Source organism: Hemibagrus wyckioides, linkage group LG04 (assembly GCF_019097595.1).
Source record: "Hemibagrus wyckioides isolate EC202008001 linkage group LG04, SWU_Hwy_1.0, whole genome shotgun sequence".
NCBI lineage: Eukaryota > Metazoa > Chordata > Actinopteri > Siluriformes > Bagridae > Hemibagrus > Hemibagrus wyckioides.
Genome location: NC_080713.1, coordinates 3,965,218 through 4,066,198, shown reverse-complemented (window position 1 = coordinate 4,066,198; position 100,981 = coordinate 3,965,218). Strand labels below are relative to the sequence as shown.

At 40.0% G+C, this 100,981-nt stretch overlaps 7 protein-coding genes across 14 annotated transcripts in view; 3 read left to right on the top strand and 4 right to left on the bottom strand.

The window, feature by feature from the left end:
• Positions 1 to 20,871, bottom strand: part of glg1b (golgi glycoprotein 1b) — a 47,143-nt gene extending 26,272 nt beyond the window's left edge. For both annotated transcript variants that reach the window (XM_058387632.1, XM_058387633.1), the window contains exons 1-3: positions 20,509 to 20,871; positions 436 to 465; positions 1 to 33 (exon numbers count right to left, since the gene is read on the bottom strand). The exon at positions 1 to 33 is cut by the window's left edge and continues 54 nt beyond it. In XM_058387632.1, coding sequence (XP_058243615.1) covers positions 1 to 33; positions 436 to 465; positions 20,509 to 20,850 — 405 coding nt within the window. In that variant the 5' untranslated portion in view covers positions 20,851 to 20,871. The remainder of the gene's footprint in view (positions 34 to 435; positions 466 to 20,508) is intronic.
• Positions 20,872 to 24,331: 3,460 nt separating this feature from the next.
• On the bottom strand, positions 24,332 to 51,269 carry wdr59 (WD repeat domain 59). Of its 2 annotated transcripts, XM_058388222.1 has the most exons (27): positions 51,200 to 51,269; positions 50,790 to 50,839; positions 49,610 to 49,745; positions 49,224 to 49,309; positions 49,059 to 49,139; positions 48,366 to 48,403; positions 48,172 to 48,260; positions 47,165 to 47,281; positions 46,990 to 47,067; positions 45,767 to 45,923; positions 45,063 to 45,142; positions 44,835 to 44,958; positions 44,254 to 44,360; positions 43,954 to 44,118; positions 43,739 to 43,834; positions 43,495 to 43,639; positions 43,231 to 43,300; positions 43,006 to 43,159; positions 42,030 to 42,083; positions 38,998 to 39,131; positions 38,801 to 38,882; positions 37,261 to 37,373; positions 35,955 to 36,096; positions 34,768 to 34,846; positions 33,543 to 33,666; positions 30,272 to 30,414; positions 24,332 to 26,274 (listed from the first exon to the last, which is right to left on the bottom strand). In XM_058388222.1, the coding sequence occupies exons 1-27, from the start codon at positions 51,251 to 51,253 to the stop codon at positions 26,039 to 26,041; spliced, it is 2,934 nt and encodes a 977-aa protein (XP_058244205.1). In that variant the 5' UTR covers positions 51,254 to 51,269; the 3' UTR covers positions 24,332 to 26,038. The 2 variants fall into 2 exon arrangements, with proteins under 2 accessions (XP_058244205.1, XP_058244206.1); XM_058388223.1 differs by lacking the exon at positions 42,030 to 42,083 and having other exon boundaries at positions 24,334 to 26,274.
• Positions 51,270 to 51,314: 45 nt separating this feature from the next.
• nob1 (NIN1 (RPN12) binding protein 1 homolog) lies at positions 51,315 to 58,215 on the top strand. 2 transcript variants are annotated; one of them, XM_058388104.1, is made up of 10 exons: positions 51,315 to 51,427; positions 52,744 to 52,876; positions 52,959 to 53,092; positions 53,181 to 53,252; positions 53,809 to 53,952; positions 54,050 to 54,193; positions 54,970 to 55,191; positions 56,603 to 56,700; positions 56,943 to 57,087; positions 57,279 to 58,215. In XM_058388104.1, exons 1-10 carry the CDS (start codon positions 51,359 to 51,361, stop codon positions 57,546 to 57,548), a joined length of 1,431 nt encoding a protein of 476 aa, XP_058244087.1. In that variant the 5' UTR covers positions 51,315 to 51,358; the 3' UTR covers positions 57,549 to 58,215. The 2 variants fall into 2 exon arrangements, with proteins under 2 accessions (XP_058244087.1, XP_058244085.1); XM_058388102.1 differs by having other exon boundaries at positions 53,806 to 53,952.
• Positions 58,216 to 58,633: 418 nt separating this feature from the next.
• Positions 58,634 to 62,733, bottom strand: cog8 (component of oligomeric golgi complex 8). The gene is made up of 5 exons (XM_058388101.1): positions 62,371 to 62,733; positions 61,515 to 61,722; positions 60,566 to 61,384; positions 59,677 to 59,845; positions 58,634 to 59,212 (listed from the first exon to the last, which is right to left on the bottom strand). Exons 1-5 carry the CDS (start codon positions 62,697 to 62,699, stop codon positions 58,839 to 58,841), a joined length of 1,899 nt encoding a protein of 632 aa, XP_058244084.1. The 5' UTR covers positions 62,700 to 62,733; the 3' UTR covers positions 58,634 to 58,838.
• Positions 62,734 to 63,809: 1,076 nt separating this feature from the next.
• nip7 (NIP7 nucleolar pre-rRNA processing protein) lies at positions 63,810 to 68,925 on the top strand. The gene is made up of 5 exons (XM_058387692.1): positions 63,810 to 63,977; positions 64,497 to 64,583; positions 64,686 to 64,824; positions 65,390 to 65,530; positions 66,462 to 68,925. Exons 1-5 carry the CDS (start codon positions 63,922 to 63,924, stop codon positions 66,579 to 66,581), a joined length of 543 nt encoding a protein of 180 aa, XP_058243675.1. The 5' UTR covers positions 63,810 to 63,921; the 3' UTR covers positions 66,582 to 68,925.
• A 180-nt stretch (positions 68,926 to 69,105) lies between these two features.
• Positions 69,106 to 83,670, bottom strand: zdhhc7 (zinc finger DHHC-type palmitoyltransferase 7). Of its 5 annotated transcripts, XM_058387680.1 has the most exons (9): positions 83,443 to 83,670; positions 83,300 to 83,333; positions 82,434 to 82,504; positions 80,284 to 80,581; positions 77,562 to 77,686; positions 76,723 to 76,819; positions 76,368 to 76,449; positions 74,446 to 74,576; positions 69,106 to 72,990 (listed from the first exon to the last, which is right to left on the bottom strand). In XM_058387680.1, exons 4-9 carry the CDS (start codon positions 80,569 to 80,571, stop codon positions 72,811 to 72,813), a joined length of 903 nt encoding a protein of 300 aa, XP_058243663.1. In that variant the 5' UTR covers positions 80,572 to 80,581; positions 82,434 to 82,504; positions 83,300 to 83,333; positions 83,443 to 83,670; the 3' UTR covers positions 69,106 to 72,810. The 5 variants fall into 5 exon arrangements, with proteins under 5 accessions (XP_058243663.1, XP_058243662.1, XP_058243664.1 ...); XM_058387679.1 differs by having other exon boundaries at positions 83,300 to 83,670; XM_058387681.1 differs by lacking the exon at positions 83,300 to 83,333.
• A 9,330-nt stretch (positions 83,671 to 93,000) lies between these two features.
• On the top strand, positions 93,001 to 96,758 carry si:ch73-167i17.6 (regulator of G-protein signaling 9-binding protein). The gene has a single exon (XM_058387684.1). It carries the CDS (start codon positions 93,660 to 93,662, stop codon positions 94,386 to 94,388), a length of 729 nt encoding a protein of 242 aa, XP_058243667.1. The 5' UTR covers positions 93,001 to 93,659; the 3' UTR covers positions 94,389 to 96,758.
• The last annotated feature ends 4,223 nt before the right edge of the window (positions 96,759 to 100,981 follow it).

Below are 100,981 nucleotides of genomic sequence, written 5' to 3'. Positions count from 1 at the left end.
AGTGGTCAGGTTTAGTTTATAGTTCCACAGCAACTGTGGGGGGGGGGGGGGGGGGTTAAATCACATGATTATAAAATGATATCAGGAGCAGTTGTTTTTACACACGCATGCATTCGGACCTCCAACATGACGTCAGATATAAGCGATATTTAAAGAGTTACATGTGCGAGGTGGAGTTTTCTTTCCAGACAAACTTCTCGAGGTGTGTCTCAGTTACGTCTCTGCGTTGCTCATCTCACAAAAATGTGTGTTCTGGATCAAGCTCCACTTTAGGCGCTTCACGATCCTTCATGTATCACAGTATTAGTTTCTATTTCTTTTTATTATCATATAAAAGGCTCTTGCTTTGATGTTGCGTCATAAAAAGAAATCTGGCAACCTCACGAGTGCATTAAAATGACTTAAGGAAATAAAGGAGTTATTATACGGACTTACATGGTTGCAGTCGGATGCGATCTCCGTTTCCTGTCAGAGAAAAAACAAAAAATAAAAATAAGGAGTTCAGATGGTGCCACATCTCAACAGCTTGACAGAAGCAGGGCCAAAAAAGACACCCGCTTGAATTTGGCAGATGCTTCGATCCAAAGTGACTTCAACATGCACCAGATTAAACTCCTAAATACAAGCTGGAAAAGGAGAGGACGGTTATATAAGGGAGGCTGGAAGGCCGGTGATTTTCGGCAACAAACACAAGCACAATGTAGAGGGTTAGAAACACACACGAGAGAGCTGAAAATGATAACTTTATGACTAGCTATGAATTAGAAATCAATACATTTCACTCGATTTTACTTGTATAGTTATTTGTATAAAATTTCCACAAAGGAGCTGTACAGAAGTCTGGACGATCGAGCTCTAATGAGCAAACCTGAAGCAAAATAAGAAAGACCTCAAACCCGTCATTTTCTGGGTGACCCTGAAAGTCATTAAAAGTGTTTGAATTGTTTAGTGTGAGCATACTGTGACTATAGGATGAGCACAGGACTATCTTTATGATCGGGCATAACATTATGACCACCTGCCTAATATTGTGTTGGTCCCGCTTTTGCTGCAAAAACAGCCCTGACCCGTCGAGGCATGGACTCCACTAGATCCCTGAAGGTGTGCTGTGGTATCTGGCCCCAAGACATTAACAGCAGATCCTTTAAGTCCTGCAAGTTAAAGGATACTGACCACTGCAGACCGGGAACACCCCACAAGAGCTGCAGTTTTGGAGATGCTCTGATCCAGTGGTCTAGCCATCACAATTTAGCCCTTCGTCAAAATTGCTCAAATCCTTACGCTTGTCCATTTTTCCTGCTTCTAACACATCAACTTTGAGGACAAAATGTCCAGTTGCTTCCTTCCCACTAACAGATGCCATGATGAGGAGATCATCAGTCTTATTCACTTCACCTCTCAGAGCTCAGAATGATCGGTGTATACAGCATCCGGATGAGCCACAGTTTTTAGGTCCATGTGAGATTCTCCACAGCAGCAGAAAGTGATGTATGAAAAATGTAAATGTGAGTAAAATTTAGCATTTCCTGCCTGTCATTGAGCTGTCATCTGCACCATGCCAAGATTGGGATTTAATCATGTCTGATGTTGACTCTCTGGAGTGCTGTTGGTTATTATAAAAGTTCACCGGAGGGAACAGGAAAGTGACTCGGATGCACTTCCGATCTACATTTACAGACTTTAGAAAGGTTTTTTCATTTAATAATATTTCTTATTTGTTGAAGTGGTGCATGATTTCAGACTGAAATGCTTACAAAAAAGGTACACTCTACTATCTTGTACACCTAGAAAGGTTCATGCTTATACCATATACCTTCTCTAACCCTTGTTACCGGCACGCTGTCACGTCCTGTCGGCTTATAGGACATTTTGAATGGCTTTCTGTCCACTATAAAATGGGTCTGTTGGCTTTCAGTGTGTTTTAGACGTGTGTTTTTCCCTCGGTTGGATAACCTTACACAGAATTTTACTGGTTGAAGATCACATTTCAGATCCTTTTTAAATGAACAAGCACTCGGAGCATCTCCGACAGCAGGAATGAGTTTGACATCAACATTTACTTTGAGAATAGAAACATCACTAATCAAGCATTTTTGGCCAGTGTGCTTGAGAGAAGTGTATTTAAAACCCTCCAGCCTCATTATGTGTGGATCTGATTCAGTTTAAATGCTAACAAGAGCCTGATATTGATATGTTGTATTGTTACAGCCTTAAGAACTGAGGAAGCCTTTATTATCATCACACATACATTACAGCACAGTGGAATTCTTTTCTTCGCATATCCCAGTTGAGGAAGTTGGGTTCAGAGTGCTGGGGCAGCTATGATACAGCCCTCCTGGAGCAGACAGGGTCTGCTCAATTGCCCCTAGAGTGGAGCTTGGTGATGCTGGGCCTTGAACCACGATCCTCCAATAAACAACCTAGAGCCTCAACCACTTGAGCCACCACTGCCCCAAGTTGTTGTAAGGCTCTGGGGTATTAATCAGCAGATAACCCCATCCTTTACACACCGACACATGCGAAGAGAAGGATTCCACTGTACTCCGTTGCGTATAAAGGCTTCGAACGACAAAACAGCTATTAGCATTCAACCGAAGCAAAGCAAATGGACTGGCTCCATGAAGGACACTCAGGAGAGCGAAGGAGGGAGTCATGCCAGCAGTGGAGATACCCAACACACCCTTCTAAACCTAAATAGAGTTTAGAAATGCTGCCAATATCCAGAAGCCATCTGAGCTCCGGAGCCACACCCAAATCAACCATCTGCTTCCACATAGCGCTGTGGAAAACCGATCATTCGCACACGGATACCAAATTCCAACCGAACATCCGGTCTTGTCAAGCAGAGTGATGGGATCTCAGGAAGATATTCACGCTGACCGCTGACCTCGTTACCGTTCGGATATTTCATATACGCTCCTGAGGATGGATTACCTGATTTACTGAAGTCCAGTCGTTTATCCGGACACAAAGCCAGGACGACGTACGACTAATCTGTTCATCTCCACCGAACATTTCCAGCAGGAAATCGATCCTCCCTGCAGGTAAACAAACGGCGTCCTGCTACCGACCGACAGCTTCTCTGGAAATCGAACACCGGGATGTAAATATAGTGGACCTACAAACATCGACTGAGAGGTCACGCGACACTTTATATCGATGTTCCCTGCAGCTTAACTAAGGACAGCTGACAACTCGGATGTAGAGCTTTAGCCAGGGCCACTGCCGGAAATAACTCCGCAGTTTTAAGGACACATCGTCCATCCTCCATCATTACGATAACTCAGAGACGTGAAAAACGTCTACACGGTCTGCTAAAACGAAGACGATTCCCTCTCTTTCAGCTTCACAAGATAAATATTCCTGCAGAATTCTCCGTGCACGCGTTTATGTTGACCAGCTCGCTCTAATAGGCCACCGTTTCCATAGCAACAGCTCATCCACAGCATGTTGGATGCTGAAACTTTATTCAAAGAGATTTATATGAATATTTATATATAAACGTTTATGGAAGGAGTCTCCAGTGTCAGAGTTCTGTGACGGTCCTTAAGTCGTCTGGACTTTCTCTGGGAGGAGACAAGCTGTGTATTTTTGGTCTTATTTACTTTAAGAAATAGAAGGAAATTGCAGGATGGTGACTAAACAAGTGTCTACAGCTGAGACACTCGACTAAATAGCAATTAAACTCATTTATGGATTATTTATGTATGGAGTTTATCCATTAGAGCTGGGCAATGTGACGATGCGATATCGATATCATGATAAAATTACGATTGATGTTGCATTGAAATAGATAAAATAATTGTTTTTTTTTTAATTTATATTAAGATTTGATATTAAATTTTGTACTTAATATTCAAACTATTTTTATTTTTCAGCAATAAACAAAATGGAAATATAAAAACAAAATGAATCAGTTTGTGTAGATGTTATACAAATTGCTTAACCTGTATTTTTTGTTGTCGTTGGTTTTTTAATGTAACACTACTGCCAATTTGTAAGCACATAGATAGATAGATAGATAGATAGATAGATAGATAGATAGATAGATAGATAGATAGATAGATAGATAGATATTATTGATCACTTCCTAATTTCTTAGAAAAAGTTGGATTAAGAAAGAAATCGGTTCGACTGATAAAACCAAACAAACTATAATTTGCAAATGTTAGAAAGGGAGAAAGAGGGTGGGGCTTCCAGGATGTGTTATTTAGATAGATAGATAGATAGATAGATAGATAGATAGATAGATAGATAGATAGATAGATAGATAGATGCACTTTACTGATCATATTATAATTCCTTAGAACAAGTGAGAAAGGGGGTGGGGCTTCCAGGATGTGTTATTTACTGTAATATTATAGAGTTGCAGCTGTCAATCACTCCAGATGTGGATGTTGCAGCTCAATCAGGGAATAAAGGAAGCTCGTGACTCTCAGAAGTGTACTCTTGATACTACATTAAAAGTAGGAAACACAGAAGGTGTTCAGTAATAACAATTAAAGGAAGTTTGTTAAATCTGAGTGTTACAGGAATTATAGAGAGAGGTGAGGAAGAAAAAAAAAAAAAGACGTGTGTGACACATTGAACTGATCGCAAAGCTAATTAGCACAGACAAAAGCCTCTCGTTCTGTGACAGGTCTTTCTGAGAAATCCCCACGGTGCGACTGCTCCGTGTCCTGCCTGCCTTTAATTACAGCCTCAGCTCCACAAGGACACTGCTGCTATTCAATTAATATAAAAAATTTCATTGAAAAACACAGCAATTATTATTTTTTTGCATATTCAAATACATTTTATTTCTATAGAGCTTTTATTAATGGATATTGTCTATGAGGAGCTTTAGAGAAATATCAAAATGTAAAATAAAAATGACAAAAATATAAAATAAAAAAATAATAAATAAAAAATTACAATTAAATTAATATTTATCCTTAATGAGCAAAGATTAGTGAGGAAAAACCTCCTGAGAAGTAGAAAAAAATTATTTATAAATTTTTTTAAAAATAATTTTTGACTTTGGTTGTATTGTTTTTTTAAGGATCTCAAAAATAACAGCATGACTAACAAGAAATAAACACGTCCGTGGATAAGATGGAAATTTTGTTTTTTCTCACGCAACAATCAGCAAAGTCCGTTCAAATAAATAAATCAGAGCCTCCAATATACAGTATAAAGAGACTCCAGTCTAATGTTTTTCTTTTCTTTTCACTCCCAAGACTCGTAAACTCACAGGTCAAGGTTTAGTCAGATAAAGTGGGTGTGGCGTGACAGTAAGAGCGCACGTCTGCCACGTCCTGCATCCTTTCCCCCTTTTAGTGAACGTTTTCTGTCTGGTGTCATTTATTCACTCATTAATTTTTTGACCTCTACAGCAGGACAGAAGGAAATCAGACGAATAACAAAATAACTGTGGAACTAAATGTAAATGTTTGTACAACATCAGATACAAGTGTGTGGAGCCGTTACAATAAAAATAAAATCTCTCATGCTTCCTTATTTCTCTAGTAAATTTTTCGATGAAAGAAAGAAAAAGAAAGAAAGACTTAGAGGGGGGGGGAATGGGAGAGACAGAACAAGAGAAAGAGAGAGAGTGTGTGTAAGGGGAGACCGAGGGAGAATGATAGGAGAGAGAGAAAACAATATAAGAGAGAGAGAGTGATAGGAGAGAAAGAGAGAGTAAGGGGAGAGCGAGGGAGAATGATAGGAGAGAGAGAAAACAACATAGGAGAGAGAGAGAGAGAGAAAGAGAGAGAGAGAGTAAGGGGAGAGTGAGGGAGAATGATAGGAGAGAGAGAAAACAACATAGGAGAGAGAGAGAGAGAGAGAAAACAATAAGAGAGAGAGAGAGAGAGAGAGAGAGAGAGAGAAAACAATATAAGAGAGAGAGAGAGAGAGAGAGAGAGAGAGAGAGAGAGAGAGAGAGAGAGAGAGAGAAAACAATATAAGAGAGAGAGAGAGAGAGAGAGAGAAAGGGAGAGGGGGGCGAAAGAAAGAAAGAAAGGGAGAAAGGGAGAGGGGGGCGAAAGAAAGAAAGAAAGGGAGAAAGGGAGAGGGGGGCAAAAGAAAGAAAGAAAGGGAGGGGCGAGAAAGAAAGAAAGGGAGAGGGCGAGAAAGAAAGAAAGGGAGAGGGGGACAAAGAAAGAAAGAAAGAAAGGGAGAGGGGGAGAAAGAAAGAAAGAAAGAAAGAAAGGGAGAGGGGGAGAAAGAAAGAAAGAAAGAAAGAAAGAAAGAAAGAAAGAAAGGGAGAGGGGGAGAAAGAAAGAAAGAAAGAAAGAAAGAAAGAAAGAAAGGGAGAGGGGGAGAAAGAAAGAAAGAAAGAAAGAAAGAAAGAAAGAAAGAAAGAAAGAAAGAAAGAAAGAAAGAAAGAAAGAAAGAGGGGGGCGAAAGAAAGAAAGAAAGAAAGAAAGAAAAAAAGAAAGGGAGCAGGGGAGAAAGAAAGAAAGAAAGAAAGAGAGAAAGAAAGAAAGAAAAGAAAGGGAGAGGGGAGAGAAAGAAAGAAAAGAAAGAAAGAAAGAAAGAAAGAAAGAAAAAGAAAGGAGAGGGGGGGAAAGAAAGAAAGAAAGAAAGAAAGAAAGAAAGGAGAGGGAGAAAGAAAGAAAGGGAGAGGGGAAAAGAAAGAAAGAAAGAAAGAAAGAAAGGAGGGGAGAGAGAAAGAAAGAAAAAGAAAGGGAGAGGGAGAAAGAAAGAAGAGAAAGAAAGAAAGGGAGAGGAGAAAGAAAGAAAGGGAGAGAGGAGAAAGAAAGAAGAGAAAGAAAGAAAGGAGAGGAGGGAGAGAGAGAGAAAGAAGAGAAAGAAAGAAAGAAGAAGAGAAAGAAAGAAAGAAAGAAAGAAGAAAGAAAAGAAAGACTTGGGAATGGAAGAGAGAGAGAGAGAGAGAGAAGAGAGAGAGAGAAAGAGAGAAAGAAAGAGAAAGAAAGAGAAAGAAAGAAAGAAAGAAAAGAAAGAAAGAAAAGAAAGAGAAGAGAGAGAAGAGAAAGAAAGAAAGGAGAGGGGAGAGAAAGAAAGAAGAAAGAGAAAGAAAGAGGAGAGGGGAGAAAGAAAGAAAGAAAGAAAGAAAGAGAAAGGAGAGAGGAGAAAGAAAGAGAAAGAAAGAGAGAGAAAGAGAAAGAAAAGAAAGGGAGAGGAGAAAGAAAGAAAGAAGAAAGGAGAGGGGAGAAAGAAAGAAAGAAAGAAAGAGAGGGGAGAAAGAAAGAAAGAAAGAGAAAAGAAAAGAAAGGAGAGGGGAGAAAGAAAGAAAGAAAGAAAGAAAGAAAGAAGAAAAGAAAGAAAGAAAGAAAGAAAAGAAAGAAAGAAAGAAAGAAAGAAAGAAAGAAGGGGAGAGGGGGAGAGAGAAAGAAAGAAAGAAAGAAAGAAAGAAAGAAAGAAAGAAAGAAAGAAAGAAAGAAAGAAAGAAAGACTGACTTGGGGGGGAATGGAAGAGAGAGAGTGATATAAAAGAGAGGAGAGAGAGAAAGAAAGAAAGAAAGAAAGAAAGAAAGACTTGGGGGGAATGGAAGAGAGAGAACGAGAGAGAGTGATATAGGAGAGAGAGAGAGAGAGAGAGAGAGAGAGAGAGAAAGAAAGAAAGAAAGACTTGGGGGGAATGGAAGAGAGAGAACGAGAGAGAGTGATATAGGAGAGAGAGAGAGAAAGAGAGAGAGAACGAGAGAGAGTGATATAGGAGAGAGAGAGAGAGAGAGAGAGAGAGAGAGAAAGAAAGAAAGAAAGAAAGAAAGAAAGAAAGAAAGAAAGAAAGAAAGAAAGAAAGATTTGACATGATCACTACTCCATCATTAGCATCACTCTACTCACTAGCATTAGCATTCTCTCAGCTCACCTTCCCAAGCCCTGGCAGATTCCTGTAAGCGTCTCCTAAACGAACTCTCTATGAACACAAATTAATTGCTGCCAAAAGCATGTTTTCTTTTTTTCTTCATGCAAGCCCACATCCTTCCTCATTAAAGTTAATTGGCTTTTTCGCGAGGCGAGGCAAGGCAAGGCGAATACGAGTCTCTGGCTTTTTCTGGCTGGTGAATACCCTGCTGGATAAAGAAAAAGGTAGACTTCTCGTGTTCATTAAAGTGTTGAAATGACTTATTTGTTTATGTTCCGGAGCAGAAATGTGAGCGAGAGGGTTCATTAGAGGAGACCGCAGGTGGGCGGGAACAGCTGGCGTACGGGGAGACGGACTGGAGGTGGTTCAGACGCTCAACAGATGATTTCAAGTGAATAGATAAAACGAGGAATTGAGGCTCTGCGTCGGAGAGAGCGGCTGTTCCCGCTGGAGCGGGATTATAAGGAAATCTGCTCCTGTTAGTGTACGAGAATCTGGGAACACACCACACAGCCTCCATTTTGTTTTTATATGAAAAGTCTCTTAATTAGTAGTCTTGGTCTCGGACGTCACGCCCACGGACCGCTGGCTGAACCTCTGATGCGTGTGGAACACAAAATCGGAAACATTTCAGGAATTTCGAAGTCGTCATCTGATTGGTTGGATTCTACAAGAATTCCGGGATATGTGTGTGTGTGTGTGTCTATTTTCAACCTTTTCAAAGCTGTCATGATGCTCTACCTCCCTGATGGAAGCCGTCGTGTTTACACCTGAGGATCAGCTAGACGTTCTCTGTTTTTATAGGGACTTTACATGTTCACGCCCCTAAACATGATGCTGAACTGTGACTGGTTGCTTTATATGTCAGTCAGATGCCTCCTTGGGTGGTTCCTTGGTCGATAGAGTCAGTCTGAAGCTCCGGCGACGCAAGACTACTTCATCAGTACAGTATGTGAGTTTGGTCAGTGTTGCTCTGTAATATTCCATTGATATGAAAAGTATTATTATCAGAGGACAAATCAGGATGCATACAAATAGGGGAGGGGAGAAAACAAACAAACAAACAAAACCCCCATGGATGACTGGATGTCAGCTGGGATGAGTGACGAACTCTATGTGGATTAATATGAAACACGTGCTCGTATATACACTGGAACTCATTTGCATGACGCTGTAAGCAGCCGTGTTGATCTGATGTCACTTCCTGCACTCAGAGGAAGTCGTAGTTGAGAAGTTTACCCCAGAGTCTTAAGGTGCGTCCCAAATCGCATACTTCTGCACACTAGGTATAGTATAAATAGTATGAATATGAATAGTGTTCACATTAAATAATCCAAGAAGAAGAAGAAGGAAAAAGAAAAAGAAGAAGATGAAGAAGAAGAGGAAGGAGAAGAGGAAAAAAAGAAGATGATGATGAAGAAAGAAGAAGAAAAAGATGATGATGATGATAATGAAAAAGAAGAAGAAAGAAGAAAAAAAAGATGATGATGAAGAAGAAGAGGAAGAAGATGATGAAAAAGAATGAAGAAGAAGAAGAAAGAAGAAGAAAACGAAGAAGAAGAAGAAGAAGAAGAAAACAAAGAAGTGCACTTCAAGACCCTGGATGATTCTCTTATTTAATCCAAAACAAAAAAAAGACAGTGTGGAATGTTGGAGCCTTCACTCGACAGTCACAGCTTTGCTTATGTTAATGTAAAAGGGGGCGGGGCCACTCTGCCAAGCCCAACCTTCTCTGTTCCAAACAATTCAGCCAATCCCAGGTCTTCCTTCTCCCATCAGGATCGGCCTCAACTCTCGACTGATTCCTCTAATCGGTCACGCTAGCCGTCTCTGTTTTACGGGGAGCGCTGGACGGCGCATACTGCTCCAAATGCTAATGAAAGAGAGCGTGTGCGGCGGGTGGGCAGGTGGGTGTGTGCAGCTGTGACTAGGCCACCCGTTCTCTCGGGGGGGGGATTTATAGCCAGCATTTAGCTCTTCAGAAGGCCACAGCTGCTGCTGCTGCTACCGCACGCGCAAAGTAATTACGGCGCTAATTAAAGTCGGACTCACGGAGAGAGACGCCGAGGAACAGAACGATAGTGGGATCCTCCATGTCCGGCATTTCATTAGCAACAAGCTAACGGTGGTTTTCATGTCACTTTCTTGACTGATGTCACTGAAAAAGACTACCCCAAGTTAAGTAGGAATTTGAGGGTAGTGTAGAAAGTAGTGTGTGTGTGTGTGTGTGTGTGTGAGAAGGTGTGATGGTCTCAGAGGAAGAGGTCAGGTGTTCTCTGGTGTGTGACTGGAGAGAAGGGTCTAGAAGGAGGTAAGTGGAAGATGATCAGATTGATCCAATCTACAGGCTTGGTCCATCACAGGGAACTACACACACATACACCTACACCCATGCACAAATCACATATACACGCACACACTCACACACACACATTCTCAAATACACATACACTCTCATACACATTTTCACACACACACACTCTCTCTCTCACACACACTCTCACATACACACTTGAACACTCTCTCTCTCACATACACACTTGCACACATACACATTCTCACACACACACACACACACTCTTGCGCACACTCTTGTACACATTCTCACAAACACACACACTCTCAATTACACATACTCTCACACATACACACTCTCGCACACACTCCCTCTCTCACACACACACTCTTGCACACAAACACATTCTCACACACACACCCTCGTACACACTCTCACACACACATACCCACATATACACATACACACTCTCTCATGCACACAATTATGCCCACACAGCTCAGTTTGTAATGCTGAAGAAACTCTGCTCCTGTATTTCCACTAAAACCTTCAAATCAAGAAAGTTCACATTAATTAAGGAGACTGCAAAAAACTCTGGACAATCCTGTCAAGTGGTCACTCCAAACCCAAACCGAGGTGAGCGGAATGACCTCAGCAGTCCAGTCAACAGTAAACACTGCTCTCATTTACGAGGCTTTGGGAGACGCTCGGACTCGGACTCGGTCATAAAAAGGGAAATAACGATGCTGAAGATCATTAGCATGCGCTCAGGTCCTTTACTGACACTGAGAAATCCCCAAGGAGCTCAGGAACACCGCTGCTCTCTTTAACCTCCTTCAAGAAGACTCACACACATACATACACACACACACATACTATCACACAAACACATACACATATTCTTGCACACATCCACACTCTCTCGTGCACACACACATTCTCACACACTCAAACACATTCTCGTGTGCACACACACACACTCTCACACACACACATATTGTAAAATGTAAAACATATTCTTACACACATTCTCACACACTCAAACACACTCTCGTGCGCACACACACACACACACACAAATTCTTACACACATTCTCACATACTTAAACACACTCTCTCATCCACACTCTCATGCACACACACACATTATCACACACACACTCTTGTGTGCACACCCATACACACACTCATCCGCACACACACACACACTCTCACACACACACACTCATCCACACTCTCATGCACACACACACACACTCTCGTGTGCACACACATACACACACCCTCATGCACACACACACACACTCACACACACACATATTGTAAAATGTAAAACATATTCTTACACACATTCTCACACACTCAAACACACTCTCGTGCACACACACACACACAAATTCTTACACACATTCTCACATACTTAAACACACTCTCTCATCCACACTCTCATGCACACACACACATTATCACACACACACACTCGTGTGCACACCCATACACACACTCATCCGCACACACACACACACATTCTCACACACACACACACTCATCCACACTCTCATGCACACACACACACACTCTCGTGTGCACACCCATACACACACTCATCCGCACACACACACACACTCATCCACACTCTCTCATGTGTTAAAGTGTTAGATTTGATAATAAACCTTTTACCATGACAGACCAAGAGAGCGCATCGTTCGGGATGTGAGAAGGGGGCGGAGCTTCGTGGATGTGTGTGTCACTCCAGATTCATATGTTGATTAGCTTATAGAACGACTCCAGCTTCTGTTCCAACTCTCTTGACCCTCAATTGACCCCAATACAGGACGTGACCCAAACAGCCTCCTGGTGGTCCAGTGGCAGGATCCAGGGAGCTAACCCAGGCACTGAAGAGTTAACTCTCAGTGCCGATCCCTAGCCTGGATTAAATGGGAGAGTTTCGTCTGGAAGGGCATCCGGCGTAAAACCTGCGCTAAATCAAAACATGCGGACCAAATGACCCCAAACAGGGAGCAGCTGAAAGAACAACATCAACAGGAAGTGACCCAAACATGCTGTGTGTTTTGCTTTGCGAAGGACATTTCCCTATAGAACTGACCCCAAGGATAAAGAAATGTAAGTGAAGTGAATAAGACTGATGATCTCCTCATCATGGCACCTGGTAGTGGGTGGGATATATTAGGCAGCAAGTCAACATTTTGTCAGAACATCTCTAAAACTGCAGCTGTTGTGGGGTGTTCCCGGTCTGCAGTGGTCAGTATCTATCAAAAGTGGTCCAAGGAAGGAACAGAGGTGAATGGATGGCCAAGGCTCACTGATGGACGTAGGGAGCGAAGGCTGGCCTGTGTGATCCGATCCGACAGACGGGCTACTGTTGCTCAGATTGCTGAAGTTAATGCTGGTTCTGATAGAAAGGGGTCAGAATACACAGTGCAGGACGGGTCAGGGCTGTCTTGGCAGCAATAGGGGGACCATAGAATATTAAGCAGGTGGCCATAATGTTATGCCCGATCTGTGTATATATACAGTGTGAAAACAAATCAAATCAAACAGCAAACAAATCAACAGCCTTCATTTTTCTCGGATTCAGATTCAGCGACCAGACGAATAAACGACAGAGAGCCCTCGGGAGAAAGGAAAGCTTTTTGAAAAACTCGATAGGAGTTTCTTTTAAGCTTTTCAAGTAGACATCTGTACGAGACCAGCGTTTGAGAACAAAAAAAAAACTCCTTAATGCAGGAATCATTTATCTGAAGATGAAAAGCAGGCTCTAACAAGAAGCTGTGAAATGACTAACGGGAAGTGAGAAAGGGATCCACCCGGAGCCGCCGGCTGAGACTGCGACTAAACGTCATGGAGTGTTCCCATTAAGAGGAAACTTTCCGCTTACGGCTACGAGTCGACAGACTGCACGTCTCGGCCGTTTACTAATCCAGAACTATCTGTGCTCTGGTGAGGTGCTGGTACTATTATATTTACGTCAAAACGGTCATTCAAAGACATATTACTCACTACAGCACTGTTGTGTTACATATATCTTGTAGTGAACATACACAGAGAGCACAACTGAGCAGTCGTGGTTCAAGTAGTTAAGGCTATGGGTTAAAAGGTCAGGGTTCAAGCCCCATCACCACTAAGCTCCACTGTTGGGCAATTGAGCCATGCCCTTAACCCTCCCTGCTCCTATATGCCAAAAGTTTTGGAACGTCTGCCTTTACATGCACATGAATGTAATATGGAGTTGTCCCGGACATTGCAGCTATAACAGCTTCAACTCTTCTAGGAAGGCTTTCCACAATTTTAGGAGTGTGTTTATGGGAATAAGTGTGTTTAAGGTCAGACACTGATGTTGGACGAGAAGGCCTGGGTCGCAGTCTCCGCTCTAATTCATCCCAAAGGTGTTCTATAGGGTTGAGGTCAGGACTCTGTGCAGGCCAGTCAAGTTCCTCCACACCAAACTCACTCATCCATGTCTTTATGGACCTTGCTTTGGTCACTGGTGTTCAGTCATGTTTAAACAGGAAGGGGTCATCCCCAAACTGTTCCCACGAAGCATGAAATTGTCCAAAATGTCTTGGTATGAAGCTGAAGCATTAAGAGTTCCTTTCACTGAAACTAAGAGGCCGAGCCCAACCTGTGAACTCAATGATTTGGAGGGGTGTCCCAAAACTTTTGGCAATACAGTGTAGCTGCTGCTGCACTCTAGCCCTAACTTCCTCAGCTGGGATATGTGAAGGCTTCTTGCCCTCCGTTCTTGTTATTAAAGGGGCTGAGAAGTGAGAAATGTTCCTCATGAAGCTACATAGAAGAGAATCGTGCCTTATGCAGAGGAACCTGGATCCCTGTACAGGAAATAATGAGACCTTATGAATGTTGTGGATTTGTTAGCGTAGAGAGTACAGTGTGCTGAGGAAAAAAAACGCTAATTAGAGAGAACTTTTATGGCTGAAGATTTGCGTTATTGGTTAATTTTACTGAACTGTTTGAATCAGCACAGGGAAGTAGAAAACAAATAACTAACACATAATATCTAACTTCTTCCACAGCTCCGCCGGTCGATCGTTAACCATGACAATTACATCACGAGTTTTAAAAAGACAAGCAGTATCTAGCCGGAAGTCCAGTATACCAGGGTGTCCGTGTCCTGGAGACGATTTTCTGATGAAAACTGGAGTAAGAGCAAATCCACACAGACAGGAAGTGTGCAGAAAACATGGCGAAGACATAATGAAGTCCAGGCCATGCCAGTAACCGTGACTGTTGAGTAAACAGACCCTAACACAAAGCTTGTGAACTAACAAACCATCCAGACGACATGTGAAATACTCGGACATCACTGATTCTGAAGGCCAAATGTGCATGGTCCATCATTTTCTCCACACCAGCACCAGGTAAAAGGACATCGGAAAATGGAGTTTCCCTCTGTTTTTCTTGTGTCCATGTTAATGATGAGTGTCTTTGTTCATGTCTCACTCCACAGAGGAGGTTAATATGAAGCTCATATGAAAGTAGACACTCAGGACTTGTAGTGTTTCAGAAGGATTTCTGTTTACTAAGAGTGATATATTCATAGAAAAGTTCCAGGTTTATTTTTCCAAACCCATTCCTGCTCTCTGAGATGCTCTGAGTGCTTGTTCATCTAAAAAGCAGCTGAAATGTGATCTTCAACCAGTAAAATTCCAACAGATTCGTTTTCCATCAGACTCGTTTGTTTATAATGCTTGAAAATGAAGTATCGACAAGCCTGCGTTACACACACTCCATTCGTCAGCTCCGAGCTCCATGTCTCGTACGGCAGCAGCGACACGATGAGCATTTTTCTTATGAAAAGTTAACAGCTACAAAATGTGTTTTTTTCCCCCGTATATTTCATATCCTGAGAGGAATTACAGTGTGTTAATGGAGAGTGTGTTTGGCACGAGGCAGGAAAATCAATAAAACACTCCACACATCCTCGATTGGACTGGTGCAGTTCATCACTTCCCTTCAACTCGGAGAGGAATTCCTGTAGAAGCGACGATGCTGTGAACCCCTAATGAACGTGACCGGAAGTTTGTGCACCCCTAACCATCATACCCATATGTTGCCGCACAATTGTCTTTGTATGCTATAGTTTCCCCTTCACTGGAACTAAGAAGATCAAACCCTGTTCTAATATCACAATGCAGATGTGAACAAAGCACCTGAGCTCCATGAATATCTACAGATGTGGAGGTTCCGGTTGGAGTGGAAGAACTTGAGTGTCCTGCACAGACCCCTGACTTTGACTCATCCCCACTGAACAGAAACTGGAGTCTCCTCAACATCTCGGCATCAGAATCTGATCTCTCTAATTCTCTTGTAGCCGAGTGATCACACATCCACCACAGCCACGCTCTGAGATCTAGTGGAAATCCTTCCTAGAAGAGTGAAGCTTATTATAACCACAAAGTGGGACTAAATCTGGAAACAAGCACATGGCTGTGAAGGTCAGGTGACTACATATACACCAATCAGGCATAACATTATGAGCAGTGAGAGGTGAAGTGAATAAGACTGATGATCTCCTCATCATGGCACCTGTTAGTGGGTGGGATATATTAGGCAGCAAGTCAACATTTTGTCCTCAGAGCTGATGTGTTAGAAGCAGGAAAAATGGACAAGCGTAAGGATTTGAGTTTGACGAAGGGCCAAATTGTGATGGCTAGATGACTGGATCAGAGCATCTCCAAAACTGCAGCTCTTGTGGGGTGTTCCCGGTCTGCAGTGGTCAGTATCTATCAAAAGTGGTCCAAGGAAGGAACAGAGGTGAACCGGCAACAGGGTCATGGGCGGTCAAGGCTCATTGATGCATATGGGGAGTGAAGGCTGGCCCGTGTGATCCGTTCCAACAGACGAGCTACTGTTGCTCAAATTGCTGAAAAAGTTAATGCTGGTTCTGATAGAAAGGTGTCAGAATACACAGTGCAGGACGGGTCAGGGCTGTTTTGGCAGCAAAAAGGGGGACCGATACAATATTAGGTAGATGGTCATAATGTTCTGCCTGGTCAGTGTAATCAGAAAATGACAAAAAACTGGGAATAGCCACAATCACTAGCTAACTATAGACATGACCTTATAGGATCAACTGCAGGTTTCTATTAACTAGCTGGTAAATAAGTATGGAAGGGAAAAGGGATGGGATCTTCCGTGTTGGTCAATATGTAAACACATCCTGGTGTCATGATCAGAACATCATGAGTTTCCTTCCCTGCTCGAATCATCAGTGTTTGATGATTGACAGACAGATCCCAGCTGCTTTTCAGAAGCATGATATACTGGAGAACTTGTTTTATTTTTTGCTTAGCTTTATGCACAGATACAGAAATTCAGTTCAGTGTTTGTGAGAAGGGCATGAACTAGGTCAGGGCCACGGTTAAGGGTTGTACAGATTTCACTCTGAGTCACGGCGTGCCGTCGTTTACCGTCTACCCGCACATTTCGACATTCTTAGTTCAGCTTTAGAACTTCGTCTGTTTTTGTCTTTACTAAGGAGACGCTGAGATGTTTAATCCTCTATTGTCGTAAACATGTTATAAGATGTTACTAGCACATTCTTAACATTCTCATAAACACCAGGTATCAAACATGCAGACATACAGCACAGAGCTGCTCACTAAACTTAAACCAAACAACTTTTTATTGATTAGGAAAGATTTTTTTGGATCTTAGTGCTCCACCATTCCTCGTAGCAAAATTCCTCAATTTTCTGTTTTCCTCAGTTACCAAGCTGGAAACAAAGAAAGTTATCTGTGAATTGTTTATAGGACCGTTTACACACGGAAATATGGTATTCCTGTATAAAATCCTGTATTCGGAAAAACGTTCGTATCCTGCTAGTGCTCCTGTGTGTAAATATACAATAAAAACGACTAACTAATGCAAATCAGGATCGAATTCGAATCATCTCAGTTACACAGTTTGCAAATTTTATACCTGGAATATTCTTGTTTTAAATTGTTTATTTTTTACAGCGTTTATACTAGATCACAGTCAGTATTATAGACTATTAAAAAAATAAAAGAATCCATTTGAACCAAAAAAAACTATTCATTCAGTTATGACAACAATAAATGGCGCCCTGTAAATGGAGGACGAATCGATATGTTGACAGATAAACAACAAGATTTAACGCTCACTTCTTCTTCTACTTATTATTATTATTAATTTTTTTAATTGAGTCAGAATATCTTCCACTTCTCTCTTTCAGCCTTTACCCTGTTCTTTCATTTCGTGCTCCTAGCCATCTGTGCACTTTACCTTTTAAGGAGTTTTGTGGGCGTCGTCACATGCAAATGAGTTGTATCAGGAACACTGTTTTTTTAACTCATCCTTCCATCCATTTTCTACACCCATTTTATTCCTAATTAGGGTCACGGGGATCTGCTGGAGCCTATCCCAGCACACATTGGGAGAAAGGCAGGGGTACACCCTGGACAGGTCACCAGTCCATCACAAGGTCACACATATAGACAGACAACCACACACACACACACACACACACACACACTCACTATGGGCAATTTAGAATTACCAATCAATCTAATGTACATGTTTTTGGACTGTGGGAGGAAACCGGAGTACCCGGAGTAAACCCACACAGGGACATGCAACATGCAAACTGCACACAGAAAGGCCCCTGCCTGTTCGAACCTGGGATTCGAAACCAGGACCTTCTTGCTGTGAGGTGAACAGGTGAACCTCAGTGAGGTGAGGTGAACTAACAGTGCTAAGCCACCATGCTGCCCTTTTTTAACTCATGCGAGTACACTATTATACTAAAAGACAAGAAAAATCATTCTCATGGTACATTTTCATGGTGTCATGGTGACTCTTAACATCAGAGACAGAAATGAATGTTTGAAATGGCGAACCCGGAACACGTCTCTCTTTCTGGAGAACAGTAAAAGACACAGAAAAGCACTTCTCGGGTCTGGAGGATGATCCTGCTCGTATGTGCGTGTAATCAGAGACGAGTGCAAACAAGACACGGCGGTAACGTGATCGAGTGAACTCGCCCGTTTTGTTTTAGATTTTACAAAAGGAATGGGTTTTTAATTCTCTGGTTTAAATAAAGGGAACTGAAGCATGGCTTGTGTTTTATAAATTGAAGGGAGAGGTTCAGGAACTGGGCCATAAAGTACATTTTCATGTCCAAGAGAGTTTCAGGTTTCATTTAATAAAAGAAAAGTGACTCCAGTGCACACCAGGATGAGATCTTCTAGGAAAGAAAAAGATTCAAAATGTAGAGTTTCAGCTGAGAGTGCTGAGATCGGGGCGTGTACGAATGACCACTCACTCCTAAATCTCTACCTAAAGAGAGCGATGCAGCGGCGCTTTAATCCTGCCGTCTGTCCAGCTCTCTCACCTCTTCATCTCTACACTCAGCTCCAGCATCTGAACTTCCATCATCATCATCACTAACTAGCCATACACAGCTGCAATGCATTTTGGGATTTCCAGTCCAGCATTTGCCCCATCACAGCCCTCTGTGAGACCATGTATGTGGAAGAGGGCAGATAGCGCCCTCCTCTGAAGCAGCATGAGCTTCAGTCTGTTATTATTTCTACAAATATTATTTCTATGGATATGCATTACTACGAAGGATATGATTCCGATGGAGATCATTTCTATCGATATTATTTCTACAGACATTATAACTATGGATGTTATTTCTATGGGTATCATTTCTGTAAATATTAATAGCTACTGATACTATTCCTATAGAAATTATGACTAAGGACATTACTTCTACAGAGATCATTTCTATATATTATTTTTATGCATATTTCTATAGACATTATAACTATGGATATGATTTCTATGATATCATTTCCATAGATTATTCTACAGATATTTCTATAAGTTATTTTTATGGCTATTATTTCTATAGACATTACAACCAAGAACATTATTTCTATGGATATGATTTCTATAGATATTATAACTATGGATATGAAGGATCTATGGAGAGCATTTCTATAGAATTTATGACTAAAGATATTTCTAGGGATAACATTTCTATGTATTATTATGAAGTATAGAATGTCCATGGAGATCAATTCTATATAGTATTTCTATAGACATTATAACTAACAGTGTTATGACAACAGATCATTTCTACACGTTATTTTGTGGACATTATTTCTATCTCCATTTTAACTAAGAATATGATTTCTATGGAGATCATTTCTATAAATATTATTTCTACAGAGTTTTTTTATAGAAATTATAACTAACAATATTATGTCTATAGATATCATTTCTATTCATTATTTCTATGGACATTATTTCTATCTAGATTATAACTATGGATATGATTTCTATGGATATCATTTCTATAAATATTTCTACAGATATTATTTCTATGGATATAATTTCTAAAGACATAACTAAGCATATCACTTCTATGGTGAGTGTATGGATATTATGTCTATATACAATATAACTAACAATATTATGTCAATATATATCATTTCTATACATTATTTCTATGGAAATTATTTCTATCTACATTATAACTAAGGACATGATTTCTATGGATAACATTTCTATGGACATTATAACTAAGGATATAACGTCTATAGAGATCATTTCTATATATTATTTCTATGCATACTATTTCTACAGACATCATAACTAACAATATTATGTCCATAGATTTGATTTCTATACATGATTTCTATGGACATTATTTCTATCTACATCATAACTAATTTCTATGGATATCTTTTCTATAGATATTTCTACAGATAGTATTTCTATGGACATTATAACTAACAATACTACATTCACAGATATTATTTCTGTGGACATTATTTCTATCCACATTTGAACTAAGGATATAATTTCTATGGATATCACTTCTATAAATATTTCTATGGGCATTAGAACTAACAATATATCATCCATAGATATTATGCCTGTACATTATTTCTATCTACATTAGAACTAAGCATATGATTTCTATGGATATCACTTCTATAAATATTTCTATGGGCATTAGAACTAACAATATATCATCCATAAATATTATGTCTGTACGTTATTTCTGTGGACATTATTTCTATCCACATTAGAACTAAGGATATGATTTCTATGGATATTACTTTCTATAAATATTTCTATGGGCATTAATTCCATTTTCATCCCCCAGATTTTAGGTGACCACATACTGTATAACTTTCCAGTCCAAAAACACATTCAGCAAAAACAATTCTGAACACATTACTGGACCATTACCATTAAAGAATGTCATTCAGTCTTTCTGGACAAGTTAATGGTGGACACTGGAGTACTGGGGTATAAAATTCCACACAGTAAACATGCTAAGTGAGGGGTGAAAAGTGCCCCAGGTGCTCGCCCTCACCTCATTCTTGTCCTGCAAGCATTCCAGCACAGCCAGGTTGTTAGTCCAGGTGTGTTTCGGACACAGCCGGCTCACGTCGTCTCGGCAGGCCTCCTCTTCTGCCAGCTTCCAGCTGAGCGCCCTCCTCGCCTGCGAGACCGCCGCTGCTGCACCTCCGATATTCACCGAATTCGGCGCTCCGAGCTTCAGCTGCCGGTTCACGGGCACCACCACCACCGGAGGAGGAGGAGGATGGAGGTTAGCATTACCCCCGGGTTTTAGCCCGTGCGCCACGAACACGCAGAAGCACAGGGACGTGATGAACAGCAGGAGAAACCGAGCGCGTCTGCTACCCGCCGCCATCTTCCTCTAACAGCTATAAGGCGCAGCTGCGCGAGTTTAAAAAGTGACCGGTGATCGAGGCCGCGTTCCAAACGCACACGTAGGGCACTAGATAGGGCACAACAGTTCGATCGCTTTCACCGCGTATCTAGGGCACCTATCCAGGGAGTTGACAGGGATTTGGAACATTTCCACCAGCTACTGTATTTCTCCTGTGTGAACTTCTCCAGCGTTTGATTGAGACGCTGTAGAGCTCCCACTTTATTCTGTCAAATTAATCTAATTTATTCATTTATTACCAATTATGAATTGATTTTAATTTTTAAAAGTATTACATGAACACAAGCACACGTCGTTCTGTATTTTGTCATTTCCTTCACACGATGAATATAAATATAAATATAATGAATATATCAAACTAAACATTTCAACACAATGCTATTTATTTACAATCGTCCTCACGTCCTTAATGGCTTTTTCCTGTCATTCTTTGCAGTCTGTTGTCCATTATTAAAACTAGGAGACTGCTACATTACATCATATTCTGTTATATTGTAATATAAATAATTAATGTTCGAGAAATCAATTGGAAAAGACAGAGATTCTTTAGAAAGTTGCTTTACTGATGCAACGATGCTCTTCGCCAAGCTTTCTTCAACCAGACAGGTATATTTTTTTTGTCTCTCCTTTGTTGTTGTTGTGTGTCTGTGTCAGAGAGATGATGTATTTTGACAGCTCCAATATCAAATATGAGATACTCCTATCATATTATATATCAAATATGAAATTCTTCTAGTTCATGTCCACATACTGGTCATGACAAGTTACCATAACCTTGTATCTTTATTTATTTCTTTTTATTAATTAATTTATTTATTTTAAATATAAAACTTACACCTGATGTTTATTCTCTAGTACAAAATGAACACCTCGGATGTTCAAGAAAAGAAAAAAATAATGCACGTAGTTTTTGGTGAACAGAACTGCAATATGTGTGTGTGTTAAAGTTCAGCTTTGGTTTTGTGGATTTCCGGGTAAAACCACCTGGGTACAGATTTTGGTTTCATATTTGATGTCATGCTCTCATGAATTCTTATCTTAAAAATTATTATTATTAAAAAAAAGTAAAAAAAAAAAAAACATCCATACACACACACACACACACACACACACATATATATATTTATATATATATTTATATATATGTATGTATGTATTTGGATTTTTTATGTACATTTTTTAAATATATTTATATTTAATATATATTTTTTGAAAATTATGTATATATATATAAAATGTGTGAGATTGTTTGTATATATATATATATATATATATATATATATATATATATATATATATATATATATATATATATATATACCATAATTGAACACAATAATTTAAGAAAATAATAATTTAGAAAATACATGTATTTTCTAAATCATTATTTTCTTAAATTATATATATACCATAATTGAACACAATAATTTAACAGAAAAACACCATTCAAGATGGTGTCCAATCCAAAAAAGACAAATTGTTAACATTCAGGTCTAAAATATTTAGAATGACCAAATTTACAGAATTTTTTTATCTAAAAAATATAACAATATTCTTGACATGTTACTAGATATTACTGATGCATGATGCAGCTGAAATCTATCTTTAGTTTAATAAAGTGAAAAAAAAAATATATATATATATATATATAGTACAGTATTTTTGGATTTTGTTTCTGATGCTTAACGCTGCTGAAATCTATCTTTAGTTTAAAAAAAACAACATATTTTTGTCTTTTGTGTAGAAAGTTTGTAAAGACATATCTTGGCTTATAGAACATGAGCAAGTTATATTAAAGTAACGGTCTTAAATGATTTGGAGATCTTATTTTCCTTCTAAAAACCTCCTTAAATTGAGTCTCCTGAGTATGAACACGTCTGGTAATGGAAGGGTTAATCATCAAGATGGAACATATAAAAGTGGGTGTAAGTTGTAAAGGTGAAACCTATATTTATACTCCATTAGTATATTCTCTTTATTCAATTCTATTGTTGTTTATTTTATTTATTTTTATATAATGTATAATTAATGTCTATTTTATATTATATTCTGATATTCTTTTTATTTTAGATTCTTCTTTTCTTCTAGTGTATTTCCCATATTTTAATATTCTAGTTTTTCATTTTTATTTAAATTGTATTTCTTATATTTTATATTAGTTTTACATTTTTATTTAAATTGTATTTATTTATTTATTTTATTCTAGTTTTACGTTCATTTAAATTGTATTTCGTGTATTTTCTATTCTAGTTTTACATTTTATTTAAAACATTTCTTATATTTTTATTATAGTGGTACATTTGTATTTGAATGTTATATTTTATATTTTTTATTCCCGTTGTACATTTTATTTAAATTGTATTTCTTATATTTTTATTATAGTTTTACATTTTATTTAAAATATTTCTTATATTTTTTCTTATAGCTTTACATTTTTATTTAAATTGTATTTCTTATATTTTTTATTATAGTTTTACATTTTATTTAAAATATTTATTATATATTTTTATTATAGTTTTACATTTTTATTTAAATGGTATTTTCTGTATTTTCTATTCTAGTTTTACGTTTTTATTTCCAGTATAGGACTGTTGTAAAAAAAAACATTTCACCTATTGTGTATGTGACAAATTAAATTTGAATTTGTTTTGAATTTATTCATAATATTATATTATATATAATATATTCATAATAAATAAAAAATATGAATCTCTGATATCTTCATGTCCCATATATATATATGTATACTGCCATGGCCACAGGTGTATAAAATCAAGCACCTAGGCATGCAGACTGCTTCAACAATCATTTGTGAAAGAATGGGTCACTCTCAGGAGCTCAGTGAATTCAAGCCTGGTACTGTGATAGGTTGCCACCTGTGCAGTAAATCCTCCTTCCTCACTACTAAATATTCCACGGTCAACTATTATTGATATTATAACAAAGTGGAAGCAACTGGGAACAACAGAAACTCAGAGACGGGGTCAGCTCATGCTGAGGCACACAGTGTGCAGAAGTCACCAACTTCAGCAGAGTCAATAGTTTACAGACCTCCAAACTTCATGTGGCCTTCAGATTAGCTCAAGAACAGTGTGTAGAGCGCTTCATGGAATGGGTTTTCATGGCCGAGCAGCTGCATCACCAAGTGCAATGCAAAGTGTCAGATGCAGTGGTATAAAGCACCGCCACTGGACTCTAGAGCAGCAAAGACATGTTCTGTGGAGTGACCAATCAGACTTCTCTCTCTGGTAATCCCATGGACGAGTCTGGGTTTGGCGGTTGCCAGATATGTTATATATCTATAAAATATAGATATAAACAGTGCTGCTTGAAGGTTTGTGAAGCCTCCAGACATGGTCATTGTTATTGTTTAAAAAAGGCAAATTTTTCCAAATGATGGACACACACACAAAAAAAATATACTGTCATTATTTATTCAACAAAAGTAGTTTATCTCAAAAAAACTGAAAATTTGACTTGTGCAAAAGTATGAATTCAACCAAAAGTCTTCTGTAACTTTCAAGCAACACTGTACATATAAATGTATATATTTATAATAATTTTACAATTCTAGATGAATTCTATAAACGTTTTTCGAGATATTTCTGCTCACTATCATAATTTCAGGAACACTGGACACCACTGGACATATTTTTGTACGCCATTCAAAATCTTCAGTAATCATAACTTGTAGAAAAAAAAACAACAACTTTATTTCTTTTTTATTAAAATGATAATTGAGGTCTCGTTCCATTTGCATTCTGTTTGCAAAAACGTGAAACTGTACTTGAGTTAGACAAAGAATAAAAAGATGAAGGGAAATACTGAAGATGTTTAGGACTATAAAGTCCATCACCACTGGACAGTGGGTCGATGGAGTAGGTTAGTATTCGTTTTTTATTCACTCTATCGTTACAATCATCTCAGATATTAATATTTATTTAGAATTCGTCTGAGACACTTTCAGCATTCTGACAAGAGATTGTCCAAAACCTTCACACTGACCTGAGAGCAGTGGACATGAAGGAGATGTGGAGAGTGGACATTGAGGAGAACATGCGCATGATTTACTACTGTGGGGGGGGTAGAGAAAGGGGGAGGGAGAGAGCGAGAGATGGGAGAGAGAGAGAGGGATGGGAGGGAGGGAGAGAGAGGGATGGGAGAAGTGGAGTGTCTAAGTGAGAGGGAAAGAAAGAAAGAGTGAGGAAAAGAGAGAAAAATAGAGAGAGGAAGAGAGAGAGGGGGACAGAGAGAAAGGGAGAGGAAATAGCAAGAAAGAGAGAGGGAAGGAGAGAGGGAAGAGACAGAAAGAGAGAGGAAGAGAGAGGGAAGGAGAGAGAGGAGAGAGAGAAAAAGAGAGGGAACGAGAGAGGGGGACAGAAAGAAAGAGAGAAGGAATAGAGAGAAAGAGAGAGGGAAAGAGAGGAAAAAAAGAAAGAGAGAGGGGGGGACAGAGAGTAAGAGAGAGGGAGGGAAGGAGAGTGCAAGAGAGACAAAGGAAAGGGAAGAGATAAAGAGGGAAGAGAGAGAAAGGGAGAGAGAAGAAGACAAGGGGATGAGAGAGAGGGAAAGGAAAGGAGAGGGGAAGAGAGAAAGAAACAGGGTAGAGAGTGAGAGAGAGAGAGAGAGAGAGAGAGAACACAAACACTGACTGTTCTGCAGGATATGGTGCAGTTATTTAAACCAATTTATTTCTTCATTCAGGGCAGAAACTCTGCAGCTGCTGCTTCGTCCTGTAACACTACTCCCTTATACAAGAGCACAGCTTCTTAACTCTCCTCTTCTCAAAGGAAAAGACAAGACCAGGGCATCAGACGCGTCGCATTTCAGCGCCGGCTCAGCGGCACGTTCGGTCCACCTACACCCTCGTGGTCACAGATCGTAGAGAAATAAAAGCCCTGCAGCGGGATTGCGGGACATGGCACTTCCTTTCTCAGGAGCGATTATTACTGATAATAAGGCTGGTGTAAACGCTAGGTTTAGTTTTCTTGCATACGGATCATGAAAGGTTCTGTTCAGAGCAGCGCGGAAATCTGTCATCCGTATCAGTGCTGTTTAAAAAAATAATAACGGTCCAGGCTCTGTTGCAGTACCGAGAGGTTTTCGAGACGCACCCTGAGACCTCGGCGGCGTCCGGGTAGGAGGGGCTTCAGAAAGTGCTCTGGAGGAGACAGTGACAGCCGCAGCCTGTAGGACAGACTTCCTGCGAGCGGAACCACTCCATCATGTGGCTGGTGTGGCCTCCGTGACCGCAGCTCAGGCAGAAGTTGGACGAGCCGCGGACGGCCACGTGGCAGATGGCGCACTGGAAGGTGAAGCGCTTGCACACGGCGCACTGAGTGCCTCGGGCTTGACTCCGACAGTGGCAGCAGTACACACCGAACTCTGTAACACACAAACACGGTAAAAACACACACCATCACCCAGAGCACTCTATAGAAATAATCTGTTTTCTGACTCTTCTTTTTGCATCAAATGTCTTTCATCAGCTACTTTGTGCCAGTTCACTACATTACCCATGATGCTATGTTGCTGCCATTTAGGAATTACCCCTCCTTTCATCTCTACCTAAAGAAAATGCTGCAGCGGCACTTTAATCCTTCTCACCTCTCCCTCATCTGTAAGCTCTTGAGACTCAACTTTTAGACCCACATACGGTCTAATCTCTTCCCTCAGTGACGTATAGCTGCACTGCATTCTGGGACTTTGAGTCCAGTGTTTGTGCCTCTAGATTTTTGCTAAATATCTCCAGAAATCTGTATCTGTATTAGCAAAAATCTAGAGGCACAAACACTGGACTCAATGTCCCAGAATGCAGTGCAGCTATACGTCACTGAGGGAAGAGATTAGACCGTATGTGGGTCTAAAGGTTGAGGCTTGAGAGCGTATGGATGAGGGAGAGGTGAGAGAAATGAAAGGATGAGGGAGAGGTGAGAGAAATGAAAGGATGATGGAGAGGTGAGAGAAATGAAAGGATGAGGGAGAGGTGAGAGAAATGAAAGGATGAGGGACAGTTGAGAGAAATGAAAGGATGAGGGAGAGGTGAGAGAAATGAAAGGATGAGGGACAGGTGAGAGAAATGAAAGGATGATGGAGAGGTGAGAGAAATGAAAGGATGATGGAGAGATGAGAGAAATGAAAGGATGATGGAGAGATGAGAGAAATGAAGGTATGAGGGACAGGTGAGAGAAATGAAAGGATGAGGGACAGGTGAGAGAAATGAAAGGATGATGGAGAGGTGAGAGAAATGAAAGGATGAGGGACAGGTGAGAGAAATGAAAGGATGATGGAGAGGTGAGAGAAATGAAAGGATGAGGGAGAGATGAGAGAAATGAAAGGATGATGGAGAGATGAGAGAAATGAAAGGATGAGGGAGAGATGAGAGAAATGAAAGGATGAGGGAGAGATGAGAGAAATGAAAGGATGAGGGAGAGATGAGAGAAATGAAAGGATGATTGAGAGAGTTGAGAGAAATGAAAGGATGATGGAGAGAGTTGAGAGAAATGAAAGGATGATGGAGAAGTGAGAGAAATGAAAGGATGATGGAGAGGTGAGAGAAATGAAAGGATGATGGAGAGGTGAGAGAAATGAAAGGATGATGGAGAAGTGAGAGAAATGAAAGGATGATGGAGAGGTGAGAGAAATGAAAGGATGATGGAGAGGTGAGAGAAATGAAAGGATGAGGGACAGGTGAGAGAAATGAAAGGATGAGGGACAGGTGAGAGAAATGAAAGGATGATGGAGAGGTGAGAGAAATGAAAGGATGAGGGACAGGTGAGAGAAATGAAAGGATGATGGAGAGGTGAGAGAAATGAAAGGATGAGGGAGAGATGAGAGAAATGAAAGGATGATTGAGAGAGTTGAGAGAAATGAAAGGATGATGGAGAGAGTTGAGAGAAATGAAAGGATGATGGAGAGAGTTGAGAGAAATGAAAGGATGATGGAGAAGTGAGAGAAATGAAAGGATGATGGAGAAGTGAGAGAAATGAAAGGATGATGGAGAGGTGAGAGAAATGAAAGGATGAGGGAGAGATGAGAGAAATGAAGGTATGAGGGACAGGTGAGAGAAATGAAAGGATGAGGGACAGGTGAGAGAAATGAAAGGATGATGGAGAGGTGAGAGAAATGAAAGGATGAGGGACAGGTGAGAGAAATGAAAGGATGATGGAGAGGTGAGAGAAATGAAAGGATGAGGTAGAGATGAGAGAAATGAAAGGATGATGGAGAGATGAGAGAAATGAAAGGATGATGGAGAGGTGAGAGAAATGAAAGGATGATGGAGAGGTGAGAGAAATGAAAGGATGATGGAGAGGTGAGAGAAATGAAAGGATGAGGGACAGGTGAGAGAAATGAAAGGATGATGGAGAGGTGAGAGAAATGAAAGGATGAGGGAGAGATGAGAGAAATGAAAGGATGATTGAGAGAGTTGAGAGAAATGAAAGGATGATGGAGAGAGTTGAGAGAAATGAAAGGATGATGGAGAGAGTTGAGAGAAATGAAAGGATGATGGAGAAGTGAGAGAAATGAAAGGATGATGGAGAAGTGAGAGAAATGAAAGGATGATGGAGAGGTGAGAGAAATGAAAGGATGAGGGAGAGATGAGAGAAATGAAGGTATGAGGGACAGGTGAGAGAAATGAAAGGATGAGGGACAGGTGAGAGAAATGAAAGGATGATGGAGAGGTGAGAGAAATGAAAGGATGAGGGACAGGTGAGAGAAATGAAAGGATGATGGAGAGGTGAGAGAAATGAAAGGATGAGGTAGAGATGAGAGAAATGAAAGGATGATTGAGAGATGAGAGAAATGAAAGGATGATGGAGAGGTGAGAGAAATGAAAGGATGAGGGACAGGTGAGAGAAATGAAAGGATGATGGAGAGGTGAGAGAAATGAAAGGATGATGGAGAGGTGAGAGAAATGAAAGGATGAGGGACAGGTGAGAGAAATGAAAGGATGATGGAGAAGTGAGAGAAATGAAAGGATGATGGAGAGGTGAGAGAAATGAAAGGATGAGGGACAGGTGAGAGAAATGAAAGGATGAGGGACAGGTGAGAGAAATGAAAGGATGAGGGACAGGTGAGAGAAATGAAAGGATGAGGGACAGGTGAGAGAAATGAAAGGATGATGGAGAGGTGAGAGAAATGAAAGGATGATGGAGAGGTGAGAGAAATGAAAGGATGAGGGACAGGTGAGAGAAATGAAAGGATGAGGGACAGGTGAGAGAAATGAAAGGATGATGGAGAAGTGAGAGAAATGAAAGGATGATGGAGAGGTGAGAGAAATGAAAGGATGAGGGACAGGTGAGAGAAATGAAAGGATGAGGGACAGGTGAGAGAAATGAAAGGATGATGGAGAGGTGAGAGAAATGAAAGGATGATGGAGAGGTGAGAGAAATGAAAGGATGAGGGACAGGTGAGAGAAATGAAAGGATGAGGGACAGGTGAGAGAAATGAAAGGATGATGGAGAGGTGAGAGAAATGAAAGGATGAGGGACAGGTGAGAGAAATGAAAGGATGATGGAGAGGTGAGAGAAATGAAAGGATGAGGGAGAGATGAGAGAAATGAAAGGATGATGGAGAGGTGAGAGAAATGAAAGGATGATGGAGAGGTGAGAGAAATGAAAGGATGAGGGACAGGTGAGAGAAATGAAAGGATGATGGAGAAGTGAGAGAAATGAAAGGATGATGGAGAAGTGAGAGAAATGAAAGGATGATGGAGAGATGAGAGAAATGAAAGGATGATGGAGAGATGAGAGAAATGAAAGGATGATGGAGAAGTGAGAGAAATGAAAGGATGATGGAGAAGTGAGAGAAATGAAAGGATGATGGAGAAGTGAGAGAAATGAAAGGATGATGGAGAAGTGAGAGAAATGAAAGGATGATGGAGAAGTGAGAGAAATGAAAGGATGATGGAGAGATGAGAGAAATGAAAGGATGAGGGAGAGATGAGAGAAATGAAAGGATGATGGAGAGGTGAGAGAAATGAAAGGATGATGGAGAAGTGAGAGAAATGAAAGGATGATGGAGAAGTGAGAGAAATGAAAGGATGATGGAGAAGTGAGAGAAATGAAAGGATGATGGAGAAGTGAGAGAAATGAAAGGATGATGGAGAAGTGAGAGAAATGAAAGGATGATGGAGAGATGAGAGAAATGAAAGGATGATGGAGAAGTGAGAGAAATGAAAGGATGATGGAGAGATGAGAGAAATGAAAGGATGATGGAGAAGTGAGAGAAATGAAAGGATGATGGAGAGATGAGAGAAATGAAAGGATGATGGAGAAGTGAGAGAAATGAAAGGATGATGGAGAGATGAGAGATATTGGAGAGAAAATGATTTTCCTTAGCTGTTATTTACTGAAACTTCATTATGAGGAAATGACTGTACCGATCCCCTTGTGTGGTTCTGGGGGGCAGGAAACAAACTTCAGCACTTCTGCCCTCTTCTCCTTCAGCCCCCAGCGGTGCAGAATCTCCCCATAACACTTCTTGAAGTCGTCGTACTGTAAGGTGTTCGCCGGGTCTAATAATCTGAACAACAAGGAACCAGAACCCGGGAGGGAAGATGTGAGCTCTCAGCATTTATACATCTTAAACACTGTTCCTGTCTCCTCTTACATCATAGCTCACACACACACACACACACACACTACTACACACACTTCTATACACACTTCTATACACACTTCTATACACACTTCTATACACACTTCTATACACACTTCTACACACACTTCTACACACACTTCTACACACACTTCTACACACACTTCTACACACACTTCTACACACACTTCTAACATCAGTGTCTCTTAACTGGTGAACACACACACACACACACACTACTAACATCAGTGTCTCTTAACTGGTGAACACACACACACACACACACACACACACACACACACTACTAACATCAGTGTCTCTTAACTGGTGAACACACACACACACACACACTACTAACATCAGTGTCTCTTAACTGGTGAACACACACACACACACACACACACACTACTAACATCAGTGTCTCTTAACTGGTGAACACACACACACACTACTAACATCAGTGTCTCTTAACTGGTGAACACACACACACACACACACACACTACTAACATCAGTGTCTCTTAACTGGTGAACACACACACACACACACACACACTACTAACATCAGTGTCTCTTAACTGGTGAACACACACACACACTACTAACATCAGTGTCTCTTAACTGGTGAACACACACACACACACACACACACACACACACACACTACTAACATCAGTGTCTCTTAACTGGTGAACACACACACACACTACTAACATCAGTGTCTCTTAACTGGTGAACACACACACACTACTAACATCAGTGTCTCTTAACTGGTGAACACACACACACACTACTAACATCAGTGTCTCTTAACTGGTGAACACACACACACACACTACTAACATCAGTGTCTCTTAACTGGTGAACACACACACACACACACACTACTAACATCAGTGTCTCTTAACTGGTGAACACACACACACACACACTACTAACATCAGTGTCTCTTAACTGGTGAACACACACACACACACACTACTAACATCAGTGTCTCTTAACTGGTGAACACACACACACACACACACACTACTAACATCAGTGTCTCTTAACTGGTGAACACACACACACACACACTACTAACATCAGTGTCTCTTAACTGGTGAACACACACACACACACACACACACACACACTACTAACATCAGTGTCTCTTAACTGGTGAACACACACACACACACACTACTAACATCAGTGTCTCTTAACTGGTGAACACACACACACACACTACTAACATCAGTGTCTCTTAACTGGTGAACACACACACACACACACTACTAACATCAGTGTCTCTTAACTGGTGAACACACACACACACACACACTACTAACATCAGTGTCTCTTAACTGGTGAACACACACACACACACTACTAACATCAGTGTCTCTTAACTGGTGAACACACACACACACACACACAACTAACATCAGTGTCTCTTAACTGGTGAACACACACACACACTACTAACATCAGTGTCTCTTAACTGGTGAACACACACACACACACACACACACACACACACTACTAACATCAGTGTCTCTTAACTGGTGAACACACACACACACACACACACTACTAACATCAGTGTCTCTTAACTGGTGAACACACACACACACACACACACACACACACACTACTAACATCAGTGTCTCTTAACTGGTGAACACACACACACACACACACTTTGAACATCCTTTCAAAAGAACATGTTATTTTAAACCTTTTAAATGTGTAGAATATTATATGTACATATAAATATATATCATCTCTCCATCCTTCTTTCATTTCTCTCACCTCTCTCATCCTTTAATTTCTCTCATCTTTCCTTCATCCTTTCATTTCTTTAATTTCTCTCCATCGTCCTATCATTTCTCTCACCTCTCCCTCATTCTTTCATTTCTCTCACCTGTTCATCCTCCTTTCATTTCTCTCACCTCTCCATCCTCCTTTCATTTGTCATCTCTCTCTCTCATCCTTTCATTTCTCTCACCTCTCCCTCATCCTTTCATTTCTCTCACCTCTCCATCCTCCTTTCATTTGTCATCTCTCTCTCTCTCATCCTTTCATTTCTCTCACCGCTCCCTCATCCTATCATTTCTCTCACCTCTCCCTCATCCTTTCATTTCTCTCACCTCTCCCTCATTCTTTATTTCTATTACCTCTCCATCCTCCTTTCATTTGTCATCTCTCTCTCTCATCCTTTCATTTCTCTCACCTCCCCCTCATCCTTTCATTCCTCTCACCTCTCCCTCATTCTTTATTTCTATTACCTCTCCATCGTCCTTTCATTTCTGTCATCTATCACTCTCATCCTTTCATTTCTGTCATCTCTCCATTCACCCTTTCATTTCTCTCATCCTTTCATCTCCCTCATCTTTCCTTCATCCTTTCATTTCTCTCACCTCTTCCCCATACTTTTATTTCTCTCATCTCTCATTCTATAAAATATATAGCTTAAAAGAAACTACTAAAATAAACCTTTGCACCAGGTTTGCATCTTTATCCTCATTAAGAAGTGAATATTCATAAATATGCAAATTAGAAATCCCAAGGTCCTCCTGAGCTGCACCATTTTCCCTAACGTCAAAATATGGCGTTACCATAGCAACCCGGATTTGACAGGAGTTTCCTCAACCCCGAGTTCAGCACGTGGTTTCACTAACATTCCCAGTGTACGGGATCTGTAGCTAAAAGTTTCTGCATCATCCTCTAGTCATTCGCATAGCAGACATGGTTCGAAGCTTAATTTGTGACATCATAAACTCGTACGTAGCCCCGCCTCTTAATCGTCTTTATGCAGATACACTGAAAAACGCACACACACACATACACACACATACACACACACACACACACACACACACACACACACACACAGCGCTGATGGCAGGACTGTGTAAATAACAGATGCACAGATTGGGAACTAATTTCTTTCTATAAATAACTGAGTACATAATAAATGAAATAAAAATCCAAACCATAATCAAACAGATGGGACAGAACCCTGAGAGCCTCACAGACGGAATACATTTGTATAATCAGCAGAATGAAGACCTTTTGTTCATGTCGTGTTGCTCTTTCTCTCGTTCCCGGGGATCCGTGTAGGCCTGGTTAGCGTAACGAACCTCGTCTGGAGACGACTCGCCCCACGGTAGGGCTTGTTCGGCGTCACGTCCGGCTGGAGGAGATCAGTCAAAGAAAAGTCATTCAGCACTTTTATATTCAATTCAATTCTATAGCGCTTTTAACAAGGGACATTTTCTCAAAGCAGCTTTACAGAAGTATAGAAACAGAGAAGGAAAAAAAAGGATAAAGTTACTATTTTATCCCTAATGAGCAAGCCTGTGGAGACGGTGGCGAGGAAAAAACTCCCTGTGATGATATGAGGAAGAAACCTTGAGAGGAACCAGGCTCAGAAGGAAGCCTCATCCTCATTTGGGTGATACTGGACCTACTGCGTGAAAATGTCCTTTCTACAACAGCAACCAAGGGCTTATGGGAAACTATAAGGTCAGTGTAGTTTCTGAGGTCATTATAGACACTAATTCCTTGCTGTCGCAAGCTGACAGATGTAATAGTCTCAAGTCTCTTATATGAGTTTGCTTATACAGAATTTCTGGATGTCCTGTTTCTGGAAGCTACTTTCCATAATAGTGTCCATGTTTTTTTACTAAACTCTTTGAAGATCTCCGTCATCAGTCTCCAAAAAGCTGAAATTTCACACACTGATCTCAACCCTGTTTACATTTTTTCGCTCTCTATCTGGATCAGTAGGACGGTTAGAGCAGCTTAACCACTGTATTAAACACTAAATCTAGTCTATTAGGAGTAAAACACATGACTGAACTTGTGATATAATCCTAACATCCTAACATCCATCAAAACAGTCATTTCAAACTTTTTACCCAACAATAACAGTTCAGGCTGCTTTTGTTTTTAGCAGTGAGAGTCATAAACTGAAACCAAGGACTGGGATTTCCAGCCAGGAATTATAAACAGTGTTAGAATTTGGGGTTAAAATGAAATAATAGGGGGAAAAAATGATCCCAGTTCCAGTCCTGACAGGTTTATACAGATTTTCCATACCCTGAAACATTATTCCTGAACATGTGCCTTTATAGATATGCAAATGAACTTCATATTACACATAACAAATGCCAAGAGTGTCTCAATGGATCACACACACACACAGATAACTGATAGAGATGAAGTACGCTGCCAAAATACACAGACTGAGCTGAAAGATCAGCAGGATGAGGAGACGTTAGGAATTACTCACCCATGTTCCACGGAGCGCTGATGGAGTCGGAGGTACTGGAGCAGGAACCAGATGTGACCGAGCTGGAAGTGAAGCTGGGCTGGAAAGAAAGAAAGAAAGAAAGAAAGAAAGAAAGAATAAATAAATAAATAAATAACACACTAAAAACAGTGAGTCTTGCATTCAGTCATGAGCTAAAGGACAATGCTGTCAAAAACTAGGATCTGAAACATCTTCTATAATCCGTTAAATAATACGTTACTGTATAGATCTACATTAATTTAATAATAATTATTATTATTGTTGCTGTTATTATTATTAATTAATTTTAAAAATAACTATAAATATTACTACTATGATGACTAATAATAAAAATTATAATAATAATAATAATTATTAATTTTAAAAATAACTATAAATATTACTACTAATACTATTAATAATAATTATTATTTTTATTATTAATTTTAAAAATATCTATTACTACTACTACTACAACTGATAATAATAATTATTATTAATTTAAAGAATATTTTTACTACAACTACTACTACTAATAATAATTATTATTATTAGAATTATCAAGCTTTTCAATAACCATAAGATAATGATATTCAATTTTAAGCAAAAGCGTGTTATTTTAAACCTAATATACATGTAGGATATTTTTAAAAAAATACATATAATATTTAATTTAAAAGAAACTACTAAAATAACCCTTAAAAATAACAACAACAACAATAATGATAATAATATTAACCTTGCACCAGGTATGCACCATTATCCTCATTAAAAAGTGATTGAATTCATGAATATTCATAAATATGCAAATTACAAATCCAAAGGTCCTCCTGAGCTGCATCATTTTCCCTCCAATGTGTTTAACGCCAAAATATAGCGTTACCATAGCAACCCGGATTTGACTGGAGTTGGGATCTGTAGCTAAAAGTTTCAGCATCATCCTCTAGTCATTTGCATATCAGACATAACCGGTTCGAAAGAACGGAGCTAAACTTGTGACATCACAAACATACATAGCCCCGCCCCTGAATCATCTTTACGCGGATACGCTGAAGAAACATTCTGATTTAAATGTAAAGCTTTTCGGTGCTGAGAGAAAACCTTCGATATAAAACAGGAAAACAGGGAAATAAAAGAGTTTGTTATGTAAGAGTGTGTTAGAGAGAGAGAAGGGTGAGAGGACTGACATAGCGTGAGTGGTGGAGGGTGAAGCCTGAGCTGCGTGGGCCGTACAGTGTGAAATAGTCCTGAGGGATCCCCTGACCCCTGAACACACTGCACAGCATGGCCAGAGTCTGTACATCACTCATCTGACTGTAGTGTTCAAGCCTGCGGAGAATAAAGAGAGCAAACACCAGGGATCAGGACCTCTAATCTACATGATGATCTGAGTGATAAAGAGCTATAAACAAAGAAATAAACAAACTGGAGATTTGATATTTACAGCCTTGATCCAATTAAAAACCATCTCCAACAAGTCTAATCCTTCCTGTTTTATGTTACCATGTACATAAAATACCGATAAAATATTCTTCAAACATGAAAAAGGTATCAAAGAAAAACTATTTCGGACATATGACCTTAGCCCTGTTTGGATCAGTTCCTTAATCTATTAATTTCTCTGATATCTCTGTTTAAAATCCGACAAAAACCCCTTAAGATATCGTTATGAAGAGAATCTCGGACAGACACATGGATGTTCCAAAATGCAGACAGTCCGAAAACATAATACCTACATCCATAATGCCTAAGAATGTAAAATACTCAGGTAATTCAGCTACAGTTACTTGTTTATTATAAAAGCAAGTCAAGAGAGTCTCAAAAGAGTCCGTCACACTCGTGTTCCTCAACCTCCTCTTCACTTCAGTAGAGTGAACTTTATATCATCTTAATTACCGCTAATAATAAAATCATGTATAATAAAAAAAAAAAACACTTAAGTTAGTTACACTATATTGCCAAAAGTTTTGGAACGTCTGCCTTTACATGCACATGAATGTAATATGGAGTTGTCCCACCCTTTGCAGCTATAACAGCTTCAACTCTTCTGGGAAGGCTTTCCACAAGGTTTAGGAGTTTGTTTGACCATTCCTCTACAAGCGCATTTGTGAGGTCAGGCACTGATGTTGGACAAGAAGGCCAATTCATCCCAAAGGTGTTCTATCGGGTTAAGGTCAGGACTCCATGTCTTTATGGACCTTGCTTTGTGCACTGGTGTGCAGTCATGTTGGAACAGGAAGGGGTCATCCCCAAACTGTTCCCACAAAGTTGGGAGCATGAAATTGACCAAAATGTCTTGGTATGAAGCTGAAGCATTAAGAGTTCCTTTCACTGGAACTAAGGGGCCGAGCCCAACTCCTGAACTCAATGATTTGGAGGGGTGTCTCAAAACTTTTGGCAATATAGTGTATTTAGACAATACGAGCTAGTGCTAAAACAAGAGTGTTGCTATCATCCACGTATCCACAAACACACACAGTGTAAAAAACTCACAAAGTCTCTAGCAGCTGTCGCCCAAACGGGTGTCGAGCCCAAGGAGTGTCAGTGTCAGGATCGGAGTCAGGGTACAGGTCCAGACTGGTCGCTGCGGATGCCAAAGCCCAAACCTGTGACACAAGAATCAAGCATTAAAAAGTAAATGATCAGCATCAGGTTAATGTGTGTGTGTGTGTGTGTGTGTGTGTGTGTGTGAGAACAGATCCTATAAGTTATATTATATAGTATATATGTTATGTTATGTTATGTTATATGTTATATGTTATGTGTTATATGTTATGTGTTATATGTTATGTGTTATATGTTATGTGTTATATGTTATGTGTTATATGTGTTATATGTTATGTGTTATATGTTATGTGTTATATGTGTTATATGTTATGTGTTATATGTTATGTGTTATATGTTATGTGTTATATGTTATGTGTTATATGTTATGTGTTATATGTTATGTGTTATGTGTTATATGTTATGTGTTATATGTTATGTGTTATATGTTATGTGTTATATGTTATGTGTTATATGTTATGTGTTATATGTTATGTGTTATATGTTATGTGTTATATGTTATGTGTTATATGTTATATGTTATGTGTTATATGTTGTGTTATATGTTATGTGTTATATGTTATGTGTTATATGTTATGTGTTATGTGTTATGTGTTATATGTTATGTGTTATATGTTATGTGTTATATGTTATGTGTTATATGTTATATGTTATGTGTTATGTTATGTTATGTGTTATGTTATGTTATGTTATGTTATATGTTATGTTATGTTATGTTGTGTTATGTTGTGTTATGTTGTGTTATGTTGTGTTATGTTGTGTTATGTTGTGTTATACTAAAACAACTGGCCACTGATTATAATTTTCCAGAGATTAATGACCATCACATTACATTTTTATCCTCATATTGTTACGTGTAATACTGTGGAACGTCCACAAACGTCAGCGATGATGCTGCAAGTCTCCAGTCGCCCATCGCCGTTCCTGCTACTGGTTGCCATAGTGATAATGTTTCTCAGTGGGTGGAGCTACTAGCATTCCAAATCGGTTTTCTTGCCACTAAAATCTGGAGAGATTTTTTTAGTATTTGCGTATAAAATTCTGCAGTGTTTATCTTCATAATATCATACGAGCTGAAGGAGTGTGTGCCATGGATCATGTGTGCTCTAGAGCTTCATATTTGTCGTCATGTCACTGGACACGCCCACATCTGGATGGTGACACTCGCTGTCTCCAGCTCTTACTGAAAATAAACAATCTCTGCTTGTCGCTTTATGTGAGAAGGAGACTAACACTGTTACAAAAGCACTGGCACTGGAGACTCCTTCCAAAAACGCTAGCTAAATTGCTTAGAGTTAGCTAACCTTAAAAACTTCACTCTTTTTAATCCATTTATATACAGTGCACTAATCTGTTACTATAGAAACGATAACGTTTTCCAACAAGGGTATTGATGTAAACCTGTGAGGTGTCAGGGCTGCTGTATAGACAATTAATCAACACCTCCTGACCAATCAGATTCAAGCACCTTTGCTAAATCTCTGCGTCCTACTGTCAGAGCGGCGGCTGCGTTCTTCTGACATGTGTCCCGTATGTCGTTCATATTTAATCTGAAAAAAAAAAAAAAAACAAACAGGGAAGCATTAACAATGTAATGTAAACACCAAAAACAATGAACATGAGTACTATAATAACGTATGCTGAAATCCAAGGTCACATGCTCACATGTAGGCTTCACCGAGGGCTTTGTGAATAGGAAGGAGACAGGAAATATCCTGAATGATGACTTTACCGGCCAGTTTGAGCGTTTTATTGCTGTAGTCGGTTCCTTCTCGCTTCCCTTTCCAGCGGCGTGATTTCTGAGGCACATGTCAGCAAAATACACAACAATCAGCTGCATCAACCAGCGCTGACAAGAACGAGGGTTAGTGATAGGATTAGCACAAATTACATCAGGATTATGGTATCTTTTTCAGCATTTATTTATTTTATTTTTGCTTCTCTTATATACACCGATCAGGCATAACATTATGGCCACTGACAGGTGAAGTGAATAAGTCTGATGATCTCCTCATCATGGCACCTGTTAGTGGGTGGGATATATTAGGCAGCAAGTCAACATTTTCTCCTCAAAGTTGATGTGTTAGAAGCAGGAAAAATGGACAAGCGTAAGGATTTGAGCGAGTTTGACAAGGGCTATATTGTGATGGCAAGACCACTGGATCAGAGCATCTCCAAAACTGCAGAACTGTGTTCCCGGTCTGCAGTGGTCAGTATCTATCAAAAGTATCCTTTAAGTCCTGTAAGACACATGGAGGCCCCACCTCAAAACTTACAGGACTTAAAGGATCTGCTGCTAACATCTTGGTACCAGATACCACAGCACACCTTCAGGGATCTAGTGTCCATACCTCGAAGGGTCAGGGATGTTTTGACAGCAAAAAGGGGGACCAACACAATATTAGGCAGGTCATAATGTTATGCCTGATCGGTGTATTTATAAAAGCAGGAATTATGTATAACGAAAGCTATGTTCCTCAGAGGACACTAAGCTGTATTGACATCTTTATTATGTGTTAAACAAAATAAGGTAAATAAAAATTAGACAGTGACCGTAATTGTGTACTGTAATTGAGTGCAAAAGTTTGATGATGATTTCAACACAAAGAGGGACGATGCTGGAAAATACAGAGAGTAAAATCAGGCTGTGAAAATTTCCAGTAAATATTTGAGTCACGGTCGAATTATTGAGGTGAGCTTTATTTTTAAAATTTAATTAATTAAAATTAATTTTATTTCTTTTATTTTGTAGCATAGACTGTGACCTTTCTTTCCTTCCTTCCTTATTTCCTTCCTTCCTTCCTCCTATCCTTCCTTCTTTTCTTTCCTGTCTTTCTTCCTTCCTTCTTTCCTTATTTCCTTCCTTCTTACTTTCCTCTATTCCTTCCTTCTTTCCTCTAAATAATTTCCTCCTTCCTTCCTCCCTCCCTCCCTCCCATCCTTTCTTCCTTCTTTCTTTCCTACCTTCCTTTCTCCCAATCCTTGCTCCTTTTCTTTCCTTCTTTCTTTCCTACCTTCCTTTCTCCCAATCTTTGCTCCTTTTCTTTCCTTCTTTCTTTCCTACCTTCCTTTCTCCCAATCTTTGCTCCTTTTCTTTCCTTCTTTCTTTCCTACCTTCCTTTCTCCCAATCCTTCCTCCTTTTCTTTCCTACCTTCCTTTCTCCCAAGCCTTCCTCCTTTTCTATCCTTCTTTCTTTCCTACCTTCCTTTCTCCCAATCCTTCCTCCTTTTCTTTCTTTCTTTCTTTCTTTCTTTCTTTCTTTCTTTCTTTCTTTCTTTCTTTCTTTCTTTCTTTCTTTCTTTCTTTCTTTCTTTCTTTCTTTCTTTCTTTCTTTCTTACCTTCCTTTCTCCCAATCCTTCCTCCTTTTCTTTCCTTCTTTCTTTCCTGTCTTCCTTCCTCATTTCCTTTCTTCTTTCTTTCCTACCTTCCTTTCTCCCAATCCTTCCTCCTTTTCTTTCCTTCTTTCTTTCTTGCCTTCCTTCCTTATTTCCTTTCTTCTTACTTTCCTTCCTTATTTCCTTTCTTCTTACTTTCCTGCCTTCCTTCCTTATTTCCTTTCTTCTTACTTTCCTTCCTTCTTTCCTGTCTTCCTTCCTTATTTCCTTTCTTCTTACTTTCCTTCCTTCTTTCCTCATTTCCTTCCCTCTTTCCTCATTTCCTTCCTTCTTTCCTCATTTCCTTCCTTCTTTCCTCATTTCCTTCCTTATTTCCTTTCTTCTTACTTTCCTTCCTTCTTTCCTCATTTCCTTCCTTCTTTCCTCATTTCCTTCCTTATTTCCTTTCTTCTTACTTTCCTTCCTTCTTTCCTCATTTCCTTCCTTATTTCCTTTCTTCTTACTTTCCTTCCTTCTTTCCTCATTTCCTTCCTTATTTCCTTTCTTCTTACTTTCCTTCCTTCTTTCCTCATTTCCTTCCTTATTTCCTTTCTTCTTACTTTCCTTCCTTATTTCCTTTCTTCTTACTTTCCTTCCTTCTTTCCTCATTTCCTTCCTTCTTACTTTCCTTCCTTCTTTCCTCATTTCCTTCCTTATTTCCTTTCTTCTTACTTTCCTTCCTTCTTTCCTCATTTCCTTCCTTCTTTCCTGTCTTCCTTCCTTCCTTATTTCCTTTCTTCTTACTTTCCTTCCTTCTTACTTTCCTTCCTTCTTTCCTCATTTCCTTCCTTCTTTCCTGTCTTCCTTCCTTATTTCCTTTCTTCTTACTTTCCTTCCTCATTTCCTTCCTTCTTACTTTCCTTCCTTCTTTCCTCATTTCCTTCCTTCTTACTTTCCTTCCTTCTTTCCTCATTTCCTTCCTTATTTCCTTTCTTCTTTTTTTCCTTCCTTCCTTCATTCATTAATCCTTCAGTAAGCTCCTAATCCTGGAACGCTGGACACAAGGTGGAAACAGACCAGTTCTTTCATTTTGTCCAAAGGGTGCACAAACTTTTGCACTGGGTGTCTGTTAGTTAGTAGCCGATCTGTGTGACGTATCCGAGATGATTATGGAGCTGTAAAATTACACGAGTAGCAAAGAAAGATTAGAAAGCATAACGGAAAACTGCCGGAAGTCCCTGATTGACGTATTCAGTTCCTCGTTCATCGGGGAAAAAAAGAAATATAGAAAGTAAGAGAGTGAAAAAAAAAGAAGTAATAAATGGCAGGAGGGAGAGAAGGAGAGAGAGAGAGAGAGAGAGAGAGGGAGGGAGATCGGTACCGGACAGTCAGCTATAGTCTGCACAGACCAGCGGCGATGGATAGACAGAGGCTTCTGATTGGTGTGTGGGATAAAACAGACCAAAGGAGGGACAGTCCATCATAACACAAAAAGGAATAAAAAAAAAGGAAGAAAAGAAGGATACAGTACAGAAAACAATGAGTGAACACACAACACAGCAAACAGCACTGACATGAACTAGCACATAAATGACGTACACTCACCGTCCACTTTATTAGGAACACCTACACGTTTATGCGGATATCTGATCAGCCAATCATGTGGCAGTGGTGGAATGTATAAAATCATGCAAGAGCTTCAGGTGATGTTTAATCTTGTGGGATTTTGAGGTGGATGAGCTACAACCGCAATCCAATCCGGTCGTGGGTACAGACACACCCAAACAACCTGGACAGCAAAGAACTGGAAAAACACCATATTCTGTCCAGTTCTGGTGTTTAATGTAAACATTACCTGAAGTTTTTGATGATTTTCGGCACTGTGCTGCTGCCACGTGATTGGCCGATTAGATAACTGCATAAATGAGCCGGTGTTCCTAATAAAGTGGACAGTGAGTGTATAACTTAACCTTTTTATTAAGGATATCTGATGGCAGCATTTCAAAAGCAGGAATAATTAGAAATGATTGATATGAGTGTCTGATATAGAGATCAGTTAAGGTCAATCGGATTCTTGGTGAGATATTCCAATGGCTGCACAATAGGCCACACACACACACACACACACACACACACACACACACACACACACACACACACAGTGTGAACAGACAGAGATGAAGTTGAAAATCATCGTATCTGTCTTCTCACCTGACTCCAACCAACCGTTTCTGATTATACGTGTTCCCTAAATGCCACGTTGCCAGATATTCTCAATAATAAATCCCCTAATCCCCAGATATTCCAAATAAAGCATATCCATCGTTTTAATTTTACTCTCATGTATCTACGCTTACCCGTTCCTTGTAGTAGAAGGAGGAGATGGACACTTGTTCTTTATCGGTGCGTGTTGGACTCCCGCTGTACAGCCGCAGCGTGGACTGAGACTCGCTGCGCATTTTCATGGGAGTCATAAGGCCACTGTGGTACGCAGACAACGCTGAGAGGGATCTGGAAGAGACAGGCTTAGTCATTATACTATAACGCTAACATAGTGAATAATATAGAGGTTGAAGGTGTACCTGGGCGTAGGTTCTGTAGGAGGGACGGTGCGATGCATGGACATGGGCCGAGTGAAATAAACCAGAGAGCCTGCGAGATAAAACATAATATAAAATTACATTACATCAATGTACAGAATCTCTCGATTCTGACTGGTCAGAAGGTGTTTATTTATCCTCTATGACAGAAATCATAGGTTTTCAGAAAAGTGGACAGAAGATTGGATGCTAAAGCTGAAGATTTACAACAAATTCAGAACAAATGAACTCATAATTATTGCTCACCTGTTCCGCAGAAGCGAGCACCTGAGGTACGTGGGAAAGGGATGTTAGCGTCCTGGTAAGAGCCGTAGGTGTTAGTGACACGAGGGAAAGCAGGAAGAGCAGGACTCACAGAGTTACTGAACACATGGGGATTAGTGCCGTCCTCCTGCAGTAAACATACAGGTCATGTAAACCAGCAACCATAGAGACTAATGGAATCTAACATAATGCACGATGTATGCAAGAACATATTTGAGGCACTAACCGCGTCTGATTCGAGGCAGGACACCAGCTGCCTCACGCATGGCTCCAGGCAGTTTTGGTTCCTCTTTACTTTCTGAAGCGACGTATCCGTCAAGATCTAGAAACAAAACACAAGATGACAAATTATAGCTACTTTTTTCATCCCTAATAATGACCAGTAGCTTGTTATGACCATTAAAGAACCATGGTGCTGTAAAGCAGATAATCTTAGGGTACCTTCTGTATCTTGGTCTTCATGGAGGACGAGATGGTCGTTGGAGGAACAAACTGGAAAGACGGTGCAGCGTTGTTTGGATACTGAGCGGGAAATTTCACCACCAGCCTGACCTGATTCGCTCCACAGTGAGCCGAGACGAAGCAGGTGCGGTTCACAGCGTCCATCTACGCAAACACACACACACACACACACACACACAATAAAACAATATAAAGATTTGAGTTGTGTTTCTTCAATACTTAAGTTAATGGTCATTTCTGTTCATCGTTAGACAAAATAGAAAGTCCATGGCTCCTGACCTCCACGTTGACGTTGCGGATCTGTAAGTTGACCAGTGAGAACTCTTGCTGCAGGGTCTGGACGAGGCCAGCGGGGTCCTGCCTGCCACTGGATGCCTCAAACTGACCTACACAAACAAAACAGGCTGGTGTTATATTCATCTTTAACAACAATTCTAACCTAATTACTAAAGAACATGTTGTACTTTCTATCCATTTATCTAAATGAATATACTGCAAAGCTCAAAAATTGATAGAAAAGTGACGGCTTTACCTCTGACTGTTACAAAGCACTAACACTGGAGACTCCTTCCATACACGCTAAACATCTCCATACAGGAAACGTCACCATATCAACAATTTTAAGTACATGTGAAGGAGCTGTTACTATAGAAACGCTGTTAATAAACTTCAAGCATGTTAATACACCCTGTCATTTACCTCCGTTACAGCAAATTCATCACCCGACCAATCAGAATCGAGAATTGCAACAGCACTAATATCCATTACGCTAATGTTTTTATTCCACTGACTGAATGCTGATTAGACATCTGTTACAGAATGTATCACGTTGTTAAGTCTTGTGTTTGATGGAGTTTCACCCTGCAGGTCGTCGGACGTTAGACTGGGGCTCAGAGGAGGTTCCTGGGAGCGGAGTGTCTTCTCAGACTCTGTTGTGAGGGTCATGCCTTCCATCAGCTCCTCCACAATGTCGCTGGCGCATAACTACAAGAGACGAAACTTCAAGTCGAACTTCGAGGATGCCGTGTTTATGGTTTCCTTTTTTTATCACCGTCATATCTGACACAGATTTCACCCACAGCTCTCACCTTCTGTAACTGAGGATCCACCCTCCATATCCGAAGAGTCTGATCTCTGGACCATGTGACCAACTGGCAGTCCTTCGATCCTTAAAATAAAATAAAATAAAATGTTAGATATATACACAAGAAAACATTCTAAACACACGCTCCAAACAAGACGCAGGGCCTAACTATGACACGAAATACGAAATTATGTTATGAAACGTTTCCTCATCGAGATCCATGTTCTCATATTTTGGTTTCTGTCTCCGCCCCCTGTCCTGTCATTACCTTGTTCTCTTAATGTGTCCACTTGTTCTGTGTTTAGCTTATTATTTGTTTATTTATCTATTTATTCTCTGCTGATTCTTTTTCCAGCAAAATAGAGTTAGGCCATATGATGATATTGATACTGATACAGTTATTAACAACATGCTTTATGTGACATATCAGGAATAAATTGTATAAAAAAAACAAAAATAAAATAAATTAAATTGTAATTTCTTTTTTGTAATCTTATTTTCCTTAACAAACTGTAAAATAATTTTTTTAAATATTTTATAAATATAAAGGATATTTATAAATAGCATTTTTCACATGTTTATATTCGTAATTATATAATTAATAGAAACAGCTGATATGAAATGAAACTATGGTATGAATAGTGAAAATTGTAGAAATGTCTCGATATTATCAAAATCAAGCATTTTTATGTGACTCATGTGAATCACCTTCTTTCTGAGGTCTCCACTGAAATTCCAGCACCACGTCGTCATGACCTACGAAGGCATGAACCGGGCTGTTGAGGTCCAGCGTGCTCCACAGCAGGAGGCTGTTCTCTCGCCGGAGCTGAGGCACCATCACCGTCACCAGACCGTTGGAAAACGGCTGATCCAGACAAAACCAATATGGAGTAATGAAGCATAACAGAGAAACAAGTTACAACAAGTCAAGTATCTCGAATATAGAAGCTAACTGTATCTAATATTTCTCATTACACCACAGCGCTGCTGAATTCTCAAATCTGATTGGTCAGGTTGATTTTCTGATGGCTGCAATGTGATTAAAGGAGAAGTTCACTTCCAGAACAATGATCGACAAATAATTTACTCACCCCCTGGTCATCCAAGATGTTCATGTCTTTCTTTTTTCAGTCGTAAAGAAATGATGTTTTTTGAGGAGAACTTTTTCTCCATATATTGGACTTCCCACGAGTTAGAACTTCCAAAATGCAGCTTCAGCCCAGGAAGAAGACTCTTATCTAGCCAAACCATCGGCCATTTTATTAAAAAAAGTTGTATACTTTTTAACCACAAAAGCTCATCTAGCACTAGCTCTGGGATGCGCGTCCGAGACGCCACGTACTACGGAATCACATAAGAAGGTCACGCGTGACGTAGGCGGAGCTACAGACCCAGTGTTTACAAGTGTGGAGAAGGAGGAGCGGTCCGAGGTTATACCGAGAGATATTGTGGCTTTGTGGCTTTCCACAAAACGACTAACTCCCTTCCTTATTTATTAATTTTTTTAAATCCTCTCCCACAGATAAGTTCTTTTAAGATACTGAAAAATAAAAATAAAACATTTATTTCTGTAACATATATTTTGGAAGATCAAACTCGCAGGCACCTTATGGAGAAAAATCCTGAAATGTTTTCCTCAAAAAACATCATTTCTTTACGAGTGAAGAAAGAAAGACATGAACATCTTCAAGGGGGTGAGGAAATTATTTAAAAAAATTTTTTTTATTACATTAAATCCAAATTTTTTTATTCCTATAAATTTTTAGACCTACGACTAATTTTTGCAGATAAATTAGCATTTTTTCTTGAATTTATTTCCTGAAAATAAAAATTAGTCTTGTCGAATGCATGCACATTGCTCCTTATATATATATGATTTTCAAAATATTCAGTAAACATCATGCAGGTAACAAGACAGAGGATTAACGTACCGTGTATCTGGCCTTCCAAACTGGAACTTGGCAGGACAAGATATTGAGGTATTTTCGAGGTTGTCTGTAGTCCCAGAACTGCACAGACCCATAAAGTTCATCAAAAATGAGATATTTCACCCTATATGACGTTTATGTTTATTATACACCAGAAATCGGTGTAATATTTATTTACCCTGACGGAGTTGTCCTGGCTGGAGGTTGCCAGGATGTACTCGTTATCCGGATGCCAGTCCAAGCCGTGGATCTTGGATAGGTGAGCGGCTACGTATTCAACAGCAGTGTTGGGTTTCTGAAATAAACAATTATAAGTAAAAAACCTTCTCAAGTATAAACACACCTCGGTCATATGAAAGCAGGAGGAGTTTCTTTAGACGTTGTGATGAGAAGGATTAACACAACTACGTCAAAATTGTTTCTTCTAAGTTAAAATACATGTAGTGCTGCCGCTTTTCTACCTCCCAGGGTAAACTAGTGAGCACAAGATATACAGAATGAGTTGCTAAAAAGGAAAAATAAAAGGATGAGTGAACAAGACGTCATTCATTTTGTGTTACTGGATCATAAAATAGTGCAAACACCGCAGTATACATTTACACACGTCACTATACCGATCAGGCATAACATTATGACCACCTGCCAAATATTGTGTTGGTACCCCCTTTTGCTGCCAAAACAGCCCTGACCTGTCGAGTTATAGACTCCACTAGAACCCTGAAGATGTGCTGTGGTATCTGGCACCAAGATAGGACAGGTCTTAAAGGACCTACAGGACTTAAAGGATACTTTTAATAGATACTGACCACTGCAGACCGGGAACACCCCACAAGAGCTGCAGTTTTGGAGATGCTCTGATCCAGTGCTCTAGCCATCACAATTTGGCCCTTCATCAAATTCGCTCAAATCCTTACTCTCGTCCATTTTTCCTGCTTCTAACATCAACTTTGAGGGCAAACTTGCCACCCACTAACAGGTGCCATGATGAGGAGATCATCAGTCTTATTCACTTCACCTCTCACTGGTCATAATGTTATGCCTTCCGGTGTATGTCATGGCTGTGTAGTAAATTTTCAATCTTCATCACTGAAGATATTTAAACAGATTATATAATATATAAAATAAATACATACATGAAAAAAAGAGTAAAACTGGTCAGGAATTTGAAACATCGTCCTGACTCACCCGTCTGTCCCAGATCCGGACGTCTCCGTCGTGACTAGAAGCCAAACAGTGCTGATTCTTTTTGTTCCACTTCACCTGAGATGCTCCGGCTGTACAACAGCAAATGAAGACACAGGAGGATGAGAGAGATTAGTCTGGGTTTGGTTCACAGTCGGAGTCTGGTTTAATCTGAACTATGGAGGGTGTAAACTCACCTACTGCTGATAGAGCTCCTGTAGGCTTACGTGTGTCTCTGGAAAGAACAGAAAGAAAACGCACACACACACACACACACACACACACACACTCGATTCTAATTTAGGTTACCAAGGTGCAATTATTCAATTCTTTATTATTTCTTTTTTCCTTTTTGCAGTAATATTTTATCATTTTCAGCTAAAGGACTTATGATATAAATTATGTGGCAAATTATAAACTGAATATTTAAAAAACAACTTTTACTAAGTGATATTTTTAGACAGACCTATTATTAACGAAGGTCCCTATTTTTCTGTGGTTGTGCATATATACTGAATATGGAAGACATTTGGGATTCAGCCACATTTAATATAAATTTCTATAATATATATATATATATATATATATATATATATATATATATATATATGTATAGAGAGAGAGAGAGAGAGAGAGATAGATAGATAGATAGATAGATAGATAGATAGATAGATAGATAGATAGATAGATAGATATATTTAATTATCATAATATAAATATTTTATTATATTTAAAACAAATAATAATATAAAAATATATAATATAAAAAAAATTAGAATATTTATATATTAGAGAACATCAATGATGCCAAACTGATTAGTTTTGACATCTATATATGTGAATAATAAAAAGTTAACATTTGGAAAGCGGTGTTGATTTTCCCTCCTCACCTTGTGTCCCATATGTAGATATAGGTGTCTACTGAACTTGTGACGAGAAGTTCTGGCTCAAACCACGACCAATCCAAATCACTGCATCAACAAGAAAAACAAAAGTCAGTAAAATGTATTAAATATTTTTTTCCAAGAATGAAGATGGCGGTTTCATTATATTACCTTATAACCCGTGTGTGGCCTTGAAGGGACGTGTGAGACTCTCCACATCCATCACGCCATACGTACAGGTCCACACGCTGATTACTCTGCACACACACACACACACACACCAACAATGTAAACATCATCATTTAGAATTAAACTAAAACATATCAAGCAATAAAACACCTCCGGACACGCTCTTACGGCAAAACAACAACAACAGGGTGATGTGATGCAACCTGATGCACTGTAGAGTTTCTCTTATTATCTCCCTAAAGTGGAATATTTTCCTATAACAGCTCATTTGAAGTGTTTTAATCATCTTAATCCTTGCTCATTGCTTGCTTTACATGAAACCAGATTGTGATTTTAACCTAATAAACCTGCTCAGAATCGTCACTTACTGATGCTGCAAATATGTGAGCTTCGCTCTTGTGCGGATTCCACTGCACCGTGCCGACGTCCCACTTGCTCTGACGACTGATTTTCCGAGGAGCCTCTGACGGTGCCTCCAGGTTCACGACGTACAAGAAACGTCTCCTAATATAAGCGTAAAACATAAGCGTGTAAACAAATTATCCTTCACTCACAATAAGTATTTTACAACCTGGTCTTCACGGACACTCAGGCGTTCTCTATTTTGCTCTCAGGCCCAAAATGTGTGAATCAAGTGTTTACCGGTTTAGTTTAGTTGCTTGGTTCTGGTGGGTTTGTTGCACAACAGATTTTTGTAAAGATTTAGAAAGAAATCAGTGATTAATGGAATGATATTTGTGCCACTAGTATTCGGAAATCTAGTATTGGGATTTATGTGTCATTTCATGTCAGCTTATCCGGAGCCGGGTCACAGGGGCAGCAGTCTAAGCAGGGATACCCAGACTTTCCTCTCTCTAGACACTTCCTCCAACTCTTCCTGGGAAATTCCGAGGCGTTCCCAGGTCAGCTGAGAGACAGCGTGTCCTGGGTCTTCCCCGGGGTTTCTTCCTGGTGGGGCAGGCCGGAACACCTCCCCATGGAGACGTCCAGGAGGCATGCCGAAACAGATGCCCGAGCCACCTCGACTGGCACCTTTCGATGTGGAGGAGCAGCGGCTCTATTCCGAGCTCGTCACAGGTGACAGAGCTCCTTACCCTATCTCTAAGGGAACGCCCCGCCACCCGACTCCGGGATCTCGTCTGTTTGGTCACGACCCAAAGCTCATGACCATAGGTGAGAGTAGGAACATAGATTGACTGGTAAATCGAGAGCTTCGCCTTTCAGCTAAGATTTATGTTTATTATGTGAATAAAATATTATCCAAGACTTAAACTTGAATTCAGTCAGAAAGTAAATGCTCAAACAATCATTGACTGTATAAATCGCACATTTTTAGAGCGGGATTTCTCGTTTCTGGTGTGTTCAGAGCTAGGAGAGAGTAGAAACCGAGTCAAAGTTTCTGAAGAAACACAGTACTCTCAGGAGGTGAAGTAGGATCTGAAAGTTGTAGAGGAAGATATGGAAAGGACATGGAGCACTCCACACTATGTGGAAAAGTATTTTTACACGACAGTGTGATCACAGGGTAGAAAGCAGGCATTTACTTACCCAGAAAGAACAGCATAGTGCCCAAGACAGTCCACTGACATCGCAGTAGCCTGGAAAACAACACCAAAAACATGTAAGAACACACTTCCTCAGTAGGTCACACTGATTATTAGGCTAATTTGGATTATTATTTATTACACTACTACACATTCATGCAAATACATCAAAGCAGTTTTCCACAAATGCCTTAAAGTAATAATAATAATAATAATAATGATAATAAAATAAACGTCAGAGCGTTCAGCTATCGTCAGCTCCACTGTGGTAAATGAATAAAGGTTGCACAGCGATCAAGCAATCTATTTTCCAGATCAACTTTTCCTGCACAATTTAAGCCTCAATCATCAACCTGAGGTGTGATTAAGATGCTAAACAGACTGCTGGAATTCTCACAGGTACCATGTTTGTACCTGAGCGTCTCTAAACTCCACCACCACATTCTCGCTGCTCCACCGGGCCGCCATGTTTCCCCCCACTACTAAAAACATCAACAAATGACATCAGGAGGAGATCTCGGGAGATCTCGCGAGATTTCGTCGCGTGTCTTTGGGGCAGCTGATGCGTTCAAGATGGTGGCCAGCATGGTAGAGCATGTTGTAGCTGATGCGGGGGCTTTTTTGAAAAACGCCGCTTTACATGTGAGTTTTTATGAGTATTTTTTAAACGATTTACTATTTATGTTTATATTTTGTCACGTTTCAGAGTTTGTAGTCAATCCGTGACGTTTTGTGACCAGCTTTGGGCTTAGTGTTGTGAGTCACGTGACGTCAAGAAGCGACGTGTGTTTATTAGATTATTATTTAAAGCATTGAGGATTTAAGATTTTTTTTTAATGTTAGACAGTTTAGGAGTAATGTACTTATTTTATTGTCAACTGTCACGTGTATAAGCAAAAATATTATACACAATGTAATATAATATAATATGATATAATGATATTGTATGGGAATAATCACACAGTATTCACAGTTTAGACTAATCGAACCTTCTAGAAAGAAAAATAATCTTCAAAACTTCTCAGACTTATTATTAACTTCCTAGTACCCTTTTCCCCCATTGTAGCACTACCTTAATTGTTTATTCCTTCTAGACCAAGTAATTACTTTTGTGAACCAAGGGTGAAACTTACACTGTATTGCCAAAAGTTTTGGGACGTCTGTCTTTACATGCACATGAATGTAATATGGAGTTGCCCCGCCCTTTGCAGCTATAACAGCTTCAACTCTTCTGGGAAGGCTTTCCACAAGGTTTAGGAGTGTGTTTAGGGGAATTTTTGACCATTCCTCCCTTGAAGCACGTTTGTGAGGTCAGGCACTGATGATGGACGAGAAGCTCTGGCTCGCAGTCTCTGATTTAATTCATCCCAAAGGTGTTCTGTCATGTTGAGGTCAGGACTCTGTGCAGGCCAGTCAAGTTCCTCCACAACAAACTCACTCATCCATGTCTTTATGGACCTTGCTTTGGTCACTGGTGTGCAGTCATGTTGGAACAGGAAGCAGTCATCCCCAAACTGTTCCTACAAAGCATGAAATTGTCCAAAATGTCTTGGTATGAAGCTGAAGCATTAAGAGTTCCTTTCACTGGAACTAAGGGGCCGAGCCCAAGCCCTGAAAAACAACACCTGAACCCAATGATTTGGAGGGGTGTCCCAAAACTTTTGGCATTATGTTTCTTGAAGAATTTACTCTGGTGATAAACTTCTCTTGAGCCATCCATCAGTGTTTGTGTCTGTTAAATAAAAACATATTTTTACTATGTTATTAGTCTAAACTAATGTAAATCATCTTCCTTACAAGTCCTTGTGAATGGGCTGTTACTATAGAAATGATCACATTAATCGTTTTGAATATATGAATATCAGTAAACATCTTCTGACCAATCAGAATGGAGAATTCAGCAGCGATGTGGTAAAATAAGGGTTGTGTTGTAATAAGTGCTGTTTACCTCGCTTTAGGAAATTGGTAAGAACATCTACACATTGAAGGATGTGGTGAATGAAATTCGGGACAAACAAACCAAAAAGAACTTGGCATTCCTTCCCTACAAGCTCAACTTCAAAGAACCTTTCCCAGAACACCTCCGATTCGGTGAGTGAATCATGTCGGTGACTCGTACCCGAGTTCGCTTATCTGATCTGCAGTTGTCTAATTTCTTCTTTTTAATTCACAGTGACCGAGTTTGCCAAGAAGACCGGAGATTATCCCAGCCTTTCAGCTACAGACATTAAGGTCTTGGCTTTGACGTACCAGCTGGAGCTGGAGAACTGTGGAGCTGCTCACTTGAAGAAAGAACCAGCAGTACAGGTATTAAAATTGAAATAAGTTTCGTGTATAAGAGAAAAGAAACCTGCTCTGGATTAACATCATGTTTATCCTTTAATGTGGGCTGTAGGTGGAAGTACGCAGCACACAGAGACACCCGGAAGCTCCGGTGAACATCGCCGGATTCCATCTTCCTTCCAAAGTAAGGAAAATAAAAATATTATACTGTATTAAATATTAAATTTTTTTCAAGTGAGCATTTTGAATCAAGTTTTAAGATGATCATAAATCAATTATGTTTATATAATTGTTATATAGCCACCAGGATTTAACTACAATTTTTTTTTTTAATTTTATTATTTTATTTTATTTCATTTATTTAGAAAAATTGTATACAAATACGTATATATATATTTTTTATTGTTGTAAGCTTAATTTTAAACTTGAAATTAAAAAAAAAAAATTAAAGCCATTAAATAAACAGGTTTCAGATTCAGTTCAACATTTTCAGGTTCACATTAGTACGTTTTAGTAAATTTATTTAAAAAAAAAAAAAAAGAATAAACATGAATTTTCCTGCACTGAATTAAAACTTTTGTCTATCTGATTATTTTCTAATACACTTTAACTAGACTGTATTTATATTTGATTTCATTCAACGGCAAAATTAAAAGAAAGTACACCATGTAAGGCCATGTCTCTTTAAAAATGGGTTCAAGAATTAACAAAAATTCATTTGTTTTTATTTTTTAAAGCAGAAATCCTCAGCCAGCTCAGCGACTGATGATCAGCAGCCCGCAGCATCAAGTGAACATCCAGCTGCCGAGAGCGTGGAGTTTAACAGCTTCCAGTTTTGGAGAGACCCCATACCCAGCATCGACGACGACTTACTGAAACTGCTGGTGTGTTTATGATCTCAAACGTTTCTTATAGACATCTATTTTTCAGCTCGTTTGAAGCAAAAGCATCGATCATTTAGTGACGTTTCCCCTGTAACAGGACGACTCAGAAAGCTCGGTCGCAGACGTTCAGCGTGACATGACGTCACGTGAAGCTCAGACCGCAGAGAGCTCGGAGTTTAACAGCTTCCAGTTTTGGAGAGATCCTTTACCCAGCATTGACGAGGAGTTATTAAAGTTGGTGGTGAGTAAAAGTAGAGTAGACAGATCAGTGCAAACGTTTTCTATGTGCCAAATATTCAACAAATGTGTGGGGGGGGCATCCTATAACATAAACACAAAATATACTGTTAATAAGTTCTTCTAGAAGGTTTAAAAAGATTCATCTCCTGTAAGAGCTTTAGCTTGGTCTGCAAATGTCCAGGAAGTGGGTGTGGCCTAAAGCAGAATTTTATTTTTTAAAAACACTGGGGAGGTAGGAAAAATTGCCATTATGGCGTAAATAAATGCTAAATGCGTCAGGCAGTGTCGTGTTTGTCCCGTGAGCTTCAGATCATGAGATCTCGAGTTCTCACCTCAGAATCGGTTGTGCTGTCTGGGTGGGAGGGGCTTACTCTCTCTCCTCCTGTCAATCACAGCTTCACTGTGGAGCTCACATGTGGAAGAGGGCAGACTGCTCTTTCCTTTGGGTGTCATGGATGTGTAAGCCAACGTGTCTGTCAAACCCCTGATTGGCAGCCGATAGGGCGGAGTTAGTTAGTGGGTGGGGATTGGCACCAAACTGAAGAAAGATATGAGAGAATAAAAATACTGAACTGAATAATAATAAGCAATGAACATTTAAATGTTCATCGCATTAAAAAGGAGATGCTTGATTGTAGAAATAATCTTTGAGACCCAACACACACAAAGGAGTCTCTCAAGGTTTTTAAGGGTGCACAAACTTTTGCATTCAGACCTTTACACATTTTAGACTTCCGGTGTGAACAGGAGTCTAATCAGCCTGATGTCGTGTTGTAGGACGTGACGGAGAAAGTGCAGCGTGTGGATCTGACGAGGAACAAGGAACACGAGGACGATGATGGTGTGGAGGAGAGAGAGGGTGAGGATGAAGATGAGGATGATGACGGCGGAGGCTGGATCACTCCCAGTAACATCAGACAAATCCAGATGGACACTGGAGAATGGAGTCCGTCAGAAAACGTCACAGTGGGCTGTGTGACCACCGACTTTGCGATGCAGGTGTGTGTAAAGTGATGTCCTGCTGTGAGGGAGATGTCACGTGTATATATCACCATGGTTACGCTACGTTTACACGTATGTCCACAAAATGACCCGGAGATTTCCTGTTGTGTAGCTGCTGTGAACAAGTGACTAACACGACTGAATCAGGACAGAAATAATTTTAATGCTTTAAGTCTCTAACAGTGAGTTATTGTGTGGGTTCAACACTGGAATGTTTACTTTCACTTCTTAAACCCACTTCACCATTCCCACCAATGCAGGGAGGAGGGAGGGAAGGAAAGAAAAAGATGTAAGGAAGGAAGGAATGGGGGGAAAGGAAGGAGAGAAGGAAAGGATGGGGAAAGAAGAAAAAAAAGGGAAGGCGAAGGAAAGAATTGGAGGGAAGGAGAAGGGGAAAAAAGGAGGGACAAGCAAAGGGTTGGGGAAGGAGAAGGAAGGAATGAGAAATAAGGAGAAGGAAGGAATGAGAAATAAGGAGAAGGAAGGAATGAGAAACAAGGAGAAGGAAGGAATGAGAAACAAGGAGAAGGAAGGAATGAGAAACAAGGAGAAGGAAGGAATGAGAAACAAGGAGAAGGAAGGAATGAGAAACAAGGAGAAGGAAGGAATGAGAAACAAGGAGAAGGAAGGAATGAGAAACAAGGAGAAGGAAGGAATGAGAAACAAGGAGAAGGAAGGAATGAGAAACAAGGAGAAGGAAGGAATGAGAAACAAGGAGAAGGAAGGAATGAGAAACAAGGAGAAGGAAGGAATGAGAAACAAGGAGAAGGAAGGAATGAGAAACAAGGAGAAGGAAGGAATGAGAAACAAGGAGAAGGAAGGAATGAGGGGAAGGAAGGAGAAGGAAAGAATTGGAAGGAATGAGAGAAGGAGAAGGAAGGAATGAGAAATAAGGAGAAGGAAAAAGAAAGGAATGAGAAATATCGGAGAAGGAAAAAGAAAGGAATGAGAAGGAAGAAGAAAGGAATGAGAAGGAGGGTCAAGGAAAGGGTTGGGGAAGGATGGAAGGAAGGAGATGGTAAGAAGGAGAAGGAAGGAATAAAAAAAGGAGGGGGGAAGAAGGAAGAAATGAGGGAGAAGAAAGGAATGAGGGAAAGGAAGGAGAAGGAAAGAATTGGAAGTGAAGCGAAGGAAAGAAGGAGAGGGAGGAAGGGAAAGAAGGAAGGAATGAGAAAGGAGAAGGTTTGAGAAAGAAGGAGAAACAAAGAAGGGGTGGGGAAGAAGGAGAAGGAGAGGAAGGAAGGAAGGAAGGAAGGATGGATTAGTTTATAACTATAAATTAGACTGTTTCACGAGCGCACCACTTCTGACAGATCCGTCCGTTCTGAATTCTGACCTCTTGGTTGGTTTTTTGGAAAGGAGATGATCAGGCTGTTAATGAAGTGTGTGGTGTTTTTGTTTTTTGCAGAACGTGTTGATTCAGATCGGCCTGAAGGTGCTGTCGGTGAACGGCATGCTCATCAAACACACGAGAAACTACATCCTCCGCTGCCACGCATGCTTCAAGTGAGTGAAGTCCAGAAGATCAGAATTCTATGTACAGTGTAACCTCCATGTGGACAGAGCAGAAGCTGTGGAGACTTCTTCACTCGGTTCAGTAGAAGTTTGTGGATTGTAATGATGATGCAAATGACGATAGGAGAGAACTTTGATTATCTCTACTCTTCATCCAGCAGCCTTATAGTTTTCTACCTGTGTGTTTTATCCACTTTCTTCAAATCACCCTATGTGGTTTTGTCTCCTATCAGGACTACAACAAATATGAACAAAGCTTTCTGTCCACATTGTGGCAACAACACGCTGAAGAAGGTGGCCGTGACGCTCAGGGAGGACGGCAGCATGCAGATGCACTTCTCCAGCAACCCCAAAGTGCTCAATTCTAAAGGAAAGAGGGTGCGTGTGCAGATTTATTTCAGCTCTGTGGATAAGTGTGAAAGCTAGTGTCTTAGCTGATTAGAAGAACATTAGAAGGTTCCACAAGGTTGCTCTTGCTATTCAGCTCATTGTTTGTCATAGTTACAATCACAATTATTAACACATCATCAGGACACTCCCACTAAAACTCCTCCCTCTTTTCCCTGCAGTACTCTGTTCCTTTGCCACAAGGTGGCAAACACTCCAGCAACCCTCACCTGGTGGAGGATCAGCGTTTCCCTCAGCAGCGACTCTCTCGAAAGGCACGTGTGAAGACGGACGTGTTCGACCCGGACTACATCGCCGGCAGCTCTCCGTTCTCGGAGCACGACATTTACAGCCGAGCGGCGGGTTTACACCTGCGGGACGCCCAGTGCGGAGGAGGGAGGCGGCGCAGTAACCCGAACGCCTCTCGCAAGAAATTCGTCAAGAAAAAGTGAATCGGCGGCGAGGGGTTCGTTATATAACACAGCAGAAATTGAGAACTGTAATTTGTTACGTATGAATATGATCATACTACAGGAGCTCAGATTCTATTAGGGCTGCATGGTTACTGAGATCAGCCACGCTCATTTTGTTTGTAAAAATACCCCGATATTTATTCATCTAATACAGCAGAATGCATGTCACATGGTATGGTATCGGACTGCAAGCTGTGTTGTGTGCGAATATGAAGAGGAAGAACATGAGCGTCTTCCTACAATACAAGCAACCTGACCTAACATCATATTGTTTTAACAGCGTCTTTATTAAAGCACATAAACATGAGCATGCCAAGGCAAGAGAAACCGTGTCATGTGAGATCAGTTCAGTTCTGCGAGACACACCAGCATCTGAATGTCGCATGTTGTGCTCATTTTTAACCCCGGCGTTCATTTATTCTGCTCTGCATGCTCCTTGCCAGCAGCAGCAACCCATCAAAAGTGCTCCATTAACGTGTTTGTTGCTAAATAAACAGTAAATAGATGCAGCCCTGAAGTCTGTTTTTCATCCCTTTGTATGTCGGGTTATAAAAAAAAATGGCATTTCCCGGCCAGAAGTGATAATGATGTGTATTTATCTCATACCTTTGTGAAATCATGACAATTAAAGGCTCAAGAAACCGTCTGAGGCACTCGTGTAATTTAAGGAAGGAGAAGGGGGGAGAAGGAAGGATAAAGAAGGAGAAGGAAGAAATGAGAAAGGGGGGGGAAGGAAGGAGAAGGGGGGAGGGAAAGAAGGAAGGAAAGAAAAGGAAGGAATGGGAGACTGAGAAGGGGGGAAGGAAGGAATGAGAGACTGTAAGGTAGGAAGGAGAAGGGGGCTGAAGTGAAAGAAGGAAGGAAGGAGAAGGAAAGAATTAAATGTAAAGAGAAGGGTGAGAAGGAAGAAAGGAAAGAAAAAGAAGGAGAAGGAAGGAATGATGGATGTATCCTTGAAGTCGTTTTCCTTCCTTTTGTATGTCAGATTATAAAAAATAGCATTTCCCAGACCTTTGTGAAATCATGACAACTAAATTCTCAAGAAATGGACAGACACACTCTGGTGTTTTAAATATACGTTATTTATCACGTCTTGGTGCAAGATTTAATCCCTGCTTTTCATAAAGCTTCCAAAGGTGCCAGAAAATACACACACACACACTGCAACATTAAACAATTTACACATTATTAAATATATAAGACATAAGACTTTCCCCAGGCAGGTTACTGACCAACTAGAATTCACAGAAAAGTAAAAAAAAACGTAGTTTAGTGCTGTAGTGACTGGTCATCTGCGCTGGTCAGGGTCACGTCTCCTGCATCGTTCTGCTCCATGTCCACATTGTTTGTTCTGGGTTCTGCTGAATCATGGGAAGGTTCTGCTTCCTGAGGGTGCTGGATGTTGAGGTCCGGTTCCGCTCCAGGTTCTGGTGCCTCTTCAGGAGGTTTCTCTGAAAACGAAGGTTCGGTTGGAGCCAGAGGTTCTGGTTCAGTAGTGCTCAAGCTGCTCAGCTCGACGGACAGGTCCAGCGCCGGGGACACGGGTTCTCTCTTAGGCAGGACGAAGTCTAGAGGTTCCAGCACGGCGCTCACGTTCACGCAGCCGACGTTGCCGTGTTTGTGTATTTGGCTTGCGGGGACGCCTGTGAACAAACACCAGGATGGGTTAAGAGTTTCCGTGACAGGAAAAACGTGATGAGTCGGAATTCTACTTTGAGTCTCTAAATGGTGACACTTCCAAAAAAAAATGGAACAGATTTCCTGTTTCCATGGGAACACTAACAGGACAGGAACCTGTCTCTGATGTTCTGCATTTTTAACCGGAACTACAGACGGAAAATAAATGATGGTGTGTCATTCTTTAAGAGGAATAAAACCCCTCAGGATGTGCTGTTATTGGAAAATAATCAGCGTTAAGGCAGTAAGAGTAGCCGCTTCACTCAGGGCCGCTTCACACCACACTGCTGTTGATTATTTTCCTCTAACAGCACACCTCCAAGTGTGTGCTACTAATTCCAACCTTTACATTCGTATCTGATTTTACTCAATTCTGGTGAATCAGTTCTATTCAGGGACAATCTAATCTAAACTCTGACCCCCTGCTTACCAAGGATCTGTGCGAGCTGCGCCGGTGGGAAGAGAACCTGGAGACACCGGTTGATGAAGGGCACCATGTCCTCGGCAAAGGCGCAGCAGAACTGAATGAATAACTCGCGCTCGCGGCTGCTGAAGGCCGACTCCTCCGCTCGGTGGAACACCAGGATCAGTTTGGTCACCTGTGTGAGACGGAATAAGATTTATTCAACTTTAACGCGACATAAAACATATAGGCAGTTAATCAAATAAGACTCAATTAAAGGTGCAGTCAGTGATTCTTTGTAATCGAATAATATACCTAAAGATCATCTAAATGTTCCAGCTCTTGGATTTTTAAACGCACTTCCTAAAATATTAAGGAATATTATTTTGAGTTAACAGACGCTTTTAATGTTGATATCGTTCATCATATAGATAAATAAATAAATAAATGAATGAAGACAGTGCAAGATGGAATTATTACCAGTTACAACCTGGAATTTTAATCCTGTTTGAATATTTTTCTGGAAACGCCCAAACTCTCAGGGAGATGATGGAGCTCATTATTATTATTATTATTATTATTATTATTATAATTCATGCTGTATTTTGTAGTTATTCTAGTGTTTCTAAGAGCATCACTGTATATAGTATAATATATTGTGAAAGCATCATGCCACTGTGTCTAAATAACTTTTCTAGCTTTCATGTACTTTATCTTTGCCAGAATTTGTGAGTGTTTTATGAAGCTTAAGAGTGTTTTGAGCTTTAATACACCTAGCATCAACCACCTCATGCTAAATTCACTGACTGCACCTTCAAGCACGCACAGCTATAGTTTAAGTCTATAAGAGAAAAGACTGTTAAACTGTTAAAGTAAACCACACATGTTAATATAAAACCAGATCTCTATGTGGCACCTTCACAAGGGCATCCTCGACACATCTGGCAACATCTTCAGCTAATCCGATGGGGCAACAGAGCCGCAGGTCATTGAAGGCCGTTAAGATGTTGTTCAGGAAGCAGGCTAACGGAGGAAAGTCCAACAAACGCATGGGGGGCTGGAGAGTTCCGGGCTGGACACCGGCGGGCATGGCCGGGATGGTGTTCCCGAGCATCGACGGCAGGGAAATGAGCGTGTACAGATTCATATCCTCCTTGAATTTGTCCACGGCTTCTTTAACGGCTTTGCCGAACGTCTCCATGGCGACGCGCTGGAACATGGGTGCGAGCTGCCCACGGAAATCTGCGCCCACGCGGCTGAAAGACAAGCCGAAATACATGCACTGGCCGAGCAGGGAGTCCAAACGGCTTCCCACACCGCGCTCCAGATCCCGTTCCAGCGTCTGCAGGAAGTGCGAGATCTGTTGCACCACCCAGCCATGGAAAATGGTGCCCTCGTTGACGGCCTGCTCAGCAACGGGCAGCAGCGGGTCCTCGTCCGAGAAGATGGCGCGGTACTGAGTGATGATGTCGAAGAGGTGGACTCGGCAAGCCTCGACGGTTTTGGTGATGTGAACGTAGGGGTCTTCGTCAGGAATGGCGGCCAGCATGGAACGCAGCCAGCTGCCGCGCGCTTGCAGGAACTTCACACGCAGCTCCGCCTCGGTGAAGATGTCCATCCTGCGCAGGTAGCCAATCACGCGCAGACACACAGGGAGCTGAGAGTTACTGCGCAGCTGCTGGAGGAGCTGGTTCAGCATGAGCTGGGCCGACTGACGCACCTCATTTACGATGCCCTGGTGAAAAAACATAAGCAGTACAATAACAAACCAGATCTTTATTTACTTACTGTCCTTATAAGTAATGCACAAGCTGAAGATGTTTCATGCTCTAAATATATCCAAATGTAATCCCTTTCCACCGTACCTGGATCACAGGAAGTGACGAGTGCTTTTTCTCAAGTCGCTTGACATAGACGGCGAGCTCCAGCGCCTCCTCGTAGTAGCCGTTCCGAACGCAGGTGTCCATCAGCTGCGGGATTTCGAGAATCTCCAGGATCTCCGTGTGGCGATTTAGAGTCAGGCTGTTCATCCGCCGACTCGCCCCGATTTCTTCTGCTTCTTTCACAAAGCCTCTATTTTGGGAGAAAAACACACAGTGATAGAGCTTAATGAAATGTGACGTGATGAAGTACGATTTTAGAAACACAAACGAACTCTATATTTAATTAGAAGTCTGAGGAGCTGAGGGGCATCATGGAGGCACAACTGCTGCCCAAATGAATGAATCCGTGGTTCAATCCTAAAGACGACGAATAGCCATCAATAACAGGGTTTCTTCCAAATAAATACCAAAAGAACCTGAGCCTGATCATGACTTGTTCGTTGTTATGCAAGAAAATGAGGTTAATGTAATTATTACCAGCTACAACCTGGGATTTTAATCCTGTCTGAATAGGTTTCTGGAAAAGCCCAAACTCAGGGAGATGATGAAAGTTATTATTATGTTATAATTTTCTAGTTATCCTGGTTATTCTAAGAGCATTACTGTATATAGTATAATCTTGTCAAAGCATCATGCCACTCTGTGTGTGTGTGTGTGTGTTCATGGGTGTTTGAAGTGTGGCACCACTATACCGCAAACTTACACATATCGTGCATCCTGGAATCGTGTTTACAAATCGCGATGTGATTATTTTAACCATATCGACCACCACTACAACACCTTTCAGCTTCAGGTAAACAAACAACCACCACTTCCGCAAACTTTAACTCGGACCAACCTGCATTTCTCTCCGAAGCTCGGCAGTTTATCGAGGAGTTTGGATAAGCTGCCCTCCACACGGCCGAAGTCTCGGTAGATCTCCTTGGTGCAGTCGGCGGTGCGGATGAACGTCTTGTAGTTGGAGAAGGCGAGCTCGCGCGTCTGCTGCAGGATTTGCGCTCGCTCCTCGGACAGGCGCTCCGGCTCACGGTTCAACTTCTCGACCCCGTAAGAACTCAGCTCCAGCAGATACGTCGCGAAGTCCGGGTTTTCTCTCCAGTTCTCCGGAAAGCTGTCTTTAAACACAGACACCAAAATACTCTCGTCTTCCACGTCTACAGCCGCCATCTTGACTTCGCGTTACTTCAAAACGTCACCAGGGTTGCCAGATTGGACTGAAGATTGCCACCCCAAACTTCAGCTTAAAAGCCGCCAATTTAAAAAAATACCATCCCGACATGCATAATGTGATAACTAATACAATAACAAACAGTTAATAACTTGGCTTAACGAGTACAACGATTACAACAACCCGCTAATCAAGATTGAAGTCTGATTGGACAGGACACTCCTAAACCTTATTGGCTAGACCGAACCATATTATTAAAACGTCAACATTACATGTTACACTTTATTATTAAGTTCGTTTGAGTGGAAAATTAATAAAATATCATGTTCATAGCCAAAAATAAAAACCCGCCAGTTGCATGAAAAAACTCGCCCCAATGCATTTTTCCCAGTTAGACGTGACCAATAGGAGCCCAATTGGGTGGAAACCCACCCACTCTGGCAACACTGAACGTCACCAATATTCAATATCGAACCAATTTTTTCAATTCCTTTTTTTTTTATAATTTTCTCTTTTTTTTGGTTTTATTTATTTTTAATAACGTAAAAACATTAAAACATGACATTAATTTAAAAAAAATCATTAACAGGTTTATGGGTTTCTTATTATGGCTAGACTTCATGCAAAACCACACTGTGTATTATTATATCTGTAAATGAAATGTAGCGAAAATAACTATATTCATTAATTATTATATAAATAACCATATTAAATATTTATTGATTAAAAAATGCTTATTTCTTTTAGCATTGCAAAGAAATTTCCGAAATTTATTTACATTCATTTGCGTATGAAAAAATAAAATAAAATAAAATTGCACTTTAAAACTAAAAACAAAACAAGCCCAGGGGAACAAACGTAAACAAACAAACAAAACAAACAAATATATTGCTGTTACAACAGACAGCAGACAATATGGATCACACAGCAATACAAAATAAAAGCACATAACAACTTATCGAAAAATCTTTAAAAAAACACACAAAAAATGTCAATTATTAAATTAAATGAAATTAAATTAACTAAAGCTTCAATTAAATACTACAAATGAAAAAAAAACTCTGTTCGTATATTTACATTCATCTGCAACGTCTTGAGCGCGTTTTAGTTACGTCATTGGCCTGCGACATCCAGTAGATTCTCTTGCTATTTCTCCACGTGTGTGTCTTTCCCCACGTTATTTTAAACTTCTAATTGAATTCATTCATTGCAACATAAATAATGCGGCCATTAACAGACGAAGAGACGAAAACAATGTTTGAAAAGCTCTCCAAGTAGTGAGTATATGAAACTTTTCCAGTTGATACCGAACGCTTATACACTATCGAGCTGGCTAACGGAGCTAACTGCAGAATATACAGAGATATTAATGGGGTTAAAATGACCAATACATGACCTTTACATATAATCACAAAGTCTAATCAGAGTTTATTCCAAGATAGGAGAGCAAACATTAAAGAGAGAATTTATTTTGAAGACGTTTTGGAGCAGAATAGTGTTAGAGAGAGAGAGAGAGCAGAAAAGTAGTTCCTTTGTGATTATATTTTATTATACAGGGCTAAGCATCTGTCACTGTTATAAATATTCAGAGGATGACCAGGATGATGAAAAGCAAACTGATTTCAAATCAGAGCCATCCTTTAGGACTGAGTAAAACAGCTAAGACATTTTTAAGAATAGAGCAACTTACTCTACGTATTATGGCATTAAATCTGAAGGAATATGTGTGTGTGTGTATGTATATATATGTGTGTATGTTTTTATGATGTATTAATTGTCGAACGTTGCGTTTTCAGCATCGGAGAGAACATTAAGCTTCTTGTGGACAGACCTGATGGGACGTACTGCTTCAGACTGCACCATGATCGTGTTTACTACATCAGGTAAACATGCAGCAGCATGGTTTATTTCAGTACCTGACTCAAGCTGTGTTCGATAACTCCATAATATTTATTGTCTTATTGTTTCTACTCTTATCAATCAAGTGAAAAGATACTGAAGTTAGCCACGAATATCTCTCGGGACAAGCTGGTGTCTGTTGGCACGTGTTTTGGAAAGTTCACCAAGACTCAGAAGTTTCGGCTGCACATCACAGCTCTGGATTTTCTTGCACCGTACGCAAAGGTATTAAAGAGCTCTGTTTGGTGTATAGCGGCATTGCACAGTTTGTCGTTTTAAACATACTCTAGTAATTCAGCAGAGTTGTAGTAAGGGGCAGTGATAGATCAAGTGGTTAAGGCTGTGGGTTGTTGATCGGGGTTCAAGCCCCAGCATCACCAAGCTCCACTGTTGGGCAATTGAGCAAGGCCCTTAACTCCTCTCTGCTCCTCATAGCTGCCCCTGCGCTCCGACCCCAACTTCCTCAGCCGGGATTTGCGAAGAAAAGACTGTGCTGTAATGTATGTGTGTGGCGATAATAAAGGCTTCATGCATTCAGTTCTTTCACCAAGAATGATCAAAGATACTGATTCTTTTTAGCTAATGATTACAATCTGGATTAAGTACTGAAGTGTCATCCTTCTTATCTGTTTATATTAATGTTTAAGGTAATAGAATGTAATCAGGAGTGTCCGGTTTTATCCGGAAAGGGCCGGGGTTGGTGCAAGTTCAGCACCATCAGTGCCTCCCTAATGCTGAGTATTACATCATGTTTCTGAGCCGTGCGTTGAGTCTTGTGTCTCCTGTACAGTATAAGGTGTGGGTGAAGCCTGGAGCTGAGCAGTCTTTCCTATACGGCAACCACATCATGAAGTCCGGCCTGGGCAGGATTACAGAAAACACATCCCAGTACCAGGGAGTGGTGGTTTACTCCATGGCAGATGTCCCACTGGTGAGAACCGTGATCCTGTACATCTAAATATTACAGTTCAGCTCATGAAAGTTTTATTTCGCTTTGCCCTGAATAAATGGTCTGACATAACAGATACTGTACAGTCCACAAGACAAAATAATAACCGAATTCACACAAAAGAACCAGTTTAGATGTTTACACACGCTCCAGTGTCTTGATACGTGGATGATGAACCACAGATTTTTAGATTTTGTAAGAGTTCCTCCCTCCACAAGTTCCTGGTTTGTCTTGAGCACTTGCACACCGATCTTCTACACATTTGAGCCTTTTTCAGTGGCGCCTCTGCGATCCATCCTTTTCACACCGAGGGACTCGTACACAACTATTACAAAAGACACAGGCTGACCGATGCTCAAGGAGAAGACACCATGCATTAACGGTCGGGGGGGGTATCTTGTCTTCTGGGAAACATGTAAATATTTTACGTAGCTTTTGAAAGGGTCAATAATAACAAAATAATAATTGACACCACTGCTTAAAAGTTTACACACCCCCTCAGTTGTCCTCGGTGTGAAAGGTTGGACTTCATCATCATGCAACGACTGATATATTTAGGAGCTGGAGAATAGTGTGATGTTTAAGCGCTCGGGACAAACCAGGGACTCGTGATCAGCTCTCACAAAACATAGAAACAGTGGTTGATCATCCAGGTATCAGGATTATCAGGATGAACAGGATTAAGATTCGAGCGTGTGTAAACATCTGAACTGGTTTATTTGTGTAATTTCAGTTATTGCGTCTTGTGGACCTCTTTTTCGGGCGTAGGATGAAATAAATATAGATGCAATGTTTAATTTTTTTATTATTATTAACATTTTGTATATTCTGTGGAGGTGTATGTGTATTTATGAGCTGAATTTTATGAGATAGACATTTGGATGTGTGTAGTGAAGGTTGTGTTGCTCCACAGGGTTTTGGAGTTGCAGCGAAAACCACTCAGGAATGCCGTAAAGTGGATCCCATGGCCATCGTGGTGTTTCACCAGGCTGATGTAGGAGAGTACATCAGAAACGAGGACACACTCACTTAACACCCATCTCAGAGTGGACTCTGTGGACTGGAGCTTTTTTTTTTTTTTAACTGGGCAAAGACCAGAATGTGACATGTCCGTCATGACTGTATCAATATTTTGTTTTTTGTTTAAGTGGACGTTGTGTTTTTCTAGTCATTTGGCAGTGGTGAGCTTGGGGACAGGTCATCGCTGGAGGGGGGAAAAAATAATGCAATGTTAAGAGACACAAAATAATCTGATCAGACATAACATTAAAACCACCTGCCTAATATTGTGTATGTGTCACTGAATCTGATTCCAATCTGACTCTGAAGGTGTGTTGTGGTTTCTAGCACCAAGAAGATCCTGATTCACGAGGATGGGTCTCTATAGAAAGCTTGATCCAATCGAGATCTGGGAAATTCCGAGGCTGACTCAGAGCTGAAAGCGTCTCGAGTTCATTATCATCTTCAAATCATTCCTGAACAGTTTTTGTAGGATGATGTTATTTACAGACAGATGTCTAGCTGTTACACTTTGGCCCTCAGATCTTTGCACTTCCTGCTTCCAACACATCAACTTTGAGAACTGTTTTTGAGAGTGTTCACTTTGATGAGAAAATTGACCTCACCCCATTGACAGTGCAACAAGGGAATAGAAGTTACTCACGTCACCGGTCAGTGGTTTTAATGTTATGGCTGGTCTGTGTTCAGGCTCAGGATTCAGGATCAAATGAGGGTTTTTCTGTTTAACCTCTTTAAATGTTTTGGACATTTCCTAAGAGAGATCTACACCGGTCAGGCATAACATTATGAGCAGTGAGAGGTGAAGTGAATAAGACTGATGATCTCCTCATCATGGTACCTGTTAGTGGGTGGGATATATTAGGCAGCAAGTGAACATTTTGTCCACAAAGTTTGTGTGTTAGAAGCAGGGAAAATGGGTAAGGGAACACATGGCACCAGGATGCACTATGGGAAGAAGGCGAGCTGGCAGAGGCAGTGTCAATATTGGGCAATGTTCTGTTGGGAAACCTTGGGTTCTGCCGTCCATGTGGATGTTACTTTGACACGTCCCACCTACCTAAGCATTGTTGCACATTATGTACCCTGTTTCATGGAAATGGTATTCCCTGATGGCTGTGGCCTCTTTCAGCAGGATAATGCACTGAGCCACAAAGCAAAAATGCTTCAGGAATGGTTTGATGAGAACAACCACCAGTTTGAGGTGCTGACTCTGCCTCCAAATTCCCCAGATCTCAATCCAGTCCAGCATCTGTGGGATGTGCTGGACAAACAAGTCCGTTCCATGGAGGCCTCACCTCACAACTTACAGGATTTAAAGGATCTGCTGCTAACATCTTGGTGCCAGATACCAAAGCACACCTTCAGGGATCTAGTGGATCCCATGCCTCGACAGGTCAGGGCCGTTTTGGTAGCTAAAGGGGGACCAACACAATATTAGGCAGGTGGTCATAATGTTATGCCTGAGATTTTATATATATATATGAATGAGATTGATAGATAGAAGAAATGTCACAATTTAAAGGATTTTCCACAAACCACAACCGATCTTTATTTCCTGTTTAACAGCTTTTTAAGCCAGAACACATTTGATGTTTTAATGTAAAATGATTGTAAAAATAAGTTGGTGTTTGGGTGACTATGTTTCAGTGTTACACACTCATGTTCTGTATCTTTGATGGTTATTTTTATAATTGATCACATTTATAGGTCATGTGACCTGGACATTTTCTGTGATTGGATGAATCTCAAAAATCAGTTGCAACTTAAACATACACTATTTCCAAAAGTTTTGGGACACCCCTCCAAATCATTGAGTTCAGGGGTTGGGCTCGGCCCCTTAGTTCCAGTGAGAGGAACTCTTAATGCTTCAGCTTCATACCAAGACATTTTGGACAATTTCATGCTCTTTGTGGGAACAGTTTGGGGATGACCCCTTCCTGTTCCAACATGACTGTACACCAGTGACCAAAGCAAGGTCCATAAAGACATGGATGAGTGAGTTTGATGTGGAGGAACTTGACTGGCCTGCACAGAGTCCTGACCTCAACATGATAGAACACCTTTGGGATGAATTAGAGCGGAGACTGAGAGCCAGACCTTCTTGTCCAACATCCGTGCTTGACCTCACCATTGACTGTGCTTCTAGAGGAACGGTCAAAAATTCCCATAAACACACTCCTAAACCTTGTGGAAATTCTTCCCAGAAGAGTTGAAGCTGTTATAGCTGTAAAGGGCGGGACAACTCCATATTACATTCATGTGAAGGCAGACGTTCCAAAACTTTTGGCAACATAAAGTGTGTTACATTGCTTAGAAAGCATGAGTAAAATAAAATCAGTGTACCTGAAGACACTGGACTGTAATCTCCAGAGCTTTTTAAATCGTAAATTACTCACCGTTTGTTCATGTATGTTCAGGAGGTCATCCTCAGCAGGTCAAATGAATCTAGTAACATTGTGTGACCTTCACCTGACCTTGTACACAATTTGGTTAGCGTTTTGATGAAGTCCGGGTAAAGAAATAAGAAATCCGTTAGATAGTTCTGAACCTAACAACTTTATTATGCAAAAGAGCTTCACATATGAAAGAACAATTATTTAATGACAGTTGAGAAAAAAAAAAAAAAAAATTTACACTGTATATAATCTAGCCTGTGTTTGCGTTCCAGTTTCCAGGAATTAAGTCTTAAATATTGTCTTTGACCGCATCATCATCATCATCATCGGACAGAATAGTGATTACGTCACAGGGTTTCTAAATTCATCATCATCATATGTCTACATATAAACCTTTAATATTCCTTTTGCATCTAAAATCTCTGACTTCGATACTGAAGGTTAATACACTTGTACCTGTGGTGCACGATGTTTCTCGGAGCTCTATCCAGCACACATCTGCGCCAGATGTTCTCAGAAACGGGGCAGGATTCTTTTCAGGTGTTTTATTAGTGTTAACGAGATGGTCCGTTTTTACTCCTTAAACGAAAACGTCATAAAAACGACAAGATACATTCTTAGAGACGTACATGCTAATAAAAGTCCTTTAACAGTATTGACTCGATCGAGGACAGGGAGTGGACTCGCCTTCCTGCCTTCCTTCCTTCCTTCCACCCTCCCTCCCTCCCATCCATCCATCCATCCATCCATCCTCTCTTTCTTAAACCCACCCAGACAGCATGTTACACATCCTGTATTCTAGCAAACGATCATTTTAGAGCATACAGCAAGGGTAGAAAATTTTAAGGATTTCACAAAGCACTTTCTTTTTAAAGACTACTGCAGGATGTCTTCGTGTTAAACGGAGTCAAATGTAATGACCCCCCAACCCCAGCTTTTTTTTCTTTTTTCTTTTTTTTGGATACACAGACAAAGACTATCCACGAGCAACACCTCAGGTAGACGGGATGAGATTTTTAAAACAGGGAGAACAATAATATGGACACTGCTCATAATCTCGCTCACACTCCTGTTATGTGAAATATCTCTCAAATATATTCCTTGTTTACACAAGAGAGTCATTTTTGGGATGTTGCCTTGATACAAGCAGAATAAAGCAGTCTGGTTTGCGTTTGAGGAAAAAGTAACCCCAATATTGATTGAGTTCCTGTTACAGCATGCCTTTATAGTGTTTTATTCCTCCTACAGTGAGCTGAATAAGTCAGAAAAGCAGATTATTCCTAGTTCATATGATCCCTTAAAGTCCTGGCTTATTACCGAGTCACTGACGTAAACGATTCAGTAATTACATACAATGAAAATAACGGGAAACGAATAGTCAAGAGCGAGGAATGCGAGGTCTGGAGTTTTACCGCTTCACCCACAAGCACACAGAATAACTGTACTTGAATTAAAGGTTAAAATGTCTCTTATATTCTCAGTGTGAGATTAACAACATCCCACTACCACCACCATAACGGTTCTGTTTCCACCCGTTCAGAAAGGGTGCCAATAATTATGGATCTGTATAAGTCTGTACATTCTATCAGCAGTTCGACATATTAAGCTTTTTTTTGTTTTTTAAATGGAGAACAGAATCTAAAAGTGATGCTTTAATCTACACGTCTAAGTGGCGGTGAATCGATTCATGAATCGATTCATGAATCAATTCATTCCTGTTAAGTGTAGTTGATTCATAAGTGACTGAGCTGAAAGATTCAATTCAGGGTCATTCACTTTCAAATCAGTCACTTATGAATCAACTACACTGAACATGAATGAATGAATCGACTTGTAAATCGATTCATTCATATTCAGTGTAGTTGATTTGTAAGTGATTTGTAAGTGACTCGAATCAATTACACCGAATATGAATGGATGAATCGATTCGTGAATCGATTCATTCATATTCATTAACTGTAGCTGATTCGTAGGTGACTGATTTGAAAATAAATGGCCCTGAACCGATTCAGGAATCGATTCATTCCTATTCAGTGTAGTTGATTCATAAGTGACTAATCTGAAAGATTCGATTCAGCGCCATTTACTGAACAATTCAGCAATTCAGGCTAAATATTTAAGCATTATAAGTTATATATTAAGATTATAATATATATATTATATTTTAAGATATAAGATATTAATAAGACTTTTCTCTTTACAGATGTCGATGTCCAAGGGTGAGCTTGTGAACGATGCCTGAGTCACTTGTGTGTGCAATTCATTCGCTTTTTAGCATTGAACGTGACGCTCATTTTGGAATATTTCTTTCAAGATCAATGCAGTTGGACTTGGATGAAAATAAATCTTTAAAAACTAATAAATAATGACACCATACTGACGCATTAGAGGTGCGTTTTTTTGGATAAATATTAGATTTTCTTTGAATGCAGCATGATGGATTAAATGACCTGGGAGATTACATAGAAGAATCAGTAGAGTTAAATATGAACTGGAATTGGTCTAAACGAGAGAGAGAGAGAGAGAGAGAGAGAGAGAGAGAGAAACCCCACATTTCAAGAATGTCATGTCCGCAATGAATAGGAACTAATACTGTTGACTGTCATGGCACTGAAGACCCTAACATCCTGGTGGCAGAAGGACACGTTTAGATGCTTTCTATACTGCGTACATCATGTGGATCGAAAGAGAAAGCTTTACAGGCAGCCTGCTATAATTAATAAACCCATTCCCTTTGTTTTTAAACACAATACACTACTTCATTGGAGCGGAAACACAGATTCAGTCGGTTCTTTACGGCCCACGTCGAATCCAATACCATTCAAAATACTCTCCGTCTACTGTATAAAACATCTGCAGTAATGAAAGAATGGTCATGATGAAATCTTAACCGGTGAGGTAAAAAGCTCTTGTGAAGACGCAGCAACGGTATTGCTAAATCACGTGATTCATTAGTCGGACCGTTAGCCATCGTATATATATATACATGTATATAAAACACACAAGACTACATCCAGCACAGTTCTTCTTCAGCTGCTTAGCGGGTTAAATTGTCGGAGTGTCGCCGGGGGTCTGGTCTAACGTCTCCTCCTCTGCTGCCGACCAAACTCGAGTGTGCAAAAAGTCATGCGTCATCTCTACGGCATGTTCTCTAATGCGGTCTGTTCTACATTCATGGCAAGCGACTGCAGTGTTGATCTCAGGATGTAGCGTCACAGAAGGTAAACAGTGTAAATAGTTCGTCTAAATATTCAGTGCCATTTACATGAACGTAAAAAGAAATAAAAATCGTAAACGATGTTCGTCAGCGTCTCTACTATGTTAGGAAGTTAAATAAGCCGTCGTGTATGTTTCGTGATTCTAAGTCTAGGAATAATTATCATTTCAGCATTTTATTAGAGAGGAAATCTTAATGCATAAGGTGGTTCCAGAAGGACGGATTCGGGTTTGGGTTGAGTGATTGAAGATTCAGACACTAATGCTGTTCGAATTAAATGTCAGATTGTTCTTATTTTTTTCCCCCCCGCACAAAGTTCTGTTTTCAATAAAATACAGAAAATCCTTAAAAACAAAACAAAAAGCAAAAAAAAAAAAAAAATCTATTCACAGAAAAACAAAAGAAACAGCCAGCCAAGAGAAGCCAAAGTAAAAATGATCCTTCGGTTGAGGTCCAGTGGTTTTAACAGGTAGTTTGTCATATTTCGGCCCTTCTCCTCCACCAGGCCTCTGGTTTATTACACATTCTCTTCCCCGAGTCCCCGTACCTGCGTCATCGTGCCGTGCGTCCACTACGCGTGGGGTCTTAACAGGCACGCTGACGTGCGGAGAAACGTGAGCTTCCTCGGCTCAGACGGCGAACTCGGAGCCGCCCTTCCGAGCGTGGACCATCAGGAGGCGGCGCAGTCTCAGTCCAGCGAAAGGGTTGAACCACAGAAGAGACGGCGGGCTTCCGAACACTGCCTTCATCCCGTCCCAGCGCACTCGCCGCTCCCACGTCGGCTTCTCATTCTTCAGCCTCTCGATTTCCTACAGGAAGAACACAGACATTAGGTAACAGCTAAATTATTGTCTTTGTATTTCCCAGCTTCTTGGAATCTGGGGTCAGAGCGCAGGGTCAGGCGTGATACAGCACCACGGGAGCAGAGAGGATTGAGGGCCTTGCTTAAGGGCCCAAGAGTGACAGCTTGGTAGAGCTGAGGCTTAAACCTTCAAACTTCTGATCAGTAACTGAGAGAGAAAAGAAACGGACAGATCAATTAACACCAGGTATTAGCTCCGCCCCTTCTGTCAAATGACCATGCTGCTGTTTTCCCCCCTCCATAAAAGTCAACTCCCAAAATCTCCTTTTTGTTTTATTTATTTATGTACCATTTTTCTATTTCGCTATAATGATATGCCGCACTAGAGCGTTCAGAAAATGCACAAAATGGACGAAAGCTTCGGGCCGGACAAAATTCACGATGTCCTTTTGGTGTCATCTGTCTAAAAGGTTCAGGAAGCCTGGGATTAGGGGAAAAAGTAAAGGATTGTGGATGTCTGGATTGCAATTGCAATTCACTTCACAGGCAGCAGAGGGCACTAAAGCAGTCAATTAAGTACATTTTCTTATCACCTTGGTTTTAGCATTATTTTTAGAAGTAGAAAACTTGAATTAAAGGTTAACATTTCTCTCATACCCTTAGCATAACGGTTCAATTTTCACCAGTTTAGAAAGGGTGCCAATAATTATGGATCTGTGTAAATCTGTACATTCTATCAGCAGTTCAACATATTAACTCTTTAAAAAAAAAAAAAAAAAAAAAAAAAGAAGAAGAAGAAGAAGAAGAAGAAGAAGAAGAAGAAGAAGAAGAAGAAGAAGAAGAAGAAGAAGAAGAAGAAGAAGAAGAAGAAGAAGAAGAAGAAGAAGAAGAAGAAGAAGAAGAAGAAGAAGAAGAAGAAGAAGAAGAAGAAGAAGAAGAAGAAGAAGAACAGAATTGCTTTGTGAATCGATTCATTCATATTCAGTGTAGTTGATTCATAAGTGACCGATCTGAGAGATTTGATTCAGCATCATTTACGGCAAATTCATTCAGCAATTCAGGCTAAATATTTTAAAACCATTATAAGTTATTGAATAAATATTTTTCCATGTGTCCAGCTTTTTATTTGAGGTTCGGTCAAACATTTCACTCGATAACATAAATGACATGCTAAAAGAGCAAGCTAAAGGATGTGGAAATGCCTTAATGAGGCAAAATTAATAATCTAGAGCAAATCAAATGAGGTAATGTTAAGATTGCTAATAAAGACTAGAGGGTCAGTTAAGCTTCATGTCATATATGACAAGTGGTTTAATCTGAAAGCTTTAAATGAATACGATATGTGCATGAACTGAAAATAAGGGGGTGAGGGGAGGGGAGGGGAGAATGTCAATATTAGAAATTGTTCAGAGGTTCTATGAGTGAGGAGTGACCTCACTAGGGTCTGGTTTGACCGACTCACCGTCTCGTCATTGCAGATGGAGTGAATCTGGGTGCCGAACATGACGGCGGTGAAGGTGAGGAAGAGGAGAGCCTCCAGACACAGGAAAATGAGGAGCATGACAGCCACCGGAGGGGAAAAATCACTACACTCTGGAACATACACAATTACACACATCATCATCATCTGCTCTTCCTTACGGGGAGAAAAAAAAACACAAAGGTTGATGTAAAGCTGTCTGGTTAACAAGGAAGTGACTCTTCTCTACTCCGTCCTCAGAATAGAATTTCTTAAAATATATTAAACCTCAACGCTGTTAAACTCTCGGTTCTGATTGGTCAGGAAGTCTCCTTATCATGGCACCTGTTAGTGGGTGGGATATATTAGGCAGCAAGTGAACATTTTGTCCTCAAAGTTGATGTGTTAGAAGCAGGAAAAATGGACAAGTGTAAGGATTTGAGTGAGTTTGACGAAGGGCCAAATTGTGATGGCTAGACCACTGGATCAGAGCATCTCCAAAACTGCAGCTCTTGTGGGGTGTTCCCGGTCTGCGGTGGTCAGTATCTATCAAAAGTCTGCTGCTCACATCTTGGTGAGGCCAGATACCTCAGCACACCTTCAGGGGTCTTGTAGAGTCCATGCCTTGATGGGTCAGGGCTGTTTTGGCAGCAAAAGGGGGACTAACACGATATTAGGCAGGTGGTCATAATGTTATGCCTGATCTGTGTATAAATTCATTAATACAGAATCTGTCCATCGTTTCCATTATAAAAACGTAGACGTATTAATTCGCTTACGGTTTCTTCAAGAAGTTTATTTCACTTTTATGAAAGAAAGGAGTCTCCGGTGTCAGAGATCAGAGTGTAATCGATATGTGGGAGAAGCGATACAGCAGGACATTTTACCTTCATCATCAATAAATCAATCATCGACTTCTCATCAATTACACTTTTCACAACCTTTTTGAAACAACTGAAGCGTCACATTTCTCTCAGTTTACAGACTTTTACACCGCTTTCACACTAGTAGGGGTTTTTCCCCCCAGAACTGATGCTGGACGGTGCAGTTTTTGAGCTGATGTTGGGAATGGTCAACACTGTAACCATAGCAACACAATCGAAGCAAGCGGAAATATCTGGACTCTGGTCACATACATGAGACGATGTCCATTGTTAAAAGCGCTATACAAACACATTGAATAGAATATCGTTCATACTTTATTATCTTATAACAGAATATATGAGATCAATGTGATTATATTTGAACTGTTTCCTCTGTGATTCTTTTGTCCTAGCTAGAAGCAGCTCTAGGTAAAATTGATCAGCGATGAAGACGTGGACATTGTTTGACTTTTCTGTAGCTTCGGGGGCTGAAATTTAGGAGAAAGTCTGCTGCTTTTGTGTTTAGTTACCTTTCAACATTGCCAAATATTGATCCTTGCTTTTATAAATGTAAAAAAGTGTAGCGGCGTCTCTCATTCATAGGTATTGGACACGTCCTAATTTGGAAAAACCCTTTCACATACTGAATCGCAATCTTGAACCAGATCCCCTGGTTTTCGGCTTTATTGGAGAGGATGATAAGTGTCTAACCCCGATTGTCCTTTGCATCCCTCCTGACCAGGCTTTCTCTTTTATTTAAGTGGAAGGATGCCATCTCACTCATCCACGCCTAGTGGCTCAGGGAAATGATATCCCGTCTGTCCCTGGAGAAGATTCATTACTCTGGCTCAGGGGCTCATCTGAGATTCGAACTCACAACCTTCTGATCAACACCTTAACCACTAAGCTACACATATTACAGCACTGTGAAAATCTTTCTTCCCAACCTTTCCTGCCAAAAGCGTTATTTTTTTGTCGCTTGATCCCCAACTGAGGTGGTAAAAACCCACTGGAAGACGATCGCATCCCAGAGGAAGAAGCATGAACACTGTGGCGACTTACCGTTCCACTGAACTTTGACGCAGGTGAAGAAGTGGAACCCGCTGAGGCAGAGAGCATGTAGAGAGATTGTCGCGATGTACATCTGCAAACACACACCAAGCACATCGTTTCAGGAAATAACGCAGCTTTGGATGAAAACTATTATTTCTGGGTGTTTTCCCTCAGTACAGGTGAAGTTTATACAGGACGTTTACCTCACTGTTACTCTCTGCCCTAATCTTACCAAACATTTAAATAACAAAGAACACATCAGAGCAATCGCTCGCACCCGCAACACGAACATTTAAATGGAGGTCCAGGTTGTGTAACCAGCATTTGACTAGCTTCGGATGAGAGAGATATCGGCAGTGCTTACGGTGAACAGCACGAAGTATCGCTGGTTGTTCTCTCCAACGCAGTTGTTCACCCAGGGACAGTGATGATCCATTTTCCTGATGCATCTCTTGCAGATGCTGGAACACATACAAACAAACCAGATGCTTGAGAAACGAGATGCGGACAGGAAGTCATGTGATCGGGAACCAAAGAACGAGAGGAAAGGTGATGTCACTGAGTGATCACATTCTGTAGTAATATTTATTAAATATTTTAAGGTTTTTAGGTGTCCAGAAACTTTATTGTGCATTATTTCAGCACATGATTCTTCTTTTAAACTCCTCCCAGTGAAGACACGCATGTGTAATGACTTCCTATGGGATCTGTGCTCATGTTCCACACACGTGAACAGAACAGAGGGCTTTGGATGAGCGTGTGCTGTGATGACGTCACATGACGTGCCAAAATCTGTAGAAAGATAATCTGAATATTCTAGAGTTTGCTTGATTATGCATCAATTTCTGTGATCACAAACTTATAAAATCCTGGAGAGACTGAATAAGAATACCAGGTAAACAATCTAATGACTAGAGGCTTAGGTCAGGGCAGTGGTAGCTCAAGAGGTTAAGGCTCTGGGTTGTTGATCAGAGGAACGCGGTTCAAGCCCTAACACCTTCAAGCTCCACTGTTGGGCAACTAAGCAAAGCCCTTAACCCTCCTTGCTCCAGGTAGCTGCCCCTGCGCTCTTACCCCAGCGTCCTCAGCTGGCATATGCAAAGTGCTGCAATGTATGTGTGGTGATGATAAAGGCTTCTTGCCCTCAGATTATGGCACAATAAACATATAAACTCTGGTAAAGTTCCAGAAAGTTCGTCTCACCTGCAGTGATGAGCTCTCTCTGGTTTGATGCTGCAGCATTTAGGGCACTTGTAAATGACTTCCCCTGGTTTCAGCTGGAGGCTGTCCATGTACTCCTTAGTGGCATTTCCCTTTGGAACAGCTCCCTAAACACACACACACACACAATTCTCTCAGTCAGGGCAAAAAAACAAGGAGAAATCCACAACCTAGAACTGTGGAATAATCACTTCCTAAAATAATTCACCTTCTATAGGATGAAGAGCAAGAAATTACTGAGGACACAACAGAGAGAATTTCACAGCAAAAATATTTCTCGTTTCTTTCAGGAATAATTTAATGTCATCTGTTGTGTAGATCATTTTTCCTGATCATCATCATCATCATCATCATCATCATAAACGTTAGACATTATTCATCGCTCTGGTATGTCATGCTGCTGTCGATGATTTGCACCATCATTACAGGGCTGTTAAATGCTCGACTCTGATTGGTCGGAAGATGTTGACTGATTTTCTATAACAGAGACAGGATGGTGTTAACGTGCTCGGTGTGAACCGTTCGTTATTCATGACTATTCATGATTTGTGAAGGAATGGAAGGAGTCTCCAGTGTCAGCTAGAAATGTTTATGCTTCGCTTTTGGTATTATTAACTTCAAGAGAGTGACAAAGTGGTGAAGGAAGACCAATTATAGCTGCTAGAACATATTTGTAGCTGCTAGAAATTCTTTTTGTAGATTTTTCACAGCATGGAAAGAGTCTAAAAAGTATTTTAAAAAAATAACATGGGCCAATTTCTGTGGTATAAGCGGAATAAAACACTTTGTGCTGTTACAGGACTTCATGGTGGAAACAGTTCATCACACCAACCTGAGGTTGATTATTTTCCGTTAAACGCACACCTTCCTTAGCATATAAATGGCTTCCAAAATCAGTGAAATGATTTTAACGAATCTTCAAGATTACCACTAATTAAGTTATAATTAATTAATTTCCATCCTCATGTTAAAACCCAGACCCCGTTCATTCACACGTCTGTCTTTTCATCACACTCAACTCTTCAGCTTGAAGATCAACTCTGGTCATGTGACCTGACCTCAGGCGACGTTCCAGGCACAGGAAAGCACGCGATAACGGTGTGTTTTCCGAGTGCGCCTTTATCTGTGTTGTGTTTATTAACATTTAACGCCTGAAACACTACAGAAGGTTTTTTTTTATATCTTAGTAGGCAAATATAACAATTACAACATGTGACTCTCAATCGACTCATTATGTGTGTGTGTGTGTGTGTACAAGCAAGCTGTGTTTGTTAATAGCACTTAGTGTTGAGTCAACAATGCCGTGGCTTTAAGCATTAAACTCTGATAAACCTGTATTTTATCACTGAACCCACGTTCAAAACCTTTCAGAGTGCATGATGTTTAACCGTGCTGCTGAGAAACTCCAACACGTGACCAGGAGCACATTTTCCTGATGTGAACGTTTAGAATTGCAAATGTGTTCGAGCCCTGCCTCCTCCCTCAGCTTTAAACCTTAAACAGGATAATAAAAACACCACAGATGTGACATTTTATTTTTATATTTTATTGCCAAAAGTTTTGGGACACCCCTCCAAATCATTGGATTCAGGTGTTGTTTTTCAGGGGTTGGGCTCGGCCCCTTAGTTCCAGTGAAAGGAACTCTTAATGCTTCAGCTTCATACCAAGACATTTTGGACAATTTCATGCTTTATGGGAACAGTTTGGGGATGACCCCTTCCTGTTCCAACATGACTGCACACCAGTGACCAAAGAGCGAGTTTGCTGTGGAGGAACTTGACTGGCCTGCACAGAGTCCTGACCTCAACCCCATAGAACACCTTTGGGATGAATTAGAGCAGAGACTGCGAGCCAGACCTTCTCGTCCAACATCAGTGCCTGACCTCACAAATATGCTTCTAGAGGAATGGTCAAAAATTCCCATAAACACACTCATAAACCCTGTAGAAAGCCTTCCAAGAAGAGTTGAAGCTGTTCTAGCTGCAAAGGGCGGGACAACTCCATATTACATTCATGTGCATGTAAACACAGACGTCCCAAAACTTTTAGCAATATAGTTTAAACCCCTGTAGTCTCTCCTGATTCCAGATGAAGAGGAAGTTTGTCTAAAAGCAGCCTTGATTAAAGTGTAAAGGTTTATTAGACCTCAAGCAATATAAGAGCTATTTTTAACATCTTTCTTACACAAGTTAATTTGATGGATAAAACAAACAGATCGAGAGAGAGAGAAGGAAAGAAGGAAAGAAAGAAAGAAAGAAAGAAAGAAAGAAAGAAAGAAAGAAAGAAAGAAAGAAAGAAAGAAAGAAAGGGGGGGTGAGAGAGAAAAAAGCTAGGAGGGAGAGAAAGAGAGTGAACAAGAAAGAGCAAAAGTAGAGAAAGATAGAAAGAGGAGGAGAAAGAGAGAGGGCGAGCGAGCGAGAGAGAGAGGGAGAAAGAGCAAGTGAAAGAGAGAGAGAAAGAGAGATGGAGAGATATAGGTGGAGGAGAGAGAGAGAGAGAGAGAGACAGAGATTGAGGGAGAGTGAGACAGAGAAAGAGAGAGAGAGAGAGAGATAGTTGATAATGGTAGTGAAGCTCGATGTGTTCAGCATGTTGAGTGTTCAGTGATAAATCTAACAGATGATATTTTATTCGATGATGAGGAGCCATTTTGACCTGCCTTCTTCTCTAACTCCCAGCTCAGAGAAAGGTTTAATAATCTTACCGGATCAGTCAGCATGGTGCGCAGGTGCGAGGCCAGCGCCAGCACGGCCAAGAAGTTAAACACCACGCCGTTGATGAGCGAGTACCAGAAGCTTTTGGAGGGCAGAAGCATGACGAAGTTCACCACGAATTCTGCGTACATCACTAGAAACCAGGTCATGGAGGCGCACACCATTCCACAGCCGTCCTGGATGAACCAGACCCGGCCCACGGTCACCTCCTCCTCCCCGCTGGACAGCAGGGGGTGGTGCTGCTCCACATCCCGCAACCGGTGTCCAGAAGTCTGCATTCTGCTCTACCTACATGATTGAAGAAAAAAAAAAAAGACCAGTGTTAGGGAATGCTCTATTCTGATTGGTCAGACAGATTCAGCTGTCAGGTTTATGTTAATGAGCTCTTTAAAATATATAGTGTTGTTGCTATAGTAACAATTAATTCACAAGGACTTGTTTATTGAACATGCCACATAAATAATGCTTACAAGAGGGTAAATGCAGAGCCAAGAGGGTATAACTAAAGCCAAGAGGGCAAAACTAAAGCCAAGAGGGTATAACTAAAGCAAAGAGGGTAAAAGCAAAGCCAAGTGGGCAAAACCAAAGCCAGGGGGGTAAAGCCAAGGGGGGAAAAGCAAAGCAAAGAGGGTAAAGTCAAGAGGGTAAAGCAAAAAGGGTAAAGGTAAAGCCAAGAGGGCTAAAACAAAGCCAAGAGGGTAAAATTAAAGCCAAGGGGATAAAAATAAGGCCAAGAGGGTAAAACCAAAGCCAAAAGGATAACACTAAGGCCATGTAACGCAACAATAAACCCAGAAATGTGTTTATGATCATATTTATGTTTTTGTTATCACATTTGCTGTACAGTTTTGCTTTCCTACTGTGTTTTACATTTTCAGATCATTTAAAATGAAAAGTAGAAATATAGTTCAGTAGAACAAAAACCCAACCCGAGGCCATGAGTCAGTTCTGGTCAAAAGCCTGAACCTCCGAATGACCGTTAACCCTAAACTGTTCAGCTGCGTAAATGAAAATAATGAGGAAAAAATAAAAGTAATGTACTTTCAGTTCTGTAAGTTACTCTGGACACGACATCTGCAGAATGGCGTGAACGACAGAATCAGTCACGCAGGAGAACGTGGTATTGCTGATCAGAGTTAAAGCAAACAACCTTCTCATTTTGGGAAAGCAACGATGCTGAGCTCCATCGATTCTTTTACAGCCCAGTTCATCGACTTCGCTCACACTTTCTCTCTCTCTCTCTCTCTCTGTCTCTCTCTCTCTTTTAGCTTACCATAATGTTATAAATGCTGACAAGTACAAGACTTTAGGAAAAAGGTGCTCAAAAATCTTTCTAAGAAGGAAGAAGGAGAAAAAGAGAAAGGGGGGGGGCAGAGAGAGAGAACAGAAATAGAGAGAGAGAGAGAGAGAGAGAGAGAGAGAGAGAGAGAGAGGGAGAGATGGAGAGAAAGAGAGAGAGAGAGAGAGAGAGAGAGAGAGAGGAACAGAAAGAGATAGAGAGAGAGAGAGAGAGAGAGAGAGAGAGACAGAAAGAGAGAGAACAGAGAGAGAGAGAGAGAGAGAGAGAGAGAGAGAGAGAGAGAGAGAGAGAGAGAGAGAGAGAGAGAGAGAGAGAGAGAACAGAGAGAGAGAGAGAGAACAGAGAGAGAGAGAGAGAGAGAGAGAGAGAGAGAGAGAGAGAGAGAACAGAGAGAGAGAGAGAGAGAGAGAGAGAGAGAGAGAGAGAGAGAGAGAGAGAGAGAGAGAGAGAGAGGACAGAAATAGAGAGAGATAGGACAGAAATATATATATATATATATATAGAGAGAGAGAGAGAATGAAGAAAAGAGCAAATGATGGGGAGAGAGAGAGAGACAGAGAGAGAGGGTAAGAGCGAGAGTGATGGAGAGCGAGACACAGAGAATGTTCCTTGATGATTTTGTACTAAATTAATTTTACTACCATTAGCATATGTATTAATTTAACATAGACGATTTATCTACTACTCTAGTTATATTTTTAGACCACAAGAACTCTCATTATAATCTAGTGTCGTCATTTTAAAGCGACGGTGTGTATGCTGACCTTATAAAAGTCCAGTGCAACTCGTTCATTATTATTACTAGTAGTACGATTGATATTACAAACGAATAAACATTACCTCAGAGAGTGGACCTCACGCTGACATGATGAGCTGGACAGCAGATACAAGGCCACATCCACAGGGTTAATCTAAACACACACAATTATTAGCGCAAAATAACATTTTAAACAATGTTTAAAAAAGAAGAAAAAGAAAATAAATCCCAGTTTTGAGCCGCATAGGTAGCAGTAGCAGTCCATTTTAATTCCCAAATAAATACACACACACACAAACCACGAGAGAGCTCATTCATGACTTCTTTACATTTCTATCACCATCATAGCTTCTTTCCATTACAGTGACATTTCGGTTACTAAGACTGACCCTTTCGAATTCGATAGCTAGCCGCTTTGCTATTTTATTTACTAAGTAAACAAATAAACAAACACTATATTAGCGAACATAACAATACACTGTCACTACAAACACCCAGCTAGCTAATCAACCCATTGACAACGTAGCCAACAATGAAGCAACCAAACGGCTAGCTTTAAATGTTAAATAGATGCAAACTCACTACATAGGCACCCTACGGAGGCTTCGAATAAAATGGCTTCCACGCGCAACCTTAGTGCACTATATGACCAACAGGAAGCCATTTGGAAGCAGGACTAAATCACGGTATATAGACAAACACTACGGCAAAACTAAACAGCATTACGCTGATCTTGTGCAGAGTGACTAATTATAGTTAAATCATCCTAAGCATAATGATTCTTATCTATCTATCTATCTATCTATCTATACATACATATAGATAGATAGATATCTAAACAGCCGTGGATATACATTGTGTTAGCTACGACGCTAGCTGTGAGCTATCTGTATTGACAGGACACCCGAAGCTCTCCGGCAGCAATCTCTCGCGTGTATCGTTTGCTTACCGAAATAATTCACCCAATGGCTGTATTCCCAAATCTGAAAAAGTGGAGTGAATTTCATTATTCTACACAACAAGGAAAAAAATTCCCTCCTATTCTAAATAGATATTTTTTTAAAAAAACGAGTAGAAACGAATGGCACACACTTCCGGGTTTCCTTTCGCTGTCTGCGCTTCTTCTTCCTTCAGTTGTCGGACGGACCGCGCGATTCTGCCATCTATTGGTCATTTACAGAAGTCTGTCCGCTGCTGTGGCGCTTTAAATCACAATTTTTATCCTTTGTATTAAAGTATTATCCGTGCTTAATGTCATTTAATCAATGTTTTCTTCACCATAAATGAATACTCAGAACTAATGCACGTTGTCGTTGAGCATCTCGCGAAATCTCGCGATACTTCACAGACATACCAGATGCTTGGCGTTCCCCGTGGCTGGATCTCACGTGAAATTCACGTTTATAAAATAAAAATAAATATTTGATTAATTAATCGACGCTGTAAATAAATGAAGTGGCACGTCGACTTTCGTCGTTAGCACATGAAAATAAAAATAAAAATACTTTTATCCTTTTTTCTTTATCTGTAGGTGTATAGAGAGAGAGAGAGAGAGAGAGAGAGAGAGAAAGTGTGTGTGTGTGTGTGTGTTAGAGGACCTTCTCATAAAGTCTTTAAATAAAATAAAAAACATTGTCTTTTTTGCACAGATAAAATATTATATTGTGTGTGTGTGTGTGTGTGTGTACGTGCGTGTATTGTATACGTGACATACGACATTTGAAAGTCAAATATAATTTGTTTAGCAAAACAAAAACCTGGCCTGAGGAATCTTCTGGAAACACGAACCCTGTTCAAGAACGTTCCTGAACTGTATTTAAGCTGGTTATATATTGGTTTATATGATTAGGGAAATAATTTCTGTATGAATTGATTTATTTATTCAATTATTATTTATTTACCTTCCCAAAAGGGTTCTGACCAGCTACCAAAATGTAGATCAAACTGATAGACCATCTTAATTACGTAGTGGAAAGGTATTACACTGATCAGGCATAACATTATGACCACCTGCCTAATATTGTGTTGGTCCCTCTTTTGCTGCCAAAACAGCCCTGACCCATCATGCACTGTGACCCCTTTCTATCAGAACCAGCATTAACTTCTTCAGCAATTTTAGCAACAGTAGCTCGTCTGTTGGATCGGATCACACGGGCCAGCCAGTCTTGACTGCCCATGACCCTGTCTCCAGTTCACCTCTGTTCCTTCCTTGAACCACTGTTGATAGTTACTGACCACTGCATACCGGGAACACCCCACAAGAGCTGCAGGTTTGGAGATGCTCTGATCCAGTGGTCTAGCCATCCAGCCATCACAATTTAGCCCTTCGTCAAACTCGCTCAAATCCTTACACTTGTCCATTTTTCCTGCTTCTAACACATCAACTTTGAGGACAAAATGTTCACTTGCTGCCTAATATATCCCACCCACTAACAGGTGGCATGATGAGGAGATCATCAGTCTTATTCACTTCACCTCTCACTGCTCATAATGTTATGCCTGATTGGTGTACATCATGGGCATTTTGGCTTTGATGCTTTTTTTTTTTTAATTTTTGCACACTGTACTGTATAACATATGATAGAGAATGTATACTGGAATATTTTGTGTATCTGTCCTGTATATTAGTGTTTTGTATTGTCTGCTTGCACTAGGTTGCACACAATGCACTTTATGTGGCTAGGACAACTTAGCTCTGTGTTCTTTTATGTAGCACCAGGGTCCTGGAGTTTCATTTCATATCACTGTGTACTGTGTCAGCTATATATGGTTGAAATGACAATAAAAGCTTCTTGACTTGACTTGGCTGCTGTATATACCCTTATTTTCCACTTGGTGGCGCTACCAAGTTAGAACTGACCCATAAATAACAGCAAACTGAGAGGATGCTGTTTTTAATAAGAAATTTAACAATATAGAGTCTTTTATAACAACAGTTTATAACAAGTTCTATAACAACATACACTCTCACGTTCACACCAGTGAGCAATTTAGAGTCTCTGATTAGAGCCTCTCTCTGTCTCTCTCTCTCTCTCTCAGATGTTTTTGGAAACTGGAGAGAACTCAGAGGAAACCCACACACCTGGACACAGGAATAACATGTGAATCTAACCCTGAAGACCCTGAAGCTGCTGACCACAGATCTTAGTGTGACCTGGTGGTGTTTAAATCTAATGCTGAAATATCCCTGATGTCATTGTTCTTACTGAGCAAAATTTAGCAGCGAGTTCAATTTAGCCAAATAATCTGACTCTCAGTATTCTCTCTCTCTCTCTCTCTCTCTCTCTCTCTCTCTCTCTGTCTCTCTCTCTCTCTCACACACACACACACACACACACACACACGTAAATTTAAATTTAGGAGCTCAATAATCTGACTCTCTAAAAAGACAGAATTCACAGAATTCAGACACTCTCTTTGTCTTTCTCTCTCTCTCTCTCTCTCTCTCTCTCTCTCTGCAATGTAGATTTGGGAGCTAAATAATCCAGTGCTCTAAAAAAAAATCCCATTAGCACTCACTCTCTCTCTCTCTCTCTCTCTCTCTTAAATTGAAATTTAGGAGCCAAATAATCCAATTCTCTGAAAAGACCAGGAATTCCCATCAGTTCTCCCTCTCTCTCTCTCTCTCTCTCTCTCTCTCTTGCTCTCTCTCTCTCTGGCTTGTGTCTACACGAGGTCACCCTGAGGATTTACACACAATAAACCATGGCCTGACACTTGCTCCCCCTTTTTTTTTTCCTCCTCTCGTTAGAAACGCGCATTAGCAATCCTCTAAAGCAGATTAAAGGCTGAAGAGTCCTTTCTCAGGCCGCCTCTCTCAATTACATGGGGATGGACCCAACGCTAACCTGCTTCCTTAAACATCCATAATAACACATGCAAAATGGACGATTTGTCACTGCATGAAAGCTGCCTCTTTAGAGATTAGCGACGGTGACAGATCGGTGGAGGGTATTAGAGGATGTGTCACTTTTTGCACAAGCAGTGAGAAGGATGATGGTGTTAACGATGCTGATAATGACAGCGATGTTCTCATCAACGATTCAGATTTGCCACTTTCAGCCAGACGCAGCTGTCAACATCCCTGACATACATTCGTTCTGGTAGATAATAAACTCTTCCGCTGATTTAACGCTCCACTCTGCATAATGCCTTCCTCAAGCACCTTAATGCACCTTAGAAAATGCCTCTTTTGCGTCACGTGATCACCGAGCAGCCACTTTATTAAACTCGTTCCATGTAATAAAAGAACTTATGAATCATTTATAAAAGCCCGCCTGTGGAAAGAGGTCCTCTACCCCATGGCGATAGATCAATATCTCAGCTTGTTACAGCCATCCATTTTCATTTAATTGCAGCTACAGGAGCACATTTTATAGCACTGCAACAGATTTAAGTGAAACGGGGTGGCTTTCGGTTCGAAATTCCTTCAGTGCACAGAAAATAAGTAGAAGAACTCTTTATTACTTATTACTGCATAATAACAGCCATATAAAGCCATTGCTAAGCGTGTCAAAAGGTCGATCATGCTCAGAAATCTGTGTACACACTTGCACATTTAGACATTTAGACATTTTGTGGTTGATCTTATCAAGAGCTAAAGGCACAGTGATACTTTTGAGACCAACTCTCGTTTCTATAACTCTGGAATCTAGCTCCTACAAAAAAAATTTAGCAGTTTAGCAAAATCCGGAAAAGAAATAAGGTCCAATAAACTAAAAAAATACTACAATAATATACAAACACTCGATGCAACAGTAGAATCAGCTCTGTAATTAATTTTTTATGGAGTAAATGTTAAAAATAAGCAAATGTTTAGCTATACAAGGCCGTAATCAGGTTCCAGGGTATGTTCTGTTCCATTCAGGGGTGCCAATAATTTTGGAGCTGACTGTAACACACACCCTCTCTGTCTCTGTCTCTCTCTCTCTCTCACACACACACACACACACACACACACACACACACTGGTGTACAGTTCTTCTCTGGCTACAAGTTGAAACATGAAGAAATGACAATTTTTAGCCCGTCTACAGTTGCACGTCCGCTGTCACGTGACCCGTCAGGGATGAAACTGGAAACGGGAAGACCAAGATCAAGTGAACGGAAGAGGAAGAAGAGCTGGACGAGGAGTCGGATGGAAGAGAAGGAGGAAGAGGAGATGGTGGGATCGTCACTGTCACACTCTGCTCTCGGCTTGTGAAGATGTGAAGATTGGATTAGCTCTTAAAGTGGAAGCGGCAGATGCCGACGCTCCTTTAGGATGATCTGGGTTTAGTAGGTAAAGCTCCCAATCCAAACCAGGAGGTCTATTTAAAGGAAAAGCTACAGACCAGGGTGCAACGTCATCCAGATCACCAGGTTGTTCTTAGAATACAGTTAACAAGTGGCTTCTTATAGGGCTAACTGCCAAAAGTTTTGGGACACCCCTCCAAATCATTGAATTCAGGTTGTTTTTCAGGGGTTGGGCTCGGCCCCTTAGTTCCAGTGAAAGGAACTCTTAATGCTTCAGCTTCATACCAAGACATTTTGGACAATTTCATGCTCTTTGTGGGAACAGTTTGGGGATGACCCCTTCCTGTTCCAACATGACTGCACACCAGTGACCAAAGCAAGGTCCATAAAGACATGGATGAGTGAGTTTGGTGTGGAGGAACTTGACTGGCCTGCACAGAGTCCTGACCTCAACCCCACAGAACACCTTTGGGATGAATTAGAGCGGAGATTGGAGTTGTCCTGCCCTTTGCAGCTATAACAGCTTCAACTCTTCTGGGAAGGCTTTCCACAAGGTTTAGGAGTGTGTTTATGGGAATTTTTGACCATTCCTCTAGAAGTGCATTTGTGAGGTCAGGCACTAATGGCCTGGCTCGCAGTCTCCGCTCTAATTCATAGTAGTGCTTATAAAGCTCTAATGTTGACTTACTACATCGTTACTTGAGTGAGAAGCCAAACGTGCCACAATTCCATCTTTAAACTTTTGTGTTTATTACACTTTTATGAAGCACTGACATCTACTTTCAAAAACTATAGTTATTTAAGAAGCACAAACGTTGACCATGTCCATAATTTCCATTTGCTAAACTGTGAATATATTGTGTGCTTATAACACCCTTATGAAGCACTAATGAGAATCAGAATCAGGTTTATTGGCTAAGTATTGCTTTTGCACACACAAAGAATTTCCTCAAATCAAAGAATTGACCCTCAAAAGTACAGAAATAAAATAAATACACTATACATTTAATTGATAAACAATGCTATACAGAGAATAAATAAATAAATAAATAAATAAATAAATAAATAAATAAATAAATAAATAAATAAATAAATAAATAATTGGACATTACCTGTCTCATTGTGGATATTGTAGATTTATTTATTTATTTATTATTATTTAAAAAATGAATGAATTAATTATATGTTAAATAAATAAATAAATAAATAAATAAATAAATAAATAAATAAATAAAATCCACAATATCCTTATCATTACAATATAATTTTTATCTCCTTAAACTAAAATATAAAACAAATCTTCTTTAATTTTGCAATTATGTAGTTTCTATAACTTTACATGTCTGCTGAATAAACAGGGAAGGAACAGACACACCATAGATTAGTCTTAGAGATTCACCAATGCTATTAATAACAAAATAATAAACTGGAAGATAAGCACAAAATAAGACAAATAAGCTTTTTTCTAGTTTCTGTCTATTGTTTGAAGATAAAACAACACATTTTTTTTTAAACAAAACTCTTATGTCATGCTTATGAATGTGTACTGAATCCTCCCCAGGGTTTGTCAGTGTTCTCCGTTGCAGCCATTCTCAGACCTTCGTCGGATTCTGTCTCTCATTTCATATAATCTTGCCGTGAACAGAGTCGCCTCTCCCGAGCAGTGGGAGGATGTAAATAATTCAGCAGATCAGATCAGGCTTGTACTTTATTTTTGGCTCGTACATTCTCTAGCATCATTTCTCCTCATCCTCTACTTAAACGGTCTATGCAGTTAGGCATGGAACTACCTTCTAAAATCATTCATATACACCAGTCAGGTGTAAATAACATTATGACCACCTGCCTAATATTATGTTGGTCCCCCTTTTGCTGCCAAAACAGCCCTGACCCATCAAGGCATGGACTCCACTAGATCACTGAAGGTGTGCTGTGGTATCTGGCACCAAGATGTTACCAGCAGATCCTTTAAATCCTGTAAGAGGTGCATGATTTCCCCTTCACATTTAAACCACAAGGTTTGTGTACAGATACCAGAGCAAACATCTGAACTGTTCATTAATAAGGCAGCGTGAATAAATGTTTATGCTTCCCAAGGAGCCGGGCAGTGAGATCCTCCTACTTCCTGCAGGTCAGAAAGTGAGAAAGCTAGCTGAGGCTTTCGTCCTGAACATGACAGGAATATTTTTACAGAATTGTTAAGTAATAACAGTGCAGTATTGTGGTGAATCCCTGGAATATTTAAATATCACCCTATCCCAGGGCACAAGGTGGAGGACACTCTGGATGGGCAGAGCACAAATACACAAAGTCACACTATGGGGTGAGCTAGAGATGCAAATCAGTCTAATACACATGTCTTTGGAATGGAGGAGGAAACCAGAGAACCTGGAGGAAACCACCAAAGCATGAGGAGAACCGAAAAACTCCCTCAACCCTGGAGGTGTGAGGCAAAAGTCCTAACTACTAATCTACCATGATCTCTACATAATAATAAAATAATAAATAAATAAATTAAGTTAATAAATACATAAAAATAAATAGATAGATAGATAGATAGATAGATAGATAGATAGATAGATAGATAGATAGATAGATAGATAGATAGATAGATAATAAATAAATACATACAAAATAAATAAATACATAAATAAAAATAATACATTTATAAATTATTTAATTAATTAATATGCTCTGAAAGTATTTATTTTCTATTTTCTATTTATGTTTAAATTATTTTTTAAATAAATACTGCATAAAAACATTTAATTAGACAATCTATGATTCACATGTGCAAATTTTATACTGAAATATCGTTAGCAGGTTTCAATCTACAAACCATTAGCAATATTTATTTATGAGTTTGTGATAATATGTTTCACATTACGGTTAAAATGCAACTTTGTCATCTTCCTACACAAATAATGATCCCAGGAATCAGGAAAAGATTTTTTCTTCGATACCACTTAAGGACCATTTTTGGTTCCCCAAGGAACCTTTAAGTAAATGGTTCTTAAGAGAATCCCCTTTATTTAGTGCCACAAGAATATTTTTATAGTCTAAAGAACCTTTTCCCACTACAAAGAAACATTTTTGTACTGGGAACATTCCATCGATGTTAAAGGTTCTTGATAGAACCACACCCTAAAGACAAAGACCTTTATTTTTGAGACGTATCAGAGTCATTGCTGATATTCAGCCCTCTGGGAAATGACTCACCTTTCCTTTTATCCATCCATCCATTTTCTATACCCACTTTATTCCTACTAATTAGGGTCATGGGGATCTGCTGGAGCCTGTCCCAGCACACATTGGGAGAAAGGCAGGGGTACACCCTGGACAGGTCACCAGTCCATCACAGCTTTCCTTTACAGTTATAGTAAATAATTCCTGTATGATTGTGAACACCACGAACGCTAAGCAAAGACTTTAGGTTATAATCAGCCCTGAACCTAATCTTCCTCTATAGTCATTTTAATCCTTTCAGATTTGGGAAGGCCGTGCTGCCGGGGTGCCACAGCTGGCAAATGTGCTTTAGGAAGCTGGCTCAGGCAGGGGCCTGCAGGGACATGCTGTTTTTCTCCCCATGGAGCCATAGTTGGGATGGCATCCTGTTCTGCATGAGCACAGCAGGTTAATGTGGAGCTCTTTCCCCTGCATGCAGTAAACCTTCAGGGTGTCCCAGCAGATGCTGGCTCTTAGTCATCATGACTTTAATTGTTACCAGAGAACTGTGCCACCCCGAGCTCATTAGGAAAAGGTGCTATGGGTTAAAACTTAACAACACTAACATGTCCATGAAAACATGCAGAGATTAAAAACACTGATTAATGAAACAGGCAGTCTGTCTAATTCCATGGAAAGATCATAAGTTGTGTAATGTGATTAATTAAGACTTTCGGAAAAATGAGGTTTGAGGAATTCAATAATTCGCTAATTACCTTGTAATTATATTTCCTTGCCTTTAAAATGAAAAATGCATAAAACGCAAATGTCACAATTTAAACTAAGATTTGATATGATTTATAATATAGTTTTATAAAATAGAATACACCGATCAAGGCATAAAATTCTGAGCACTAACAGGTGATGATCTCCTCATCATGGCACCTGTTAGTGGGTGGGATATATTAGGCAGCAAGTCAACATTTTGTCCTCAAAGTTGATGTTAGAAGCAAGAAAAATGGACAAGTGTAAGGATTTGAGCGAGTTTGACGAAGGGCCAAATTGTGATGGCTAGACCACTGGATCAGAGCATCTCCAAAACTGCAGCTCTTGTGGGGTGTTCCCGGTCTGCAGTGGTCAGTATCTATCAAAAGTGGTCCAAGGAAGTAACAGTGGTGAACCGGAGACAGGGTCATGGGTGGCCAAGGCTCATTGATGCACGTGGGGAGAGAAGGCTGGCCTGTGTGGTCCGATCCAACAGACGAGCTACTGTTGCTCAGATTGCTGAAGAAGTTAATGCTGGTTCTGATAGAAAGGGGTCAGAATACACAGTGCATGATGGGTCAGGGCTGTTTTGGCAGCGAAAAAGGGGGACCAACACGATATTAGGCATGTGGTCATAATGTTATGCCTGGTTGGTGTATGTAAACAATATGCTTTGTCTTGCCTTCACACATAAACAATCAATATGACGTTCAGTTAACCAGAATTAGCTTTAGTTACTTTACTAATTTACTAGCTTGACTAATTTTTCTTAGCTAATGAAACGGACATTATTCTGTGTGATAATTTACAATTTGCATAATTGTTCATATTCATAACATTTCTTGGTGTATAGACAACAAACACATACTGATCATGAAGCTTTGTTTTGTTTGCTAAGGATATGTTAGCATTATTACAAAAAAAATAATTATTTGAAAGATAAAAAAATTCTGAATACTTCATATAGTAAAAAAAAAAATCATATCATTATTTCATACCTAGACCTTTTTAAGGAATTATTAAAAATATTGATATATGTGTACTTTTATTTAAAATTATTTTATAATTAATAAATAAACAAATAAATAAATAAATAAATAAATAAATAAATAAATAAATAAATAAATAAAATAATTAATTAATTTTTAAAAATAATTTTGCAGTAGAAATGTAAGTCTGCTTTAAACATAACCATTATTTGCGACTTTTTTTCTTACATTTTATTTTCTGGAATTAGTTTCTCGGTAATATTCTACATAAATAAAGTGTTATCAGAAATAATCACAGTTTTTTCTTCTCTGAAATTTGCGCACACTCCAACAGTTGTCGAGTTTACGCGTTTGACTGACATGCGCTCCAGCCAATCACCGTGCGTGTGTAAACACAATAGTGTCGGCCAACCAATCAGCTTTGAGTATCCCAGGGTTATTTTTTTTCCGGGAGCCTCGTGAACGCGAGATTGACTGGTTGTGTCGGTGATGCGCGTCCACGTGAGCTTCTAGCGGTATTTAATGGACAGCGGCTGGGAAGTGAGCATCATCTCCCTGGCTGGGGGAAAAAAAAAAACAAAACAAAGAGGGGAATAAAGACTGTAAGCGATCATATGAACGATTTGAGAAAACAGAACAAGCGCAAAGGAGGTGTATTGCGGATTCGCGGATGGTTTCTTGTGTATTTTTGTGTCCATCAAAAGGATTTTACGAGGATGTGAGACCTTTTGTGAGCAGCTGTGGACACGTTGCGTGTGTGTGTTTTAAAGGATTATGAGCCAGGTGTTGTTCAGGATATATTTATGACGCTGAAAAACATTGAAGTTTTGGGCGTTAAGGTGTAACGCGTAACCGCCGTGGCACACTGTAGTGTATAGTACAGTGTGTAGTGTATGGTGTGGTGTAGGCCACTGACGCCGACTTTAATCTCCGAGGGCAAAAGTAAAGCTGTTTACAGATCCGTTTATTGTTAAGCCTGTGTGCTGTCTCGCCAGGAACAAGAGGAGAAAGATGGCTGGAGAGAAACTGACCGGGGCGAGAGCGATGCGTGGATCTGCGTGGCTGCTGAGGCGCTGCCGTGGAAACTGAGCACGAGCGCGGCGCAGGTTTACACCCGACACATCACCAACTTTTTCTTCATTTTCCTCCACAAACATGGGCAAGGACGAGTGCAAAACCATGCTGGACGCTTTAAACAAGGTGACCGCCTGCTACCGGCACTTGGTGTCCGCTTTAGGGAGCACGTCGGACTCGCAAAACCTGCGCGAAGAGCTGAAAAAGACGCGGAGGAAAGCGCAGGAGCTGGCCGCGGCCAACCGGACAAGGCTGACCGCGCTGCTGAAAGACAAGAGCATCAGTAACGACGATCGCGCCGAGTACGAGCGCCTGTGGGTGCTCTTCACAAGCAGCATGGAGATCCTCGAGGTGGACATGAGGAGGTCGCTGGAGATCGGGCAGGATTTCCCGATTAAGGTGCCCACGCGCCACTTCATCCAAACCGGCATGACCGGGAGCACAGCCACGGTGGCAGCTCGGGCTATGAGCATGCAGAACCTAAAGTACGAAGCGGACGCCGGCATCGATACCACCGATCTCAAAGACCTGGAGGCCGAGATCGCTCAGCTCGATCAGATGATGGAGGAGATGGAGATGAAGGTGCAGGTGGCGCCGTGGGCGGTGGAGGCCAAGCTGGAAGCGGGTGCTGAACTCAAGTCCACTGTGAGCGTGGGAAACTCATCCGTCGGAGTCATTTCCATCTGCGACGAGGAGCCCAAAGATGGGGGCGAAGGTGAAGCTGGTGTCATGAGGATCTTTGCGGGCATCATTTTCACTGTGGTTTTACTCATTGCAGGCATTCTGGGATATCTGGTCGTCAATCTTTGAAACAGGATCTTATTAGGATTGTCACAAAAAACAAACAAAAACAAAAAAACAGTAACCTACAGGATTTATTCTAGCCTACATATTCACCTGGCAGAGTTTTATGTGTGTGTGTGTGTGTGTGTGTGTGTGTATGTGTGTGTGTGTGTAAAAAACTGAAAAGCACACCCTGTAGCAGTGTTTTTTGAATCAGAGGCTGATTGCTTTTGTGTTATAATGAATCCATGGGACACAACAAGACTGTAAAAAAAATGGCTGTAAACTTTAGAGTAAATTGTTGGTTAGTACTGTTAAATCGACAGTAAACGACTGTAAAACAAGCACTGTAACGAATTACGCTGTATAAAATAACACATAATCCATTTAGTTTAATACATTTTGCTCATTCGGATGATGCTCGCCGACTTACGATGGACTCAGGATGGGATTTGAACACACAGGCTTCTAATCTGTAACTCAAAGCTTTAAGCTCAGCTGGCTTTAGTTGATTTGGTGTATATTTAGTGCAGATTAATTCAGAGGTGGTTCAGTGGTTACAGCTTTGAGTTAAACATCAGAAGGTTGGGTGTTGAGGGAATGTGGAAGCATCAGAAGGTTGTCAGTTTGAGTCCCAGGTTCACCAACCTGCCACTGCTGGGCCCCTGAGCAAGGCCCTTAACTATCAATTGCTTAGTTGTGTAAATTGAGATAAACTCTAAGTTGCTCTAGATAAGGGTGTCTGACAAATGAGTTCAAATCCTTGTAGTGTTTTGAACTTGAAGTTTTTTGGTACTTAAGTGAGACAATTAACCTTCAGCTTAGATGAATCCTATATGAATTGTTGCATCAACTATCATGAGCATATGTACTGGATCCTGTGTTATCTTATACTCTATAACATATCACAGTACGTCACTGTAAATATGTTTTACAGCCAGTTTTTTTAACAGTCTAAGTTACAGAGGATTAGTACGCAAAACTGAGAGGATGTGGTGGATTTAGTGGTCATTTTTGTGAGTGTAATAGCATCGAATCAGACCAAGATCAGTGTTTACAAAAAAGGACTGGACAACTTTTCGCTGTGGACATTACGTATACAGCAAAATTGAGAAAGCACATTTTCGTCCTTAAAGAAACCGGTTGGAATTGTTTCAGCTCAGCTGGATGTACACCGATTAGGAGAATCTAATCCTGTTAGTTTCACCTGAACCAGATCAGTGGAGATAAATCCGTATTAAATTCTGGTAGATTCACATAGACGTCTGGCGTCTTATGCATAAATGTCAAAGCCCAGGGGTGTCAAACACGTTTTAAGTGAGCTGGACCAAAATAATTCAGATTAGGGACCAAAAATACACATCAACTGCTTTTCACTTAACTGCATTTGACCTGAAAGCTCTACACTGTAAATACACAAACAGAACAAACATACAAAAAACACACTGTGATTCATTACAAATTAAACAATATTTCCAAAATGATAGGTTTACTCTACTGTGTCTTGTGTAAGTAAGTGTTAAAAGATGGAAATTCTGTGGACTTCATCATAAAATACATGCAAGTTGTTTTAGCTCGCTAATAAAGAATGACATATTAGCACATTTTATCATTAGCTGATTTTTATATGACCCTGAGTTCTTATTTATTCTTATATTGCTCCACAAAAATAGGCTAGCTTTCTTACTAAAGCTTTAAAATCAATTATAAGAAAGTTTTTATTATCCACTGCTTACACCCAAAGGTTTTTATTTTAAGCAATTTTTGTCCGAAGAGTGTGTTTAATTATGCTTTATTTTTCTATTTGATAGAAAACGTTTAAAAACAGTAATCAGGTTTAAAGATTTCTAGGCTAAGAAAAATGTTTGCTCATAAAAAATACATCATGGCATGATATCTGGCTACCTGAGAATAATTTGTTTTAAAATCTAAAAAAGTTTTCATATCATAAAAGTTTCATATCTAGATCTTTTGCTTTAAACATTGGTCAGGACAATGCGGTAAGGGAAATTTTTTAAAGGGGAAGTGACCAAATACTGTTAAATGTTACCTCCTGACAAGACTGGTCTCTGCTTTGACACCCCAGCTCTGGACACCTAGCGTCACAAAAACAGGCTCGTAATTGAATAGAACAACATTTCCAGGCCTAACAGATCTCCCATTAGGCTCAAACGCAATACTTGCAGCTGAAAAAAAGTACAGCCGTCCACTTCAGCTGACCAGTGTTAGCCTGCTAGTCTTTACAGAAAGCAGCATTTCAGACTTCTCCTGTTCCTTAGTTGTGCCTCACTTCTACAAAAGGCCCACTTTAGACTGTAACCCGGGTTTGACTCTAGGCATATGTCCGCACACTGTAAACGCAACAACTGTATAGTGAATCTGTACATAATGCATATTCATGTTGAAATAGTGTACATACAATTGAATATATTTATATCAATAAATAATTTAAACAAATCTCTTGTCTTGTCTGGACGTCTAATATTACGCTTCATGCATGTTAGAGATTCTTTATGTGTATTATGGACCTGCGAGTAGCCTTTATCGAGGTATAAATCCAAGTAAAAAACGACCAGAGAACTGCTGATTTTTAATTTCCTTACATTTACGTAAGGTAATTTAATACTCAGCTAATTCAAATTCAGGAGGTGTTGATGAATTTTCTACAACAACTGAGTTAAAAGTACTTCACACACAAGCAAATGCTAATAATAAGCAAATAAAATGTGTTGAGCTGTTCATATTATCCCGGTAGATATAAACATTTTGTGTAAGGACATGTTTATTTCACATTTTTGTAAGGCGTCACCAGTTTCACCGCGTTTTCTGTACGTTTTCTGACACTGGGAAGTCTACAGGACAAAGCGTGAAGAAAAAATGTTTTTTGCAGTGCCTCAGTAACATGAAAAATTATGTTTTTGGCCTTAGTAGATTAAAAAAAAGTAATGATGATAAGGGAACAATTGTTTATAGAATATTCTGAGCAGTTAGAGGTGAAGTGAATTAGACTGATGATCTCCTCATCATGGCACCTGTTAGTGGGTGGGATATATTAGGCAGCAAGTCAACATTTTGTCCTCAAAGTTGATGTGTTAGAAGCAGGAAAAATGGGCAAGCGTAAGGATTTGAGTTTGACGAAAGGACAAATTGTGATGGCTAGACCACTGGATCAGAGCATCTCCAAAACTGCAGCTCTTGTGGGGTGTTCCCGTTCTGCAGTGGTCAGTATCTATCAAAAGTGGTCCAAGGAAGGAACAGTGGTGAACCGGCCACAGGGTCATGGGCAGGTCAAGGCTCACTGATGCATGTGGGGAGAGAAGGCTGGCCCGTGTGATCCGATCCAACAGACGAGCTACTGTTGCTCAGATTGCTGAAGAAGTTAATGCTGGTTCTGATAGAAAGGTGTCAGAATACACAGTGCAGGACGGGTCAGGGCTGTTTTGGTAGGAAAAGGGGGACCAACACAATATTAAGCAGGTGGTCATAATGTTATGCCTGATCGGTGTATATTACTTCATCCTTAATGACAACTAAACATTTCACGAAGCATGGTTGCACTTCTTTTCCCTCATGAGACAAAATGACCACAGGACTAAATAAAATATTTTCACATTCAAATATCTTAATCACTCGAATGTCATAAACCTTCCAAGCAAAACCACTAAATTTTAGCTCTGAATACTGTCAAGATACACAGATTTAGCTAAATAGCTAGTGAAAACAAATAGCGGGTGAAGCTGACCTGACGTAATTTTCTGAGTATATTTTATTCCAAGATGTATTACTTCATTGTTAAAGGCAACTAAAAAAGATTTCCCTCACAGAAAAAGTTAATATATTCGACACTTATGTACATATTTAACATAAATATAACATAATTACTCGAGACCTGAGGCCTTTTGCAGCCCATATCCCATCAAGTGTCAAAATAAAACAGATTCACATTCAGGCAGCTGAGACAAACATTAATGCTGATGACAGCTTGAGCTAAATAGCTAGCATTAAAACACTAACCTGAGGTAAATTCTTTTTTATTTTACTTTTAAAGTATTACTGAATTGTTAAGGACAACAAAAAAGATCTTCAGAAGTAGTAGATTTAACATTTCAGTGCTTCTTTAGCATAATAGATCGAGATGGGCGTTTTTGCTAGCATTAACAATTCAGGCTAAGCTGAGTGTGGTTATGTTTTTTTTTATTATATATTTGGATAAATTCTTTTGTTATTTATCACAATAATTGTCAGCGACATGAAGATTATGTTTAAACCACTTTGGATGTATAATAAAAAGGACTCGGAACGACTTAAAGTTGAATAAAGTATCTGAAATAATAAACTAAAAGTAGTTGTGGAACCAATATGATCTTTAGCATCGTTAAAATGAAGAGGGGGGGGGGGTTAATTATTTATCATGCCATTTATATATTTATTTCATTTCACACACTCTTCTTTGCTTCACTTCTTCTTTGCTTAAGGCCATTTTAATATCTGATTTCCCGAGTGCTCTGAGATGAGGGATTGAGTGATCGCCATGGTTACAGCATCAAGCACCTATCTTCCCTCCAGCAGAGGCGAGCGGCGTTCAGGCATCAAAGACTCTTTAGAGTGCTCATTGAGGGAAACTTGGACAGAGTGAGGAGCACTTCCTCAGTAATGGGACACAAGCACTTCAGTGATCCACTGAAAATGCGATAAAAATAATGGATCAGTATTTGGAGATGAGTAGCAGTAATAGTAGTAGTGGCAGTGATAGCGGTCATAGTAGTAGAAGTGCTGGTAATAATAGTAAAGGTCAAAATAGCAGTAGTAGATGTTATAGTAGTAGTAATAGCAACTATAGTAGAAGTAGCAGCAGTAGATGTAGAAGTAGTAGCAGTAGTAGTATTAGAAGTAGTAGTAGTAATAGTAGTAATACTAGTAGAAATAATAGCAACTATAGTAGAAATAGTAGTAGTAGATGTAGTAGTAGTAATAGCAATAGTAGCAACTATAATAGAAGTTGCAGCAGATGTAGTAGTACTAGTACTTGTAGTAGTAGTAGTAGTAGTAGTAGTAGTAGTAGTAGTAGCAGCTTTAATAGAAGTAGCAGCAGTAGATGTAGTACTAGTAGTAGTAATAGTAATAGTAGCAACTATAGTAGTAGTAGTAGTAGTAGTAGTAATAGTAGTTTATAGTAGTAAAGTTATAAATAGTAAATAGTAGTATAGTAGTTCGGATTACAAGAAAAATAAATAGAAATGAAATAGAAATGAAGTAATCTATATATACAAACATATTCGAAAGTACAAAATGTATTCGAAGAATAAATGAAATATTCTATATATACAAAAGGTACTCAAGCACAAAAAAGTAAATAAATATATTGAAATGGCGGCACTTTTTTCTTTCATTATGGTTCGATGAGTCCCTTCCGACGAGTTCTGTCCTCTTTGAGCACGACTTGAATGCATTATTCATATTTTCCACAAGAAACAGGTTGCATTCTGCACTCGATTTTGTCGTATAAAGTCTGTAGTGACCCGGATAGCAACCTAAGAGAAGAAATCATTTCTGCCCAAGGCTTAAAGTTTAGTTAATTAGTCTCCCTGCTGTGGCTTGTGACTCATGAGTTCATACTGACTGGAGTGAGGGCTTGTTAAGGGCAAGAAAATCAATGACATTTAAAGGCCAAGGCACGCCTCCAACAGATAACTAGCATTTACAGTGCCAGAATGAGGAGAAATTTATTTTTTTTTGGAATGGTTATAATATTTCTGGGTGCTATCCATTTGTTTAACGGACACATAATGCATAGATTCAGATGTCTGACTTGTTTCCGTTCTTAAGATTTCCTGCAATTATTGCAAGAATTTAGAAAGTAAAAAAAGAAATGGCTATGCTACTCAACTTCCCTAGCTGGAGACTGGAGAATAAATAATTCAAAACACAATCATTTCTGAAACATGTTTTTGTTCCAATTAATCTATTTTCAGAGGTTGTTATTCAGAATTATTGACAATTTTACATTTAAAAGCTTAATGCTTGCTTATTTCTTCAAGTGTATACAGGAATATTATATAAATGCATGTTAATTAATTGTGTCATGCAAATGGTTAGTATCCTAAAAAGCAATTCTAATAATTTTAACAACTATTAGGACTAATTTTTGGGGAAAATAATGACACCTCTTATAGAACATTTAAAATAAATGCAAGCAAATGATCTCTTAAAAAAGGTCCCATATCTTCTGCTATATTTGATTTTTATTTTTTTAACCGTACAAATGTATTTCTCACTCAGGCGACAGGAAAAATAATCATTCAAATGAAAATGAGGCACATTTATTTCTATTTAGATTTCCTTTTTAGTTTATTTTTCTCTTCCAACATAGATACACTTATATTGCCAAAAGTTTTGGGACACCCCTCCAAATCATTGAATTCAGATGTTGTTTTTCAGGGGTTGGGCTCGGCCCCTTAGGTCCAGTGAAAGGAACTCTTAATGCTTCAGCTTCATACCAAGACATTTTGGACAATTTCATGCTCTTTGTGGGAACAGTTTGGGGATGACCCCTTCCTGTTCCAACATGACTGCACACCAGTGACCAAAGCAAGGTCCATAAAGACATGGATGAGAGAGTT

What these genes read in the sequence shown, in the direction of transcription:
- nip7 (XM_058387692.1), top strand. Translation starts at nt 63,922, where the DNA reads ATGCGGCCATTAACAGACGAAGAGACGAAAACAATGTTTGAAAAGCTC. An exon ending in GATCGTGTTTACTACATCAG is followed by an intron (nt 64,584 to 64,685) that starts GTAAACATGCAG and finishes TTATCAATCAAG; the next exon opens with TGAAAAGATACTGAAGTTAG. An exon ending in CCATGGCAGATGTCCCACTG is followed by an intron (nt 65,531 to 66,461) that starts GTGAGAACCGTG and finishes GTTGCTCCACAG; the next exon opens with GGTTTTGGAGTTGCAGCGAA.
- cog8 (XM_058388101.1), bottom strand. Translation starts at nt 62,699, where the DNA reads ATGGCGGCTGTAGACGTGGAAGACGAGAGTATTTTGGTGTCTGTGTTT. An exon ending in TCGAGGATGCCCTTGTGAAG is followed by an intron (nt 59,846 to 60,565) that starts GTGCCACATAGA and finishes CGTCTCACACAG; the next exon opens with GTGACCAAACTGATCCTGGT. An exon ending in GCAGCTCGCACAGATCCTTG is followed by an intron (nt 59,213 to 59,676) that starts GTAAGCAGGGGG and finishes GTTTGTTCACAG; the next exon opens with GCGTCCCCGCAAGCCAAATA.
- si:ch73-167i17.6 (XM_058387684.1), top strand. Translation starts at nt 93,660, where the DNA reads ATGGGCAAGGACGAGTGCAAAACCATGCTGGACGCTTTAAACAAGGTG.
- zdhhc7 (XM_058387679.1), bottom strand. Translation starts at nt 80,571, where the DNA reads ATGCAGACTTCTGGACACCGGTTGCGGGATGTGGAGCAGCACCACCCC. An exon ending in GATACTTCGTGCTGTTCACC is followed by an intron (nt 76,450 to 76,722) that starts GTAAGCACTGCC and finishes GTGTGTTTGCAG; the next exon opens with ATGTACATCGCGACAATCTC. An exon ending in CCATCTGCAATGACGAGACG is followed by an intron (nt 72,991 to 74,445) that starts GTGAGTCGGTCA and finishes TTCTTCCTGTAG; the next exon opens with GAAATCGAGAGGCTGAAGAA.
- nob1 (XM_058388102.1), top strand. Translation starts at nt 51,359, where the DNA reads ATGGTGGCCAGCATGGTAGAGCATGTTGTAGCTGATGCGGGGGCTTTT. An exon ending in ACGACTTACTGAAACTGCTG is followed by an intron (nt 53,953 to 54,049) that starts GTGTGTTTATGA and finishes CCCCTGTAACAG; the next exon opens with GACGACTCAGAAAGCTCGGT. An exon ending in TCAATTCTAAAGGAAAGAGG is followed by an intron (nt 57,088 to 57,278) that starts GTGCGTGTGCAG and finishes TTTTCCCTGCAG; the next exon opens with TACTCTGTTCCTTTGCCACA.
- wdr59 (XM_058388222.1), bottom strand. Translation starts at nt 51,253, where the DNA reads ATGGCGGCCCGGTGGAGCAGCGAGAATGTGGTGGTGGAGTTTAGAGAC. An exon ending in TTTGGAAGGCCAGATACACG is followed by an intron (nt 45,924 to 46,989) that starts GTACGTTAATCC and finishes TGTCTGGATCAG; the next exon opens with CCGTTTTCCAACGGTCTGGT. An exon ending in CCTGCCTCGAATCAGACGCG is followed by an intron (nt 43,640 to 43,738) that starts GTTAGTGCCTCA and finishes TGTTTACTGCAG; the next exon opens with GAGGACGGCACTAATCCCCA.